Source organism: Onychostruthus taczanowskii, unplaced genomic scaffold (assembly GCF_017590055.1).
Source record: "Onychostruthus taczanowskii isolate IOZ18803 unplaced genomic scaffold, ASM1759005v1 scaffold10, whole genome shotgun sequence".
NCBI classification, from domain to species: domain Eukaryota; kingdom Metazoa; phylum Chordata; class Aves; order Passeriformes; family Passeridae; genus Onychostruthus; species Onychostruthus taczanowskii.
In genome coordinates this window covers 1,417,902-1,541,669 of record NW_024496526.1, presented here as the reverse complement: position 1 = coordinate 1,541,669, position 123,768 = coordinate 1,417,902, and the positions used below count along the sequence as shown (strand labels likewise).

The window sequence follows — 123,768 nt, the reverse complement described above, 5'->3', positions numbered from 1 at the left end:
GGGGCGGCCATGTGGGCGCTGCGGGCGCTGTGCCTGGCCGGGCTGGGGGCGGCCATCGGCGGCGGAGCGGCGGACCAGTGCAGCTGGAGGGGCAGGTAGGCACCGGGAACACCGCACCGGGAGCACCGCACCGGGAACAGCGGCCCCGGGGGCGGCGCGCCGGGCGGGCGGGGGTGGCACACGCTGGTCCCCGGATCAGGCAGGTCCATGGGGGAGGGGGAGTCTGCTTTCCCGCCCCCCCACTTCCATCCTCAGGGCTGAACCCCTCCCGTATCCGTAGGGAGGGTACGGATGGGACGCTGGGAACCTGCGCCTGCCTCAGTTTCCTCACCCCTGGGTGCGGCTCTCCCCCGCTTTCAGGGATGCTGGTCCCCCTGCGGGAATCCGCGCCTCTCCGGGACCCCGAGCCCCCCACCCGTGAAAGCCATCCCCGTGGCCGGCGGGACCTCCGGCCCCCGGCCGGGCCCTAAGCATCGCCCGAAGGCGCCGGACTCCGAACAAAGAGCCGGGGCCCGCCACAGGGACTGCCCCACGCGGGGGGCCTGGGGGGACACGGGGGCCACGCAGCCACCAGAGTCCTGTGAGGGACAAAGCAGCCCCCCGACTGCCCCCACTCCTCCCAGGCTGGCGTCCAGGCGTGTCCCCCCCACCCCATCAGTGCCGCGGGAAAGAAGCGGCTCCAGGCATCGTGTGAGAGAGAGGGATCCCAGCATCCCCTGGGGATCCCCAAAGTGGGAACAGGTGACCTCGAGGTCGTGGCCGTTCTGGGGTTGCTTTGGGAGCCCAGACTGGGTGTGAAGGGGGCTGTGCTGCTGCACCCCTTCCCCTTTGCTGGGGAAACACGAGCACCCCAAAACGTTGTGCTTGAACCCCAAGTCCAAGTCATCGAGGGTTTGGTGCTGTTCCTGCCTGTGGCCATCTCGCACACCTCTGTGGAGGGGCTGCCTGGGAGCGCAGGGTGCTGCTGTGCCGGGGGACAGGAGTTGGGGGGTCCCTGTCACCTGGGGGTCCCGCCTGACGAGGTGCTGTGCCCCACAGCGGGCTGTCACAGGAGGCTAGCAGCGTGGAGCAGCTGTCCCTGCACTGTGCCGAGGGCTCGCTGGAGTGGCTGTACCCCACGGGGGCTCTCCGCCTCCGCCTGGCCCCCCGCCTTCCCCCCACCAGCGCCGCCGTCAAGGGCAGGAGCCCCCCGCACGTCACCGCCTGCATCAAACCCACCGGGACCTTCCGGGGGGCTCAGCTCTACCTGGAGAGGGAGGGGGTGCTGGAGCTGCTGCTGCCAGAGGCCCCCCGGCCCCACGCCCGCTGCTTCAGCTGGCTGCCCCAGGAGAAGGTGGCTCTGTTCCTGCAGGCCACCCCGCAGCCCGACATCAGCCGCCGCATCGCCGCCTTCCGCTACGAGCTGCGGGGGGACTGGCTGGCCCGGCCAGCGCTGCCCACCGCCAGCCTCGGCGCCGAAGGTGAGCGACTCACCCTGCCTCAGTTTCCCTGCCCCTGCCGGGTGCCCGCAGGAGTGAGGAGGGGCTGGATTGAGTGTTGTCCCCCGGGTGGTGACAGGCTGTGCTTGGCCTCGCAGGTGCGTGCAGGCCGTGCAATGACACCGAGATCCTGATGGCCATTTGCACTAGTGACTTTGGTGAGTGCAGCCCCCGGGGCTCGGGGGCCGGGGGTGGCCCCGAAAGTGGCACTGGGACAGCTGGCTGGGCTGGGCTGGTCGGGCTGGGCTGGGCTGGCATGGGCTGGGCTGTGCAGAGCACTGCTAGGGATGGGGATGGGGATGGAAATGGAGCTGGGAACAGGGACTGGAATGAGAATGGGAATGGGAGTGGGGATGGGGTTGGGGGTGGGAAATGGGAATGGGATGGAGATGGAAATTGGGATGGAGATGGAAAGGGGGATGGGGATGGGGATGGAGATGGGAACAGGAGTGGGAGAGGGAATGAGCCAAGAATGGAGATGGGGATAAGAATGGGAATGAGAATGCAGGTGGGGACAGGGACTGGGATGGGGATGAGGATAGGAATGCACACGGGGACAATGATGGAGATTGGGGATGGAGACAGGGATAGAGACAAGACTGGGGATGTGGACGGCAGCGGGGATAGGCACAGGGCCATGCTGACACCCCTCCCTGCCTTTCCCCCACAGTCATCCGCGGCAGCATCCGGAGCGTCTCCAACGACGCAGAGCTGCAGGAATCCATCATCGGGGTGAGCGCCACCCGCATCCACCGCCAGAAATTCCCGCTCTTCCAGGCGGGCGGGCGGGCGGGGCGGCCGGTGGGCAGCATCCGCACCCCGCTGCGCTGCGGGGTCAAGCCGGGCCCCGGCACCTTCCTGTTCACGGGGTGGCTGCACTTCGGGGAGGCCTGGCTGAGCTGCGCTCCCCGCTACCGGGACTTCCAGCGCATCTACGAGGGGGCCCAGCGCACGCGCCAGAACCCCTGCGAGTTCCCCGTGGACTGAGCGGCTCCGGGAGCGCAGCCCGGCCCCGCCGGGGGACCGCGGTCCTGCCGCCACCGAGAGCATCCCCGGGGGACACGGGAACGGTGCCCGGAGGGAGCGTGGCACACGGGCCTCGCCACGTAGCCGGGCTGTGGCAGCACCCGCCGGCGGGCTGGGGGTTCTGGGAAAATCCCGCTGGAAGGGAAGGGATTTTCCCAGGGCGTGCTTGTCCAGGGTGCCCAGGGAGCTGCCTGGGTGAGGGGTGCAGCGGCGTGGGGTCGGGGCTCCCAGGGGACCGGGGTGCTGCATGCTCAGGGGATGCTGTGGGCACAGTGGGTCTGGCACCAGGGGGGCAGCTGGACCCCCAGACCCCAGCAGGGCTCGGGGGTGGGTGGCCGTGGTGGCCGGTCCAGGGACACAGTAGGCACAGAAGGGAGTGGAAGGGCCAGGAGATGGATCTGTAAGGTTGGGGGTGGAAGGGAGAGCAGGCAGCGGTGAGCCTGGCCCTGGCACGGGCAGGAGCTGCGGGGCGGATGCCGAGGAAGAGGAGAGAAGCTGAAGGGAGCGAGGGGAGCGGTGAGGTGGGAGGAAGGCTGGTGCGGGGAGAGGAGGTGTCCTTGGCACGGTCAGGGCAGGACCAAAGCGCCGAGCAGGGAGGTGCCACGGGAGCAGGGAGGGGTGACCGTGCCACCCGTCCCCGCCAGCCCTCGGGTGAGCGGGGCAGGCCGTGCCAGCCGCGGGGAATTTTTGACCGTGGGGGTGGGGGGCATCGCATGTGCACTAAAGTTATAACGATACCAAATTTGTGACTTCTTTTTTATAAACTAAGCTGTATTTGTAGCGTGTGCCTCCTGTTTTTAGTAAGCCGAGCAGGACGGTCACCGACAGGCACTGCGGTGTGTGCCACCTGCTCCCCTCTGTGCCAGCTCCAGCTGTGACCCTGCCTCCCACGGGGCTGGAAACAGCCCTGATACTTGGACATCTCTCTCTGTGGAGAGATTTATTGCTGTTTGCACATTCTGCACCCCAGTGATCCCCAGCATGGGTCACTTTGGGGTCCCTTTCCCTGGGTATCCCTGGGTGTGGGGACCAGGGGCGGGTGGCCCCGTGCTGGGTGGGTGACCCTGCTGGTGGAGCCGCTGTCAGGACTGATTCTCGTCAGAGCCACCGGCCACAAGGCCTCATTGTGCCCGATTGTGCCGCGCCAGCATCCCAGCCCTGCCCGCTCCCGCCCCGCCGCTGCCCCCTCCGGCCCCAGCACCGGCTCTGCTCCCCTGGGAATGCTGAGGGGGACGGGACAGGGACAGGGATGGGACGTGGGAATCCTGCATGGGGACGGGGAACAGAACCCTTGGTCAGGGAAGGGACACGGAGTCCCCAGGCAGGGATGGGACATGGGGCACCCAGTTGGAAATGGGGGACTGGACCCCCTCCAGGCATGGGACATGGGAATGGGGCTCAGCACCCCCAGCCAGGGACCTCTCCTCCCCACCAGTGATGCCACAGGGCTCAGCACAGGAAATCTCAGTGCCTGAGCCCCCCCAAACCCCTCGAGCCCCCCAAACTACTCAAGCAAAGCTCCTGCCACATGTCTGCTTGTACTTAACACCTTTCCAATTTTGTTTCAATGACACTTTTTAAAATATCGCCAGCCAGGATGAACTGCTGCTGAGTATTTGGTGCCTCTGCTGACCACAATGTGCTTTTCCTTGCCAAAAAAATTTTCCAAAGAATGCTGTGGGCTTTGGAGCATAATTAAATATAAATATCTATATGTGTGTGTGTGTATAGAATGATCTGGCTGTGATAAGATCCTGGTGGGTTTGATACACAACACATGTTTTCCCTTGAGGAGAGTTTGCTGCTTACTTTATGCTTTACTGCCAATTTTATACTTGGATATTTTGATTTTATCCTTTTTACTGCCCCATTTTGGGGCCGGCCTGGGCTGTGAGGGCTGGCTCTGGCCCTGGGGAGGCTGAAGCTCCACGCTGGGCACTGGAGGATGCCAGCATCCCCCTGGATTTTGGCAGCAAGCAAGAGCCAAGCGAGGCAGGGGGAAGGGGGAAGGAGTGGGAAACCCAGCGGAGGAGGAAAAATGAAGCTGGAAAAGCAATAAATGAGGTGCAGAGGGAATTGTGCTGCCCACGGCATCCTCTGTATGCGCGGGGGTAAATCACGGCTGCTCCGACCCCGCCGCAATCCAGCACATTCCTCCCGGCTAAATGTCGGCGTTTAACGCGCGGGGCATCCGGCACTTTTCTGCCCAGCAGCAAAACCTCTTGTTTTTCTTCCCATCTGTTTATTTGGCCAAAGCAGCTCGGTGTGCTGCTGCGGAAAGGGCTGTTACTCCGCTCGTTTTCTGGCACAGAGGTTTTTGGGCTGTTTTTGGTGCCCTCTGCCCCCTGTCAGGTTGGGTCGCCCGCCCTCGTTTCCCCCGGCTGTCGCTGCCGCAGCGCTGGGACCCGGCCAGGGCACTAACAATTCCCGTGGGATCATCCCACGGGATAACCACGCAGCCCGTGCCTCAGTTTCCCCTCCGTGAGATGGGGCTAACAGCCCTTCCCTGCGGCCCAAAGGAACCAGATGGAATCCCACAGCTCTGGGATCTCTGTCGTTCCAGGACTGGCCATCCCAGCATTTCCCTGAAAGCAGAGTCCTGCCCCGGCCGAGCCAAATTCCTGCCCGGCCTCTTGGCACACAGCAAGGCCACGGAGGGTGAAAACACAATGAGACAAACTCCATCCCGGGGAATATTTCCTCCACAGGATGGAAAATGTGGTGGGAGGCAGCAGGGTGAGGGGAGCGGGGTGGGGACACCGAGTGGAGCTGGGGGGGTCAGGAGGGGCTCGGAGAGGGGTGACCACGGTGAGGGGCTGTGGCAGCACCCGGGGAGGACAGGGCAGGGTGGCCCTGCCTGTGGGTGCCATGGTGCCCACCACGGGGATCATCCAGCCAGACCTGCTCCAAAAGCCCCCCCAGTCATCAGCCTGCCCCACACGGGGTGGGCTTTGGGGAAGCCCTGGAGAGCAGTGCCCCAAAGCAGTCCCCTCGGTGCAGACGTGCCCAGGGACGTGCCTGGGGCTCCTCATTCCGTGGGATCAGCCCCACTCTGGAGCCAGGCATCCACGCAGCCCAGATCGGGAACCTTCTGGGGACTGTGGAGCCCTTCAGTCACGCTGCGGGTGGGCGTCCGCATCGGGACGGCAGAACACGGAGCGGTGGCACTGCCGGGTGTCCCCGGTCCCTGTCCCCATCCCTGTCACACAAAGGGAGTCGCCGTTTCCCGCCATTTCCCCCCTCCAGCCCTTCTCCCCCCTCTCCTGCTCCCTTCGCCCTCCTCCTTCCCGGCTGTCGGATAAAAGCCCGAACGTGTGAATCGCGGGGCACAAAGGGGAGGCACAAAGGCGGCCGGGCCCGCTCAGCCCTCCCTGTGGCCCCCAGCACCGAGTGGGGACCCCCAGGGACCCCCGGGCAGCCTGCCCACCCTGCCGGCAGCACCCCAGAGCTCAGGGGCTGCCGTGGGGCACAGGGGTGGCCCTGAGATCAGGGGATCCCCAGTGGAGTCAGGGTGATGTCTCTGGGGTTCAGGGAGGCCCTATAGGGCCAGGATAAGGTCCTGGGGTTTGAGGATGCCCCATAGGGTTGGATGATGCCCCTGGGATCAGGGGAAACCCCATAAACTCAGAATAAAAACCCTGGGGCTCAGGGGTACCCCTTAGGCTCAGGATGATGCCTCTGGAGTTTAAACTCAGGATGAAGCCCCTGGGGTCCAGGATGAGCACCTTGGGGCCGGAGGAAGCTCTACCCCACAGCCCTTGGCAAGAGGAGAAGCGAAAACCCGATAACTCTGAGGACACCCCCACAACGCTGCCACCCCCTGGGGAGCTGTACCCCCAATCCTGGCATCAGGTCTGCTTCCAGCCCCATCCTCTGACCCGGACAAAGCCAAGGCACCACTATCCCAGCGCGGGGAGGGATGCTGGGGCTGGAGCCGGACCCCGGCCTGCAGCAGGGCCCCCTCGGCCCCTCACCCCCGTCCCCCGCGTCCGGCTGCCGACAGCTGGTGGGAAGCGCTTTCCCAGCACATAGTGACAAATTCCTGGCGGTCAGGGCTGCTTTGCAGCCGCCGCGGCCCCGGCGGGGGAAGCTGCCCTGGAAAGAGGAGGATTAAAAGCTCTTTGGCTCCAATGACACGTCGCAACCGGTCCCCTCGCACGGCCACCTGCTCGTCCCGGCGCTCCGAGATGCTGCGGGCACCCCGGGGCAGGGGCAGGAGGGGACCGGCCACCCCCCTGCTAAATCCCAGGGGCCCGGCAAGGAGGGCTCAGCCCTGCCTGGGTATTGCCTCCTGAATTAATTCGCTCTGCAGCACCGCAGGGGCGCTCGGGCGGCTCCAGGAGCGCTCATCCCCGCGGACCATCCTCCTCCTCCTCTGCAGCCCCCGGCCCCCGGCTTCTCCCGGCTCCGATTTCCCTGGATTTTCTGCTTTAACCAGCTCCACCTGCCAGCAAGAAAGAGCAGAAAGCGGAAAATCGGGGTGATCCCCGTAGCCCCGCTTGGCCTCGCTGGGCCCTTTGGGGCGGCACGGGAGGGAGCAGCCCCGGGATGTGTTTTGGGGGCGGCTTCAGCTCTCCGCTGGAGCCCCACTGCTGCTCCCGGGAACGTGATTAATGGGATCTGGTGTTGTCAGTGCCCTGAGCTGTGTGTCTGGGGGTAGAACACGTGTGTGGGTGTGTGTGCATCCTCATCCCGTTCGGTTCCCACAAATCAGGGGGAGGCGGGAGCAGGAACACTCCTGCCCTTGGCTCGTCCCCAAAGAGGGGCTCCGGGGGGCTGGGGCTGGGCCTGTGCCGGCCCCAGCACTGAGAAGCGGGAATCCCACTTCCAGTTCTGCTTCCCTGCACCCAAAGCCATTCCCAGCACGGGCTGGGGTCTCTTCTCCACTGGGAACGGCCCCAGAGACACCGAGGCACGGGATGAGGTTGGTGGTCCTGCGGCAAGGACATGGGGGCCACCAGAACCCCAGGCTCTCAGGGGACACCCCGATAAGGTGCTGGAGGAGGACCCCCTGCAAACCCCACGAATGCTGACCCACAGGCTGAGGAGAGAGCAGGGGGAGGTGACAGCAGTGGCATCCCCGGTGACATGTGGCCGTCCTGGCAGGGGGCTGCGGCCCTTTGTGCCTTCTGAACGGGTGTTGTTCCCGCGTTTGGGCTGCTTGGGGGGGTCACTAATTGGGGGTGGGCAGGGGCTGCGGGGCCTGTCTGTCCCCCCCCCCCAACGTCTGGAATTTTCCCACAGTCGCTGCTGCTTCGCAGCAGGAAAGCCGCGGGCTGAGGCAGCAGAGCCCCTACAGCCCCCAACAACCTCTACAGCCCCACACGGGTGTGCACCGCCCCTACAGCCCCACACGGGTGGGCACAGCCTCAAACAGCCCCTACAGCCCCACACGGGTGGGCACAGCCTCAAACAGCCCCTACAGCCCCACACGGGTGGGCACAGCCTCAAACAGCCCCTACAGCCCCACACGGGTGGGCACAGCCTCAAACAGCCCCTACAGCCCCACACGGGTGGGCACAGCCTCAAACAGCCCCTACAGCCCCACACGGGTGGGCACAGCCTCAAACAGCCCCTACAGCCCCACACGGGTGGGCACAGCCTCAAACAGCCCCTACAGCCCCACACGGGTGGGCACAGCCTCAAACAGCCCCTACAGCCCCACACGGGTGGGCACAGCCTCAAACAGCCCCTACAGCCCCACACGGGTGGGCACAGCCTCAAACAGCCCCTACAGCCCCACACGGGTGGGCACAGCCTCAAACAGCCCCTACAGCCCCACACGGGGGTGCACAGCCCCAAACAACCCCCAACAACCTCACATGGGTGTGCACAGCCCCCAACAATCTCACACAGGACTGTGCACAAAAGCAGTAAGCACACACAAATCCATGCACAGCCCAGTAGGAGTGTCAACACCCGTGCAGGACCGTGCACAACTGCACACAGCTGGGCACAGCTGCACGTGGCAATGCACACACAGCCGTGCAGAGGCAGTTGTGCACAGCTGGGCACCACTGCACACAACCCTGCTCACCCTGCTCACCAGGACAGCTGCAACAGCCCTGCAGGGCCGTGTTCAGCTGCTCAAACCTGTGCACAAGCACACACACAACCACTCACAGACCTGCACAACACCCACAGCTTCACACAGCCATGTTCCTCTGTGCACAGCTGTGCACGGCCACGTGCAGCCATCAGAACCCTTCAGACAGGTGTGCACAGCCCTGCACAGCCACACAGAGCTGTGCGGCAGTGCACAAACACACAGACCTGTGTGTCACAGTACAGCCACAGCCGATCACAGCTGTACCTGGCTGTGCACAGCTGGACCACGATTCACTGCTGCACACAACCGTGCTCAGTCACACACAGCCGCACACGGAGTGCAGCCACTCACAGCCCCACACAAACTGTGCACAGACACGGAGTGCAGCCCTGCACAGCCCCACACAAACTGTGCACAGACACAGAGTGCAGCCACTCACAGCCCCACACAAACTGTGGACAGAGTGCAGCCACTCACAGCCCCACACAAACTGTGCACAGACACAGAGTGCAGCCACTCACAGCCCCACACAAACTGTGCACAGACAGAGCTGCAGCCACTCACAGCCCCACACAAACTGTGCACAGACAGAGCTGCAGCCACTCACAGCCCCACACAAACTGTGCACAGACACAGAGTGCAGCCACTCACAGCCACACACAAACTGTGCACACACAGAGTGCAGCCACTCACAGCCCCACACAAACTGTGCACAGAGTGCAGCCACTCACAGCCCCACACAAACTGTGCACAGACACAGAGTGCAGCCACTCACAGCCACACACAAACTGTGCACAGACAGAGTGCAGCCACTCACAGCCCCACACAAACTGTGCACAGACAGAGCTGCAGCCACTCACAGCCCCACACAAACTGTGTACAGAGTGCACCCACTCACAGCCCCACACAAACTGTGTACAGAGTGCACCCACTCACAGCCCCACACAAACTGTGTACAGAGTGCACCCACTCACAGCCCCACACAAACTGTGTACAGAGTGCACCCACTCACAGCCCCACACAAACTGTGTACAGAGTGCACCCACTCACAGCCCCACACAAACTGTGTACAGAGTGCACCCACTCACAGCCCCACACAAACTGTGCACAGACACAGAGTGCAGCCCTGCACAGCCCCACACAAACTGTGCACAACACACACAGCTGCTCCCCAGCACACACAGCCCATCGTGCACAGCACAGAGTAGCAGACCCCTGCACACGACAGCCGTGCACAGCCTGCACAGACACACACAAACACACACACACAGACACACAAACAGCAGTGCACAGCCATTCACCACTCACAGCTCCACACAAACGTGTGCACACCAACTGTGCAGAACTGCCCTGGAGCAAAAACAGCTCTGCACCAACACACAGAGACACACAGAGCTGTTATCGCACACACACACACACACACACACACACACACACACACACACACACACAGCTGTTATCACACACACACACACACACACACACACACAGCTGTTATCACACACACAGAGCTGTTTTCACACACACACACAGCTGTTTTCACACACCGACACACACACACACTCACACACACACCCCTGTCCACACTCGCACACAACCACGCCGAGCTGTGCCACTCCTGCAGCCCCGGGGCGGGGGCAGCGCGGCTCCCGCGGGGCCGTGTCCCCGGTGTCCCGAGGCGGTGTCCCTGCCGCACCCTCCCCGTGTCCCCGGTGTCCCGGAGCCGTGTCCCTGCCGTGCCCTCCCCGTGTCCCCGGTGTCCCGGGGCCGGGTCCCTGGCCGTGTCCCTGCCGTGCCCTCCCCGTGTCCCCGGTGTCCCGGGGCCGCTCCCGGCGGAAGGACCGCGGCCGTGCTCCCCTCCCCTTCCGGCGGCCATGGAGCCGGGCTGGGATCTGGCCCTGGAGCCAGGCTGGGAGCCGGGCGAGCCGGGCGAGCCGAGCTGGGCCCGGCCCGGGGGCGCGCTGGGCGGCCGGGGGCTGCTGGCGCTGGCCGTGGCCAGCGGCGCGGCCGTGTGGGCCACCTGGGCCGTGCTGCTGATGCCCGGCTTCCGGCGCGTCCCGCTGCGCCTGCAGGTACCGCGGCCCCCCGAGCCCTGCCCCCGGCCCCGCTGCGCGGCCCCCTGACCCGCTGTGCCCCCCAGGTGCCCTACCAGCCCTCCAGCCCCCGGCAGGTGGCCAACACCCTGGCACTGCTGCGGGGCCGCGCCGGCAAGACCGTGGATCTGGGATCCGGAGATGGACGGCTCGTAAGGCTCCGGGGGGTTTGGGGTGTCCGGGGGGGCGAGGGTGGAGGGGAGACCCCCACCCGGCTGCTGCCTGGCTTGTGGCTGTGTGTCTGGGAGGTCCTCCTGGCTGCGGTCCAGGACCATCCCCGGCGGACCCAGAGGGTCCTCAGTGGTCTTAGACAGCTGTAGGTGGTTCTAGATTGTCCTGGGTGTCTCTAGGTGTCCCTAGGCTGTCCTAGATGGTCCCAGACTGTCCTTGGTGGTCCTAGGTGACTCAGCATGGTCCTAGGTGGCTCTAAACAGCCCCAGGTAGTTCTAGGCAGCCCTAGGTGGTCCAGGGTGGTTCTAGATGGCCATGGGTGATCTCTGGCAGCTCTAAAAGACACATGCAGGGAGCAGGGTGGGAATGAGGGCGTGGGTGGTGCTGAGCTCCGAGCTCACCCTGCCTGGGAGCCAGCAGGATGGGGTGAGTGGAGCTGGGCAGCAGCCCCTGCCCACCCAAATCCTGCCCCAGGCTCAGCACGGGGGTGCTTTGGCTTTCAGCCCTCCCTGTCTCCCCCTCCAGGTGCTTGAGGCTTACAAGCAGGGGCTGAGGCCAGCCCTGGGCTATGAGCTCAACCCCTGGCTGCTGTGCTTGGCCAACTACCGTGCCTGGAAGGCTGGGTACCACGGGAAGATCTCCTTCCTGAAGAAGGATCTGTGGAAGGTAACAGCATCCCAAGGGTCTGGATGTGCTCAAGACAGGGTCAGAGCTCTGTTTGCCTCTCCAGGGTGGATTTGCTGATGGCTGCTTGCTCCTTCCCCATCCCACACTGCTCCTGGGAGGTGGAAAGCCATCCTGCTTTCCAGGGAATGCCAGCTGGGGCAGCCCGTGGCCAGTTCTGCTGCTTGGAGCAGCTCTGAGGAGCGGTCTGAATGCTGCTGACAGGCTCACTTGCAGAGATGAGCTACTCAGGCTGACATGAGGTATTTGCAGCCTGAGCAGAGAGAATCCATCAGGGAATGTTGGTCTGGGATGGTGCTGGGGGCAGGTGTTTCCCAAGACATGCTGCTTTCACACCCACACTTCCCCATCCCACATCTTTTGTGGCATCTTTGCTCCCTGCAAGGTTCCAAAGATCACCCACAAGGTTTGGACACTCAAACAGTTGTTCCTGCTCTGCCTGCTGCTCGTTATTCCCCTTTTCCTTCTGTTTTCAGGTGAATCTCTCTGACTGCCACAACGTGATCGTGTTCCTGGCCCCCAGCGTGGTGAGTCAGCCCCTCACACCCCGAGTTCTTCTGGGCCAGCTCGAGGGGGCTTGTCTTGGGAAACAGAGGGGATCTGGGATGGGATAAGGCCAAGTGGACATCCCTGTGGCTGAGTGGTTTGGTGCTACACAGCATTTGGATTTATGGAATCATGGAGGTTGGAAAATCCCTCTGGGATGGAGTCCTGCCATTCCCCCAGCACTGAGCCATGTCCCCAAGTGCCACATCCATGTTAAAGCCCTGCAGGGATGTTGACCCCACCACTGCCCTCGGCAGCTGTGCCAGTGCCTGACCACCCTTTCCATGAAGAAATTTTCCCAATATCCAACCCGAGCCTCCCCTGATGCCACTTGAGGCCGTTCCTCTTGTCCTGTTGCTCACCGCTTGCTCCAAGTCCCAGCCTTACCCAGGGCCGGTACCAGCCCTCTGCTTTGAAGGGTCGATGTCCCAGAAGCTGCCCCACGGTCCCTGGTGGCACTGCCACTGTGTGACTGTGTCCTAAGGCTGCCTGTCCCTGGCTGTGTCTCTCCCCAGAAGCCTCCCTTGGCCAGCAAGCTCCTGGCAGAACTGCCCGACGAGGCGCGGGTGGTGGCGGGACGCTACCCCTTCCCCTCCTGGAGCCCCAGCAGCACCCTGGGCCAGGGCCTGGACCAGGTCTGGGCCTATGACATCAAGGATGTGCGGCGGGAAGTGCAGGGCAGCGCCCCGGAAAGCCGGGTCTGACCCCAGCCTCGTTAAGCCTGGTTTAACAGCAGCCTCCTCAAGCCTGGCATTAAGGGTCAGAGCCACTCCAGCCCTTGGCTCAGCTCAGGAAAGAAGTGCTTGGCCAGCATTTGCCCTGGGGACTTGCAGGGTGGCAGATCTTCATTTCTCCAGAGTGCGAGCAAAGCAAGGGAGGAGAAAAATCAGACCTGGAAATCCTGGGGTTAACGCAGGATTGAAGGGATGACGCTCCAGTGCCTCTTTTTGGATGATTGCTGCTTTATTTCAATTTAAGTTTTAAATTAAAAACTTTTAAAATAAAGTTTTGGTTGATTATTCCTCTGAGGTTTTTGCTTTGTCTTTGAGCTGCTGGATGGTCCTGGAGTTGGAGCAGCTGCGGCTCCTGGAGTTGGGCTTTGCCCTGCCATCTTTTCCAGCTCACCTCTGTGCAGGATCAGTTTGGCCCTGCTTGTCAATATAATATTCCATTTTCCACTCAAACACAGAGGAAAATGGAGTTTTCCTGCCACAGAGTCACAGAATCATGGAATGGGTTGGGTTGGAAGGGACCTTGAAGCTCCTCATTCCACCCTCTGCCATGGCAGGGACACCTTCCACTGTCCCAGGCTGCTCCAAGCCCTGTCCAACCTGGCCTTGGGCACTGCCAGGGATCCAGGGGCAGCCACAGCTGCTGTGGGCAGCCTTTCACCACCCTCCCAGTAAAGGAGCAGCTCACTCCTTTGTCCAAGCCCAGACCAAATCCTGGTCTGAGCCAGCCTTGGCTCTGTCTCAGGGGTGAGGGGAGCGAGGCAGGAGCAGCCTTTGGTCCAGGTCCAGGTCTCATCCAGGAAAAAATGTTCCAGCAGGAGCAGGAACCTGTCCCTGCAGCCCAGCAGTGAAGAGCTGCCTAGGATCCCTGCCCCGTGTCCGAGGGGTGCTCAGGGAAGAGCAGAATTCCTGCAGCCTGGCGGGCACAGGCCAGACGCCATTGTCTGGTCTCGTTTTACTCCTGTGAATTTAAGAGCAGACACACCCAGGTGGTTTCTCCCGCTGTTCCCACCTCCCAGCCTGAGAGGGATCCTTGCCTGGCACTCGGTGAAGCACAGACCTCCCTTGCAGTGGGGCGTTCCCAAGGCTGCGGCTGCTCTGGCTCGTGGCTGGCACGGGGCACTGGGGGCACCTCGCTGCCCTCAGCGTTCCTCAGCCGCAGGATCTCCTGCTTGTACCTGCAGTGGCAGTGCCACTGTCACTGCTGACAACGAGCAGTGTGGCAGTGCCACTGTCACTGCTGACAACGAGCAGTGTGGCAGTGCCACTGTCACTGTTGACAATGAGCAGTGTGGCAGTGCCACTGTCACCCCTCACAACGAACAGTGTGGCAGTGCCACTGTCACTGCTGACAATGAGCAGTGGAAGTGCCACTGTCACTGCTGACAATGAGCAGTGGCACTGCCACTGTCACCACTCACGGTCCCCAGGCAGTGAGCCATGCCAGGAGCTGAGCCTGGCACGCAGATCCCATGGCCTTTCCCAAAGGACGGGCGTTCATGGGCTGTGCCAGGTGAGGGCAGAGCCTGAGCCAGCCCACAGCCGGGGAGGCACAGCAGGAGCAGGGGGATCATGCCCTGACACACCTGCCCTGCTTGTCCTCTCCCTTCCCTGCTGTTCTCCCTGCTCCAGAGCAGGAAGAGCCAGGGAGAGGAGAACACAGATCAGGGGCAGCTGGGAGGACTTGAGTTAGAACCTGTGAACAAAAGAACTCTAAAGGTTTTATATTAGGCTTTGGGTTTTAGGTTCCTGTGAAGGTTGCAAGGAAACCTTAGAGCACCTTCCAGTGCTTAAAGGGGCTCCAGCCCAAACCTCCTCAGGGCACGCAGCCTGGCCTGTGGCTATGGAACATGTGTTACACAGGTCAAAGCCAAGGTTTGCTGACCATCCTGAACATCCCTCAGAGCTCTGCTGTCTTGTCATCCACTTCCACATTTTCCAACTTGTCTCTTTCCAGAAGCCTGGAATGTTTTCCTTCTACATATAAGAAAGCCTTACCCAAGATAAAACTTTTTGGTAAAGAGTAATAACTGAATGACATTTCTCTTTCCTCTTTATGTAGTTTAGCTGGAAACCACTGGATGAACATTTGTGTCACTTCCAACCCAATCCGTGACTGTGATTCCTCCCAAGGAGGGATGAGCATGCAGGGAAGGACACCTGTGCTGTGTGAGGTGTGTCTGTCCTGCTGCCCTGTGGCACAAGGGGTGGTGGCAGCTGCCTGCACAGCTGGAGGAGCAGTGGGACACGGGCTGTGCTGGCAGTGGGCACGGGGACAGCGCTGGCACCAAGCCTGGAGAGGGATCCCCTGTCACCTGGCAAGGTGCTGGTCGATGTACCCCTGCAGCTCTGACACCTGCTCCTCTGCCACCACAGCCCGAGCCAGCAGCTGGCTTCTCTGCTGCTCCAGGTGCTCCTGCAGGGGCACAGAACGTGGAGAAAATGTGGAAAAAAAGAGATCCGTGCCATGGGAGTGATGTTGCTCAGCCCCTCTCTGCTGCATGAGTCCGACCTTCTGACCACTTCCCCACCACTCCAGCCTCTCTGCCACAACATCTCCCTTCTTTTGGCCACAGAGGTAGGCCCCATGCAGGTGTGGAGCTTTACATCCCCAGGGAATGAGCTTTACATTCCCAGGGAATGGTGGAGAACTCCCTCAGGTTGCTGTGGACAGGGACAGGCAGGACATGGAAGGGAATATCCCTGCAGCCAGCAGGAACCAGACTGGGAAGCTGATTCAGATTCAGCCTAAACTAGAACCAGGTTGAATAGAACCACAGAATTGTGGAATTGTGTAGGTTGGAAAAGCCCACTAGAATCCAGGTGTTAACCTGGCACTACCAAGGCCACCAGTGACCCATGTCCCCAAGTGCCACATCCATGTGTCCTATAAATCCCTTCAGGGGTGGTGACTCCACCACTGCCCTGGCTGAATGACATTTCTCTTTCCTCTTTATGTAGTTTAGCTGGAAACCCCCAGGGAGAGGCAGAGCTGGGCTCTGGGTGCCTCCCAGCCCAGCCCATTCCCTGGCAAAGGCAGCTGGAGCTGGAGCTGCCGGAGCGCCGCGGCTCCTCTGTGGCTGGAGGAGCCAGGTAAAGCACACGGCTTAACCCAGCAGAACCTGGAGCCTCTGGGCTCTCGTGGCAGTTAAAAAAAACCCAAATGATGAGATGCATTACTGAAATTCAGGTTGTGGGCTTTGCATGCCCTGCTCCTGTGGTGTCTGCCCGAATTGCTGCATTTACTCACGGACCACGGCTATTTTCAGTGTGGAACACGTAGCAGAAGCTGGTTGAGGCTCAGGCTTGAGCCTGAGAGACCCCTCCAGAGCCCAGGGGCTCTGGCACTCACCCTCTCCTCAGTGCTGGCATCCAGCTAATGGAATATCTGGCATGTTTTCTAGGTGACCACGTCTTTTAGAGAGCTGAAAAGCCCCAGCTCAGGTTTCTCCTGTGCTTTGTTCCACCCCTCCACAGCTATAGCTGGTTGAGTTTTAGCAGGATAATGGAGCAGGGGGAAGAGACCCATCAAAATTTAGCAGTTTCAGGGTTTGTTGGTGTTCTGGTTCAGGGAGTCAACCCAGGACAATTGGGAAGCCAAGGAGGTGTCAGCACAGTGCCACCCAAGGATTCCAGACAAACTCCTGCGCTGGGAAGGAGGAAAAATGGGACCATCCCAAATGGGTGGTGTCTCACAGGCCTCTCTCACATTGTGATCCACCAAAGCATTGGGCATGTGCTTAACTTCAGCTTTTAAAGAGGTCAGTGGGGCTAAAAACATGATTAAATCAAATATGTGCTTAAGAGCTTTCTTGGATCAAGGCCCAGTGACCAAGTCTCTTCCTGCAGGAAGAGGGGACAGCTGCCTCTTCTTCCCAGAGCAGGCCCAGCAGCTCCCTTTCCCTGCCTACTGCTGCCTCCAGCCAGGCAAAAAAAGATTCCTCAATCCAGACATCCATGGGAATTTGGAATGGCAGATATCCCAAGAAAGAAAGGGCACTTACTGCTCCGGAGGCGCTGGGAAGGCAGAGGCTCCTTTCAGACTTTTCTGGAGGCAAAGGAAGAACAGAATTCCTGTAAACATGAACCCATTGCAATCCCAGATCCTGCCACTCAGAGAAATCCTGCCATGGAATGGGTTAGGCTGGAAGGGGCTTTAAGGATGATCCCATCCCACCCCCTGCCATGGCAGGGACACCTTCCACCATCCCAGGCTGCTCCAAGCCCCATCCAGCCTGGCCTTGGACACTGCCAGGGATCCAGGGGCAGCCACAGCTGCTCTGGGCACCCTGTGCCAGGGCCTGCCCACCCTCACAGGGAGGAATTCTTTCCTTACATCCAACCTAAATGTCTCCTCTTTTAGCTTAAATCCATTCCCTTTGTCCTGTTACTGTCTGCACATGTAAAAATACATTTTCCCTCTTTTCTGTAAGGCCCCTTGGAAGTGGCACAAGCTATCCCAGCACTCCCACAGCCACCAGTGCCATGGCAAGGAAACCATGGGTTGTACAATCTGAAGGTTTCACATCTCCCATCCTCTGAATTTCTAAATAAAGACCCACATTTGCCTAGTGGGAGGACATTTCCCCATCCCTGGCAGTGTCCAAGGCCAGGTTGGACAGGGCTTGGACCCACCTGGTACAGTGGAAGGTGTCCCTGGCCATGGCAGGGGTGGAACAAGATGAGCTTTAAGGCCCCTTCCAACCCAAACCATTCTGGGATTCCATGATTCAGTCACATGGGGATGACTGTTGTGTCCCCTGCCTGTGCCCCAGGCACAGCAAACCCTCAGGGAAAACATGGATGTGGCACTGGGGGACACGGCTCAGTGGTGGCGTTGGCAGTGCTGGGGGAATGGTTGGACTCAATGAACTGTGAGAGTTTTTCCAACCCAACAAATCCTACAAATGCCTTAAGGAAGGGTCTCATGGAACTCTTCCCAGCGAGGCCCAGCTCCCTCCCCTCCCTACCTGCTGCAGCTCCTGCAGCTGCATCTCCAGCTTTGCCTTTTGCTCCCGCAGCCGGTTCAGCTCCCGGGAGCTGTTTGTCAGCAGCTCAGGCTCTGGGATAGACAAGTGGAGCTCGGCAGGGCCACAGTCCACGGCACTGCTGCCCAGGGACCGGATCTGCTCCCGCTGCAGCCTGAAAGCAGCACAGGGTCAGTCCCTGCCCGCCCTTCTTGGTGACACCACGGAGCAGCAGAGAGCTCTGCTGCTCTGAGGGTGCCACTCGCTGGGACCTGCTGGTTCTGGCCACCTGCAAAGGAAAAGTGGGAAAGTTTCTGAAGGGAGCTTGTCCTAGAGCTATTTGTGGCTTTTCTACCACGAGTATTTCTGCTGCTTCCCACAGCCCAAGCTGCCGAGAGAGCTGAGAGCGCTGCAGGGACGGGCTGGGAGGTGGAGCTATTTGTGGTAGCTCTGCATTTCCACACCATCCACCGTGGGATCAATCTCTCACCCTGCATTTTAAGTGGGAGGAACATATGTGCAAAGCAGCTCCATGGGGTCCAGAGCACCCTGATGTGCAGCTGGAGGCAGCTTGATGCTGGATTGCCAGGAGCAGGGAGATAAATGTGCACTCCAGATCCTCTGCTCCACCTGGGAGCCCTGCTCGCCTCCTCCTAGGGCAGGCCACGGCTGCTGGGGGGTTTTTCCACCTGGCCCTAAGGAGGAGGTAGCTGAGGTTTACCCATAGGCAATCAGCAGGTTCTCGTGCTTCTTGGCCAAGTCCTGCAGGCGTTTCTTGTAGCCCCGGGCTGCCCGAGCCAGCTGCTCTTCCCGGCTCTTGTAGGAAGCCCGGATGTCCCTGAGCATCCTGTCCACAAAGCTCTTCATGGCAGCGTGGCCAGCTGGGGCTTTGCTGTGTCCTGTCACGCTGCTGGGTTTGCTGTCCATGTAGTTCTGTAAATGCACAGAGAGGGAAATCCAGGGGGAATGGCTTCCCACTGGGTTAGAGGGGATATGGGGAAGGGATTGCTCCCTGTGAGGGTGGGCAGGCCCTGGCACAGGGTGCCCAGAGCAGCTGTGGCTGCCCCTGGATCCCTGGCAGTGTCCAAGGCCAGGTTGGACAGTGCCTGGAATCACATGCTCTAGTGGAAGGTATCCCTGCCATGGCAGGGGGTGGCACTGGATGATCTTTAAAGGCCCTTCCAACCCATTCCATGGTTCTATGGCAGCTCCCCATCCAGATTTCCTGTATGGCCATGCAAAATTATCAGTGAGCTGCTGCTGGGATTTTTCTTGGTCAGATTACAGGGATTAAAAAACCCTTTCTTTATGTATTTACTCTAATTTATTGGCAGCAGCCAAGAAGAGGAGGGTGTCAATATGGAGATGCCTGAGGAAACAGCTGGAGCTGTGCCAGGGCAGAGTCAGGCTGGATTCTGGGAAAGGTTTTTCCCCCAGAGGGTGCTGGGCACTGCCCAGGCTCCCCAGGGAATGGGCACAGCCCCGAGGCTGCCAGAGCTCCAGGAGTGCTTGGACAATGAACTCAGGGATGCCCAGGGTGGGATTGTTGGGTGTCTGTGCAGGGACAGGGGCTGGATCCATGATCTTTGTGGATCCCTTCCCACTGAGGATATTCCATGGTTCTGTGGCACCTCCTGGGCCAGGAGGGCCCCGGGCTGGGGGTACCCACTGCCAGGTCCCTGATGTGCTGCGCCAGCCGGGAGCGATATTCCTCGTTCAGCTCCTTCAGCTGCAGCTGCAGCCGGGAGTTCTCCGCCTCCACCTCCTGGAGCTGGCCCTGGGACGTGAGCAGCACCTGCACAGCAAACAGAAATCCTGCTGGCCTGCTCCTCCGGCCAGGGATCGGGAGCTGAGACACTTCCTCAGAGCTGAGGGTCTTCATTTCCAGACCTTTGGCTTCACTAGAGCTGGGAAGGTCCTGGATTTTCAGAGGAACCCACTGGAAATGTTTATAATCCCTATTCCCCTGCTACTTTCTGTCATTTCCCACCCCCCACCCCGGTGATTCCACCAACTCTTTCTGCAAACCAGTGAGAAAAATTCCTCCCACCAGTTTTGCAAGCAGCGCTTCCACCACGTGCAGGAGGAAACTGCACAGGGACAGCCTTGGTGTGACAAGCTCCCTGCAGAGGGAGAGGTGTCGGAGCACCTGGGATGAAGGCACCCCAGCCCTGGCAGCTCAGGAGGGGTGGGTGGCAGCCCCTGCTCACCGCTGGTCGCTCCGCCTGCCCCTGCCGGCCGGCTCCCATCGCTCCCTTCGCCTCCTGCAGCTCCTTCCCCAGCGCCAGCCTGGACACACAGCGGGAAACTGGGTTTATTTGAACTGCCCAAACTCCTTCTCCATCCCTGGAAGTGTCCGAGGCCAGGCTGGACGGGCTTGGAACAACCTGGGATAGTGGAAGGTGTCTCTGTCCATGGCAAGGGGTGGAATGAGATGGGCTTTAGGGTCCCTTCCAGCCCAACCCATTCTGAGACTGTCATTCTCCATAGGTACAACACAGGCAGCTTTGGGAAGAAAATCACTTTGGAACGACAGAAATCTCCCAGCAGCAGCTGCCAGCATCCAAATGTGTGTAAACCTGTGCCACAAAATCTCTCCCCACCAAAGATGAACATCCTCCACAGTTCAGAGGGTTGAGTCCTGTAGCATTCCTGCTGGGGCAGCCTTTCCTGGGACATTAACTCCTTTCCAAGGTGATGGAAAATCCACTCTGTGTGTAAGGGCTGGGCTGGATTAATCTCTGGGATGTCACACGTTCGCTGTGTATCACAGACAGTGGATTTTCAAGGTGTCCCTTGGACAACACCAACTTCGATCTGACAGCTCTGAAGAGCCTTAAAAACATCAGGTTTTCCTTCCAGGCCTCATTCCTTCCCTGTTCCCCCAAAGGCAGACTGCCTCCTCTCCTGCTCCCATGGGTCAAATCCAGTCCCACAAACACCTGGCCACTCACATTCGCTCCTCCAGCTTCTGCTGCTGCTCATCATATGTTTTCTTCAGTTTTTCCAGCTCCACTTTTATGTGATCCTGGTTTCCAAGCAACTGAAGGACAAACGAAGAGGAAGATGAGGCAGAAGGCTGAGTGAAGAGAGGACAAAGTGAGGAGAACCTCGAGCTGAGCACTTGTCCAGCTGAGCAGTGCCGTGCTGGGGGAAGGACTGCTTTGACTGGGAGGGGCTGGTGCCCTGCAGCAGGCAGGAACGGTGTCTGATGCACAGCCAGGGCACGTGGAGGGACACATGTGTCGCTCTCCCGAGGGAAACGCTCACGTTGAGATTCCCAGCAGGAGCTGGTGGCGGAGCCCAAGCTGGTTCTGCAAGGGCTGCAGATGGGGAGGAGGCAGGGACCATCTCTCTGCTCTCAGTTTTGGGTGCTTCATCACCCCCAGATTTCTCAAGTGTGAGAAAGAAGGGAAAAATTTCTCCTTTGCACTTCTTGGCTTCTAAGCTCCTCTCTGTGTTCCCCCTGCCAGGGCATGGACGCAGGGAATCACCTCTGCCCTCCTCAGCTCTGCCTGCACATCTGGAGGTATTCCTGTCTCATTTTGCAACTGCAGGGTTTAAAAAAAGGATTTAAAATGAATCAAGGCATCAGCTGATCCACAAAACTCAAGTTAGCAGCAGGAGGTGCCAGCCGCAGTTGGAATCAATCCCCCTCTGCTTCCCAAGGATCCTGCAGCAGAACCCCTCACACTCACGTTTCTTTCCAGCTCCTGCTGCTCATGTTCAGAGGCAGCTGCATCCTCGGGCTGGTTTGGGGAGAGAGAAGAAGGGGCCTGGTAGATCCCTGCTCTCCAAGGGGCTGGTGGAGGGGCAGACAGTCCCTCACCTTCCCCCTCCGAGCGGAGCGGGGGTGTCCTGCTGCTCTCCCTCTTCCCAGCCCTTGGGAGGATTGATGGGCCAAGCCAGGGGGGAGGCTGCTCTCTTTGGCCAGGCTGAGCAGCTCCTGGGTCAGCTCCTCATTCCTCATCACCTGCAAGGTCAAACAAGAAGGAAAGAACTTCTGAAACCCCCCTCTGGTCAGCACATCCCTGCTGCTCCTGGTGTGTGCTCCAGGCAGGCACCCCCTCCTCAAATCAAGCTTTAATTTTAGTTCTGTCTCCTATATCCAAAGATACTGGTGATTTTCTGCTTCTCATGAAATGCACTGCCATGCAGCAATGTTATTCCCATGGAATGTTATCCCTCTGCAATCTCACACCCAAATCCAGACCTCAGTGCCAGCCCTGGCACAGCTCTGCCACCACCTCTGCAGGTCTCCAGCTCCCTCCTCGCCCCCACCCTGCACCCTCTGTTCAGCTTACCAACACTTCAGGAACATCCTTCCCCACGGAGCAGCTTTGAGCAGTGCTGGGCTCCACAGTGTAAGAAGAGCCAAGTCTTATCCATCCATCCATCCATCCATCCATCCATCCATCCATCCATCCATCCATCCATCCATCCATCCATCCATCCATCCATCCATCCATCCATCCATCCATCCATCCATGTCCATCCATCCATCCATCCATCCCTCCATCCATCCATCCATCCATCTATCCATCCATCCATCCATCATCCATCCCTCCATCATCCATCCCTCCATCCATCCATCATCCATCCCTCCATCATCCATCCCTCCATCATCCATCCATCCATCCATCCATCCATCCCTCTCTCCAGATGACACATTCCCAGCTGGGTCGGGATGCCTCCCCCAGCAGCAGCCAGCCCACAGCCCGGTGTAGGCAGCATTCAGAGTGCTGCTGCTGTGAAGTGACACATTTCCAAAAGATAAAGAGGATCTGAATGAGCAAAGCTCCGTTACAGGTGATCTGGAGGGAACACTGGGGGAATTCATGTCTCCCAGGAGAGTTTCTGTGTAGATAACAAAGCTCTGGTGGGGTTTATGACTGGGGACAAGCTTGAGTAATTGTTACCATGGCAGTGAATCGGGAGGATGGGAGGCAGAGGTCATCTGAGTCATCCGTGGAGAGAATAGCTTATCAAAAGATAGCACGGGGTGGGCTGGGGGAGAGCGAGGAGAAAGGAGGCTGACAAAGAGGTGAGATATACAGCTGTGAAACCTGACAGCTCTGCAGAGACAGCTCCGCTTGTTCCCCGACCCGCAGCGATCCATCTGCAGCTGTCAGCCCTGACAATTTGATCGCAGGGGTCACAAGGACCTGTTTAGCCAAAAAAAAGGGGGCAGTCCCCGGTTTGAGTTGGGCTTCGCTGCCGTTCCCGAGCTCCCGAGCCTGGCGTGGCTCCAGGGAAAACCCCGGCGTGGAACCCAGAGCGCGTTTGGGCCCCCTCGGGGGCTGCCGCCGCAGCCGCCGCGAGCCCGGGGGACAAAGGGAGAAGGAAACGGAGAGCCAGGAAAGGTCAGAGCCTTGAAAAGGAAGAATTTACAGCGAGTCAGAAAACAGGCACCGAGTGCCTGCCTGGCATCTCCTGCGAGGCGCTTCCCAAGGCTGGGCAGGGCCGCTCCTGCGGCCGGGGCAGGCGCGGATCCCGCGGACAAAGGAGCCGCCGCAATCCAGAGGCTCCGGCTGCTCCCGGACAAGGGGCCGTGAATGAGCTCGCCGAGCTGCTCCTGCGCCAAGCAGCCATGACAACATATTGGCAAGGTCACAAGTAGCACTTGTAATTGGGAATGTGTAAAAGGTTCATTGTCTCCCCCAGAAGAGCGCCGGGAAGGGGAGGGGGCAGAACCGCAGGCTGCTTTTCCCATTTCCTTTGGGAAAGTCCGCACTGGGAACATAATGAGCAAGAGGCCCATGTCGCGACAAGTCCCAGGCTGCCAAGCCGGAGCCTCGCTGGCTTCAGGCAGGGATTTTTGGGAGTCGGAGCCAAGGAACTGGGGTAAACTCCTCGGCATATGGAGGACATCCAAGGAATTCACCTCTGGCTTCTGGCCCCGCTTCAGCACTTCTTGGAGCAACCTGGCCTGGGGGAAGGGGTCCCGTGGCAGGGGGTGGAATGGGATGGGTTTTAAAGTCCCTTCCACCCCAAAGCATTCCTTGACTCTGTGGTTCCTCAGGATGCTATCTGGCACAGAACTGAATCCACGTGCTTTCACCCTCTGAACCATCCCAGGATCCATGTGAAAACTGTGTGTTATTACCTCTAGCCTGCTAAACCCATCATTTAGAGATGTCAGCTGCCTGAAAATCCAGCTTTTGACAAACACATTGCACCCCCTTGGGGACAAGAAGCAGCTGAGAGTGCTGACGGCTGAGCTATTCCTCCCTGAGCCTGGCACGACCGGGAGCAGAGCAGCTCTGCCTCGTGCTCCACGGGATCGCAGGGTGGGATCACCCCCTGCAAGAGCTGAGTTCTCCTCCTTGTGAGAAATTCCCGTTTCTCAGCTTCTGGGAGACAAACGATCTGTCCCCAAGGGTCCCTAACTCGCGGATGCTCATTGTCCTGCTCTGCCAGAGCCCATCCGGGCACACTGCACCAGAGCAGCATTCCTGCTGCACATCTTCCCAGCACAGCTCGGCATGGAAAACCAGGTCACTGAGCTGAGGCACCAAATATCTGCTGGGGGAGGGAGGGAGCAGGAGCGTGTCAGTCATTGCATCCGATTCAAAACGGAGGAGAAGCGGGAGGGGGGAGAGGAGGGGACAAAGGAAGGGCTATTGAAGTAGCCAAAGAAATACACAAATCTGGGTCCAAAAGCCTCTGGTTAATCATTGCTGAGCTAGCAGTCAGCGGGAAGGTGTCTGTCTCTTAAGGAACCACCAGAAACTCGCTTGAATTCGGTGTTTTTATGAACTTGTCGACCTGAAAGCCGCCAGGCCCCTTCCCGCCGCCCGAAATGAGAGCGGCTCCAATCCGTTCACGTGCGGGCTGCTCAAGCCAAGCAGAAAAAAGGGAAACAAAGCGCGCTGGCAGCGCCGGGGGACCGGCCCCGGGCAGCCCCGCCGTGACCTCCGGGCAGCGCCGTGGGGCCGCCGGGGCAGCGGGAGGGCTCTGCCCGCGGGGGCCGGGGAGCAGCGGGCCAGCACTGCCCTGTCCCCAGCCCTGTCCCCAGCCCTGTCCTCAACTCTGTCCCCGGCCCTGTCCTTAACTCTGTCCCCAGTCCTGTCCCCAGCCCTGTCCCCAGCTCTGTCTGCAGCCCTGTCCTCATCCCTGTCCTCAACTCTGTCCCCAGCTCTGTCTCCAGTCCTGTCCCCAGCCCTGTCCCCAGCCCTGTCCCGAGCTCTGTCCTTAACTCTGTCTCCAGTCCTGTCCCCAGCCCTGTCCCCAGTCCTGTCCCCAGCCCTGTCCCCAGCCCTGTCCTCATCCCTGTCCTCAACTCTGTCCCCAGTTCTGTCTCCAGTCCAGTCCCCAGCCCTGTCCCCGCTGCCCGGGCAGGTCTGCAGGCCCTGTGGGAGGGAGCTGTGTTACATCAAATCCCCAGAGACAATCCCACAGCCAGGCTGTGCCTGTCACAGCTCAGAGGCTGGACATGTCCTGGCCGTGTGTGCTGGGACCCTGAGCCCCCTGGGCTGGGCTGAGCCCCCAGCATGGACAGCAGGAGGGGGGGATTCTGCCCCTCTGTCCCCTCAGGTGAGACCCCACCTGCAGAGCTGCCCCAGCGCTGGGGTCAACAGGACCTGGAGCTGCTGGAGAGAGTCTAGGGGAGCCCATGGAGACGCCCCCAGGGCTGGAGCCCCTCTGCTCTGGAGCCAGGCTGGCAGAACTGGGGGTGTTCAGCTCAGGGAGACCTCAGAGCCTAAAGGGGCTCCAGGAGAGCTGGAGAGGGACTGGGGGGGTCAACAGGACCTGGAGCTGCTGGAGAGAGTCTAGATGCCCCCAGGGCTGGACCCCCTCTGCTCTGGAGCCAGGCTGGCAGAACTGGGGGTGTTCAGCTCAGGGAGACCTCAGAGCCTAAAGGGGCTCCAGGAGAGCTGGAGAGGGAGTGGGGACAAGGCATGGAGGGACAGGACACAGGGAATGGCTCCCACTGCCAGAGGGCAGGGCTAGATGGGATATTGGGAAGGAATTGTTCCCTGGCAGGGTGGGCAGGCTCTGGCACAGGGTGCCCACAGCAGCTGTGGCTGCCCCTGGATCCCTGGCAGTGTCCAAGGCCAGGCTGGATGGAGCTTGGAGCAGCCTGGGACAGTGGGAGGTGTCCCTGCCCATGGCAGGGGTGGCACTGGATGTTTTTTCTGGACTTGGTGACCTTTAAGGGATCTCTCAACAAGAACATTTGTACAATTGCATGAGAAGCCTCCCTGGAGCTGAGCTGTGGTGGGATGCACAAACGAAAGCCAAGCAAGGCCCCTGCACAGCAGGGATCGTGAGGTGGAGCTGGATCTGTGGAATAACCCCTGGCACGAGCACTGGTATGAGCCCTGCAGCCTCTCTCACCTCCTTGTCCAGCTCCCTGCCGAGGGCCAGGTAATTGCTCTTCAGGATGATGAACTCCTCCCCCAGCTCCTGCCGGCTGCTCTCCAGGGCGTGCAGGCGCTCCCGCAGGGAATCCCGCTCCTCCCTGAGCCCGGCGCTGCCCTGCTCCAGCTCCTGCAGCCGCCTCTCCAGAGCCTGCATCTGCACGGGGCAGAGGGTCAGAGCAGCACAGCCAAACCAGAGGGCATTGCCTGGCAGCTCCTCGGGCCTGGCTGCTGGGGGGAATTCAGCTCCCTCGAAAGCCAGAGGAGATGGCAAGCAGGGTAAGGGTGGGTGTGTTAGGAGCTGCAGAGCTGGGGGAAGCACTGGCAGGGCTGAAATTGGCAGTTCCCAAATTAGGTACCGTCGTTTTCAGCTGGAAGTTCTCGGTCTCATAACGCTCCTTCATTTTGTTTGTCTCGATCTGGAGATCCACGAGGTCTTTGGAAATCTGGGAGAGACAAACTCAGTGAAGGCCGTGGTTGGATTCTGAGGCCAATGTGATGTTTGAGCACAAGACAGCCCCCCCAGAAGGAGGAATTCCCCCCAGATTTCCCACTGGGGATCAACTGGCCATCACAGCTCAGTTTTCTCCAACTCCCAAAGTTTTACCTTCAGTTTTTCCTCTTCACTGAGGACCATCCTGGTTGGGAAGTCCATCCTGGAGCCAGGCAGTTTCCCCATCTCCTCCCGCGGGTCTCCAGGCTGGTGCATCTCCTGGTTCCTGTCCTCCAGCTGCACCAGGAGGCACAAAGCAGCTCCAGGGCCCTCCTCTCCCTCTGCCCCTGGCCCACCCTGCTGCTGGAAGAGCTCAGCACATCCAGCTTTGCAGAGCCTGAACAGATCCCAGCCTTTCCAGCAGCCATTTCTCCCCTGTGCTTAGGATTCCCTTAGCAGAGTGCTGCTTCCACGAGCTGGGGAGGGGCTGCAGACTTTCATACCTGGATTTTCGGGCAGCAAGGTGCTCTGTCAGAATACTCACACTCTCACTTTCTGCAATGATTCCAAGGTCCATGTGCTCAGAGGCAGGGGCTCTGCACAGGGCTGGGCAGGCAGCGACTGAGAAGCCCAGGAAGGATCTCTAAGGAACCTCTCCCGGGAGGTCCAGCACTGTTGCTACCAACTCTGGTTACCAGAGGCTTCCACCTGGATTTTAAGGTGGCTCCAAACCTTACAGCCCTCGGAGCTGTTGGAGGGAGAGCACTGGCACTCCCAGGAGGATTCAGTTCTCCTAGCTCAGCCCACAGCAGAGACTGGAACAAGCAGCTCAGGAACACCCCCAGGGCAGGCAGGGAGGGGGTACCAGCCCCTGGATGGACCATTCCCAAACCTGGCTGCAGGGATGGCCTCCACCTCCAGTGCAGGGATATTCCAGTGCTTTAGGGGCTGACAGGAAAGAGGGAGAGGGACTTTTTACATGGGCTGACAGTGATAGGACAGTGATAGGATGGGGGGGGGAGATTTTAAAGTAATAGAGGAGAAATTTAGAATTAATAAAGAGCAGGGATGGATGGGATATTGGGAAGGAATTGTTCCCTGGCAGGGTGGGCAGGCCCTGGCACAGGGTGCCCAGAGCAGCTGTGGCTGCCTCTGGATCCCTGGCAGTGTCCAAGGCCAGGCTGGATGGGCTTGGAGCAGCCTGGGACAGTGGGAGGTGTCCCTGCCATGGCAGGGGGTGGAACAGGATGGATTTTAAGGTCTCTTCCCACCCCAACCATTCCGTGATTTCAAGGGCTGATTAACCCAATAATTAACCCACTAAACCAACCACCTGCTCCAAGCCCATCCCATAGTATCTGATTTTCTTCCAGGAAACTTCCTCTTGATCCCTGCAGTCCTTGTACCTCCCCTGCCAAAGAGCTGCTCCAGAGGTCCCAGGATCTCTGAGTTCTGGTGCAGCAAAGACCTTTCCCAATTAATTTCTTCACATCAGAGCTGCTGTGTGGAAAAATATGTTTTAAAGCAAAGCACACACTGAAACAAGCCTGGATTAGCACAGACAGTGCCAAACCTGGGCTGTGCTGGTCTGGAGCTGCTGCTGGCTCCAAACTGGGACCTGCCAGGCTGGAATGGGACAAATCCCACAGCCAAAAGTGTTTTGAGAATCTCCAGGGTCAGAGTGAGGGTAACAGGGAGTGCAGGGCAGAGTGGATAACCTGGAAAACCTTGAACAGGGGTGAAATCAGATGGACTGGGAGACCTTTAGAGGGCCCTTCCAACTCAAACTCTTCCATGATTCTAAAATGAATTCCAGCTCTTAATCTCCTTGTTTCAGGCTTATTATTGCTGCTATTTCTGGAGAGTGGGTGAGTTTAGGTAAGAATCTGTCTCCCACAGAAAAAAAGCTTTGACAATATAATGTTCAAAAAAGCCCAAAGCTCTGAATAACTCCTCAGGATCTGTCAGAGCCCAGCAGATGAGAGGGAGAGGGGCCATCCCGACAGAGCTCCATGACAAGCAGAGCTGCTCACCTGTCCCAGAGCCCCCAGTGAGGGGGCACAGAGGCCAGAGCCAGGGGCTGAGCGCTTCGGGGGGCTCAGGGAAAGGAGAAGCCAGCAAACCCTGCAATTACGGCTTGTTTTTCTGCAAAAGAACTTAACAGACCTGAAGTAATTTTATTAAGGCAGTGGAAGTGTTGATGAGAATTCACAGTCTCTTCACACCCAGCGCTCACACCCTGCCCACGGCGGAGCCGAGCGGGGGGAGCCGAGCAGCAGCTCCGCTCTCCGAGGGCACCCGGGGGTCTCAGCCCCACATGGACACCCCAAGGGTGGGCACCCCCATCCCACAGCCCCCGGATGCTGTCCCGGCCCCCCAGACCCTGATTTGAGGGGGGTCAGCCCCACCCCTCACACGGCTGCTCCCTGAGCCGCAGCGAGCCCGCTCTAATTAACGGCAATTAACAGATGCACACGCGGCGTTATTTGTGCAATAAATAACCTGGGTGCCAGGTGCCCTACCGGCGCCAGGAGTGACAGTGACCACTTTTCCCAGGGGCTGGGAATACAACGCAAATTTTGTGTCGGGCAACACCACAAAAAGCAGATTCGGGCTGAGAAATTAAATTTTGGGGTGTCACTGAATCTCCACCTCCGCTCCGGACTAAAGCACACAACCCCACCAGAGCCAAATCCCGGCTCTGCCCTGAGGGGTTTCACTCACTTAAACCCAGCCCCGGGAGCGCGGCTTTAGCAGATGGAACCGCTCCTAAAGCCACGGAGCTCCGGGAGAGGCATCCCCGCACCGAGCCCGCTGCTTGGTGTCACCTCTCCTGCAGCCCTGCCAGGGTCACACACGGCCCTGTGCCCCCCCGGGGACCCCGAGCGGAGCAGGGGAGCGGCCGCCCCCCCCGCAGCTCTGGGCAGAGCCGCACGGCCTCAGCGCAGTGATGGCTCCATCTGGCTTCCAGCGCCAGCACGGGGAGGCCGAGTCTGCTCCCGGACCTGCCGGATTCCTCCCGGGATGCCAGGGGAGCACGCTGCCAGCCGGGGTGCCAGGGGAGCACGCTGCCAGCCGGGGTGCCTTTGGTGCCCGAGCCTTGCTGCCCCAGGGATGGGGAATCCTCCGGGCACTCGGCTCCCACCGATCCCCCCCCCAGCACGTTTTCTCTTTATACCCAACCTAAATCCACCCTCTCTCAGTTTAAACCGCCACCGTTTCTCCTGGCTTGAGGAAAAGCTTTTCTGTGTCACTTTTCCAAGCCCTCAGGCTGCCGCAGGGAATTCTCCAAGCTGTTCAGCCCCAGCTCTCGACGGAGCGGCAGAACACCTCTCAGCCACCCCAGGAAGAACAGGAAAGGTTCTTCCAGCCCCCAGCCACCTCCAGGGTCCCCTTTGGATCTGCTCTGGCCCACCCAGGTCTGCCCTGTCCCGGGGTCCATCCTGGGGTGGCTGTGTGTGTGCTCCGGGGGGCTGAGGGGGGAACCACCTCCCTGCCCTGCTGAGCTCCCTCTGGTGATGCAGCCCAGGGGATGTTTGGTTTGTGGGTTCTGTGGAAAACGGATTTGTAGAGAGTTTTTAGGGTTTGATAGAAGGTTTACACGGTATGTGTTTGTATGTAAAATTTGAGATAAGAAACGCCTCTCAGTAGCCCCATCCCTGGGTCAGAAAAGGGTATTGTCCGACAGGCTGCCAGCACCCACTGCCACCCCACATCCCATTTGTCACCCCCTGGCACCTCCAGGCGCTTCACTGCAGGGCTGGGAGGAGATTTGGGATGGGGCAGGCAGGGAGCCGCTGGAGGATGGGGTGGGGCTGTGATCTCGGGCAGGAAGAAAGCTCTGCTCCCTCTGCCCCCTCCCACCCCATCCCTCAGGAGGAAAGCTCTGCTCCCTCTGCCCCCTCCCACCCCATCCTCGGGAGGAAAGCTCTGCTCCCTCTGCCCCCTCCCACCCCATCCCACCAGGCTGCTCCCTCCTGTCCGGGTCTGGAGAGCTGCCATGGCACATGGAGAGCTGCATTCCCCTGTCCCTGCCCACCCTGGCACTGCCCTCAGGATGGGTTAGGCACGGTGGGAGCCTCCCTTCCCTCTGCTCTCTCCAGTTCCACTCTGACAGCCGCTGCTCTCCTGCCCTTCCCTGCCTTCTTGCACCTCCAAACCCCTGCTCCCAGGGCCCCTCTATCCCACACACCTCAGAGTCTGGGAATTTCCCCATCTTTGCCTCCAGCAATGGCCCTGACCACCCTGAGTCACGTCCTGGGGATGTCCTCACCTCTCCAGTCCAACCAGTCTGGCCAGGCTGGTGCTGGTGACACGGTGGCCACGTGGGCCACCAGGGCAGTCATTGCCATGCCTGGAGCTCCAGAACATCGGGCACCGTTCCCAGCCTCCCACACGAGGCTCTGCAGCCGTGGCAGGGCAGAGGTGGCACTCACAGATGCCCATGGGGACCTTCACCAGCAGCTGCCTCCAGTAGCAGGGACCAGGGTGACCAGAACGTGGTTGAGCATCAGGCACAGTGCCACTCCTGGGGCTGGGTCCCTGCTGGTGTCCCCAGCAGATGGCACAAGCCCTGTGGTGCTGGTGTCACCCCTCCCCTCTCGATGGGTACGTTTTTGGTCCTGAACAAGGAGCAGGAGCGCTAGTTACCCTGGCAACATAAGATGCTCTCCTCCAGACAGGGACAATATTTGGCAAGATCTGCTAAAAATACTCCCTAACTCAGCTGTGACAGTGCCACACATGTCACCTCCCTGCTCCCCAGGGCTCCTTGGGTGGGTTCTGTCCCTCCTGGTGTTCAGAGTGTTCCTGGTCACTCACCCTGCCTGGTGGGGACTTCCCGGGCTCCCACAGCAGATGTGGCCCAGCACTGTCCCCTGCCCAGGTCAGCCAGCCCGGGGACACAGCAGGGACAACAGGGACAGCTGGTGACATGTCCCACCCAAAGGGACTGGGAAGCTCCCTGGGGAGGGACCTGCAGGAGCTGGTGGGGAAGGTAAATGATTTCTTAGAGTTTAAATAGGTTTAAAAACTACTTTTTAATGATTTTGCTGCTTTTCCTAATACCATTACAGCCTTCTCCATGGCGACCAGGGAGGGGCTCAGACTTTGGCCTGGGCTGGGAGTTTATCTGCTGGAGCTGAAGGGGTGGGGGGATCACACAGGGGGTCCACACCAGCCAGGGACACGCTGGGAAGGGGACAGGCGTGGTGGGGACCCAAAGCCAGGTCCCCACGGTGGCACGTGGGGGCCCTGGGGTGCAGGGACCAGCAGCTGCAGGGTCCCAGCATCTCTTGCCACAGGACCCATCTGGAGACGAGGCTGCCAGGGAGGTTTAGGGCACAGACAGGACTGGAGGAGATGCCTCAAGGATCTCTAAATGTGGAGATGGGTCCAGCTCCTCCCTGCACCACAACCACTCTGGGAAGGGATTTCCCTATTTACCCTCCTCAATTTCCCATTGCATCTCATTTGATATATCCCCAGGGAGGGTGCTGGAGGCAGGGATAAACCTGCTCCCAGCTGCAGGCAGGGCTTGTTTAAACTTCCCAGTGAGGTTTTGTGGGTTTTGGCTGACTGGCCTATGCTGGTTCAGCTCTTTTTAGCTTCCAGATTGATTACACCTTGTGTCAATATGTGCTCAGTGCCTATTAGTGGGTGCATGTATCCCTATCTCTCATTTCTCCCTCCTGATCTATAAATTCCCAGAAGACAGGATTAAAATAGAGGGGGAGGAGGATTCCACTTGGGGCCAAAAGGGAAGAGGGAAAGCAGAGCCTGTGGGAAAGTTGGGTGGCAAGGCTGGAGCCTGGATGTCTCTCTCCAACTCCTCTTCTTTCCATGGGCATGGCAATGCCTGGTGAGGAGCTGAGGTGTGGCCTGGGAGCTGGGGAAGTGCCAGGCTCCCAGGGGAAGGGGCAAGGTGGGAGCGTGGTGGGGTGCCCGTGGTGTGGGAATGGTGGGGAGAGAATCCCTGCTCCTTCCAGAGCAGCCTGGGGGAAGCAGGGCTGGGAAGAGCGACTGCAGGGCAGAGATTGCTGCCCTGGAGCTGTGGCTGCCAGTGGTGCCAGCCTGGTGCAGCTCCAGGGAGGAGGGGACAGGGGAAGGTTCAACCATGGCTTTGCTATCTGGCCACAGGGCTCCTCTTGCTGGGGCTTTTTCTTTCTATTTCTTTCCTGGAAACTGGTAAAAGATTCCACAGAGCCTGTGTTGGAGCCTGGTGGGGAAATAACCTGGGACACAGAATGGGGTCAGCGGCCTCCCCAGCGTGGTTTTGATGAGCTGCCAGGAGCAGAGTGTGATCTGCCAGCCCTGGAGCATCACCCGCCCTCATCCCACTGTCTGGGGGCTGGCAGAGGAGCAGGGGACCCCCAGAGCCACCACCCCACCAGGGGGACCCTGGCTGTGCTCTCAGTTTCCTTTGGCACAGAAGCACTGGGCAGAGCAGGGTGTGGAGCTCCCAGCACCATTCCCACTCACAAGGCAAGACAGGAGGGAAAATGGGAAAATGCCCAGGAGGGGCTGAGGGTTCTGCCCTGAGGTTTTTAGTACCACACTAAGAGACTTCTTTCCCTTTTCCCAACTAATTTCCCACTTGCATCACCACAAGCCCTCAGGTGTACTAAGGCTGATCCCCAAACCTTTAATCCTTGTGTCCTGTGGATGCTCCAAGCCCCAGTGTGTGGTTTTTGTGTCCTGATGGAAAGTGAGGACCCAGTGCCAGGGCTTACCCAGGGCAGAGCAGGGCAGGGAAGGGTCAGTGCTGCTGCTCAGCACCCTCCAGGAGCTCAGGGCATGCTGAGCTGGGACACCCTGTGAGGTTGTCCCATTCCTCCCTCCACGCTCAAAGCCCACACAGACCCCATCTCTGGCAGGACCCTCCTCTGCAGGACCCCCATCAGGTTCTGGGACATCTCGTTGCGTGCCCTTGTCCCGAGTTGCCCCAAGGGCAGTCCCGAGGAGCCCGTCCCGGTGCCACTGCCCTGGCCAGGGTTTCCCCGGGGCTCAGCCACGGCCGGGCCAGCAGCAGTGGGGTTAAGCCCGGCCGGGCGGGTGGCTGGACAGGCGTCAAGGTGGTTGCTCCATCCATCCCTGCGCAGTCGGAGGGGCCGGAGAGCGGAGCGGGAGCGGGAGCCCTGCCCTGCCCTGCCCGCCGCCATGAGCGCAGGCAAAGGTGAGGCTGGAACTGCCCTGGGCCAGGCTGGGGGGACACGCAGGGAGCGGGGGGACACGCTCGGGCTCTGCCCGGGCTCCAGTCACCCTTTACTCTGCTCCTCCTCCACTGCTCATAAGACATTTTGGGGGACCCCGAGCTGCCTGGGGGGCTGCAGGCACTGCAGGGCAGAGCCCACACCTGGATGGGAAGTGCAGGGATGGGCAGGGACCGTGGGACTGGGACCCTTCAGTGCCCAGCGACTCACAGGGGGCAGCCGGGGAGGAAGGAGGAGAGGGGTCTGGGGGCCTTTCCCCAGGAGAGGGAGAAGCTGCCGCTGCAATATGGAGATGAATTTCGGGGGGTCCCTGCACCCGAGGGGTCAGAGCTGTGATCTTGGACCATTTCCCAAGGAATTCAGCCTCTGAAAACTCCCGCAGCTGTCCCGTGTGTGCAGCGGGCCGGGACTCACCCCTTCCTGCCCCCCGAGCCCCGGCGGTGCGGGCACCCGCCCAAGGGGTCCCAAGGGTGTCCCCCAGAGCAGCCACAGTCCGGCACTGACGCTGTCCCCTCTCCTCCACCCCCAGCAGGCATCCCCCTCCTGCTCCCCCTGGCCCTGCTGCTGGCTGCCGCCTCCCAGCCCCCCGGGGGGGACCCCCCGAAGGAGCCGGGGGACGGGGAGGGCCCGCGCTGCCCCAGCCCCTGCGCCTGCAGCCTGGACGATTACAGCGAGGAGCTGAACGTCTTCTGCAGCGGCCGCAACCTGAGCCGCCTGCCCGAGGACGTGCCCCCCAACGCCAAAGCCCTGTGGCTGGACGGCAACAACTTCACGCTGCTGCCGGCCGCCGCCTTCAGGAATCTGTCAGCCCTGGACTTCCTGGACCTGCAGAGCAGCCAGCTGGGCTCCGTGGAGCAGCACGCCTTCCACGGGCTGCGCAGCCTCTACCACCTGCACCTGGAGCGCAACCGCCTCAGGCACCTGGCCCCGCACACCTTCCTGCACACGCAGAACCTCGTGTCCCTCAGCCTCAACAACAACCACTTCAGCAAGGTGGAGGAAGGGCTCTTTGCCGGGCTCTCCAACCTCTGGTACCTGAACCTGGGCTGGAACTCGCTGGTGGTGCTGCCCGACAAGGTGTTCCACGACCTGCCCAACCTGAGGGAGCTGATCCTGGCTGGCAACAAGCTGCCCTACCTCCAGCACCAGCTCTTCTGCAGCCTCACAGAGCTGAAGGAGCTGGACCTGAGTGGGAACGCGCTCAAGGGCATCAAGATCAACGTCTTCGTCAAGCTGCAGAAGCTGCAGAAGCTGTACCTGAACCACAACCAGATCAACGCCATCGCCCCCCGCGCCTTCATGGGCATGAAGTCCCTGCGGTGGCTGGACCTGTCCCACAACCGCCTGGTCTCGCTCTACGAGGACACCTTCCTGGGCCTCCTGAGCCTGCACGTCCTGCGCCTGTCCACCAACTCCATCACCAGCCTGAGGCCCAGGACCTTCAAGGACCTCCAGTTCCTGGAGGAGCTGCAGCTGGGGCACAACCGGATCCGGGGCCTGGCGGAAAGGAGCTTCGAGGGGCTGGGCCAGCTGGAGGTGCTGAGCCTCAACAACAACCAGCTGCAGGACATCAGGGCCGGGGCCTTCCTGGGGCTGCACAACGTGGCCGTGATGCACTTGTCTGCCAACTGCATCAAGGTCCTGCCTGACTTTGTCTTCAAGGGGGTCACCAGGCTGCACAGCCTCCACCTGGAGCACAGCTGCGTGGGCAGGATCCGGGCCAACACCTTCTCCGGGCTCTCCAGCCTGCGGCGGCTCTTCCTGCAGCACAACAGCATCTCTGTCATCGAGGACCAGAGCTTCAGCGACCTGCACGAGCTCCTGGAGCTCGACCTCAAGCACAACAGGCTGAGCCACCTCTCGCCCCGGCTCTTCACGGGGCTGAGCAACCTGGAGTACCTCTTCCTCTCCTCCAACCAGCTCCTGGAGATCGCCCAGGACACCTTCAGCCCGCTCCAGAGACTCTTCTGGCTCGACCTCTCCCACAACCAGCTGGAGACACTGGACAACAGCGTCATCTCCCCGCTGGCCAACCTGCGGTACCTGAGCCTGAGCAACAACTCCCTGGAGACCTTCTCGGTGGCATTCCTGCGCCCCCCCTTCGCCCTGGAGCAGCTGTGGCTGGGGGGCAACAACTGGCACTGCAACTGCTCCCTGAAGGGCCTGCGGGACTTCTCCCTGCAGCACCCGGCCGTGGTGCCGCGCTTCGTGCAGTCGGTGGCCGAGGGGGACGACAGCCACGTCCCCATCTACACCTACAACAACCTCACCTGCCTGCACCCCCCGGGCCTGGCGGGGCTGGACCTGCGTGACACTGCCGAGGAGAGCTTTGCTCACTGCTGAGCTGGGCTGGCCCTCCCAGGGACCCTCATGCCGGCCCTGCGGCCACCCCAGCCAGAGCACGGATTTGCCACCGCCTCCAGCCCAGCAGCCACCTTGCTCAGAAGATGCTGGATGGGCACCAGCCCCCTGGGCTTCAAACTGAGTATTTCGGTCCTTTAATATTTAAATAGCAGCCCCCAGGGCAGAGCATGGTTGCTCCCAGCTCCCAGCAAGAGAATCTCTGGATGGGGGAATGCTGCACACCCAGCCCTGCAGCCACAGCAAAGGGCAGCCCTGCCCAGGCCAGGACTTTTATGAGACAAAACAGTGTTTTCCTGCCATGGAGCAGTGGAGAAATCCTAAAAGCCCCCCCGAGCTTAGGGAAGGGGCAGAGGACTTGCTGCAATGATTCCTTGCAGCAGCAGGTGTAGGCAGGGCACAGAAAGGCACTGGTTGCTCACCTGATAAATGGCAGCAGACAAATAAACCTTTGGAGCTATTGCAACCCACCTTGTAAGTTATGTTTTTTCCAAAGCTCATGCTGCCCATGGTTGGGATTTCTCCCCAGAACCCCTCAGGGTGAGAGATTCAGGATCCCAGGGAGCTCCCAGCATTTCCTGCAAGCCTTTTGTGGGGGGTGGCTTGTTCCCAGGGAGGGAGCAAGAAATGCCCAGCTATCCCACAGAAGCCAACAGCCCTGACAGATTCCAGCTGCTGCCCAGCTCTCCAAATCCCAGATAACCCAGATAAGTGTCCAAAGGTCAGACAAAATTTTCCTGGAAAATTGCATGAGGGGAAACCTGCTTGGGTGTTGGTCCTTGTGCAGTGGGAGCAGGGCTGGGTGCTGCCCCTGCCTGCTGGAATCCAGTCTCATTTGTGGAAATCCAGGATTTCCCTGCCTTCCCAAAACCTCACAGTGAGGGGGAATCCCAAAGGCAGAGAGGGACGCAGGCAGGAGCAGCTCAGAGTCCGGGAGGGAGGGAGAGGAGATGCAAGGCCACCACCTTCACTGCTTCCCCAGCTTAACTCAAGCCTGCAAGAGGAGGGCAGCTCCCATGGGAGCAGCAGTCCATGGGAAGAGGTGCAGGGAACAGGACACTGGGAAGTGGAAGAGGCAGGAACCACGTGGAGACACAGAGGAGCCCCAGGCTGGGGCTGGAGAACAGCTCCATGAAGGGCTGCCAGGGCTGGCTCACAGGGACAGGCTGGATCCTGATGCTGTTATAGGAGAGATTTAGCTGAATTCCAGCAAGGAAACCAGGGAACAGCAGGAAGCACCTTGATGTATGTGAAAGGCCAAGACTCAGAGGCCTGAAGCCATGGAAAAACAGAAGTTTTGCAGACCTGCATTTTAAGAAAAGGGTTTACTTCCTGGAACCTTGAAAAATATTCCTGAGTCACAGAAGCCCAGCAGGCCTGAGGGCTCCTCCCCAGCACGATGGGATGCAGCTCCCAGACAGCTCCCAAAGGTGTCTCCTCAGCCCAGCCCACGCTGTGCTGTGCCCTCATGGCCCATCAGGAACCAGCCAGCCGAGAATTCCCAGCTCAGGGGCCTGGCCTGGCTCCACATGGGAGCACCCAGCATGAGCCAGCCACTGAAGCAAGCCCTGTGTGATCCATCAGGCAGGGGCAGCAGGAGAAGGCAGCAGCACATGGAGCCATGATCCAGGTGATCAGAGCCATGTGGAAATGCTCAGGGAAGAACAGCACTGGACACTGCAGCTCCAGAGTCTCTTTGAGTATGAGGGGATGTGGCTTCTTCCCTCTGGGACTGCCAGCAGCAGCAGGAATCTGTGCTCCCCCCCTCACACCCCAGTTACAGTTGAACAGTTCCTGCATCCCCTTCCCGCTGCTGGGGCTGCCAGTCTGGCACCAGTCCAGCTCCACACCTCCCTCAGGAGCTCCTCTGCGATGTATCCAAGATCTGCTGGGCAATGTGAGTCAAGGCAGGGAAGGCAGAGCTCTTGGGAAATTCTTGGATGAAGTCTCTGCCTTCTTCCAAGCTCTGGCTGAGCTGGGGGTCCAGGGGGACGCAGCCTGTGGGACAGGGGAGGGAGAGTGAGAGCTCGCTCCCTTTAGGGCCCAGGTCTGCAGCCAGGGATAAAACACACTCAACTCCAGGGCAAGTGGCAGGGAAGAGCCCCCACTGCCCTCCCTGGGCTCTGCAGGAGATAATTCTCACCTCCAGCCACTTTCTCTGGTTCCAAGACCCCACCCCACCCTGCTGCTTCATGAGAGAGGCTCTCCCACCTGATTCCAGCCCTGTCCAGGGACAGGGTTCAGCCCTCAGCCCCCTTTCTCAGGAAGGCTCCAGACATTCCAACATGGTTCTCATGGATCTCCAGGCCTGTTTACACTGTCACCATGATGTCAGCAGTCAGAGAAGGCTGCTGGCATCACTACCTCTGCCCCAGCAGGGCCAGGGGCCCACTGTGAGGAGTCTGGATGGCAGAGAAAGCACAAACCTCAGCTCTGCCCAGGTGCATGGGGTTCACAGCCCAGCCCACCTGCCCCTGTGATGCTCCTTCTCTGTGCTCAGCCCTCCCAGAGCACCACGAGGGCAGCCCTGAGCAGAGCTCTGCTGCAGAGGCCACTCACCCAGGAAGGGCACCCCGGCGTGCTTGGCCAGCTCCTCGCCTCCCCCTTTGGAGAAGATGTTTGTGCATTCCTGAGGGAGGAAGAGCAGTGAGTCAGGAAGGCCAGAGCCCTGTGTGACAGGGCAGGAGCTGCCAGGCCCTGAGCAGGGCCAGCTCACCTCCACCCTGCCGCCCCAGGCATGCCCTGTGCCCTGCCCTCTCCCTCTCCTCACGACAGCAGAGCCCAAGGCTGGCAGTGTTCCCCTCCCTGGCTCATAGCATCACCCTCATGGCATTTCCCAATTCTCCACCCCACCACCACAAGGAAGGGCCCAGAGCAGCCCCAAGGCTGCACAAGAAGGTCAGGAGGGCTCACGGAGCAGTGGGGGCACACGAAGCCGCTCATGTTCTCCACGATGCCGAGGATTCGCAGTCCTGCCTTCCTACAGAACGTCAGCTCCCGCCTCACATCCCCCACGGACACAGCCTGAGGGGAACAGCAGCAATTGGGGATCCCTCTGGCCACGCCGACTCTGCCTCCAGAGCACACGTGCAGAACAAGCATCCACAGTCAGCCCTGGGCAAACCTGGGGTGCATTTTCCCCCCTCTAAACATGCTGCCTGCAGGAATCGCAGCCCCGTGTCCCACCTGAGGTGTTGTGACCAGGACTGCCCCGAGCAGCTGGTAGGGCCTCAAGGCCTCCACGGTGGAGATGTGCTCATCAGACGTGCCCGGCGGCGTGTCCACGATGAGGAAGTCCAGCTCCCCCCAGGCCACGTCGGTGACAAACTGTTTGATCAAAGCTATGGAAATAAAAGGGGCAGATAAAAAAACCCCAAACCACAACGGGTTTCAGCAGGCGGCTTGGGAGCCGTGGGACGGGGAGAGGGGACAAGGCTGTCAGCACATCGTGTGCTGCACTGTCCCCATCTGAGTGACTTCAACCCATCCTTGCGGAACAGGAGCTTCGTTCCCCCAAGGAATAACCTCTCCAGGAGGCAGCAGCACCTCCAGGAGGGCTCACAGGAGGCTCCCAGCAGCAAGCCCCGGCGTTACCGTTTTTCTTGGGTCCCCTCCACACCACGGCGTCGTCCGGCCGCTCCAGCAGGAAGCCGATGGACATGAGGGCGATGGCCTTGTCCTGGCCCACGAAGACGGGGACCCAGCCGCTGTCACACTGGTGCACGGCGCTGTCCTGCACCCTCAGCATGCGCGGGATGCTGGGCCCACACAGGTCCACGTCCAGGATCCCCACCTGGGGACAGGCACAGCCCCTCAGGGTGGGCTCGGGAGCCCCCGGCCACCCGGATTTGGGCTGCTCGCAGCGCTTCCACAACTGTCACCTCATTTCTCTTGACAGAGAAAAGGCACCATCCTTCCCAAGAATATTTCTGGGTTTCACATTCTCTGAACATCAGAGAAAGAAAACATAATTCTTATCTTATTTGCTGTGCCTGTGTTGTGCCAAAGCAGAACGCAATATGGAGATTGTTTACCCACAGTGATGGTGTTTTGTTTCCTATCAGGGCTGACAGTCACGAGAGTCTGTGCAGTTGTGTGCAGAGTTGAATGCTTGGCAGATTCAGTTTAGATGTAATGTTATTAGTATAATACGATATAGAATAATATAGTATAATAAAGTAATTAATTAGCCTTCTGGTAAGATGGAGTCAGATGCATCATTCCTCCCCTTGTGGGGGGCGCCCTGGATCCGATACACAAGAGCCACATTTGGAACACAAATGCCTTAAATTTCATATCCCTCCTGACCTCCTGCTCCCCAAGGAGCATCCCCTGGGTGTTTCCAAGTGCTTTATGCCAGAACCCAAGTGGCACAGGCTGCACAGAGCCTTTAAAAAGGCCCTCAGGGAATTCAGTCTGTCTCCTGCCCACACATTTCCTTTTCATCCCCATTTTAAGAGTCCTTGAGCTCACCCACTTCACCCCACAGAGGGAGTGACACCACAAAGCAGCAAACTCACGTCCCAGTGCCAATTTCAACAATAAATATTGCGTGATTTAATAAAATAGACAAAGGAGAAATGAACTGCAGTACCTGAACTGGATCAAATTGCATTTTCACAGAGAATCCACACACTGCCCACCAAGGACATCCACATGGAAAGGGTGGCCAAAATCCAGCCCAGCTGAGGGCAGGAGGGGAAAGGGCAGAGCCCAGCAGCCCAAAGGCTCACTCACCCTCTTCCCAGCGTGCCGCAGCGCCAGGGCCAGCTCGGTGGAGAGGGTGCTCTTCCCAACGCCGCCCTTCCCCGACAGCACCAGCAGGATGTGCCGCACCCCGGCCAGGTTGGCTCTCTCTGCAAGTGTACCACAGAGTCATGGAATATCCTCAGTGGGGAGGGACCCAGGGATCATCCAGGGCAGCCCCTGGCTCTGCACAGACCCCCAACAATCCCAGCCTGGGCATCCTGAGTTCATTGTCCAAGCACCCCTGGAGCTCTGGCAGCCTCGAGGCTGTGCCCATTCCCTGGGGAGCCTGGGCAGTGCCCAGCACCTCTGGGGGAAGAACTTTTCTTGATATCCAACCTGACCCTCCCCCGACACAGCTCCAGCCGTTCCCTGTCCCAGGATCCTCCTCGGGAGGAGCTGCGCTCTGCCCTCAGTGTAAGGCAGTGGCAAAGAAGAGCTGGAGGTGCCACAGGTTTTTGTCATCACAGCCGGGACAGTGAGAACAATGGCAATAAACACCGTGTGTGGGGAGCAAAGGCTGGTCCCGATGACCTAAGTGGAAACCGGGCAGCAGAGCAATAAACACGGGGCTCGTGAGGCTCAGCCGGGCCATGGCCCGAGGCTGACGGTGAGCTCAGGCCCTTGGCGTTTCCTTCCTCCGTGCCACACCAGTCGCTTCCTGCCGGCCCCGCGCTCCTCTCCAGCCCTCCCTGCGTTCCCTGCTGTGCTGTCAGCGCTCCCGGCTCTGCTTGGGGCTCAGCTCCCGCAGCAGGCAGCGCTCGGTACCGGAGTTCCCGGCCTGGGACAGCACAGGGGGCGGCCGGGCCGCTCCAGCCACAGCCGGCGAACGCCACCGGCCCACCGGGGCCGCGTTCCGGGCGCCCCGACCCGACCGGGCACGGACTCGACGCGCCGGGGCTGGCCCGGCAGCGCAGCGGCATGGAGCCCGCACGCACCATGGCAGAGCTCATCCGCACCTCCGCCGACGGTAAAGGCCACGGGCCCCACAGCGGGGAGAGGGGAGAACGGGCCCGGGGACGGGCAGACGGGGCCCCGCAGCGAGCTGCTCCCGGCATACCGCCCGGTGACAGCGGCGGCCCGGGGGAGCCGGGCCCGGGCTTCTGGCAAGGCTCTGCGTCACTCCCGATCAGCGGTGCCCGCCGCCTACGGGAGCCCGGCCCGGCCCGGAGCGCCCCTCACCAGGAGTCGGGCCGAACACCGCGACACCGGCTCGGCCCGAGCACCTCGGAACTCCGCGGAACCGGGTCCTGACCCCCCGCTAGGCCCGATCATTCGGCTGGGACCTCCCTCGAGAGATGGGCAGGGCCCCCCCAGACCAACACTCCAGATCCCGGTTCCCCCAGGCCGCGGCCTCTCCGCCGCTCACCCCCGGCCGTCTCCTCCATGTTTCCTCCCCGCATCACCCGCTTCCGTCTTCCGCCGGCCCACGGCCCCGCCCCCTTAGACTGACAGGTGCTGTGTCCCATCGCAAGCCACACTTTCACCGGAGAACCCGCCCTCCAATGCTTTGCAGCCAATCCACTTCTCGTGCTCCCTTCGCACCAGCCAATGGGCTTAGTGCTTTCCCTTCGCGAGCCGCCGCCCAATGGCGCCGCTCTCTGGCGATTGGCACACTGGGCAGCCAATAGTACCGGGCTCTCTCAGACCCCGCCCCCTTCGTCCCCCTCCGCCCGTGAGTGACAGAGAGCTCAGCCAACGGCGATAGGGCGCTGCGCGGCCGCAGCCAATGAGCGCCCGGAGGCGGTGCCGGGAGCGGATTGTTTATGTCCCGGGAGTGGAAAGTAGGTCAGAGCGCCGCGGGCCGGGCCGGGCCGGGCAGGTGGGCCGGGGGCTCGGGGGAGCGGCCGGAGGTGGCAGCTGGGGCTGGGGTTTGGCTGAGGGCGGGCCGGGGTTGTGCGACCCAAGCGACGTGGCCTGGCCTGGCCCGGCCCGGCCCTGTCCTGTCCGGCGGGCCTCAGCTGCCGGGACAGCCGGGCTCCGGTGCCCGTCCTCGGTGGAGCCGCTGCCTCCGCGGCCAGGGAGCCGAGCCGGACCGGGCCGGACCGGGCCGGACCGGGTCCCTCCGCGCCGCTCGGTGCCCGGGGCTGTGCGGGTCACGCCGCAGCATCGCGGGCCCCCGGAAAGGCCTCAGCGGGCCCAGGGCCCCGGGGGCGCGCGGCTCTTTGTGGCAGCGCTGCAGTGACAGCAGGAGCGGGACAGGGGCCGTGCCCTCTGCTGGCACTGCTGGGGCAGCTCCAGCCCTAGGGGCAGTTCTGGGCAAGCAGGACACTGAGGGGCTGGGGCGTGCCCAGGGAAGGGAACGGAGCTGGGGAAGGGGCTGGAGCACCAGGAGGGGCTGAGGGAGCTGGAAAGGGGCTCAGCCTGGAGAAAAGGAGGCTCAGGGGGACCTTGTGGCTCTGCACAACTCCTGACAGGAGGGGACAGCCGGGGGGGTCGGGCTGTGCTCCAGGGAACAGGGACAGGAGGAGAGGGAACGGCCTCAGGCTGGGCCAGGGCAGGCTCAGGCGGGACAGGGGCCGTGCCCTCTGCTGGCACTGCTGGGGCAGCTCCAGCCCTAGGGGCAGTTCTGGTCGAGCAGGACACGGATGGGCTGGGGCGTGCCCAGGGAAGGGAATTGAGCTGGGGAAGGGGCTCAGCCTGGAGAAAAGGAGGCTCAGGGGGACCTTGTGGCTCTGCACAGCTCCTGACAGGAGGGGACAGCCGGGGGGTTGGGCTGTGCTCCCAGGGAACAGGGACAGGACAAGGGGAAATGGCCTCAAGCTGTGCCAGGAGAGGTTTAGGTTGGATATTGGGAGAATTTCTCCGTGGAAAGGGTGGTCAGACACTGGCACAGCTGCCCAGGGCAGAGTCACCATCCTTGCAAGGATTTAGAAGCTGTGTGGATTTGGTGCTTAAGGACATGGTTCAGTGGTAGCCTTGGCAGTGCTGGGGGAGTGGTTGGACTCATTGATCCAGGAGATCTTTTCCAGCCATAACAATTCCATGTCTGACTCTGCCATCAGTGCTGGGATCTCTGTGCTGGCTCTTAGCCCCAGCCTTAGCGAGGGCGTGGGGGAGCAGGGCAGCTCTGTTGGGCTGCCATGGGTGCTCAGCAGAGCTGGAGAAGGGTTCCTGCTGTGGTTTTAGGCGCTTTCCCAGCATGGCTGTGCGAGCCCTGTGGTTTCAGTAGGTGGGATTTCTAGAGCCCTTCAAAGCATCCATGGGCAGCTGCACAGCTGGCTGTGGCTTGGCCTGTCCTGCTTTTCCAGGGGCTGCTGTCCCACTGGGACTGAGGCACAGGAGGAACTGGGCCAGGTGCTTTATGGCAGGCTCTGGGTCGGGGCTGAGCTGAGGGAGATGGTTCAAGGGTTACAGCCCTGAGGGTGCCTCTTGGTGGGGAGTTGAATCCTGCAAAGATAAACTTCAGACAGATGAGATTGGAAGCTGAGGTTCCCTGTCACATGCAGCGCAGTGGTCCTGTGTGGGAGCTGGTGTGCCTGTCAGGCTGTGCCCAGGGAAGGAGCCTCAGGAAATCTGTCTCTGATCAACATCCCAGTTGGGCTGGGAGACAGGCAGCTGCTTCTGATGCCCTGTGCAGGCTGACCTAGAACAGAGACTGGACAGAGCTAAAGAATAAAGCAGGGATTTATTAAAAGGCCTCAATGGATCCACCTTGGGCAGCACAAGAGCCCAGCCAGGGCTACACCCCAGGTGAACCCAAAATGGTCACAAAAGACCAGTCATGGGGTCTCTCACTTTGAGAAGTTCTGCTCCAAGTGCAGATTGCAGTTAATTGTCCAATTACAGCTTTAGCCCATGAATTTCCATCCTGCTTGTTTTTCTCTCTTCAGCCCACGTTGTTTGTGCTCCTGGGCTGAGATTTGGGTCATTTGTCCTTGGTCCCCAGCTAGAGAAGGAATTGTTTTGTCTCCATACTCTGTGAAGAGAGCTCACCATCCCCTAATGTGAGGCTCAGAAGTGCACACTGAAGCAGCACAGAATCTGAACAACAGAAAAGCTAAAACCTGAGGCATCACTTCCCTTCTGCCTGTTGTCCTTGAGGCAACTGGGGACAGGTCTATCACAACCCTGGTTTCCTTCCAGTGGGCAGGAAAGTGGTTTCTCTTCCTCTCCAAGCATTGAGAGCCAAGTCTTCCATCAGAGGGCAGTTGCAGATGGAGACAGCTGGGCTGCAGGGGGCTGGGGTAGTGCAGGTGGCCAGAGCCAGGACAGCTGCTGGAGGGTCACCGGGCACCAGGGAGGCTGTGTCTTGGAGCAGCCTGCTCTAGTGGAAGCTGTTCCTGCCCATGGCGGGGTGTGGAACGAGATGAGCTTGAAGGTCCTTCCAACCCAAAGGACTCTGGGATTCTGACAGCCCTGAAGCTCCCCAGGCCAGGTGAGAGGTGGCTGCCGGAGGCAGTTCCTGCAGAGGGGCAGCTGCTGCCACCACAGCTGGATACTGGGAGCGTTCCTCGGGCCAGATCCACGCCTGGCTCGGGGAGAAGTTGACCCTGGGTGGAGAAAGCGGTTGAAGTTTGCAGAGGCTCTTGACGCGCGTGGAACTCCTTGTGCCGGTCCCCCGGGGTGCGCGGTGACCCGAGGAGGCGGCAGACGCGTCAGCCGGTGTTCCTTCCGCAGCCTACCTGCGCGGGGGCGGCATGGCGCGGCGCCCGCGCAGCAGCCGGGCCTGGCACTTCGTCCTGAGCGGGGTGCGGCGCGAGGCCGACGGCCGGAACGGCGCGCGGGGCCGGGGCTGCGACTCCGACGGCCAGGTAGGCTGGGCTGGGGGTCTGGTGCCACAGGGGATGGCTGTGCTCGAGGGTCCCAGGACTGGGGAAGAGATGAGAATCTTGACTCCGTGTTTCAGAAGGCTGATTATTGTATTATGATATTATATTATATTAAAATGCTGTATTAAAACTGTACTAAAAAGAATAAAGGATCCATCGGAAGGCTGGAAAGCAATAGAAAGGAATGAATAACAAAATCTTGTGGTTGCTCACAACCTCAACACAGGTGGCTGTCATTGGTCATCAAGTAAAAACAATTTCACACGCTGGGTAAACAGTTCTCCAAATCGTATTCCAAAGCAGCAAAACATGGAGAAGCTGAAGCTCCCCAGCTTCTCAGGAGAAAAGATCCTGGCAAAAGGATTTTTCATAAAATACGTCTGTGACAACAGGGGATGTTTCCTGTCCCTGATATCAGGTGTGAACTGGCCCAAAGTAGGAAGAGTTTAGTAATGGTCAATATTGATGCTAAACGAAATGCTTTTTCAAGCATCTAATGGGTGTGTCATACATAAAGTGCATACAATATTTTTATAAATTTGTTTTTGGAAGCGGAGCTCTAGATAAGTGTTTGAAGTGGATCAGTTCCCTAATCTGACTGGCTGTGCTCCCTCCTGGGCTATGAGGGGCTTGGAGATGGTGGTGGAGATTGCAGGGCAGTGTCTTCAGACTGAAATTTCCTCACATTTCCTGCTCTGCAGCATGACCCTCACTTCTGAACCTGGTCCAGGTGTGCTGGGGATGGGAACACAGCAGGGAGAGCAAGAGTAAAACAGTGCAAGGAGTGACTGATTTGCTTCTGCCATCCTTCCCCATTTTCCTAATTCTTGAGTGTGTGAGTTGAGTTCCCTGTGCAGTGGTGGGGACTCAAGGAGCTGCTCCAGGAGCTCCAGAGCATACACTGAAGCCAGGAGGCTCTGCTAGAGCACAGTGTCCAAACCCAGGCACTGTGCTCCCAGAAGATGAGCAGTTTTCTGTCTCTGTAGCCAGGGGAATGACAGGATTTCTAGGCAGCAGTAGTTGGGAAAGTTAGAAGTTAGGAAAGACAGAACCCAAGCTCTTGGGTCTGCAGGTCGGAGAAGGAGGCCTGGGCAGTACCTGTGTAAGCCTAAGTAGTTTCAATTCCTGTCTTACAGCTGCAAGAACATGAATTTAAAGGATTTTTGTCATTAAATACCCCAGACCATAGGGGTGAATAACAAGCAGGTACACCTGAGCAGCACGTAAACCTGGAGTAACTCTGCAACCAGTGATAAGAGAATCCCTTGGGCAACACCATAACACAGGAGTGAAACTGGGCTGTGACTCTCACCATGTCCAGTCCGGGATCACTTTGGTCTCTTGGCACTGGGGAACAGTAAATCAGGTTTTTGTGTTCATGAAAGTAAACAAAAGCCCTTTAATCCTGCCCTGGGTTCCCCGTGGGCTGTCTGCAGCGCTGCCCTGAGGGGCTGCATCCGGGCAGCTCAACTGGCTCCCTTTGTTCTGCCCCCTCTCCCTTCTCCTCCTGTGCTTCCCAGCCTCTTCACAGCCTCTCCAGAGCAGTGCTTGGCTCTGCTGTGGCTGGAACCTGCCTGGTGAAAGCCAAAGCTTTAGCACAGAATTTCCTTCAGAATGTGTGTGTTCCACACTTGGGCTGTCACCCTGCTGTGACAGCTCCATGTCCCTGGCAGGCACACCGAACATACCTGCACTGCAGAGTGCTGAGAGGTCCCTGCAGCTCAGCAGGCACTATCCATGTCCCAGGGCAGGGCAATTCCATGGGCACAGCCTCCCTGTGTGACACGAGCCTGGGGATGTCCCAGCAGAGCCCTCAGGGAGCTCTGCCAGCCCAGCTCCCGTGCCCAGAGGTGCCCAGCAGTGAGCATTCCTGTTTTCCCCAGCAGCACAGCGACTCTGATTCGGAGCCAGAGTTCTCCTCCCTGTCTCCCTCCATCCCAAGTGCCATCCCTGTGACTGGAGAGTCCTACTGCAACTGTGAGAACCAGAGTGAAGCTCCCTACTGCTCCAGCCTGCACGCCCTGCACCGCGTCCGCGACTGCCGCTGCGGCGAGGAGGATGAGTGTAAGGGGCTCGGGATGGGGCCCCCTGCAGTGTCCTGTGCCCGTCCCAGCATTCCTTTGTTTACATCCTGAGGCACAGGAGGATTACCAGCCCCTGCCTGCTGTCGTGTTTCCAGGGTCAGGGCCGATGCTGTTACGGCATCGGCGCTCACCCCTGGGACCTGCTTTCTGATCCGGCTTAGGCCCCAGTGAAACAGAGCCGGTGCTTAGGGCCCTCCTGATCCTTGCAGGGGCTGGCAGGGTGCCTGGCTCTGAGCACAGGGTGGGCTTGGGCTGGGGGGAGAGCCTGTGGCAGGGCAGAGTCACCCCTTGATCCCATGAGGAGTGTGGGGAGAAGGGAGGCTCTGCCTGGTGCCAGCCAAAATTTGGCCCAGTGAATGCTGACAGCTTTGGAGCACTGATCCATCCCTGCTGGGACACTGCAGAGTAGTTCAGGCCTCAAGCAGTTCTCTGATGTGCACAGCTTAAGATTTATCCTCTTAAACAATAAGAGAAATAGAAACAAACCCACTGACAGGCCTTCAAAACAAACATCTGTCTGTGCTTTGGCTTGGGACTTGTTCCCTGAGGGTCTTTGCCCATCCTTGTCCCCTCTGTGCTTCCTCAACAGATTTTGACTGGGTGTGGGATGACCTGAACAAGTCAACGGCCACGCTGCTGACGTGTGACAACCGCAAGGTGAACTTCCACATGGAGTACAGCTGTGGCACGGCCGCCATCCGTGGCAACAAGGAGCTGGCAGAGGGCCAGCACTTCTGGGAGATCAAGATGACCTCCCCGGTGTATGGCACTGACATGGTACGTGTGGGGCACACAGAAATGCCCAGGATTTTGGACAGGGGCTGGCAGGATGAGGTTCCACCGTGGCAGATGAGGTTTGAGGCTGTCTGGAAGTGCACAAGTCCATGGGGAGCTGATGAGATGAGTCCCTGAGATTTGAGGGAACTGTTGGATGAAGTGGCTTAGCCACTATCTGCTGTGTTAGAGAAGCTGTGGGAGTCTGGTGAAGTTCCCAGTTTATAGGAAAAGAGGAAACATAACCCCCATTTTTAGAAAGGGAAATAAGAACCATCTGGGGAAGTACAGGCTGACCAGTCTCACTTCTGGGCCTGGCAAACATGGAGCAGATCCTTTTGGAAGCAATGAAAAGGCACATGGAAAAAGTGGATGTGATTGATGACATCCACCATGGCTTCACTAAGGGATTCAGTGCCCTTCTGTGATGGGGTTGCAGTGTTGGTGGAGGAGGGAATAGGAACTGATCTCATCTACCTGAACTTGTGCAAAGCATTGCTGCCTGGCTTTGCATCCTTGTCTCTAACCTGGAGAGACATGGATTTGACAGAGGGACCACTTGGTGGATATGGAATTGTCTGGATGATCACATGCAAAGAGTTGGGAGTCGACAGAGACCAGTGACAAGTGACATTGCTCAGGGGCTGGCACTGGGACCGGTGTTGTTTTACATCTCTGCTGGGGACATGGACAGTGGGATCAGGGCATCCCCAGCCAGCCTGGAGCTGACACCCAGCTGTGTGGGGAGGTGACAGCCTGGAGTGGAAGGATGTGGCATCCAGAGGGACCTGGACAGGCTGGAGAGGTGGGGCCATGGGAAAAAAGTTGAACAAGACCCAAGTGGCAGTGCTGCACCTGGGTCAGGGCAATCCCAAGCACCAATCCAGGCTGGGCAGAGATGAGCAAGAGCAGCCCTGGGAGAAGGACTTGGAGTGTTGGAGGATAAGAACTGGACATGGCCTGGCCATGAGCACCCAGAAACCCCTGGGCTGGGCTGAGCCCCAGCGTGGGCAGCAGGAGGGGGGGATTCTGCCCCTCTGCCCCCTCAGGTGAGACCCCACCTGCAGAGCTGCCTCCAGATCTGTGGCCTGGCACAGGAAGGACCTGGAGCTGCTGGAGAGAGTCCAGGGGAGCCCATGGAGATGCTCCAAGGGCTGGAGCCCCTCTGCTCTGGAGCCAGGCTGGCAGAGCTGGGGGTGCTCACCTGCAGAAGAGAAGGCTCCAGGGACACCTCAGAGCCCCTTGCAGGGCCTAAAGGGGCTCCAGGAGAGCTGCAGAGGGACTGGGGACAAGGCATGGAGGGACAGGACCCAGGGAATGGCTTCCCACTGCCAGAGGGCAGGGCTGGATGGGATATTGGGAAGGAATTGTTCCCTGGCAGGGTGGGCAGGCCCTGGATCCCTGGCAGTGTCCAAGGCTGGGCTGGATGGGGCTTGGAGCAGCCTGGGACAGTGGAAGGTGTCCCTGCCATGGCAGGGGGTGGGATGGGATGAGCTTTAAGGTCTCTTCCAATTCATACCATTCTGTGACTCTGTGAACACGACAGTGACCTCTTCCAGCATTTTAGCTGCACCTCCTCACTTAGGAAAGGAAATCAGAGCTGGGAGTCTTTAGTTCCATCCTGAAACCTCTGTCTTGGCTTCAGCAACCCCTCTGGGTGCTTTGGGCTGAGACAAAAATAGGAGGGAAGAACTGGAGGTGAAATCTTGGTTGTGTATTGTTGCTTGAAAAGGCACTGAGTTAGTGTTCGGCCTCCCAGATGGTCGGGATTGGGACATCAGATGTGAACCTGGACAAGTACCGCCACACCTTCTGCAGCCTGCTGGGCAAGGATGAGGACAGCTGGGGACTCTCCTACACAGGTAACATGGCTGGGGTGGCTGGGTGGACAGCAGTGGCACAAGAGGTGCCACCAGGCCTGTGAATCCCTTTGTTAAGGACACCAGAGCAGCTGCTGGCAGCTCACAGCCCTTGGAGCGTCTCTCCTGACCCACTTGTTGCAGAGCCATTAGACCTGGTGTGGGACTCTGCCAGGGCACCAGGGTACTTCTGTCACATCAGCACTTTGGGGTTTCAGTGCTGCTGCCTGTGCTTTGGAGTTGTAAAACCTCACTTTTGCCTTTCCACCAGCCACTCTGGGATGGGAGGGCAGGGGTCAGAAATGCAGGGATGTTTTTGGCACTGAGCGAGGCCGTACCAGCAGCATGGGAGTTGGGGTGAATTTCTGGAGTGCAGGTTTTCCACAGAATGCCATTTTTTGGGTGTGTTTTCAGGACTGCTGCATCACAAGGGGGACAAAACAAACTTCTCCTCAAGGTTTGGCCAAGGCTCCATTATTGGGGTGCATTTGGACACGTGGCACGGGACGCTGACGTTCTTCAAGAACCGCAAGTGCATAGGTGAGAGCCAGGGATGGGGTGGGAGCAACTCGAGTCTGGCTGCAGCAGGAAACACTGGCAAAGCAGAAGACCAAGGTGTGAAGTGAGTGGGAGGAAGGTCACATTTCTTGTTTAATAGATTGGGATTTTGGAAAGCTTTTCCCAATAGCTTTGCAGTTAATGGGTTGGGGGGAGGGGGGAGATCCCTCTGTATAAACTAACGTGCCCTCCCTGGTGCTGTGCCCTGGCAGGGGTGGCAGCCACAAAGCTGCAGAACAAGAAGTTTTACCCCATGGTGTGCTCGACGGCGGCCAAGAGCAGCATGAAGGTGATCCGGTCCTGCGCCAGCCGCACGTCCCTGCAGTACCTGTGCTGCTTCCGCCTGCGCCAGCTCCTGCCCGACTATGTGGACACGCTGGAGGTGCTGCCCCTGCCCCCGGGACTCAAGCAGGTGCTGCACAACAAACTGGGCTGGGTCTTGAGCATGAACTATAGCACATCGAAGCCTTCCTCCTCCTCGTCCTCGGGGAGCGACTCGGACAGCTCGTGCGGCTCGGATGCGGAGGCCTGCCAAAGGAAGAGGTGCAGGAGGACATAATGGCTCTGCGCACCACCTGGGTGGGGGTTTGTTGTGTTGTCTGCAGGGGCCAGTCAAGCCTGATGCACCTCTTCCTTCTGGGGACATCCATTTCTGTGTGTTGACAAAGATTTCTTCAGTGCTGTGGAAATCTTTGGCCTCGACATCCATCACAGGCATTTAGAAGAGCTGCTGCTCCAAGAGATGCCAGTTCTGACACGAGAAATTTGTGGTGAAACAGCTGAGCTTCATCTCCTGACTTGCTATGGAAGCCAGCACCTCTTCCTGAAGGATCTCTCGTCTCCCTGTTGGCACAGACAATGTTTAAGAAATTTGGCTTGATGACAGGAGTTGGACTTGATAATCTTCATGGCTCCCTTCCAACTCAGGATGTTCAGGCAGTCTCCTGGTTGGAGTGTGCTGGATTCCAGTCAGATACAGGACCTGACTCACTGCGCCACAGTCCCAGGCCATTCCTCTCCCCTGTGTGTGTGTAGGTTTGGTGTCTGCCATGACCTCGTGCCACTCTGGGGCACAATGGAGCAGCAGCTGCAGGGAAAGGGCCCCCAGAGACACTGCTGGGAGCAGGTACAGGAGCTGAGCTGTGGCTGGTGGTCCTCGAGCCCCTGGGGACTTTTAATTGCTTTGCATGTTGGTTTCTGCTGCTTCTCCTCTGTCCAAGACTGTGTTAAACTGTAACAATAAACGTAGAAGCTGTCTGTTGTTCCTCGTGGGGCCCCTGAAGGCAGGAGGCTGCAGGTGCTTGTCAAAACTAGCCTGGGCAGCAGCATGGAGGGGAGGTTTTGGGTGCAGCAGTTGTGTGTGAGAGCTGGAGGAGGTGAAGGCAGCAGAGATGCCCTTGTCTCTGCCCTGTGCAGGGCTCTTGTGCTTCCCACTGAAGCAGAAGTCTGGCTGGGGGGATGTTCAGTGGAGTCAGGCTGATGCCCGTGGCTGTGCACTGGAAGGGAGGCTGCAGGGGTTATAGTACCTGTCCTCTGGCAGGACATGCTGGGAAAAACACCCCAAACCCCCACCCCAGAGCCTGGCAATCAGAGCAGTCCCTCCAAAACTCTGTGGTCCTGCTGAGGGGAAATGCTGGATTAGCATCTGGACAAGTGACTTACTGTGCTGTGGCCTGATGCCACTGCCAGGGAATGGGCTCTGTGCTCCCACAGGGCTGGTGCCAACCCAGGCCAGTCCCTGCAGGGCCTGGAATCAGCCCATGGGCTTTTCCCCAGCCTTTGAGATCTCTGGTTGATTGAGGAGTCAGGGCTGAGCTGGTGCTGTTGGTCTTGCAAAGGGCATTGGAAAGTGGACCAGGGCTGAGGTGTGGGTGGGAAATGGCTTTTAACCAGTTCTCTCTGTGGGTTTCCTTCCAACACGTTCCAGCTGCTGCCTTCTCTTCTGCTCCCATCACAGACCCCCCCACAGGCTCAGGTAAAACTTCTTGCACCATGTGCACTTCTTCCCTGCTGAGCTCATTCCCAAATCCTGAAGCAAAGATGGCCCTTGCTACTCTGGGGCCAGGCTTTGAGAACTTTTCTGCAGTAGGTCAGGCTCTGTCCATGCCCTGTACTGGTCCTGCAGCCAGAACAAGCTGCCTTGCTGGTTTGCTCTTCCCCAGGAACTGACTCAAGCAGCAGCAGCTGCAGGCAGAGCAGGGAGGGGCTTTCCTGCTCCTGCAGCACTGCTTGCTCCAGGGCTGTGGGAACAAGTCCAGGGGTTCTGTGTCACTGGAGAAAGCCCCAGTGAACAATCCCAAACCTCAGCAGGCACTGGGGGAGCCCTGACCTGCCCCCATCCTGGCTGTGGCTATTTCTGAGTAATGATGGAGCATTTGCTTTGGGAAAAGAGAATCCCATCCTAACCTACCATTTCCCGTGGATTTTCTGGAGCTTATTCAGCATTTTCTCATGTTGGGAGTTCAGTGAACAAACTGCCCTGCCCTGAGCTGTGTTACTCCAAGGAAGTGGTTCCTCTCCTCTCAGCTGGTTTTGACAGTTGGCAGATGTTTTCCAAAGTGAAAACAGGACCCACATGTCCTTGGAAGCCATAGCAGGATCTACAGAAACATCCCACAAAGAGCCAGAGTAGGATATGGAAGGTCAGGACACACTGAAGAAAATACATGGCTTGTCCAGCACCTCACCTGCAAGGACAGAGCTACAGCAGCCCCTGTTCCAACACTCCTCAGCTCCCACAGGAGACAGGCAGCTTTCCAGCCAGCAGGAGAGAAAGCTGGGGAAGCTGAAAGAGGAAATGAGAACCAAGAGGCTGAAGAAAGCATTTGTAACGAGACATTTATTGATGTGCAAGTCTCTGTTCTGAAGGAGAATCAGCTGCTTCCCCTGGCTGGGCTCCCAGCTGCAGCTCAGCCACAGCCAAGCACTGGCAGATAAAAGGAGTGACCAACACTAGCCACAGTCCCTCTGTGGGGAGCAGGACAGGGCTGGGCTTAGAGATGTGTCCCAGCACAGTGGTCTTTGCCACTGATGTCCCATGTCACTGGGATGCTCAAGAGGGTGTCACTTGTCACCTTTTGTGCTGCATTCTCCATAGGCACAGAAGAGGAGGGAACAGTTAGGACAGATGCTCTAGAAGACCCCAATCTTCCCTGCAGGACTCAGTCCCATTGTTACAGTGAGGATCCATGACAGCCTTCATCCAAACGTATCAGGATGGGGGAGATAAAGCTCAGAACAAACAAATATCTATCTCTTGGGAGCAGACCTTGCACACACTCAGTTGTGTGCTGTCTTTCCAGAGAGAGCTGTAAGGCCACTTCATAAAATCCTGGGATGGTTTGGGTTGGAAAGGACCTTAAAGTGCATCTTATCCCCCTCCCTGCCATGTCCAGGGACACCTTCCATTGTCCCAGGCTGCTCCAAGCCCCAATGTCCAACCTGGCCTTGGGCACTGCCAGGGATCCAGGGCAGCCACAGCTGCTCTGGGCACCCTGTGCCAGGGCCTGCCCACCCTGCCAGGGAGGAATTCCTTCCCAATATCCCATCCAGCCCTGCTCTCTGCCAGTGGGAAAAAACTCATCTTCCAGAGAGGCTGTGCTGAGGGCAGAGACCAAGGCTCTAGGGCAAGGAAAAGGACAGGAGAGTATTTGACTACATGAGATTATATAAAAAAAGTTTCTGTCAGAGTTCTTCATCCAGTAGGGTTTTCTATGATTAATGTTCACAAAAACAAGCACGTGCTGATAAAAATTTGCCTTCATCCATTGGCTGAGCTGCTGTCAGAAGGGTCAGAGCATCCCAGTCTAATCCTGCTCCTGCCATTCTCAGTCAGGAACAGCAGAAAGCTCAGGAGCATGGGGGGGGAGGGAGAACTTGGTGAGCTAAACAAGCTCCCTGAAGGATCAGAGAGCAGAAGAACAAGGAAAGTGTAGGGCTTGGTGTCCTGTGGAAAGGCCCCACAGCTCTGGAGTGACACATTTTTCTGCTTGAGGGGCTGTAGCTGTCAGACTGCAGCAGCAGCCACTGGGACATCAAACCCAGAGCTGAGGGACAGATCAGGGGGGACAGTGGCTGCCCCAACAACCACTGAGCTGCCCTGGCTGGGTGGGCAGCCAAAGGTATCCCCTGGGGAGCATCCAAGGTGATGTGAGCAGGTCCTGGGAAGTGGGACCACAGCAGGGAGAGGCCTGGGAGGGTCAACAGGAGGGTGAGCAAATACTACTGGAACAAGGCTCTAGTTTAATCACACTCCCAGAGACAAGGCTTGCTTCCCTGGGGAACTGGTGGCACATTCAGAGCTTGTTTGCTTCATCAACACAGAGCTTTTAATGAAGATTCCCATGACAGCCCTCCCTGCCCCTGTCCTCCAAGCTTTAACAGGCCACAGAAGGCTTTGAGGGCTCACCTGCAGCAGGGGAGGGGCTGCTTCTACTGTAGCTGCTGCTGCTGCTGCAGGGCTGACTCTGTTCTGCTGCTGGAATTGTCACTTCCACACCTGCCAGAGTCCAGGGTTGTTCTTCTCCTCTTGCAACCCCTGACCCGGGAAGGGCAGGAAGGAAACTCCTGCAGCTCCAGCTGCAGAAAGAGCTGGGATCAAGGCCTGAGGCTGCTGTGTGCCCAGACCCCAGACTTTACAGCCCTCTCCTTGATGCCCTGTGAAGGCTGCCCTAGAACAGAGGCTGGACAGAGCTAAAGAATAAAGCAGGGATTTATTAAAAGGCCTCAATGGATCCACCTTGGGCAGCACAAGAGCCCAGCCAGGGCTACACCCAAGATGAACCAAAATGGTCACAAAATACACAACCGCTCACGGGGTCTCTCACTTTGATAAGTTCTGCTCCATGTGCATATTGCAGTTAATTGTCCAATTACAGCCCCAGCCCATGCAGTCCCATCCTCCTTGTTTTTCTCTCTTCAGCCCACATTGTTTATGCTCTTTGGCCTGAGATATGGATCATTTGTCCTTGGTCCCCAGCTAGAGAAGGAATTGTTTTGTCTCCCTCCTCTGTGAAGAGAGCTTACCATCCCCTAATGTGAAGCTCAGAAGTGCACACTGAAGCAGCACAGAATCTGAAAAACAGAAAAGCTAAAACCTGAGGCATCCCCCTGGCATTAAGCTTTGGGCTCCTTCTAAAGCCTCTTTCTGCCAAGGGCTAATATTTCTTCCCCACTCAATCTTCTTTCCTTTCCTGGACATCTCCAGAGCACGGGGGTGAAAAGCTTTTCCTAAGGTCATCTTCCCTCCCTCCCTAGTGCTGAGTCACCACTGCATTCACCACGAGGACAGACTGTCATCTGCAGAGCCTCAGAAGGATCTTGAAACACACAAATAATCTGGGCCCTTCCACTAACAGTATCAAGGACAGGCTGGCAGGCACAAACAATCCTGTAACTTTCACTGAGGTTTCCCAAAGCTCTAGGCTTGGGATGTGAGGGAATGACTCACTTGTCCAGGTGTTCTATTGTTGCCCTTGTCAGAGAGGTGCTGGCCAAATTCCTGCTACACACAGCACTGTGGTGTTACCCCATGGCTGCAGCACCCAGAGAAGTGGGAGGTGAAACAGGTAACACATGGACCAGGGTCAGGTGAGCCAGGATAGCCCGAGGCTCTCACCCTCATCACCCCTGCTAGCACTGGTGTCACCAGGCACCTGGTGCAGTGCTGGAGTCACCATCCCTGGGAGAGGCCAAAAAACACTGCATGTGGTACTTGCTGGTATGGCTTAGTGGGCACAGTGGTGTTTGGTCAAAGGTTGGACTTGATCTTGGAGATTTTTTTCCAACCTTAATGATTCCCTGAAAGCACATGGGTTGGACAATTCCCTGGGTGAGATGAGCCCGGGCTGGCCCGGCAGGGCAGGGAGCCGGGATGGTGGGGGAGGGAACAGGGCAGGGCATGGACGGCAGGGAGCAGGGATGGCAGGGGAGGGAGCAGGGGTGGCAGGGCAGGGCAGGGAGGGCAGGGAGCAGGGATGGCAGGGGAGGGAGCAGGGGTGGCAGGGCAGAGCAGGGAGCAGGGATGGCAGGGGAGGGAGCCCGGGCTGCCCAGAGCTGTTTACTCAGCTACTGCAAAGCTGCTCATCTTTCTTAGCTCCCCATAAGCCATGAGTGCTAACCCCATTTAGGGGAACGTTCAGGCAGGGCAGGAATTTAGTTCAAGGGATATCAAGCCAGGGTTTAGAGGGTGTTTGATCTACTTTGTGACTGCTGTGGCATCACAAGGAGCACTGCTGGGGGGACACAGGCTCTGCAGAGCAGGGAACTGAGGGAGAACCAACAGCCCCTTTCACAGCTGAGCAGCTGGTGGTGGATTTGGAGAGGGGAGGCTGCATTCAGGCCCCTCTGAACAAGGGACTCCAAATAGTTTCTCAAAGTTGGCAGTTCCTCCTCCATCCCACTGCCAGCCAGAGTGAAGGTGTAAGCAAGTGGATACAACCTGATCCAAGGCAGCCACCACCTCTCTAGAAAAGCATTCCTTCACAGAACTCACACACGTGGGACTTTGCCATCAGCTCAGCCCAAATGACAGAAAGCTTCCAGGACTCTAGGTTTTACCTCCAGAATCTCCTCATGAGGCCAAGGAAGCTTCCTGGGAGCTGGGGCTCTGCATTGCCAGGCTCAGGGGGTACTGCCTGCCCTGCCCTGGGCACAGGGCTCATGCAGGGGCCCCACACACTCACACCCCAGGGCTGCTGTCTGTACAGAGGGAAAGGTCAGGCTTAGTCCCACATCTGCCACCTCAGATCTGAGCTGGAGCTGGAGATGAAGGCGTGGCAGCAGCTCCCCTGTGAGTGAGAGGAGACCCCAAACCATGGTGAGACCCACTGGCTGCCTCTGCTGGCAGAACTCCACAGGCCACAGTGGGGTTTTTATACAAAAACATTTATCCTCACAGGCTTATGTGAGGAGCTGTCCCTGAGAAATCATCCCTGATGCTCCAAGGGCTGGAGCCCCTCTGCTCTGGAGCCAGGCTGGCAGAGCTGGGGCTGCTCCCCTGGAGAGGAGAAGGCTCCAGGGACACCTCAGAGCCCCTTGCAGGGCCTAAAGGGGCTCCAGGAGAGCTGGAGAGGGACTGGGGCCAAGGGATGGAGGGACAGGACACAGGGAATGGCTTCCCACTGCCAGAGGGCAGGGCTGGATGGGATATTGGGAAGGAATTGTTCCCTGTGAGGGTGGGCAGGCCCTGGCACAGGGTGCCTAGAGCAGCTGTGGCTGCCCCTGGATCCCTGGCAGTGCCCAAGGCCAGGCTGGACAGGGCTTGGAGCAGCCTGGGACAGTGGAAGGTGTCCCTGCCCATGGCAGGGGGTGGCACTGGATGGGCTTTGAGGTCTCTTCCAACTCAAACCACTCTGGGATTTTATGAAACACTCCAGACAGAACAGGACAGACCAAGCTGCTGCAGCTGCATCTGTGCAGAAGTTTTGGATGTGATCCCAGCATCAGCACAGGGGAGACTCCTCTTCTCTGCTCCTACAGGACAGGAGGAGCCAGGACTGGGAGCAGCACACAAGTGACACACTCAGAGCTCAGGACAAGGGCTCCAGGCCGTGGACATCTCTCAGGGCACTGAACAGCAGGCAGTGTCCTGCTGCCCTCCTGGTTCATCTCCAGAGCATCAGTACCCAGCTCCTCACTGCACTGCCTATTCCAGCCTGTCCTTTCTCTGGCCTTGGATGGGACTGGATGGACTGGAAATTTCTCAGGGAAGAAGCACAGGCTGTCCAGACAGGTATAAATAAAATGCTGTAGCACTGCACAGAAGTGAGAACTAACACAAACCTCTGCTTCAAAGTGCAAGTGTTTCCCTGGGCTGTGTATCCTGAGTGCTTCTTTCCAGGAAATCTTTCATGGACTCCATGAGAATGGAAAAGCCAAATGCAAGGAAAGCAAGTCTGGTTCCCCCTGAGGAAGCAGCACCTCTCCTGGGGTTAGAGGTATCCCTGGAGACCTCCTGCTGTACTCAAACAGCTACACCCAGTTTTCAGAGCACCCCCACTCTGTATCAGAGCTTTGTTCCAGGGTGGAGCAATGGCTCTTTGGAAAGGATCCTCTTGTCTGTTCCATGTCCTTTGCTGTGGAGCACTTTGTGTAGCTCTGGCTCTGACATCTGTATCCCCTGCATCCAGCAAAAGGTGCTTCAGGAAATCTTCTGGCTCTACCAACCCCTCTTTATCTTAAAAGGTGAAACATTCCCAGCAGGATCAGTGGTCTAGGATGAAAGCAGACAGGTCTGCACCTGTGCAGAGCCCACGCTGTGAGAGGCTGTGCCAGTGCTATGCTGGTGAAAGACCATGGCTGAACTGAAAGGTGAAAATCCTCCCCAAACAAGCAAGAAGGTGCAGAAAGAGACTGAGAAGGAAGGCAGTGCCAGCTGCAGGAGTTGCTAAGTGTGAAGAAAGGAGACAAAAAGCCTTTGTCTGCACTGCACAGTGTTGGATGGCCACCTTATCTGCACCTACATGCTCTCGAGTCCCTTACATAACAACAGCATCTGCAGTGTTCTATCCAGCAGGAGCAAAAATAGAGTTCTGCCTCCGCCTGACATTGCTGCAGTGGGGGTGAGCAGGGGAACAGCCCCTCCCAGCTCCCCTGCCACACTGGGATCCTCCACACTGAACCTTCCCACTGAAATGAGAAGGTGTTTGGTGCCACAAGGTACCTGGCCTTTCAGCTTCCCAGTCAGGGGTTCAAAAAGTGATCACTGAGCTTTCCAAACGACGCAGCAAATTTGTTCAGCCCTTCCAGATGTGCAGCTGCTGCCTGTGGCATCATTCCATGCACACATCTGGGCTGGGAATGCTGAGCACCCAAATGAAAGCTCTGTAGGAAGGATTTGTAGTCTCATTCTTGCTTACTGCAGCTTCCTGTGCTCACCCTAGATACACACCTGCCTAAAAGACAGTGGCTCAGGAAGAATCTGCCTGGGAATCAGGCCCAGCTCCATTTCCCAAGCCACCTGGAAACCAATAATCCACATTTCTGGGCTTCTGGAGAGGGAAGTCAAAGCTTTCTCCCCACAGCACAGCATTGCCAGAGAAGATGAGAAGGACTCACCCAAGTGGACAGTGTTTGACATGTTTCTCCTCCAAGTTCTGCTGCAGGGAACCGCCTGAGGCTCAAGAGAACATTTACAGTCCAAGGAGATGAAATCCTGCACCCAAATTCCTGCACCAGGATCTTTGAGTAGACCTGTGCAGAATGACAGAACAACCCTGGTATTAGAAGATGAGCTGTTTCATCAGCATTGACAAACAGCAGAAATGACACGAGTGTGAAAGGAGGGCTGCTGGCTGTGTGGAAGTGTGGCTGCCTGCAGCACACATGGTGCTGGCTGGGCTGGGCACTGAGCTGCTGACTTCATCACTGACACCTCTGCAGGCACCTTGAAAAGTGTCCTGGAATAAATCTTATTAAAATGACAGCAACATCATTATTTTTGAAGCAGCCTTCTGTGAAGGAAGACTGAGATCAGCCATCAGGCTGGAGGTAGGAAGCTGGGTTTCACCACCTGCCACATTCCTTCAACCCCACTGCCACTCCTGTGTGGAAGAGGTTTTACAGTGACTTCTGTCAGCCAGAGAGAAGTTTGAGAAGAGGATCCATGTTTGCCCCTGGAAGAATTTCCTATCAAGGTCATTGACATAAAAACCAAGAAAAAAAAGAAGGATAAATAAGAGAAACCTGCAACTGTCTATTCCAATAAGCACTTTGTTTGTCTTTTCTGACCAATGAGTAAAGTGCAAACTTAGGAGTTTTGAAGAATGTATAAGAAGCATGCATGCTAAAATAAAAACAGCTTTGAAGCCTTCTGAAAATGGAGTGTTGCTTTGCATTGTCTCTGTCTCAACTACAACACTCCTGCACACCAGGCTGGACACACACACATGTCACGGGCAGCACATGGAGAATGTGCTCTTAATTAGTGGCTCTGTGAGCAGCTAAATGAGAGCTGACACCATCCATTGGGCACCTTCCTCAGAGCGCTCTGCAACCTTTCCAAACTGTGTGAGGGCTCTTTCCCTGCACAGACACCTCCTCCAGACGGGCCTTGTTTGAGATGTTCCAACAAAACAGCCCGGCTGTCCCTGAGAACACGAGGGGAGGGCTGACACCTGAAAATCCCAGCGATGTTTTAGGGATGCACCTGAACGTGTTAGGGATGCATCCCGACGTTTCCGGGGTGCATCCCGATGTTTCAGGGGTGCATCCCGACGTTTCAGGGATGCATCCCGATGTTTCAGGGGTGCATCCCGACGTTTCAGGGATGCATCCCGACGTTTCAGGGGTGGATTCCGACGTTTCAGGGGTGCATCCCGACGTTTCAGAGATGCATCCCGATGTTTCAGGGATGCCCGGGCGGGACGGGCGCTGCGCTGCCGAGGCCCGGGACCGCTCCGCGCTGCCTGCGCTCCCTCTGCCGGCACCAGAGCCCCGGGAACGGCCTCTGGAACGGCCTCTGGCTCCGCCCTCGCCTCCCGAGCAGTGCCCACGGCTCTACAAGGGACAGAGTTTATCCTACAAAGGCTTTTCCACGGGCAGGGTAAGAACCAGCGCAGCACTGTGCTGGAGCAAAGGGGTCAGCTTCCCTCGGGCAAAGCCGCGCCCTGGAGCTCCAGGATGCAACCACTAATTATTGATTGGTACGAACACGGGAATCATTTACTCAAAACGATGTTGGATAAAGCAGCTGGATCCCTGCTGTTTGGAGACAGATTCCTGCTTGTCCCAGCCAAGAGCTGAACAGAGGAGAGGGAGCAGAACACTGTCTCTGCACACAGGATGGAAGCAGACCCAGCGCTCCTCGAGGCACCCGAGCAGCTCTGGGAGCAAAGCCAGCCCTCCACAGGGCACCTGCTGCAGGTAATTCATGTGCTGGTGTTTCCAGAGGCTGATTTTGGAGGGGGCTGCACCAAGAGGTGAGTTCCTGAGAGCAGGAAATGGAGCCCTGGAGTGCAGTGCTAACGACCCCCGGGGCTGAGAGCCGGGGTCTGACACCCCAAAATGGAATCAGTGCATGTGCTCCGTACAGAGGAGCTCCCCAGCCGGGCTGCAGCTCTGCCGGACTGCTCTAACCACCACTAGTGTGCAGTCACGACCGCAGCGACAGACAGCGGAGGCAAAACAGTCTCATGAACACCCGGGACGCTGTCGCCGGGCCAGCGGCACAGGGCAGCTCAGAGGCGGCAGCAAGGAGGCCGCGGCCGGGACAGCTCGCCCCGGTGCGTCCCCCCGTTGCCATGGGAACGGGCCGTACCCGGTGTCCCCGTGTCTCGGCCCCGCCGCTCCGCGGCCCCGGCACGATGGTTCCGCGGGGGGCGGTGACAGCGCGGGGGGAGCACGGCCCCTTTAAGAGCGGCGCCGCCATGATCTGCCTGGTGCTGGGGATCTTCGCCGGCCTCTTCCACAGCGGTACGGAACGGGACGCGACCCCCGGCCGGGGTCTGAGGACCAGGGATCCCCACTCCCCTTGTGCCTCAGGGCCAAGGACCTCCCTTCCCCGGGAGAGACCCCGCGGCTGAAGGCCTGGGCCAGGCCCCCGTGTCCCTGTGCCCTCTGCGGCCAGGACCGCCCTACCCTCCCCTGCGGGAACCTTGGACCCTCTGTGTCCCCACGGCTGAGGGCCTGCGACCCCCCCGTGCCCGCTTGGCTGAAGGCCCAGAGGGGTCCCCTTCCCGCCTCAGACCTGTGCCCTGTCCCTGCAGCCTTCGGCGGGGTCAATGAACGAACCTTCGTGGCCATCAAACCGGACGGGGTCCAGCGGCGCCTGGTCGGGGAGATCATCCGGCGCTTCGAGAGGAAGGGGCTGCAGCTGGTGGGGATGAAGCTGCTGCAGGTGAGCGGCCGGGCCCACCCAGGCTGGGGGTCCCTGGAGTCCAGGAGCCCCTGCAGCCCCCAAGCCTCAGCTGTGCTGGGAACTGCTGGGGGTTCTGCCTGTCATGGGGCCTGTACAGGCTGCAGGTGTCATTCCAGCACCAAATCCTCGCAGCTCAGAGGGGATTTGGCACTGGGAGGGTGATTCCAGCTGTGGGGAGCATGTCTGCCCTTGGCTGTGCCCATACTCCAGGGCTGGCACTGTAAGCTAGCAGCTGGAAACGCCTGTGTCAGGCTCCTGCTGTTTCACTCCTGGAAGTGGGCATCTGTGCAAGAGCTTCATTCTCTTAATTTCCTGCATCGCTGAGGCCCAGCCCTTGCCCCGGTGCCCCGTGTGGCAGCAGACTGAGCTCTGTGCTCTGTGCAGGCCTCGGAGGAGCTGCTGAAGGAACACTACATCGCCCTGCGGGACCGTCCCTTCTACGGCCGCCTGGTGAAGTACATGAGCTCCGGGCCCATCGTGGCCATGGTGAGTGCTGGCCAGGGCCCCTGGAGGAACAGGGACAGTGTGAGCAGCAGTGGCTGCTGGCACAGTGGAAGTAAGGTGATATCTCTCCTCAGAGGGTCCCTTGAAGCTGTACTGAACTGCAGGGATATTTTCTGTTGTAAATTAAATCACAGAACAGTTTGGGTTGGAAGGGACCTTAAAGGTCTTGTTCTACCCCCTGCCATGTCAGGGGCACCTTCCACTAGACCAAGGTTGCTCCAAGCCCCATCCACCCTGGCCTTGAGCACTTCCAGGGGTGGGGAGAAATCCACAGACAATTTGGATTATTTTCCAAAATCAACTTTGGAACAATAATTTGGAGAGACCCTTTGCTGTCTGTCCCCCGTGTGGATCCGGTGGGGGATTCAGAGGGCAGATGTGACCTGCTGGGGCAGCTGTGGAAGCTGATCCTGGTTTTGCTCTCCTGTAGGTCTGGCAGGGCCTGGATGTGGTGAAGACAGTTCGCACCATGATTGGGGAGACCAATCCTGCTGAATCCAGGCCTGGCACCATCCGAGGAGACTTCTGTGTTGAAGTCAGCAAGTGAGAGCTTTGACTTCCTCCCTCAGTGTTTCAGGGCATCCTGTCCAGGCATTCCTGTGCCAGGCCTGCCCGAGCCACATCAGTCTGCATTCTTGGAGCAGAAGTTCTCCCTTTTGTGCTCAGACAGAGCTGAGCTCTGCTTCCCAGGGTTGGCTTTAACAGGAGGAAGAGCCTGGGTTGTGTCTTTCCTTCCTCCTGAGTCCTCTGTTGAAAGCAGGTGGGCTTTGCCTGTTTTCCTCTGCTAATCAGGACTGTCAGGCTGTGAAGAGGAAGGGAGGCTCCCACTCAGTCCTTTTGTGGGAGCAGGTGAATATCTATGGGTGGTGATCTTGGGTGGCCCCAGCCTGGCTCGTGGTGGACACAGCTCTTACTGAACCATCCTGCCTTAGATCTGTTTATTGGTGTCTGATACCAAGCCTGCTTTGGAAGGGGAAAAATCTGGAGGCACAGCTGGAATCACTGACATAAAAAATGCACATCCCAGAGCTACAGCCACTTGCAGCTCCTCCTGTAGTGAACAAAAGGTTCCTCAGCAGAGGAGGGGGGAGTGCTGGGAACTAGCACTGCTGGAAGGATGAGTGGTGTCTGATAGGAGAGGACATTGTGGGGTAGGACTGTCTGCATTGCTTTAATGCAATTGGTCAAAACTGGGAATTTTGCAGGCTGCAGCACCCCTTTCCCACCTTTCCCAGCTTGGTGAGAGCTGCTCCCTTTCTCCTTGCCCACAGGAACGTGATCCACGGCAGTGACTCGGTGGAGAGCGCCCAGCAGGAGATCTCGCTCTGGTTCCGCCCCGAGGAGCTGCCGTGCTGGGAGGACACGGCTGCACACTGGATCTACGAGTGAGCAGCAAGCCCAGGGGAAGCTCATCTTCCTGCTGGGACACAGCACACTTCCATCCATTTCATGGCAGCTGCTGGGGCTGCCTGCAGATCCTCTGTGGGATTCCTCTTCTGCCTGTGGGATCCTGGGAGCTGGGCTGTGTGTGGAACTCTGGTTCAGCTCCTGCCAAGGGGAGCTCTTTGTTTTTTTCTCTCTCTGCTCTAGTAAGTAGTTGGTATTGTTGCTCTGTTTGCTGCAGCATCTTAAATCTCAAGTAGCTCAAGCTGATTAATTGAAGCAAAACTTGGGCTCTTGGCCCATTCCTGGGTGTTCTCATCCCTGCCTGGAGCAGGAGAATGCGTTGTTCTTGCTGCTGGGAGAGGTGCTGGTCACAAGGTGATGGGCTTGACAATTTACCTGCATTTCTAGAAGGCTTTTCACCAAAGGCTCTTAAAGATTTGGGCTGCTGTAGGATAAGGGAGCAAATTCTAATTTTGGAGTTCATTCCAAGACAAGGAATGAAGGATGGGACAATTCTGTCTCCCTTAGTGGGAGCCCTGGGTGCTGGGGCTGGCAAAAGCTCACCCAGTTTCAGACTGGGTGATGAGTGAGTTTGTGGAAGGAAGAGTCTCCAAATGCTGCTAGATGCACAATTCCTCAGGCTCTGCCTCCTGGGCTGTGGCTGCTGGGGGTGGCAGGCAGCTCCTTCAGGCCTGCTCTGCTTCTCTGGATGCTAGACGCACAATTCCTCAGGAATTCCAGGATGCTCTGCCTCCTGGGCTGTGGCTGCTGGGGGTGGCAGGCAGCTCCTTCAGGCCTGCTCTGCTTCTCTGGGGCTGCATGGCCCTGACCCAGCCTGACACAGACTGTCCCTCCGTGGTCACTGATGTGAGGCAGCAGCACTGGGGCAGCCACGGGAGTAGAAGGGGGAGAGGGGGTCAGGGAAGGATTTGTGGATCTGTTGCTCAGGAAGGATTATTTAGGGGAGTATTTAGCTCTCTCTTGTGCAGAGGCTGTGAAGTCTTGGCACTGAGCTCTGGCAAGTGCCAGGATCTTCCTTGTCCCCCTGAGAGTTTGCAGTGGAGCTTTCATGCTGGGAGGGTATCTGGAAACCAGTTTGTAACGGGCTGGACACCACCTGTGAGCTGTCCCTGGGCCACCCAGCACCTCAGAGCTGTGCTGTGTGAGCTCCCTGTGCAGCCTCACCAGAGCAGAAGGACAGGGACAGTGACATGGAGTCCTGCCATGGAACAGGGACACATTTAAACTGAGGGAACAAGATCCCCAGGGCTTTCCTGTGTGCAGGATGAGTTTGACCTGTGCCCTAAGAGCCTATCCCTCTGGGTGCTCAGCTGTGTAGGTGCTGGGGAATGAGGGCAGCTCTGGGGGAGCAGAGTGAAGTCACCCCCACTCCTGCTCCCTGCTGGCCCCAGAGTGGTGGGGCTGAGCAGGACAGGGGTGGGAGGTGCCCCTCCAGTGAGTGGGGCTGTCCAGCTGCCTCAGCCAGGGCTCCTCCTGCCTTGGGGCCTTCTCCAAGCACCTATGTCCAGCTCTAAATACCTGACAGATGCCATTTGTTTCTGAAACTTGTCCACTTGGCTGAACTTGGGAGTCTGGCTGCAGCAGGGCTGCAAGAGAAGGCAATGGTGAAGACCAAGGTGTGAAGCCAGTGGGAGGAAGGCCACGTTGGTTGTTTAACAGATGCACTGAGAGAAGCTGTTGGCACCAAGAGCTGCCAGCTCTGACACAGGAAAACTCTGCCCAAATAGCTGAGCTTCATCTCCTGCCATTGCCTCTTCCTGAACAATCTCTCTTTTCCCTGTCTACATGGATGAGATTGAAGATGCCTCCCAATTTCAAAGTGCACTGAACTCCAGTCAGATACAGGACCTGACTCACTGAGCCACAGTCCCAGGCCATTCCTCTCCCCTGTGTGTGTGTAGGTTTGGTGTCTGCCATGACCTCGTGCCACTCTGGGGCACAATGGAGCAGCAGCTGCAGGGAAAGGGCCCCCAGAGACACTGCTGGGAGCAGGTACAGGAGCTGAGCTGTGGCTGGTGGTCCTCGAGCCCCTGGGGACTTTTAATTGCTTTGCATGTTGGTTTCTGCTGCTTCTCCTCTGTCCAAGACTGTGTTAAACTGTAACAATAAACGTAGAAGCTGTCTGTTGTTCCTCGTGGGGCCCCTGAAGGCAGGAGGCTGCAGGTGCTTGTCAAAACTAGCCTGGGCAGCAGCATGGAGGGGAGGTTTTGGGTGCAGCAGTTGTGTGTGAGAGCTGGAGGAGGTGAAGGCAGCAGAGATGCCCTTGTCTCTGCCCTGTGCAGGGCTCTTGTGCTTCCCACTGAAGCAGAAGTCTGGCTGGGGGGATGTTCAGTGGAGCCAGGCTGCTGCTGCAGCACCACACACTGACGGCAGTAGAAACAGCAGGGTCTGTGCTCCTGCAGGACTCACAAAATCCCAGAATAGCAGGGGTTGGAAAGGACCTCTGGAGATCATTCAGTTCCCTGTCAGAGCAGGGTCACGTGGAGCAGCCACCAGAGGAATGTGTCCAGGTGGGTTTGGAACGTTTCCAGAGCAGGACATTCCACGCCCTCCCTGGGCACCTGCTCCTGTGCTTTGCCACCTCAGTGTAAAGAAATTCTTCCTTATGTTGAGGGGGGACTTCCTGTGTTTTACTTTCTGGCCATTGCTCGTCCTGCTGTTGCTGGGTCCCACTGGAAGAGCCCTGCCCCATCCTCTTGGCTGGGTGCCAGCCCCATGTCAGAGCCTGGTTTCTGCTCCTGGGGCTTTTCCCTGGATTGCCAGCAGTGCATTTGCTAAGGACTTAGGTCTGAGCTGGTGCTGTGAGCCAAACACAAACACAGAGCATTTGAAAATGAAAGAGGATTAAAAATTTAATGGGATGGGAAATGGCTTTCGACCCGTTCTCTCCACAGTTTTGCTCCATGTTCTCTCTTTTGACCTGTTCCTCCATAGTTCAGCTCCCAGCCCCATGAGTGGGAACACAGCTCCAGCCCCAGTGCAGAGCAGGACAATCCCCTCCCTCATCCAGGCTGTACCAGGGTAGAGTCAGCTCTTGGCTGCCCCCAGCTGAGATGGGCCTCAGCCCTGGGTGTCCCTGGGTGTCCCTGTCTGTCCCTGGGTGCAGGGAGGGACAGAGCAGGCCCAGGCTCTGCTCCAGGCCCAGCAATGGCACCAGAGCCACGGGCAGGGACTGAGCCCAGGAAGTCCCAAATGAACACCAAAAACTTCCTTGTAGACTGGAACAGGCTGCCCGGAGAGGGAGTGGAGTGTCTGTTACTGGAGTTGTTTCAGAACTGTCTGGACACAGCCCTGAGCAGGCAGCTGGGCCCAGGTGAGCCACTGTGGGCCCTCGCAGCCTGAAGCATTCTGTGACTGGGAATCGGTGCCTGAGCCTCTCCCAAATGGGAATTAAGCAGATGAAGCAGGACCTTCCCCCTGTGAGCCCACACGGCTGTGCCTGCTGCCTGCGTTGTCTCTCAAGGGGTTTTCAGCAACTCCCTAAAGAACCTCCAGGATTTTAACACTGAAGTAGGACTGACAGGCTTGTAGGATGCAGGGTCTTCTTCCTTAAGTCTGCTTGAGAACTCGGACATTTAGCACCTTCCACTCAGAGACTGTCCAGACTCCCTAAACCCTGAAAAACAATGGAGAGGTCCCAGATGGCATCAGTCAGCGCCCCGGGATGGATCCGCCGTGTCCCGTCCAGCTGGAGCATCCTAACAGCTTCAGGGCTGCTGGGAGTCTGTCATCTCCAGTCGCGGTCTTCCAGCACAGGCCTGCAGCCATGCCCACGCGAGCCACTACAGCTACAGATGTATGAGATTACTCTGCTGTCCCTTATCGTTACACACATTCCCTACGTTGCATTTCATTCTATGGAAGGAACCTGAGCTTGCTTAAGGGACACGAGGGGCAGGACGAACGCAGCTTCCTGGAGGCTTCACACCACTGATTCCTATGAGGCTCCACCGAACGCTGCTGGGTGAGTGAAGCGGGCTCGGGCAGCCCCCGCGGGCGCTCCCTCAGGGACCGCCGCCATCTTCCCGCCCCTCCCGCCGCCGCGCGCGGGCCGCCGGGACGGGGCGGTGCCGGCACCGGGGATTGGCCCGCCGCGATCACGTGGTCGGGGGCAGCCGTCCGCGAGCCTTTCCCGCGAGGTGTGGCCGCGGCGGCGGCCGCTGATTGGTCGTAGTGCGAGGCGTGGCCGCTGGAATCATCGCTGATTGGTCGTGGCGCGCGCGGCCCGGCGTGAGGGCAGCACCGCCCACGTGACGCGGGCGCGGGGCCGGAGCGGGCCCGGAGCGGCGGCTGCGTCCCGCCGGCGGTGAGTGAGGGAGGGAGAGAGGGAGAGAGGGCGGGCGGACCCGGCACCGGCACCACGGCCTCGGGCTTCCCCTCCGCCCCGCGCTCCCTCCGGCGAAGCTGCCTCCCCGGGCCCCGCTCAGCCCCGGCCCCGGCTCGGCCCCCGCCGGGGCCGCTGTCCCAGAAACGGCGGTGAGCGGTGAGCGGGCCCCCGTGCAGCGGGAGATCGGGCGGCCGGAGCGCAGCCCCGGCCCGGGAGGTGCAGCCCCGGCTCCTTGTTCGTGCCCAGGGCTCCTGCGCCGCGTCAAATCCGATCTGGCGGGCTCGTTTTGTTTCCCCGGCAGCTGGATTTCCTTCAGCCCTTACAAACGGAGCGGTGTGGTGTGAGGAGAGAGAGCTGCAACGGAGCTGGAGGGATAGTGAGGAACTTCCACTGTTGGAGGGAAGACTGGTACAAGGATTGACTTCTTTCTTTCTCTCCTTTTTCTCTCTAATGATTGCAGCAAGCACCCGCAGCACGGCCCTTTGTCACTTGCCGGGAAAACTCCAAAAGCAAAGCACTTGTTCTGCTGCCGACATCCCCGGTTAGCCGTGGTGAAATCCAGCAGTGCAGCCCCACAGAGCTTTCCTAATGCGATAGGAACGATGCCGTGAGGCCTGGTGAGGCTTGGCCATAGCCATGACAGAGCCGCACAGGGTCTCGTTCACCACTCTGCACGGGCCCCTGAGCAGCAGCTTCCTGAAGAGGTCTCGGAAGGACGAGGGAGAGCAGCCCCCGGAGGCGGAGCCGGCGGCCACGGCTGTGCGCATCACTCTGACCCTCTTCGAGCCCGACCACAAACGCTGCCCCGAGTTCTTCTACCCTGATCTCCTCAAGAGCTGTCGGGGGAAAGTAAAAGGAGGTTCTTCAGGTGACAAGGTGAGTGTCTCTGGGGGTCTGTGGGGATCTGTGCTGGAGCTGAAGGTCTCAAGGGCTGTCTCAGCATCACTGTTGTGAGAGCTGGGTCTGTCTTTGCTGTGAGGTGCTGCGAGGTGGGAGGAAGGTGGGTGAACATCCTGCAGGCAGGAAAACTGACCCGCAGCTGGGCTGCTTGTTTTCAGGCCATGCTGTGGCACTCTTTTGCCCTGGCTGGGATTTGGTGTTGGGAGGTGTTGTGCTGGTGGCAGGTGTGGGATGTGATGCTCGTTCAGTTTGGAATGGCTGGATCTAAAGCGAGTTTTGGTACCTGGGCAGCTGGCAGTGACAAGGAGCTGATTTCCAAAGAGCACGAAAAGAGACAGGAATGAAAACTCCTGTAGCATCTAAAGTTTGAGTTAGGAGTGTTTGTCTATGAAAAGAAACTTACTGGACTCTGTTCCTTTTACTGTTTGCTTCAGGACTGTGAGCAGTCCGTTGATGTTTTATGACCCTTATTTTTTTAGGCGTTTTTTTGAAGGTTGTGAGAAGCAGAGGCAGGTACAAAACTAGCTGGGAGAGCACCCAAACCACAGAGATGCTGTCAGAATCCCAGCATAGTTTGGCTTGGAAAAGACCTTAAAGCCCAGCCCAGCCCAGGAGGGTTTCTGGGTGCTCACAGCCAGGGCAGGTCCAGCTGTCACCCACCAACAGCCCAAATCCTTCTCCCAGGGCTGCTCTAAATCCCTTCATCTCCCAGCCTGGACTGATCCTGCAGTTCCAGGTGCAGCTCCAGCATTTGGCTTGTTTGAACCTTATGAGGTTCCCATGGTCCCAGCTCTCCAGCCTTCCCAGGTCCCTCTGGATAGCCTCCCATCCCTCAGGTGTGTCAACCACACCACACAGCTGGGTGGCATCCCCAGACATTCTGAGAGTGCCCTGATCCCAATGTCTGTGTCACTGATGAAGATGTTGATCCACACTGTCCTAAAGGTGGATTTATCTGAGCTTCTGCCCAGGTGCTCCAGTCAGGATGGGTTTAATTCCTGCAGTTTTGGTGGCGGTGTGGCAGGATTGACTGTCATGGCTTTATCCCTTTTGTTTCTGCAGAAGAAAGACCCAGCTGATCCCTTCAATGATGAGGAAAGAGAAAGGCATAAAGTGGAGGCTCTTGCTAGGAAGTTCGAAGAAAAATATGTAAGTGTTTCTTCTTTACATTGTGTTATTCTTTGGGCTGGGCAGTGCTGTTCAGGTCTCAGGCAGTGCTTTTAATGCTCACTGGCTCTCAAGTTCCTCTTCTCCCCCAGTCCTTTATCCTGGCTGCCATGTGCTGGTTTTTATGTTCTTTTTCTGTCTCAGGGCTGCAAAAATAGTTCAGATTCATTCTTAAATCAGATGAATCTGATTAAAGGAAATTACAGGAACTAAAGTGAGCAGCAAATCACTTACTGTGATTGATAAAATTGAGTTTTCCTTAAGCAAAAATGAATTCCTAGACCTTGTTGCTGTGGCAGGATGGAATGTTCCAAGTCTCTGAGCATGGGGCTGTGATGAGTCCACTGCCCTCAGGACACTGCTGCATGGATCTCTCTTACCTGTTCCTTTCTGTTCTTCCTTTTGTGTTATTTCTGTGGTTGGCAGTAAAACCACACCGTGGTTTTGATACCCTTTGGCACATTGGGTAGCAAGTTGTGTGTTTTTTTGTGACACAGATTTTGCCCATGGGTCACCTTGACACACTGTGTGTGTTTGATGTCTGTAGCACTGAGTCTGTACCTGCTGGAGCACTTAGGGAAGAGAGCCCTGGCAGGAATGTTGAAGGGATGCAGAGCCAGTTCAGCGTGGAGCCTGGCTGGCAGATTTTCATTTGGCTGCACTGTTTTGTTTCTGTATCACAAGGCTTAAAACTGGATTTACCACACCCTGGGAGTGCAGTGTGACGGGAGCCAGCCCTGGTTTGGTTCTGCTGTAGCTTTTCTGTCCTGGAGCCAGTGTTGCTGTCCTGTGGCAGGGTGTCTCTGTGGTGCTGGGAAAGAAAAGTGATCACAGTGTCCGTGTTTCCTTGTTCAGGGTGGCAAGAGGCGCAGGAAGGACCGGATTCAGGACTTGATTGATATGGGGTATGGCTATGATGAGTCCGACTCCTTCATCGACAACTCGGAAGCTGTGAGTGCTGGGGCTGTGGGTGGCTAAAGGTGGCTGCCTGGGAGTGAACCTGCTCTGGGAGTGAGCCACGAGGCTGCCAGGGCCAGGGACTGAGAGCTTCTGGGGCAGCTGTGTGGCAGGAGATGCTGGTAGGCATTCCAGTGTGTTCCTGGGGGAGCACAACCTCCTCAGACTCCTGACCAGGGACAGGACTTGGGGAAATGGCTGGAGCTGAGGCAGGGGGCTTTAGGTGGGATATCAGGAAAAGGTTCTTCCCCCAGGGAATGGTTAGGTACTGGAACAGCTTTCTCAGGGAAGCAGCCACAGCACCAAGCCTGTGTGAGCTCCAGAGCTCTCAGGGATGCACAGTTGGGATTGTTGGGGTGTCTGTGCAGGGCCAGGAGCTGGACTCGATCTGATGGGTCCCTTCCAACTCAGCATGTTTTGTGATTCCATGAATCCCACTGCATCTTCCAAGCAGCTGAGCTATGGAATGAAGTAACCGAGGTCCCAGTGCCAATGAATGTTCTCTGTTGTTTCCAGTATGATGAGCTGGTTCCTGCCTCTCTCACTACCAAGTATGGAGGGTTTTACATCAACTCAGGAACGCTGCAGTTCCGGCAGGCCTCTGAGTCTGAGGATGACTATGTCAAAGAGAAGAAGAAGAAGTGTCCCAAGGTCAGGAAGGCACCTTTCTCAATTATTCCCTCTGTTACAGCTCAGAGCTTGCTGCATGAAAGTGTGTTAACATTCAGAGTGGGAGGGATTTGTGACTTGGTATGGACAGAATAGGGATAGGCACTTGAAATCCCATTGTATCCTAAAATTTCTTAGTAAAATAAAGCATGTCTGGCATGGATAAGACTCTGCTGGGGTTACCTGGTTCCCAGAGCAGAGGTGGCAGCAGCTCCCTGTCACCCTGGAAGTCACAGCATTATGGGGATGCTGTCAAATGCTGAAGGCAACACGTGCCAGAACCATGGTGAGGGATGTAGGGGGTTGGGTCAATGAGTCCTGTGTTTTCACATGCCTGGGAGAGGTTCCAAAGTGGCTCTGGGAGTGCTGGTAATGTGGGAAACTCTTTGATTGTGACTCGTTTTTAACCCTCTGCAGAAGCGGAAGTTGAAAGATGGGGGTGAAAAAATAAAGAAGAAGAAGAAAGATGATTCTTATGACAAGGAAAAGAAATCAAAGAAGTCCAAGTTTCCAAAAGCTGGGTAAGCAGTGGGGGAGGGACACCTTGTGTCAGGTTCCAGGTGGCTGCAGTAGGAGGCTGCTGCAGTGTGGGGTGCTCGAATGCACGTTGCAAACACCAGCACGTTTTCCAAACCCCTGTTGTTTCCCAAGTGGGAAAGAAAGGCAAGGGATGATCAGGAAAGGAGCACAGCTCCACAGCAGCACTGTGTGAGCAGAGAGGGGCACAGCTGGCTGCAGGAGTGGTGGTTTTGGAGCTCTGTTTAGGCACTGATAGTGGGAAAAGATCTGGAGAGGAGAAAGACAACAACTGTTGGGACGAAGGTGTGGGAGGAAAGGCAGGTGGGAAGGGCTTGGGGCTGTAGAGTGTGGGGCTGGCAGGGAGGGACAGGTTACAAGGCAGGCTGTTACTGCTCTCTCGGGGCAGTCCTTTGTACTCCTGCCCAAAGTATTTCTTGGATGAGTGCTCAGCTCTTTTATAGCTTTTGGGCTGTAAAATGGACTGCTTCTTCTTTTTGTCCTGAGTCATCTTGTGCTGTAGCTCTGTACTTGCTTTGGTCTGCCTGGCCTGTCACTTTCAGTATCTATATCTGTTGCTTTTCATTAATTTCCTATATTTTCCTCCTCAGTTTTTCCTTCTTCCTTTAACTATTCTTTGTAATTTATTTTTTCCTGCATGGATCTGCTTTTGGGCAGCAGCAGCCCATGTGTCTGACTTGGTATCATCAGTGTGTGATTCCTTCAAAGTGAGCAAGGAAAGGAATTTGCTCTCCTGGTTTTAACAGGGCAGAAAGCTTCACACTAACCTGTCCTGCCTCAGTTCCTCTGTACTAATTGTGCATTTCCCAACCTTCCTTGCTGGAATAACAATAATTTCATGTAGCTAAATGAAAGCAGAGCTCTGTGGAGGTGGTTTAAGCCTTAGCACCACTCTGCAGTGAGTCAGGACAGCCTTTTCTGAGCTGAGATGAACAGCCAGAACCCTAAGACTTTTAGAAGCTGTAAAATACCTTTTCTACTGTAATTGGTTAAGGAGCTAAGACTTTCCAGGGAATTGTGCCTGGAGTGAACTGGGGGAGAAGGGCCCCTCTCTGCTCCTTGATCTTGTATTCAGTTCCCTTTCCCCCTCTACGCTTTGTTTGCAGCTTCACAGCATTAAATGCAAGTAAGGAGAAGAAGAAGAAGAAATACTCTGGAGCTCTCAGTGTCAAGGAGATGCTGAAGAAGTTCCAGAAGGAGAAGGATGCTCAGAAGAAAAAAGATGAAGAGCAGAAAGTGGTGACTCCTTCCCCAGCAGACCCTGCAGCCCCACGGGAGGCAGAGGCCATGGCTGACCCTCTGCTGTCCCTCTTTGGCCACGCCAGTGACAGTGACCTGCTCCAGGCAGCCTCAGCCATGGACTCCTTGAGCGAGCTGGACCTGGAGCGGCTCCTCAGCGAGTCCCCTGAGGGCAGCCCCTTCCCTGAGGTGGAGGATGGCAGTGACCCTGGCTTAGAGCAGGAGTTCAAGCAGCCACCATCCCTCCCAGAAGGGCTGCCAGCCCCCCTGGAGAAGAGGATCAAGGAACTGGCTCAGGTACAGCAGATCCTGGGGGCAGTGGGGCTGGTAGGGGGTCCAGCTCTGCTGGGAGGGTGTGTGTGACAGGAGGGGCACAGCTCTGCTAGCTGTGTGTGACAGGAGGGGCACAGCTCTGCTGGCTGTGTGTGGCAGCACCCAGGGACAGAGCACATTCCAGTGGGGGAGTTCCTCAGATCCCCTGGGATCACATCTTTGTGTCACTCAGTTCCTGTAAGTGATTTTCTTGAAGGTCCAGATGTCAAGTGATGTCCAAGTGCTGGACCTTGTCAGGTACTGAATGTAAACTTGAGATCACACCTGATCAGGGTTCCTTCTTTACCCCTCTTGGAAAAGTATGGTCCTGATGCCAACAGTAATTTCCAAAGTCAGTTTGACATGAATGAACTGAAATGTGGATTACTGAGGCTGGGGGGCTGGTTTGTGCTGGGATAGAGGTAATTCCCTCCACAGTGGCTGTTTTGGGGCAGATTTGAATTGTGCTGTAAAGAGAGCTGATAACCCAGGGATGTTTTGTTACTGTTGAGCAGGGAGTGCTCACCCAGTGCCAAGGCCTTTGCTGCTCCCACCCCACAGTGCCAGCGAGGGGCCTGGGGGCAGGAGGAGCTGGGAGGGGACAGCCAGGACAGCTGATCCCAACAGGGATATCCCAGCCCATGGGGGTTTGCTCAGCATATAAAGCTGGGAGAAGAAGGAAGAGGGGGATGCTTGGAGTGATGGCATTTGTTTTCCCACATGGTATATGTGATGGAGCCCTGCTGTCCTGGGGATGGCTCAACACCTGCCTGTCCATGGGAAATGGGGAATGAATTCCTTGTTTGGCTTTGCTTGTATGGCTTTTGCTTTCTGTTACACTGCCTTGCCTCGGCCCAAGGGTTTTCTCACTTTTACCCTTGTGATTTCCTGCCCCATCCCACCTGGCTGAGGCAGCAGCAGCTGTGTGGGGCTGAGTTGCAGCCTGGGGCTAAACCATGACAAGGACAAATGCCACCATAATGTTTTTAAAGTGCTGTGCTGGTCAGGACACTGAAGGGGTGCGCAGTGTTGTGTGTGTAAAATAAGAGGGTGCAGCTGGAAAGTTCTACAGTTCTACACTGGGAGAAGGCCTGGAAAGCCCTGTAGATGGGGCTTGAGGATTTGCTAGAACCATTTCCATGTCACAGGCAGATCCCTTGCTGAAGCTTGGGTACCACTGGAGCTGCACCATTTTGGCAATTTGAGTCCTTCAGCCATTTTTGACATCTGGTTTTTTGGTTCCCATTTAGGGAGTAATGCAGTACTTTGCTCTAACAAGGTAGAAAATGGCTATGTATCTCTCTCTACAAGGCCTTTTAAGGATAAACTGTCCAATTAAGAAATGACACCTCAATTATTTTTACTTTTAACGCAATAACCAACCACCCATGGCCTGCAATGTGGACTTTTTATCCAATTACACAAAACCACCCAAACCCATGGAGAAGAAGGTGAAGAAGAAGGACCAGCCTCTGCCCTAAAACCTCCATCTTGCCTTATATATTTTACTATAGTCTAAAACCTTAAACTCTGAGTTTCCCAGCCTGTGATATCACACAGTTCTGTCAAACTCCACACCCACAATCCCAGTTCTGTCATTCCATTTTGGAAGCCTTCTCCACGGCCTCAGGTCAAATGCAGTGTTCTCTTGGGGGTCAGTGCCTGGCAGCACAGAAAGTCTGAAATTCTCAGCAGCCAGGGTTCCAACAAGGGAGTGAAATATATTAATGTCTAGAAGGTTGATCTTATGTCTTTTCACCAGTAGCTCCTCCTGCAGCTGGGCCCCTGGGGGACTCACCCATCTTCTCCATAATGTGGTGTGCTTTGGGAAGCTCCAGTCTGTTTTGGAGAAGGCAAATATTGGGTGCTGATCAGGGATCCCTTCCTGGCATGTCAAAGTGTGCTTTCAGCCTTGTGGTGTGAGGGCTGTCACCATCAGCCTGTCAGCAAGTGCTGGGAGGTTTTGTTCCTGCTGCTGGTGTCGTTTTAAACATCGATTTTAAGTCATAAACATGCCCTTGGAGCTCTGTGGTGGTTCTGCCTCCTGGGGCACTTCAGTTTAGAGCACCTCTTACTGAAGTGAGAGATGCTGAGTAACTCCTGTTACTGAAGATAAGCTGCTCTTAGAGAACTGTTCTGCTGAGTTGTGCAGTGGGGGTGAGCAGATGGGAGGGGAGGAGGAACTGAAGCAAGTATTGCCACAGCTGATAAAAATAATGGTGGATGTTTCTGTTTCAGAAAGCACCAAAACAGCTGTTTGTGACTCTATCTGAGTTAAAGGAGAATATTTTGGAAGTTCCATGATACCAGGTTCATTGTTATGGTGTTGTGAAACAGTTTAATAGCAGAGTCTCCAGTGATTTTCCTGCTTAGATTTTCCTGCTGCTGTGTCTCTCGTTGCTGGATTGTGGATGTTAAGAAAAGAAAGAAACTGAAACCTGTGGGTCAGTTAGGGCTGTGGGACATGAGCTCAGGTGGCAATGAAGAGGTGCTGTACCTCTGCCTGAGAGCCAAGTCTCTTCATCCCAGAGGTGGGAGCATCTTCTGAGTTCAATGGAGCCTCCAGGCATTTCCTCTTCTACTTCAACTGCTTTGACTTTAGCCCTCTCCTTCCTAAGTAATTTTCCTGTTGAGGATTCTCCTTAGCACTGAGCCTTCTCCTTTGGCATCACCTGCTGCTGGCAGGGAGGAATGTTCACCCTCTGGGCATAAATTAATTGCTTGCCTGCCTCAAGTTTGGAGTGGTAAATCATGGGATTTCAAAATCCTCTCCTGGTCTGCTTCCCCATGCAAAGAATCATTTACTCATAGTGGTGCCTTGTGCCAAATCCCAGTTTTGTTTATATCCCCACTCAGAAAAAAACTGAAAGCTCTTGGCAATTTGCTACTATCTCATTCATCTCTTGGAATTATTTTCCTGCTGGACATATTTTTCATGGGTGTGATGTTTTTGGGCAGCACTTTGTGAGCTGCACTCATAGCTCTGGAAGCTTCCTGAACTGGACTTTTTTCTCTTTCCATGGTGTTGACTGGGAGTAACACATCCCCTGTGGCTGTGACTCTTCTCTGTGGGTGTCTTGGTTTAGTTTCCAGATGGATCTAGAAAATCTGGTGATAAGTCTCCTCAGCCTTCCTTAGATGTGATTAGGATGAGCTTTCCTGGTCCAGGGACAAGCTCTGTGCTCATATTCCTCAATATACTGAGTAGTTAAAACCATGCCCTGCAGCTGTTCTTGTCCTCATGGCAAATTTGCCAAAGAAGTCACCAAGCCACCTCCTTTGTCCCAGGAAACAGAGGACTCTTCACTCCAGAGTGGTAACTCCAGTGCATCTGGAGAGGAGAATCCAGGCTGGGAAGGTCACCAGGTGTTGCTAGGTCAGGCAAGGTTGGACTTGAGCTGGGGAGGTTCACACTCCTGCTGTGACAGAGTTTGTGTAATAAAACCGTGCCTTGTTTTGCAGTAGTTCTGTGGTGGTTTTGGAGATACCTGGTTGCTTGTGCCAGCTGTGAAATGCTGATGATTTGTGTTATTTCCTGACTTCCAGGCTGCCAGAGCTACTGAGGGAGAAGGCAAGCAGAGATTCTTCACTCAGGACATCAACAACATCATACTGGAGTAAGTGCTGCCAGCAGAGAGGTGTGGGAAAGGAGAGCGTTAGGCAGAGCATTTTGGTAAATTCAGGAGCAGGTTCAGCAGGAATTGTGGGGTTGTCCTTGTACAGGTCTTCCAGGCAGAACATGCCCAGAATAACATGAAAGTCTCCTATAAATGGCTTTCAGTTGAAATATGATGGGTTAGGAGAGTGTTGGAGGGAATGTATCTAGGCCTCCTGTTCTCAAGATGCTGCCTGATATTTGTGTGCCTAAATTTGGTCACTTGACCTGTGAGTTTAGCTTGATACAAGACCAGTAAATCTCTCCCTGTGAGAGATGTCAGGTATGTTTTTGCTACTTAACTTACATGCTATGTAGAATTGTTTATAACTGGGATAAGGCTGCTGTGTTCCACTGGTTCTCTGGGAAAACTGGAGGAATTCCATTGCTGCTCTGTGTTTTGAGGCCCCAAATTACAGAGTGCCAGTGTTGCTCAGGCAGCTGCAGATAATGGCTTCATTCTTCTGCCAGAGCCTGGAGAGGGCTGATGAATGCACAGGGTTTTGTGATCACTGCAATAATACTGACACCCAGGCTTTAATTTCATTAAGGTTTATCCAGGCACTTGCAGGGAGCTGCCAAGAGGAGTTTGGGACTCTTTCCCTCTTATTTCAAGGGCTGATTACCACCTTCCAGCATTCCAGTGCTGGCTGCACAAACAGTCCTTGTCTGGTGTCAAACTGATCACTTCAGCCTCACTCAGAGGAGATTTAGATAAATTTATATAATTTTGCTGTTCAGTTTGGATCAGGGCAACCTCAGACAAGAATATAGACTGGGAGAAGAACTCGCTGTGAGCAGCCCTGGGAGAATGACTTGGGCTGTTGCTGGGTGAGAGGCTGGACATGCTCCCCCCTCTGTGCACCCAGAACCCCCCTGGGCTGGGCTGAAACTCCCCCAGCATGGCCAGCAGGGAAGGGGGAGATTCTGCCCCTCTGTCCCCTCAGGTGAGACCCCACCTGCAGAGCTGCCCCAGCCCTGGGGCCCAAGAGCAGCAGGACCTGGAGCTGCTGGAGAGAGTCCAGAGGAGCCCCTGGATATGCCCCAAGGACAGAGCTGGGGGTGCTCACGTGGAGAGGAGAAGGCTCCAGGGAGAGCTCAAAGCCCCTTGCAGGGCCTAAAGGGGCTCCAGGAGAGCTGGAGAGGGACTGGGGACAAGGCATGGAGGGACAAGACACAGGGAATGGCTTCCACTGCCAGAGGGCAGGGACGGATGGGATATTGGGAAGGAATTGTTCCCTGGCAGGGGGGGCAGGCCCTGGCACAGGGTGCCCAGAGCAGCTGTGGCTGTCCCTGGATCCCTGGCAGTGTCCAAGGCCGGGCTGGATGGGGCTTGGAGAAGCCTGGGACAGTGGAAGGTGTCCCTGCCATGGCAGGGGGTGGCACTGAATGGGCTTTAAGATCCCTTCCAATTCAAAGCATTCTGTGACTTTGATGATGGTGATGATGAAGCATTTGGCATTTTTTACACTTTCTGACACCAAAAAATGGCTTAAAAAAACAGGCTCCTAATTCCTGTTTAGTTGTGTAGATGGGTTTGGCACATGCTGATCTCTCTCATCTACTCACTTGGAAGTTGAAACCCAAGGGATAAAATTTGATTTTGTGTTGTCCTGAATTCCACTGCTGCAGCACCTGACATAACCAGTGTGCACTTCTCATTTCATTGCCTGACCCTCCTGCATGCAGCTGCCAGGGAGGGCAGATGAGACTGCTGACTTCCATCTGCTCCTTCTCCAGCTACTCCCAGAGCAGATTCAAAGCACAGCTTGGGATAAAATCTGTTGGTTCTAGAATCCAAAGAAGCTTCACGCAGTTTACCTTTCCCTCTGTCCCTGCCTGCCAGTCCCCTCAGGGGTGCCTGCAGTCCTGCTGACGCTGTGTTTGTCCCCAGCATCGAGCTGCAGACGCGGGAGCTCAGCAGCCAGGTGCGCTCGGGGGTCTACGCACACCTGGCTGCCTTCTTCCCCTGCAGCAAGGACACCCTGCTGAAGAGAGCCCGCAGGCTCTACCTCTACGAGCAGGTGAGGGAGGTGGCCAGCACAGGCCTGGGGGGTGCTAGCCCTGCTGGGCACAGCGTGGCTGTTGCTGTTGTCCCCAAACCGCTGTGTCCTCCATGGGGCACTGTCCCGGCACGGTGGCTGGGGTGGGGATTGGAGCTGGCTGGATTTTGGTGTCCCAGCCATGGGAACATTTCGGGGTGTTCCGTGTGGTAGCAGCTCTCTGGCTACAGAGAGAAACAGACAACTTTTTGCATTGTTTTGGGAAAAGGCTGTGAGAAGATCAGAGAAAAGAATGAGAAACAATTCTTATCTTAACTTGCTGCACCTGGTATTGTGAACCTGTGGAATGTGTATGGGGATTTGTTTACCAAAGGGTGGCTTCTTAATTAACTAATGGTGACAGTGTTTTAATTAAAGAACTAATCAATTCCACCTGTAGTGAACTAAGGTATCAAAGTATAGGTTTCTTAAGGATTATTGATTAGCCTTCTGTAAACACATGGAGTCTGTGTAAGTGATCAGCCAGCCCTGGCCGCTGTGCTGACAGTTCTGTGCTCGCTGCAGGGCGGCCGCCTGAAGGAGCCTCTGCAGAAGCTGAAGGAAGCCATTGGGAGGGCCATGCCAGAGCAGGTGGCCAAGTACCAGGAGGAATGCCAGGCCCATACTCAGGCCAAGTTTGCCAAGTAAGCTCCTTGTTTGCTCATTCCCCATCTGTAGCTTTACCCAGCAGGCTCCCTGTGGCCTGGAGGCCGCTCTCCTGAAGTTTGCCACCTCTTTTTGTTCCGTGTGTTACATTTGCTGATGGCCATTGATTGGCCTGATTAAGCTGTGTGTGTTCTTCGTGCTGCCTGTGGCCATGCCAGCTTCAGCAACACTGATGGGACCAGAGCTTGGCTGAAGGATTTTGGCTGTGCAGGCATGTCCTTAGGAACATGGCAGCCTGGGAACAGTCAGGCTGGATTAGTCCCATCATCTCTATTACAAAATAGATTTCTTAACCTTCAGCCCATAGCTCAGCTTGCACCCTAAGCCAGAGATTGCTGATACTGAGACCTCTGTCCAGTGCTGTTCAGAGATACTTAATTCTCGCCTGGAACCTGCAGGACAATCACTTCCACATTTTTTGTCTCCATTTTAGGATGCTGGAAGAGGAAAAAGACAAAGAACAGCGAGTTTGCTCTGATGATGACGAGGATGAAGAAAAGGGAGGGAAGCGCGTCGCAGGCCCGCGGAAGAAATTCCAGTGGAATGATGAAATCAGGTTTGAATAACTCAGATATTAAGCAAACTCATGACCTGTCTTACTCTTTGCAGTTGGCAGTGAAGCATTTTGGTGTCTGTGCTTTGTTTGCAAAGCAGTGCTGATTACCTGTAGGAACAGTCAGCTCGGAGGTTCGTGGCACATGGTGTTGTTTGTGGAAGCCATTACTGCATTTATTGCATCTCACCCTGAAGCTGATTTCAGGCCCAGGCTAACCCTGAGAGAAGTGCTGAGAAGCTTCTGTGCAGAGTCCAAAAGAGAGAGTCAGATCTTTGGGAACAGAAGGGATTCAGCTGAATTGCTGACATCCTGCAGCCCAGACTCTTGACATGCCCAGGTTCTGGTTGTGGAAGCAGTTGAAGCTGTTTGGTTTTGCTGCCCCTGGCACTCGGGGGACTGACAGAGAAGGGAGTGCTGAGAACAGGGGAGAGTGACAAAGGGTAAAAGGAAAATCAATCCTGCTGTCTTTTTCTTCTTATTCTGGAACAAATCAATTTGTGCTGCTGATCCACGTAGGACATAGCCAGCTATGCTTCCTGCCTTCTCCTTGCTGAGAGGTTCAGTTCTGTGTTGTTACTGGTGCCTGTGGCTCTGGCACTGGTGTGCTGCCTCAGCTGTTTCAGGAGATTACACTGGGAAGGGGTAACAAGACTTTTCTCCCTGGTGCATCCATGTGTGTGCACACACAGAGCAAGGACTGTGCCTTTCCCTTCTCCTTTCCTGAGGAGGCAGTGCAGGGTTGTATTAGCAAGAGCCAGGAGTGTCTTGGTGTATTTATCCAGCCTGGATAAAGAGAATGATCTCCAAGTGGGAAAGGTCAATCTGCATAACTGTATGTGAAATCTTCCTGTTCCTCAGGGAGCTGCTTTGCCACTTGGTGAAGATTAAATTGGATGGTTATGACCTTGACAAGAATAAGGCTCAGTCTCTAGAGGATTATGTGAAGACCTTCCTAGAAGGAGAGGTGAAGCCCCTTTGGCCAAAAGGCTGGATGCAGGCCAGGTGAGCAAGAATCAAGGGATTCCTTGTCCCAAGGGACCTGGGAAGGTCATTAGTCCTACCCTTGCTCAGGGAATGGCTGGCTTCAGAGTTAGATCAGAGTGCTCAGGGCTTTGGCATATGGAATTTTGGAAATTCCCAAGGATGGAGATTACCACAGCATCTCTGGGCTCCTGTTCTGGTACTTGATCACTCTTCATGAAATCTTTTCTCCTTATTTCCTATAAGAATTCCCCTTGCTGCACTGAACTGAATATTCCCTGCTTTTGTTTTTTACTGTGCACCTTTGAGAAAGGTCTGGCTCCATCTTGTTCCTGTCCCCACCACTCTTTAGGTAGTGGAAAACTGCCACTGGGCTTCTCTTTTTCCAGGCTGAGCAAATCCAGTTCCCTCCACCTCTCCTTGGCTGTCATGTGTCCCTGTTCCTTGGGATGTCTCAGTTTGCTGGCATCTCTCTTGGATTGTGGGGACCCTGAAACTGGATCTGTGTCCAGATGTGTCGTCCCAGGTGCTGAGCAGGGGATGGTTTGCTCTCAGCAGGACCCCTCTGCAGCAGTGGTTTCCCTTCCCTTGCCCCCAGGGACTCCAGGTCCTTTCCTGCAGGGCTGCTGCCCAGGGTTGTTCCAGCCCAGCTGCAGGACTTGGTGCTGGATTTCACTGAGCTTCACAAGGTTTTTGTTGGTCCCTTTCTCCAGCCTGGGAAGGGGCCTGTGAATGGCAGCCCTGCCCTCCACCTGTCCCTTTTCACCTCACAATGCCTGAGTGCAGCCAGGACTGTGAATGGCAGTGCTGAGTGGCCTTGGTGCCATGCTGATGTCAGACAGGTGCCACTGGCAGGTAGAACTGGCACTGAGGTCAGGCCCACGGGCCAGTCTCTGCCTTCTTGGCTCTGTATTACAAAAGATCCCTTTATAATCACAAAGGATACATTTTTCAGACACTTTGGGAAGTCTTCTCTGGAGTATTCCCAAAAGAAGGCAAAGTAGAAACGTTTTAGGGGCTTCTTGGAGTCAGTAGAATCTGGTGTGGTTTCTGTACCCTTACTGCTGTTTCCTGCTCTTTCCCACTCTCCATCATCCCTGCCCTCGAGCTGGCAGTGGCAGAGAGCCACACAAATGGCAGAGTCCCTCTGCTGGGACTGTCATCACCTTCTGGCCTGCTTTATTTTGCTCAGTACTTTCAAAGAAAGGACAACTCTGCAGTCTTACTTCTGGAATCTTTAAGGTTCCTTCCAACCCAAGCTGTTCCATGATCTGCTGTCTCTTTGCATTTCACCAGCTGGGCAGTGCTGTCTTCTCTGCCGAGTTTGCTTTCTGGGTGTTGGGGGTTAAAGGCAGATGTGGCTAGCAGTTCCTAAGAGCAGTAAGTATGAGTGGCACATCAGAGATGCACTTGGAGAAGTCCATGGCTGTTTGTTGCAGTTGCATGTGCACAGGAAGCTCAGTGCTCAGCATGGTTGTGGTGTGGTGGTGCAGGAGCTGAAAGATGGCATTAGGAGGTGGGGGAACATTCCTGCTTAGATAATGAAGATGTACCCAGCCTGAGGGGCTCAGCTTGCCAAGTTTGAAAAACTTTTCTTGGAATAAATGGAAATTAAAATCTTCAAGTTTGATGGTGAAACCGTTGTTGGGCATTCAGGTATTCACCCAGAACTCAGTGTAGGAGGCACTTCCAGTGGATTTAAGTACAGTAAGTAATACCTCAGTAAAAGTGGATTTCTTGGTTGCTTTCCAGTGGCTCAAGGACAGTGGTTTCTCCTGCTGGGACTTGGAGTTGGACTTGATCTTTCTGGGTCCCATCCAACTCAAGATGTTCTCTGACTTGGTGGTTTAAAGACAGAGGGTAGAGTGACAGCCATGGGGAGGGATTGGTGGCTCTAGGAAAACTGTAACAATTTTATGGATAAGGCAGCTTGATTCACTGTCATCATGGTCTCAGAAGTTCATCTGTAAGAGGAACTTGAAGGTGGACAGAGCAGCAATTTCGTGGATGAGTTAGAGAGGCCCTGCCATGAGTGTGTTTCCTCCATAAGCACTAAGAGATGGCTACCAGACTCTTAGGTTAACATAAGCTTGCTTTTTAAGAGAAAAATGATAACAGAAGTCTGTTAATACCAGCCAGGAATCACATTCTGTGTGCCAGTACTGAAGGAATGTTTGTAGCTCCCCCTGACATGTAGGAAGGCAGCTGAATGGCAGCTGGTTTGGGTCAGAGAGTGTTTAGGGGAGACTCTGCTTTACCCTCAGTAGTGCAGGCTTTGGATGAAGCTCAGTCTATTGGCTGTGCTCAGCCAGTCCTTCCAGAAAGGGCTGTGATGTACAGAGTCACCTCAGCTCCAGGCTGGGGACACAAAGGCAGCACAGACCCTTCTCTCCTTCAGTGCTGGGTGAGAGGCACGGGAAGGGAACTTTCTCCCTGGAGGCTGAAGAGCTCTTGGATGATCTCTGGCAGCAGGAAGGCCCTGAGTGATGATCCTGCCTCTCCAGTTGGCTTTTTAAGCTGGAAGAGCCTTTTTCCTTAGGCATTGTCCAACCACTGCCTTAATGACCTTTCCAATGCCTACAAGCACAGAGAGGACTGTGTGGGGCAGCTCAGGATGATCTTCCTGGCAAAGGGCTGAATATTTGTTTGCTCTCTGTGGTTTCAGTTTCACCAAGTCCCTGCTGTACTGTGCAGCTCTGTCTCCAGTGATCCCAGCTGCTCTACTGGGTCTTGCTGGATATCACTTCTCATTGCTCTCTTCCCTTCTTAGGACACTGTTTAAGGAGAGCAGGCGTGTACACGGACACCTCACATCAGTCCTGTGAGTATCACAGCATTCCTCTGGAGTGAAAACTGGTGATCTCCATTCCCTGGGGCCTGGGGGGATCCCACAGGAGCACCTGAGCTTGCTTGGCTCCCCCCTCATAGATCAGTGCTGCTTCCTTTGGGGAGGTCTAGGGAGAGCAGCTGCTTGTGTGTGACATCTCCCAACACTTTCCTCAGGTGCTTCAGCCTTCAGCAAGCTCAAAAAAAATAACTTTAAAGCCAGGTTGCCTCTGGTTTGACAGCCTGGAGTCAGGCCTCTGTGCTGGGCCTGGGAGGCTCAGGGAGGTCAAGTGGAGTGTGATTACTGCAGCTTGTTCAGTTGGTCCTTGCTGGATTCTGGATTCCCTCTTTCTTGTTGCCTGGTTCAAGGAGGGTCACCATGAGCTCAGACTGGTGAAGGTGGGTGCAGCAGGCTGGTGGGTGGCAAACCAAGAGCCATCAGAGTCCAGCTGGGCAGGGGCTTTAATCCAAGGGGTCTCATGGATCTTGCTGGTGGTTGATAACAGATGAGGACATGGATTTAGGCTGGTGTCAGCTTGGCAGACAGTCCTGTTCTTGGCACTGGGTGAGTGAGGGGAAGTGGGATAGGGTGTAGAGTCATCCTTCCCTCAGCCACACCACCCAGCAGCTCAGGGGTGTCTTGTACCAGGGATTGCATCTGACCAGATGTATTCTCTGGGAGTTTGGCAGATGCTTTTGCATCTTTTGCTTCTTCTGGGAAACACAAAAGAAGGGTGTAACTTCTGCAGAACAGTCTCTGTGCCAGTTTCTCTCTGGGCGTTGCTGTAGGAGGGCAGCAGTGGGGTCCTGCAGCTGGTGCAGGATGTGTGTGTGGGTGTTTCACTGCTCTGTGCCATTCCAAGACTCTGCTCCATTCCCTGATCTGCTCCCTGGGTGGGAGTTGGGGCTTCCAAGAGCAGCAACCAAATGTCATGTGGTTTTGAATCCTAGCAACCTGAGATGCTGCCTCTGTTCCCTGCAAAGACTCAGTGGATCATCACCAGCAGGGCCCAGGTGTGCTCCCCAGCTGGCTCCTTCCCTGGGGGCAGTCACTGAGCCATGTTTCTCTTGTCTTCCTCCAAACAGGGCGAAGAAGAAAGTTATAGCTCCTACCAAGGTGAAAGTGAAGGTGAGTTCTGTTTTCTGGTTCTCATGGTTGGTATGTGCCAAAAGTCAAGTGACTGCCACCCTGAACCCTGTGTTTGAGCTTTGTATCTGACATCAGCTACTGTGAAATGGCTCTGCTTAGTATTTGGCTTGGAAAAAGCAACTGGAACAGCAGCTAAAGTTAAAGCTAAAGCAGTGGCAGGTGGGAGGGAAGTGGGGGCTCACGGGCATAGAATATGTGTATCCTGCCTTTTATTCCCAGATTATGAACCTTCCCTCCCCTTTTCAGCAGTAAACCCTGTCTCTCTTCTGACTGTGCCTTCTCCTGTGGTGTTGTTCCAGGACTCTTCCTGCAAGCCAGACAAGAAGCTGTCGGTGTCCGTCCCTTCCCTGCACTCGAGCAGCACCTTGGCCTTGTCCTCAGAGGCCCAGGGAGGAGCCCTGGGCATCAGTGCCCAAACCAGGGAGCTATTGTCTCTTGGGACAGCCCAAGCTGCCAGCAGCACTGCCACTCCTGCCACCTTCAAGGATGACTCCTTGGATGAGGATTTGATTCACAACCCCACCTCCTCCCTGGAAGCAGTGTCCAAGGAACTGGCTGTGCTGAACAGCAGGGCAGCAGCAAGCCCTGACTTTACTCTTCCTGCAGCTCCAAAAGCTCCACCAGAGAAGATCCCAGCTCTTGCATCCTCAGAGGAGAAGAGGACATTTCCAAAGCCCAACCCTTCCCCTACATCATCCTCTGGTTCCCTCCAGTCTCCTCTAAACTTCCTAGCTGAGCAGGCCCTGGCGTTGGGCCAGTCTTCTCAAGACAAGAAGACAGAGAACTCTAATTACAAAGAGCATTCCTGCCAAGCCTCCCCCAGCAAAATCCTTCCTGATGCCCACCAGGCTAAACAGAAGCACCACAGCCTGGTGAGGCCAGGCCACGGGCCCCCAGCCTCGGCGCCAGTGCCGGGCTCTCAGGTGAAGGTGTTCCACCCTGGTGCTCAGCTCCAGAAAACCTTCACCTCCCCAGCTCCCTTTGTCAAACTGCAGAATCCCAAATCCTCCGCCCCTCTGCCCCAGCGCTCCCTCCTCCAGCAGGTCAAGTCATCAACCAAAGCTCAGAGCTTCCATTCCTCCACAGCCCCAAGCAGCACCCAAAACTCCAGCAGCTCCCACAAGAGCCAAGGCTTGTCCTCATCCTCTCTCAGCTACGCCGGGAAGCACTCGAGTGGCTCCGGCTCTTCAGGACAATCCTACAAATCGCCTTTCGTCGCTGGCTCCCTCTCCAAGCACGGGGCTTCTTCCAGCAGCTCCTCTGGAGCTCCTGCCAGCCAGGGCAGCTCCTCTGGGACTTTGCTCCCCAACGTTGCAGCCCCATCCCCGGGCTCGGCCTCCAGCCGCCCGGCCTCGGGCTCCTCCGTGAAGAAACCTCCCGTTGCCCAGAAGCTGACCCTGGTGGCACCTCCTGGAGGCTCCAACGGAGATTCCAGCGGGGGCACCCAGGGGGTGGCCAAGTTGCTGACCTCGTCCCTAAAGCCAGCTGTGGTCAGCAGCACCGCAGCCTCTACCTCTGTGCCGGTAAGGGGGCTGTGCTGGGAGCTCCTGCCTCGTTCACAGCTGCCCTAAAAGGGGGCACTTCAAAAGCAGTTGCTGAAGTTCTTGAATGACTGTCTGGATTTTATTTTAGCTGCTTTAGACTAGAAAGTTGTGGCCTTTGCCCTGGGCTTGCCGTCCAGAATTCCATCTTTCATCTTCAGTTTAAACAGCCACTAAGCTGAATACTGTGCTGCCTTCCAAAGGGCAATTTTTGCCCAGGCTATGTCATGGTCCTGCCCTGGCTCTGTTAGTTATGGGGACAGTAGGGCTCCCGTTTGGATTAAGAGAAAGTGCAGTAAGGTAATTTATCACAAGAGATAAAATTTATTGCATAAACTAAAAGTATAATGATGAATTTATTATTAATTAGATCTACAAACTTAGCCTTCTTTAAATTATTCCAAGTCATTTTAGTATTATTGGCACTTTTGTCATGACTGGCCCATAGAGTAAATAACCTGTGGTTATAGAACCATGGAATCATTCAGGTTGGAAAAGCCCTCTAAGGTCATTGAGTCCAACCATTCCCCCAGAACTGCCAAGGCCACCTTTAGCCCATGTCCCCAGTGCCACGTCCCCATGGCTTTTAAATCCTCCCAGATATGGTGACTCCACCCCTTCCCTGGGCAGCTTTGCCAGTCCTGATAACCCTTTCCATGGAGAAATTTTCCCAGTATTTTTTGGGATAGAACATTTCAGGAGGGACTTCTGGGTTGTCAGTACAAACTTGTGTTATTACAATATTGTATTACTTAATGGTATAAGTGGCTTCATTTTTATCTATAGCAAAAAAGTAATAGCTCCTAATGTATTCATTTGTTGTTGGCTGCTCCTGCCTGCCTTCCTTTGTGCCCCATGGAAAGAGCTGGGAAATACAAGGAGTGTGTTTAAATGGAAAGCATGTACTGCTCAGCTCATGTAGCTTGGCTGTTCCTGAGCTAGAGAGCTGGGAAGCACTCCCCAGTGGTGCCTGTCTCCATGAGAGACATCCTGAATAACATCCTGGGGTGCCTTGGGTGTCAGACCTCGGTGCCTGGAGTTGTCAGCAGCGTGTGCTGCCAAAAGTGAGTCAGAAGCATACCCCTGCAGCTCACAGGCAGTATGGAAACTTTTCCTCTGCCTAATGGAGGCACAATTCCAGAGCAAGGGAGTCTTGGAGGCAAATCCAGCACGGCCACATTCAGAAGAGCTGGCTTGCCAATGTCCATGTGCAGATGGCCTCAAGTGCTGGCATCTCTTGGGCCCTGGCTGGGAGGGTGCTTTTCCAAGGGGGAATTCTCTAGCATTCTATGTTTTGCAGATTTGTAAGTCTGAATGATGCTGTACCTTGATTCTCCCTCTCCTGACTGACCTTTTCCATTGCTTTGCAGAAAGGAACTAGTGGAGCTGTGCTGCTAACAAGCTCTTCCTCCTTAAGTGTACTGGCTCCATCCTACAAGGCCAACAACCCAAAGCTGCCAGCTGCCCTGAGCTCCACCCCGTTAGGTATTATCTCTCCTATTCATTCTTTCCCTCTCCATGTCATCTCCTTCAGTTCCGACTCCTCCCCAAAAGCAGGAGTTTCCAAGGATGCAATAGTTACGGGACCTGCTCCGGGAACTTTCCACCATGGCCTCGGGCACAGTGAGTATCCTGCTGGTCACCTGTGTGTCACCTGTGCCTGTGCTGTCACACAGCCCATCGCTGCTCTGCTGGGCTGCCCCATTGCACACCAGCCCATCTCTCTGGCTGTTGCTTTGCGCTGTGGTCCCCGCTTTTGTATCTCCAGCAGTTGCATTTGGAGAACATCCCTAGAGCTCACCCAGAAGTGCCAATAACTGGAACCCGACCTCTGCTAACTGCTGCAGCTCCTCTGCTCATTTCTGTCTTGGATGTGTATTTGTTCCTTTTTCCCTCTCCTCTCTTTGTTTTTCTCTCTAGGTCTTCTGGCTGGTTTGCACTCCAGCCCCCACCACGCAGCGCCACTCCCACACTCTGCCCTGTCCACTCATTTACCACAGAGTTTGCCAGGTAACTTGTTAGATGCTCGTGTTTGTCTTCTGCCTCGTGAGTCTCCCTCTATCTCAGCAGATCCTTCCTTCAGGGCTGGAGCCAAAGGGGTTGTCCATGTTTTCCAGCTGTGTGGTTGTCACTAAAGCCTCTCCAAGGTACAGAGTGAGGGGCTGGGAGCTACCTGGTCTGGTGGAAGGTGTCCTTGCCCATGGCAGGGGGTGGAACAGGATGGGCTTTAAGGTCCCTTCCAACCCAAACCATTCCGTGGTTAGGAAGAAATTCTTGGCTGTGACAGTGGTGAGGCCCTGTCACAGGGTGTTCAGAGAAGCTGTGGCTGTTCCTGGATCCCTGGAAGTGTCCAAGATCAAGCTGAACAGGACTTGGAGCAACCTGGGCTAGTGGAAGGTGTCCCTGCCCCTGGCATGGGGTGGGATGAGATGGGCTTTAAGGTCCCTTCCAATCAAACCATTCTGGGATTCTGTGGTTTCTGGAATGATGAATCCTCAGTGCTTACAGCAAGTGTTGATTCCTGGAGATACTCGGAATTATCCTGCCAGGATGAAAGATGTGCCTGTTTGTGCACAGCCTGCCAGGACTGCCCTGGAATGAATATTGCAGCTCTGGGGAGTTTTGTTCCTGGTGGCCTACATAAAATGTGTCAGACCAGACTGTCTTGTGTCGGTGCACTGAGTTAATTGCCAGCATCTTCTTCACAACAAGTTTGTAGTGTAAATGCAGATTGCTCCACTTGCTGCTCACAACGTGAGGATTTGGCAGTTAAGCCTGTTCCTGCCCCAGTTTGATGCCTGCAGAAGTGATGCATAAGACAAGAGTTTTCCAAAGGGGAGAAGTAAGGAAAATTGAAATTCAGTGCCAGCAGATCATTCTTACCTGCTCCAGGGAGCTGTGTATTCCCCTGATAACTCCTACTTCTGCTTTCTTAGGCGTGTTCTTTAGCACTTTGGTGCAGTTCAGTGCCATTATCTTAGTACCTGCTCCTGTTGGGATGGTCTTCCTGGGCTAAGTGAGCCTGATTTAGGAGTGCTAGCCTGGTCCTGTGGCTGTGTGCATGGGTAACCATGTGGCCTGGAGGAGTCATGGAATAAAAGGCCCTTGACTGCTGAGCACAGTGCTTGTTTGCTGAAGAAGGAAGAGTGCATTGTGCACCCATGAAAATGGAAGGAATTGGTTTGGTTTGTTTCCTTTGCTGAAGTTTGATGTGAGTTGTGCCACGCTGGTGTGGTAGAGCTGAAGAAAGTCCTGGCAGTGATCACTGGTGGGACAGACCCTTCCTGTGTGTAAATCACACTTCCTGGAATGACATCAGAGATTGCACCTGGCTTGTGGAATATATTCCATGTCACTGAGGACCAGCTCTTAGTCTCTTTAGTTGAGGGAATTCAGAGTGATCACTTTGTTCACAGGACTTAAAGAATTTTTTGATGGACTCTTCAGCAGGATGCAGGGCCAGAAGACAAAAGACCACTGGGAATAAGTGAAGGAAAACTGACCATGGATCCAGCTTCAGCAAGGACCTGCTTTCTCACTTGGTGTTTTCACTTAAAGATTGAGGATGGAGCCTGGTGCTGCCATCTCTTGGAACATTCCCAGTTCTGGTGTTTTGGAGGAGAACACAGTAGATATTTAAGTGACTCCCATAACCTCAAAATGAATTCCTGTGTTTTGTGGCACAAGCTGTGTTTGGCTGTGCCAACACCTGCACACAGCTGCATTGCTGTGTCTGAGCACTGCCAGGTGTGTGGGAGGTTGCTGCAAATGCAAGGGAATGTTGATGCCTTTTATTTAAAAGTGCTTTTATATCCACGTTCATCCAAGAGCCCCTGAGCAAAGACCATCCAGTGCTTGCCTGTGTGTGGTTGGTGCTTCTGTTGCTGGTGGAGGTTCCTTGTGCTGGGGAATGTGGAAATGGGATGTGCTGAGCTGAGCTCTTGCATGCAAAGGAGCTGTTCTTGGCCTGGAGGAGAAGCTGCTGCTGCATTGCTGGGTGCCACTGCTGCTTAGCTGCACGTCTCAGTACTCCCATTTGTTCATCACAGTCTGAAGTGGTTTTGATTGCTCCTGGAAAACTTTTGCTTCTTTAAACTTCCTTCCTTTTTCTCTCTTCAGTGCATTTTTTCTTGTCCTCCACATCCATTCCGTTCTATTCCATCAGTGGTGAGATTCCTATGGATCCTGTTGCTATCAGTGGGTGCCTAAAGCCTTCATTTAAAAAGCACCTAATTAAATAATTTTTAAAAATAATCAATAAAGCACCTAAAGCCCTACCTGAAAGGAGTTTCCTCCCACAAAACCAGTGACAGGACAAGAGGAGACAGGGAGAAGTTTAGTTTGGATATCAGGAGGAGCTTCTTTATGAAGGCGTTGGCAGGGGCTGTCCAGGGAGGTTTGGAGTCCCCATCCCTGGAGGTGTCCAAGGAAGGCCTGGATGTAGCATACAGTGCTCTGGGCTGGGGACAAGCTGGGCATGGGTCAGGTTGGACTCCCTGGTCTTGGAGGATTTTTCCAACCTCAGTGATTCTGTGATTACAACAGCAAAAATGTACAACAGGTTACTTCCAACCACCTATAGGTGCAAGGCAACCACAGCATGTATTTTGGGATTCCTGGAGGGGGAGATGTGGCAGGGTGGATTTAGAGAAGGGCACAGGCTAAGGAGTTTCCTAGCTGCTGGAATTGTGCCATGGGGCTTCTGCTGGGAGCCCACAGGGGACCCTAAGTGCTTCCCTTGTCCCTTCCTCAGAGGCTGGGCTGCTCCCAGCAGAGAGATGTCTCCAAGCACATCCTCTTCTTCTTGATCCCTTGGTGCTGGGAAGGAAGAGTAGTTCTTTCCCTCTGTGCAGAGGCCTGGCTGTCCCAGCTGCCCTTCAGGGGGTGCTGAGCCCCCTTCCCAGCTGTTTTGTTTTCTTTCAGATGCTTCTCAGCTTCACGGCAAAGGGTCCAATGCACAGCAGCGCAAGTTGTGACGCCTGCAAGGAGGGGAGCTCCAGCACCCATAGGATAAAACCCAGAGGAACAGGTCATGGACTTTGGATACCAGCTGTGTCTTTTGATTTCTTTTTTTTTTTTCCTTTTTTTTTTTTTATGACAACTGGAGAGACTGAACTGCAACAAGGAACTCATTGGGGCGTCTGCTCAGAGGCTTTCAGAGCTGAGCCCCCACATGGGCCAGCTGGAGCCATGCCCTGATGAGAGGAGCCTTTTGTAGCACTGTTTATTGCTGCTGCCCTTCCTGCATTCCCTGGCACTGGCAGGAGCTGGAACTCGCAGGGAGGCTCGGGTGGTCCTGCAGTGGATTCCCACCCACCTGTGTCTGTAGCTGCCAAGTACCTCCAAGTCCAGTTACCTCCTTGGTCTCCCTGTGGAGGGTATGAAAGGTGCTTCTTTCTTCTGCTTTGGATTTACTTGGATAATTCTAGCACTGCCAGTGCTTTCTTTAAGACATTTGAGTAACTTTCCAATTGTACTATAAAACTGTGCTACACTTAATTGGAGGATTTAACATTTCCTGTGTGGTGAATCTGAGGAACCACCTGATGTTCCCCTCTGGAGGAGAAGGAAGACTCTTTAGAGACTAAAGACCTTTTTAGATGCAGTCATTGACTTTTAGAATTGTACTTCTTTTGAGTTTTTGGATTTTTTTTCCCCTCCAAAGGGATGCTTTTTTCCTGCTCAGTTTTATCCTCATTGCCATCGATTGCATTGGATTGAATGGGACACTTCTTAGCATGTCACATGGATCAGAAGACATAATTCCAGTGCCTTTTATGGTGGAGCAAGAATGGACTAGTGACACACATTTCAGCCCTATTTTGTGTGCTCCTCAACCCTTTTTTAATCATTCTGTATTTAAAATGTATTCTGGTTTATTTAATAGAGCTTTTTATGGTTGCACATCAGAAAAAAAAAAAAAAAAAGCTGCACTGTCTGGACTTCAGTGGTGACCTGGTGACTGAGCACAGTCCCAAATCCAGCAGGAGCACCAGTTCTCATCCCAGTATGTGCAGGCGGGTTCCAGGCCCTCCCCTAAAGCCATTCTTTCCTAGGGTTGTGAGTTAGGATCAGTTTGGTGAGCAGAGGGATTGAGTGAGATGAACCAAGGTCACGACCTTTCGAATGAATTCCAGAGAAAAACACTGCTCTCCTCAATGGTACCTGCACCAGGATCATGTGCTCAGCACAACTGCAGGAACAGGGACCATCTACAGTTGGGGGGTGTCTTTTCTTGTTCATTTTTTTAACTTCAGAGCTAAATACTCCCCCTGTGCAACCCCCTTCAGGCTAAGGGCAGGCTGAGGCTCCACCTGAACTTTCTGAGGTTTGGTTTCCTGCTCTGCCCAGTCTGTCTTCTCTCAACCCCTCCCAGCCACGTCCCAGTTGTGCAGGGGTAGTGCTGATCCATGTAGAATTTACTGGTGTTCCAAGGAAAAGCTTGTAGCTTCCTCCTTGAGCTTTGGGGAAGGATGCTGACCCCAGGATACCAGCACATGTCTGCTGTAGTTTCCTCTGGTTTTTGTTCAGATCTGAGAAAGACTGTTTTCAATTTGAGATGATGCATAACTGCCCAAGATCAGTGAGTTGATTGTATTCCAAATGAATGCATACAGCTCAGATTTCAAGTCTGTTTACAGAAAATACTAGGTTGTAGCAGAAGAGCCAAAGACAGAACTCGTGTGGGTAAAACGAAGCACAGCATTTCTTGGTGGACTCTGAGCAGTGGATGTCGTGTGGTTCCTGCTGAAGGCCTCATCCTGAGGGGTGCTTGGCACCTTCACCTTTCCCTGGAAGCTGAAAGCTTGGGACACCTGGCAGGATAGGGGCTCTCAGTGAGTGACTCGAGGTACTGGTTCTCCTCCCTCTCTGCTTTCACTTGAATGCTTCTGCTGGGCAGCCCCCGTGTGCGCGGCCGGAGCAGAATGCCCTCCTCTAGGAATTTAGCGAAGCCTCTTGCCTCAGGGAAACGTTTATGTGGTGGAAATTCTGTGGGATATTTTTTCTTTACGTGCTATAATGAATGAGTGAGTGGTGTGGAGCAGCAAGGCAGGCCCACACAGAGCAGCTGATGGGGAGCCAGGTTGGCACCTCTGCCTTGGTGAGGCAACTGGCAGCGCTTCCAGGATGGAATGGGGAGGGATAGGCTCCCATGGCACTTACCTGGGGATGGCAGTTCCTTTTGGGTGTAAGAGCTGCAGTTTACTATTCTATTTTTTTTTATGTGTGTTGGCACTGTCTTGCTGAAGATGGTGGGGGTGGTATGAAAAATGTTAATCTTGTACAGAACAACTCAATAAATTGTTTCAAACTTTCCAAAACACTTTTTTCCCCCCAATCTCCTTACCTCTAGTTCCCTGACTTTGTTTCCAAGAATTTCTGTTGCAGCTTGGATGCTCATCTGTTTCGAGTGAGTAATGAATTATTGACTGTTTTAAAGTCTCCTATGTGGTGAGTGAATGGCAGCTGTGTTGCAGCTGTTGCAGGGGTAGGAATGTTTCTTTTCATTCTCTGTGCTCCTAATGGTTGAATTTGGCCTCTGCTGGAAAGGACATGTGGGGCTCAGACCCTGCAGGACCAGTGAGATCCTCCCTGATCCCTTCATTCACAAAGGTAAAATAGTGGTGTAAATCCCCAGAGCCAGGAGGGATAAGCAGGGAATGATTATGACTGCTTTTGTGGACATCAGAGCTCGCCAGGGTTTGGCTATTAGCTGAAATTTGGCAAAAGGAAGTGAATGGGCTCTGAAAGGTACCATCCCAGTGTAATCCACTGTTCTGCAGTCAGTCCCATTCTTTAGTGCACTTCACTCCCATCTAATGCTGCTCATTAGTCCCAGCTTCAGTGCTGCTCCAGCAATTTCCCCTTGGAAAAGTGCCAACAGCTAAAATGAATAATCTTGGTGTTTTAATTCCTAAATGGCAAGTTCTTGTACAGCCAAAGATCAGGAGGCTGCCATAATTAATGAAAACCAAACGCCTTCTAATTGGAACCACTGCATTTTTATTTTGTACTATAAATAGAATTCCCCTCTATTCCCCATTCCCTTACACAAGTAAATGAAACATGTAGCTGCATGTAACTCCATCCAGGAAAACACCAGCACTAACAGCTTTTAACCACGAGTGAAGGAGCTGCCTGTGGGAGGCTCTCTGCCTTGGGTTCCCTTGCATGCTGTGCACAGCCCTTGTGTCTGGTGGTTCTGCCATCTCTTCATGTCCTTTTCCTTGACCTCTGGGGTGTGTGAATGCTCCTTCTGGATCAATGGCTGGTGCCATCAAAGTACATCTTCATTCTTCCCCAGCAGCACAGGCACAGAGGTGAACAAATGGTGGTGGTGAGTCTTGACGTGGTGATTCTGGGCTGAAACCTTGGTTTCCACAGAGCTGGTTTTCTCAGAGGACGAGCCCATCATTGAGTCAGTTGTCCGCAGTGGGACTGTCTGGCTTATCAACATGCAGCTGATGTAACCAGCTCCTGCTGGTCACCTCAGAGTCACCTGGACCTTCAGGGTCCTTCTCTCTCCTGACACGACTGCGTACATGACTATGTGAGTAGGAGCTGAGGAAACTGCAGGTTCTACTGAGTCTTTTGGACTTGAAGCACTTCACTGTCCTAAGGCTTTCTCTTGTTTTCTGGTAGGCAAGGAGGAAGAGGGGTTTCAGGAGGTTGGCAGATGTTTTCCACTACTGGTGGTGTTTTCTGCAGTGTGTGACAACAAGCGGAGTGGCTGCGTAGCATGGCCGGGGCAGAGGCTGTAGCAGTTTGGAAGACGCGAAGGAGGGTGAGGCTTTGCAGTGATCTGGATGTCTGCAAGGTGCTGCAGCTCTGACTGGCTGCTCTTGAAGTGAAGTTTCTAAAGTGGAGCGAGCGCTGTGTAATTGCTTCCGGACACCAAGACTGCCAGCTCCTGGATGGACATCTCCTTGTTGAGGTAACTGTCATACTGGGCCGTGGTGAGCCTCCCGCTCTTCAGGGCATCCTCAATGGAGAACTCCCTGCCAGACTTCCTGTCGAGGATCACAGACGATTCCCCGTTGGGACCCTTTATTGAGATCTCCTCCCAGTCACATTCCTGGCTCTTCAGTTTGACAAACAGGCTCCATTCAATGAGGCCAAACACGTGAGCTTCCTCTGGAGACATCTCTTTTCCTGTGTCGGGGTCAATGACCACGATGGAGCGCCTCAGGTGGTTCTCTCGTTGCTCCCTCTTGATAGCCACTGTCTTCAGGCGATTCTGGAGTTGCTCAATCTCTGCATCTTTTTCTCTGGATAACTGCTTCAGATCCTCTAACTCTCTTTCCAAAGCTTGGAACCTGGAGTCCAGGTTTATTCCACTGTCCACGTGGGTCATGTTTCTCAAATCCTGAGCTTCTGTTGCGGTGAGTTCAATCTCTGACTGCAGTCTTCTTGTTTCCATCAGTAGGTTCTGTTTCTCGAGGTGGAGCTTGTGGTTTTCCTCCCTTAACAAGTCTAGTTCCTTTGATGACTTGGAGTTGTTGAATTCCACCTCGGACAGCCTGGTTTCCAGGCGGTTGAGATCTGCATCCAGCTCCCTCTTGCGCCTACTTTCTTCCTCCAGGTTGCTCTTCAGCTTTTGAATCTCGTACTCCGTGTCTCCTTTGTCCACTTGGACACTCTCTGAAAAGACCACTTTCTCCTTGACCTCCATCTTCTCCAAAGAAAGGAGCTTCTTTCTCAGGGCTTCTAGCTCGGTTTGCAGGACTTGTCTGCGGTGCTTCTCTTCTTCTAACTCCAGCTTGAGGAGGGAGTGCTCCTTCTCCTGCTGGGGATCTTGCTGAAGGATTACTTTCTGTTTCACAGTCACTCGTTCTGTCGTTTCTCTTTCCTGTTCTTCCAGCTCGTTCAGCCGGATCCTGAGCCTTTGCACCTCCAGCTCGGCCTCTCTGCGGGCCTGTCTCTCCTTCTCCAGCTCCTCGAGCTGCCGCTCCAGCTCGGAGCGTCTCCTCTGCAGCTTGCGCAGCTCCTCACGGAGCCCGTCGATCTGCTTCAGTTCGCTCTCGATGCTCTGGGAGAAGGAGTTCACCTCAGCTTTCAAGGCAGGATCCTGCTCATACTTCACTACTTCCTGTTGGACCACCTTCTCCTTCACCTGGGAAAGTTCTTCCTCCTTCAGTCTTACTTTTTCTTCTTGGAGAAGTCGTTCCCTCTCCAGGTCAATGTGCTTCATTTGTTCGTCTGCCAGCTGCACTCGCAGCGACTCTACCTCCTCTCTGGTCTTGGGGTCTTCCCGAAACTGGAGGATTTCTTGAACAACTTCCTTCATTTGCACTTGAGGTTTGGTGTCTTTCAACGCTTGTATCTCTTGTTTCAGCTGGTAGATCTCCAGGTCAGCTCTTTCTATAGCTCCGGTCCTCTCTATTATTTCCTCCCGGAGTCGCTGTAGCTCCTTTTCGGTTTCTGGATCATTCTTGTACTTAATGACCTCCTTAATGACTTCTTTGACTTCTACCAGGGGCCCTCTGTTCTTGAGAGCAGCCAGTTCGTTCTGGCAGCTCTTCAGCTGTTCGTCCCCACCGCGGTACCTCCTCTCCTGCTCTACCAGCTCCAAGCGAAGGTTGGCAACTTCATTCTCAGCCTTGGGGTCTGGGCGCACAATCTCACGCACTTTCTCCTGAACAACCACCTTGGAGTTCTCCTCCTCCAGCAGCTGGATCTTCCTCAGCAGCTCAGCCTTTTCCCGCTCATTGGAACGGCCCTTGGACTTCTCATCTTCATACTGGCGCCGGAGCTCGTTCACCTCCCTCTCAATGGCCAGATCTTTCTCCACCTTCAGCACCTCCTTGACGGTGATTTTGCCTTCGGCGATGGCCCGTTCCTTCTCCAGACGCTTGAGCTTTTCCTGGAGGAAGCTGAGCTCTTCCTCATGCTTCTGCCGAAGGGCGCTCTCCCTCTCCTTGGTCTCCTGCAACATCCGGAATTCCATCTCCAGCTGGGGATCATTCTGCAGCTTCAGCACCTCCTTCTCCGTCACCTTCTCCTGCTCTTTGTTCTTCTCGCTGGACAGCACAGCAATTTGTTGGCGTAAGAGGATGACTTCACTCTCCCTGGTCCCTTCCTGCCTCCTGAGCTCTTCCAGTTCCTCTTTGAGCTTCAGGATTTCAGCAGCTTGAGCTTTATCTTGTTCAATCCTCAGCACCTCTTTCACTATGTACTCCTGCCCTCCTTCCCTCTTCTCGTGCTCCAGGACTCGCAGCCGGATCTTAAGAGCCTCCAGCTCATCCTGGAGCGCCTGGTTCTTGCGCTGCTCCTCTGCCAGGTTTTGCTGCAGTCTGTGGAAACTCTCTTCCAGCTGGGGGTCAGGCACCTTCTTCACCAGCTCTTTCTTCACCACAGTTTCTTGGGGTTTCTGATTTTGCAGGTGGACAATGTTGTTCTGAATGGCTTCAATCTCTGCCTCGAGCTGTTGCCGACGCTGAGTCTCATCCTCAAGCTCCTTCTTCAACTTCCAGACTTCTTCCACAGGCCTTACAGACTTTTTGGTCTGGGCAAAGTCTTGTGTCACCTGAATCTCTGGCTGCTGTTGTTGGCAAAAGGATCAAAAAAAATTAGTAAAAAAAATCCAGTTAATCACATTTTTGGTGCTTATCCTCACAGAATCACAGAATCATTTAGGTTGGAAAAAACCTTCAAGATCATTGAGTCCAACCTGTGACTGATTCCTACCTTGCCACCCAGCCCAGAGCACAGAGTGTTACATCCAGTTGTTCCTTGGAGACCTCCAGGAATAGTGGAACACATCCACCACGTCCCTGGGCAGCCCCTTCCATGGCCTGACCACCCTTTCAGTGAAGAAATTTCTCCTGATGTTTAACCTGACCCTCCCCTGGCACTTGAAGGTCTCCCTCTCCTCCTGTGCCTGTTCCCTGGGAGCAGAGCCTGACCCCTCCGGCTGTCCCCTCCTGTCAGGAGCTGTGCAGAGCCACAAGGTCCCCCTGAGCCTCCTTTTCTCCAGGCTGAGCCCCTTTCCCAGCTCCCTCAGCCCCTTCTGGTGCCCCAGCCCCTTCCCAGATCTGTTCCCTTCCCTGGACCCCCTCCAGCCCCTCAGTGTCCTTCTTGTTGTGATGAGCCCAGAACTGGACACAGAACTCAATGTGTCTCAGCAGGGCCAGCCCAGAGGGACAATCACTGTCCTGGTCCTGCTGGCCCCTCTTCCTGACCCAGGCCAGGAGATCGGTGCCTCCAGCAAAGCAACAGGAGGGAGTTGAGCTGTGGCAAATTCTGAGCAGGGAGCATTTGCAAATGGACCTCTGCGGGTTCCCAGCCTGAGAAATCCTTTCTGCAATGCCTGCTGCTGTCAGAACAAAGCTCTGAGCCACAAGGGACACTAATTCTGCCACAGTATGGCAAAAAGAGAGTTAAAAACTGTATGGAGCTTCCTAGGATGAGCGGGCAATGGGACTGGGGGTGGTCTGTGTGATTTAAGTGTCTGCTGATTAATGATTTAGGGAGATAAGACACCAACTAGACTTGTTCCCCCACATGTGCCATTCCCATGTGTCCTTGGGTCCTACATGTGTGTCCCTTCAGCATCACCTTGCTCCTCTGATCACTCACCTGCCTCAGGAGGCTCTGGGCAAACTCCAGGTTCTGCAGCCTCTGCTTGTTCACAGCATTCACTTCTGTGTATTTGGCTGCCAGAACAGCTTCCTGCAGAGCAAAAACGTGTTGGGAAGAGCTTGAGAAGGCCAGAAACAACAGGTCCTAAGCTGGTAGCTTCGGGTGCTCCTCAAAACCTGCAGCAGTGAACTGCCAAGTTTTGGGAGAGGGAGAGGGATTCTCATACACAGACACACTCATGGTCATACTGTGATTTTTTTCTACTCAAGATAAGCAAAAACAGGTGCAGTAAGAACCAGGTGAGGAAGAACCAGGTGAACTTTTGCCTGCCTCTATAGGCAGGGTGAGTTTGAGGCAGGTAGCAAACAGATCCTGTGTAAGTAAGTAGCTTGTGGCCTCATCTCACTCTTTCTATCTTTGGTGGTGAAATCTCTCTGAAAGTCTAGAGAAGGGAAAAACTTCCAGGTTTTTGGCTTTTCTCCTCCTTTTTCCCTTCCAAAGGTGTTAAATCCAGCATTTTGCCTCCCTCATTCTGGCCAGCCTAGTTCAAAAAATTTATGAAAAATCCCTTCCTCCTGATTCCCTACCCTTCCCTGTGGTCCCCTGTGGGACCGAGGTCCCGACAGTAAGTGTAGATGTTTGCAGACCCCCAATGGTCCTGTGAGCTGCCCTCTGCTTTGGCTCCCCTCTGGCCAGCCTTTGCTTACCTCCTCCTTCACTTTGGCAGCTGGGGACTGCAGCCTGGGCTTCTTGCTGGTGTAGCCATTCCGGCCGTTCTCCAGGTCCAGGATGGACCGCAGCTTCTCAGCCTCCAACTCGTAGTCCTGTGCAAAGACATTCCCAGGAGAAATGTGAAATTGCTGCATCCCCTTTACACACAGGCTCCTCCTCAGCTGCCCTAGCTTTAACAACTTCACCCCTTGACTTGTTTTTTGGGAAGACCACAAAACCCGACCCTCTGCTCTGGAGCCAGGCTGGCAGAGCTGGGGGTGCTCACCTGGAGAGGAGAAGGCTCCAGGGACACCTCAGAGCCCCTTGCAGGGCCTAAAGGGGCTCCAGAAGAGCTGGAGAGGGACTGGGGACAAGGCATGGAGGGACAGGACCCAGGGAATGGCTTCCACTGCCAGAGGGCAGGGTTGGATGGGATATTGGGAAGGAATTGTTCCCTGGCAGGGTGGGCAGGCCCTGGCACAGGGTGCCCAGAGCAGCTGTGGCTGCCCCTGGATCTCTGGCAGTGTCCAAGGCCAGGCTGGATGGGGCTTGGGATAACAGGAGGTGTCCCTGTCCATGGCAGGGGTGGAAGGAGATAGGCTTTAGGGTCTCTTCTAACCCAAATACTGTCTTTCTCTGTTCTCTCACAGGCAGAATTTCAGCCCTTACCTTCACTGCCTGCTGGTACTGCTGAGCTGTGGCAGAGACCTTCTGCACCTCCTGTTCCTTGCTTGCAATGTCACTGAGCAGTGCCTGGGTGCACAGAGATACAGGTCAGAGGCAACACAACATCCAAATGCATCCTTCAGCCTTTTTGGGAGTTACCATTAAAATCACAACCCTGAGAATTCCTCCTTGAGCCGCCCTGCTTTGTGTGAACAAGGCACAGGAGGACCATGGGACCTTAGAGCACAAGAATAAACCTAATAAACATTTATATTTTTTCGATTTGATGTTTAGGAGCTATCTAAGCTCTGTTTCTTTTAGTCTTGTTCCCTCTTCTCTCCCTGTGGAGCCCGGGGTGCTCTGGGAATTACCGCTTGGCTCTTGAGCTTCATCTCCACTTGCTGGATGTTGTCAGTCTCCTGGGGCTCGTAGTTGGGGATGTTGCACAGGAACTGGTTCACCTTGTCGTAGTTGGCACGGTAGTTGGAGTAGGCACTTTTTGCTTTCTGCAGGGTTTGCGTTCTGTGGGGGAAACCAGCTCAGCTTCAGTTCTGTCCCATCTCCTGTGCCTGCTGCAGACACCTCTTAACCCACCCCGCTTCCCCTGCTCCCCAAAGACATGGATTTGAGCCAGGTTGTTCTCTTGGCACCCCTGTTGCAAGAGAACCAATCCTTGCTTTCCCAGCTCTACCCAGCCAGCACATGCCAGCAACCTCTCCCTCTTCCTTCTCAGACCTCCCTGGAAGACCTTCTGCAACTCCTCCTTCCCAGGACCGTGGTGTGCCTCCTCCAGTTCCAGCATGCTTCCAACTCCACAGCAGCCATCCCTGCTCTGCTGCCCTGTGCTCTAACCTGTGGTCAATCTGCTTGCTGAGGTTGTTGAAGCGCTGGTTGAGCTTGTAGAGCTCTGCCTCCTGGCGCTCGATGTCGGGACAGTGCTCCTGGAACTTGCTGGCCAGGGTGTTGGAGCATGTCTTGGTCCTCTGCAGGTTCTGCTCGGCTTCACTGAGCAGGAACTTCTTGGACTGGAGCTCGCTGCCCATGGCCTGTGGGGAAAAAAGCAGGAGAGGGTGATTCTCTGAGGTTTCAAACTGTTGTCACCCACACTGACTCCAGTAACTGCACTGGAGCTGCAGCAGTGCCACCAGTTGTGGAAAAAAACAAGCTCAAGGCTTACACGGTTAGCAGAACCACCTGGTAAACCTGACAGGGAGAAAAGCTACCTCTTACTCCCTCCTTGACCTGCTGACCTTTAAAAGCCTCTTCATGCAAGGCTTAGGTCCTGTTCTTGCCAGTACAGCAACTGTGGAAGGAGCAGTGAAAGCTCTTCCATGTTAGTCTGAACTTGGGGTTTCATGGAAAAGCTGAAGGAGCACAGAAAATTCTGGCCTAGCCAGTTCTTGGTCTTTCTATAGCAGAAGAATTGCCAGTTTGGGTAATTTTTCCAAGCAATAACTGTTCTCAAAGCCTTGCCAGGCCCATCTTTCCAGTATCGGGCCACTGAGTTGCTTTTCCAGACCATTTTATCCTTCACTTTTCTAAGAATCACAGAAGGTTTTAGTTTGGAAAAAACTTAAAGCTCATCTCATCCCATCCCCTGCCATGGGCAAGGACACATTCCACTGTCCCAGGCGGCTCCAAGCCCCATCCAGCCTGGCCTTGGACACTTCCAGGGATCCAGGGGCAGCCACAGCTGCTCTGGGCACCCTGTGCCAGGGCCTCCCCACCCTCACAGAGCAGAATTTCTTCCTAATATGTAATTTAAATCTCTTAGTTTAAAGTCATTCCTCTTGTCCTGTCAGTATCTGCCCATGTAAAAAGTCTCTCTCCCTCTTACAAGCTCTAAGGACTCCTGGAGCTTTCTCTTCTCCAGGTGAACACCCCCAGCTCTCCCAGCCTGGCTCCAGAGCAGAGTTGCTCCAGCCCTGAGAGTGTTTTCCCTGGACAAGCTCCAACAGGTCCGTGTCTTTCTTGTGCTGAGGACTCCAGTCCTGGACACAGCCCTGCTGTGGGAGGGTCTCACAAGAGCAGTGTAGATAGGGAATCCATCTGCATTAGTGCTTTCATCAAATCACAAGACTTCAAGTGCGATTTGATTTGATTTGATTTGATTTGATTTGATTTGAGGATGGGAGGTGTTTGTGTCTGAAGCAGGTGGGGATCACTGCAGTCAAGGTGAGTTCTCACCCCCAGCTGGGGGAGGCCATCCTGTCACCAACAGATCCAAGCTTAGGAGTTGAGCAGGAATCACCACAGCTTTTGGAAAGTGTTTTTGCACGTGCAGCACACAAACAGGGCAGGAAACTCACCAGCAGCTCTTCCTTCTTCCTGTCCACCACCCTCAAGTCCTCTGGTACCGTGTCATCTATGACCAGCTTGTTCTCATAGGCTGACAGCAGGTCTCGGCCTTGCTGGAGGCTCCTCTCCAGGTTTGTGGCCACCTCAACTCTGCAAGGACACAAGGAAGGTGTTCAAGCACTCCTGCACCCTCCTCCTGCAGGATCCTGTCACTGTCATATTTTCTGAAAAATCCTTTTGCCAGGATTTTTCTCCTGAGAAGCCGAGAAGCCTCAGAAAAGAAATGTAAACAATAACTCTCTGATGGCTGTGGAATGTGGTCTGGAGATGGTTTACCAACAGGTGCATCTTTGATTGGTCTCATGTGAGTTGTTTTTACTTAATGACCAATCACAGCCAGCTGTGTCGGCCTCTCTGTCATGAGTTTTTATTATTCATTCCTCTCCTAGCCTTCTGATGAAATCCTTTCTTCTATTGTTTTAGTATAGCTTTAGTATAGCCCTTTTAAATATAATATAATATCATAATATAATAAATCAGCCTTCTAAGAAATAAGGAGTCAGATTCATCTCTTCCCTCATCCTGGGACCCGCAAACATGACAGATCCTGCCTTAGGTCAGGCTCAAGCTGGGATTAAAACCATGACTTACTTCTCCTGGGCAGCGCTGAGCAGCTGCACCACGCGCTCGTACTTCTTGTTGGTGTTCTCCACCTTGCTCCTCACCAGGGTCGCGCTGCCTGTGTTGGGCACGGACTCGATGAAGGCCTCGCACTCCTGGATCTTCCTCGTCTTCTCAGGCTCGATGCGCCGGACCTCGTTGGTGATGTTCTGCAGGAGGAACAAAGCCTTTAGAGCAGCTGAGCCAGGACCTGGCGGCTACAGAGGAGCCACACTTGGCTGTCCAGGGTGAGGAAGGAAGTCAGGGCTGAGATTTGTGTTTGGTAGAAGGTGCCTTCCAGCCCTGCAGGGCACAAAATGATATTTTTGGCTGACTTTCTTTTGACCTGTCTCTCCTTAGCAAGGAGACTCCAGCTGGGGAGGGGTTCCCAGCACTCCAGCTCTGTCAGGGACATGCTGGGTTCATCTGGGCCATTGGGCTCTGACAGATGAATCCTTGCCTGGCCATCAAAGTGCTGCAGGCAGTTGGGGCAATTTGCTTTCTCTTGTGGTGGCACCTGGATTTTGACACAGCCCTGGGCAAGTGATGTAACCAGGACCTGAACTTCCTCCTAAACCAAGGGAGGTTTGTGGCGTGGAGCTCGGTTTAATTAGGGGTCTGAAAAAGAGGAAAGAAGCTGGATGCTACTGGCACTGGAGCCTAGAGGAGCAGGTCCACAAGGAGAAATTGCCTCGGACCACAAGGGTTTTCCTGTTCCTCTCTGAGCTGGTGATAGTGGTGGCAAAGTTAACTGTGCTCAGATGATGGGCAGGACCAAAACCTGAGGGCTCTCTCCTCATCCTCACAGCCACCACCTACAGCCATCGCCTTTTTCCCATTTGACTGAGCTGGGCCAGAAGCAAGGCAAAGGTTTTGGGCTTCTGAGGCTGCTCAGAAGGCTGCTCCCCATCTCTACTGGAAGAAGCTGTGGAGCATCCCTCCACATCCCATTTCCAGGGCTCAGGGAGCACCCTAAGGACCCTCGGCTATGGAGAGCCCCACTGGGGACCCTTTGGGAGCACGGTCTCTGCCGGCACCATCCCTCAGCCCCACAGCCCCACCTTGAGATCCTTGGAGCGCTCGGTGCTGTCCTGCACTGCCCGGCTCTGCTCCAGCGGCGGCCGCAGGTTTGCTGTTATCGCTTTCTCCTGCTTGTCCAGGTCACTGTTGACTTTCTCCAGCCCTGCCAGGAGCTGGCGTCCCCGAACTGATGCAGCATCTGGACAACAAGAGGAGACCAGATTAAAGCTGGTTGGAGCTGGGTGTGGGCTCAGTCCCACCGGTGAGTGCCAAATCCTCATCCTGCTGCACTCCCTGAGCCTGGCCTGCTGTGACCACAGCCTGGCTGCTCTACCCCCCACCCAACCAGCACTGTTGTCCCCAGGACCCTTAGGAGATGGGAACATCCCCAAAAGATGCTCAACCACCTAAGTTCAAGCCTTTTTGTGCGCCAGGCTGCCCTCCAGCCCCACACCTCCAATGCTGTCTGCCTTCAGCCCCTCATAGCGCTGCTGGAGAACGTTCTTGCAGTTGTTGGTCTTCTCCTTCACGGCCACATAGTGCTTGGCAATTCTGCAGAACAGGACAGCAGGAGGTCAGTCAGACTCTGAGCCTCTCCATCACCCCGTTACCATCCCGGCGCTGCTCCAGCTCTGGAGGGATTGTGGGGGCTCCTCCTTCGAGGCAGCCATAAAGCTGGAGGGGGAAAAAGCACCCTCGCCCCATGCCGGGGTAGGGCAGCGTCTTCATTAGAACAGGGGAGAGGCAGCCAGGCAGGAACGTGCCTGAGGGAGGGGTGGGCAGCTCCCCGTGCCATAATGGCCCCCAGAGCAGGGGGAACCTGGGTGGCTCGGAGCCGGCCCCCCTTTGCCAGCTGGGATCTTGTGAGCAAGCAGGAAGGGGCAGGAATCCTTCGGGAGGAAGCCTGAGGCTTCGAGAAGGCACAGCTTCACTGTGGGAATCCCTGGGGCGCCAGAGCGGGGTGCAGCGCCGGTGGCAGGGCCCGGGGCTGGGGCAGGAGGGGCAGCGGCCGCTCCCGGCCAGGCTGGGGGCACGTACTGCTCTGCCAGGGCTATCGCTTCTGGGTCGGGCGGGGGGATCATGAAGCAGACCCCGGGGGCACTGATGGTGTCTCCTGCGCCGTCGGCCACTTCCCAAAGGTCGCCGCTGTTCCTGTGCAGGGTGTAGTGGGCTCCGCGGCTGATCTGGCCCTGGGGGACAGAACCGGTCACAGCAGCACGGCCGGAACCTGCCGGGGCAGCACCGGCACAGCCCCAAGCCCTGCTCCCGGCTCCTCCAGGAGCCTGCCCCTCGCCAGAAACTCATGTGCCTGCTCCTCCCTGCCCGCAGCCTGCAGGCACCGACCCGTGCCTCTTGCGACAGCCACGGCAAGCGAATTCCCACTCGGGCAGAGATGAGGAGGCGTTTCCAGGGCAGTGCCCTGCCTTTCCTTTTCGGGGAAGCAGGCAGCTGAGTTAGCTGGAGCTGCTGGCCCCTGTCCCACCCCTGCCGCTCCCGTGGTGGCTGCCGGCTCCGCTGTCCCATCCCTTTGGCCAGCCCTCAGCCCTCAGCCTGAGCCGGTGGGATGAGGGGATGCGGGCTGGGACCGCCCGGTGGCGGTGGGGCGTTCCTTTGGTCAGGAACACGCCGGGACACCAGCTCAGGGAGCGTGGGAATGTGACAGAGCTGTGCTGTCGCAACATCCCCAGGGTGTGTGAGCGGCAGCGAGGCTGCGTTTCCCCCAGACCCCTCCTGTTCCTCCGCTGAAAAACCTGCTCTTCCCACTGGGGCGAGGGCGACCTTTGCCTCGTTCCCTCTGCAGGAGCCACCACCACGGCTTGGGAAAACCTGCTCCTTCCCCCAGTGCCGCTTCCAGGGCCGTGCCCCCCGAGCAGACGGTGCCCCAGCAGCGCTGCCCGGGCTGGCCGTACCTGCTCGCCCTCGTACTCGCAGAGCGCCTCCACGGGGATGGGCTGCGGCGGCGGCTGCCGGCGGTACCGCAGGGGCAGCACCTGCTGGCTGCGCTCCTGCAGCGACTTCACCACGGCCTCGTACTTGTCCAGGGCCTTCTCCTGGTCCTGGCACGGGGCAACAACAAGGAACAGTAGGAAAACGGGAAGAACGAACTCCTAGGCTCTCACAGCCAGAGGGGAGCTCATTCCCACAGAAGCAGCCGGAGCAGAGACTGTGGCTGCTTCTGTGTGGAAGGCACCTCCTGCAGCCCCGTGTTCCTGTTCCAGGTGCTCCTGCACACTCCTGCCTCCTTCTGCAGCTGGCTGAGGGCTGGGGCCGTGCCCAGGGGGTGCCATGCCAGCGGACAGTGACAGGGCTCCCTGGTGCCCGGCCCACAGTGGCGTGGCTGTGTGCTGGTGGACAGCCCCACTCCCCGCTCTGATTGTGACCCTGTCACAAGGGTCTCCAGTAACTGCTCTATTTCTAGCCCTGAAGGTGAAGATCCCGAGATGCTGAGTGGAATGGAGCATACAGGAGGAGAGGGGACAGCTCTTGGGAAGAGCTATCAGCTGTCCCAGGACACCTGCATCAGCTGAGCCTGCTGCAGCATGCTCAGATTTGGGCTTGAATTTGGGCTTGGAATTAGGCTTAGGCTCGGGCTCAGGCCCAGCACAGCCCTTCTCAAGTGGGCAATCTCCAGCCCAGCTCACTGCAGCACAGCGAGTTCCACAACCTCCTCTGGCAGCAGGTCTAATTATGCTCCCACCCCTAACGAGTGCTAACTCAATGAGAGAACAAATAAAAACCAGCCCAGTGAGCAATTACGTTGCTAGGGGAGAGGCAATCTCTAGCCAGGGGGGAAGGAAGAGCTGGGGGAAGGCCGGGCCCGGAGAGGCAGCAGCAGGGCCCTGCTGCTCCCCACAGAGAAAGCTGGGCCAGGTGCCCACACGGGCGGGGACATCCCTGTGCCAGTGCCAGGGGGACAGTGGCTCCTGCTGCTGCCTCCCCTGCAGGGCTGCCTGCAGACACTCACATCCAGCTCCCGGAGGAGGGACTCCAGCTGGTATCTGTCCTTGAACTCCGGGCTGAATTTTTGGTCCAGGTCTGTATCCACCTTCTTCAAAAGCTCCTGAGCATCCTTGCTGTCCTTCTGAAACTACAGAGAGGGAAAGTTTCTTGTGAGAGAGGATCCTGCTGAAACATGGAGCAGACCCTGCATGGTCTTCACACAGCCACCAGGAGCTACTCTGGGCATCTGAACTCCTAGAATATGTGGAGAAAGGCCAGGGATCACTATTTCCCTTACTCAGGACATCAGATTGAGGGAAACAACAACCAGGAAGGAGCAGCTTATTCCATGCAGAGCTGTTAAGTCCCACCTTTCCCTGCCCTCACTTTTGTTTCACTGGGACAGCATCACCACGGTGTGTGGTGCCACCACTGCCAGCGCCAGCAGAAGGGAGAGCCAAGCCCTTCCACACACAAACCATCCCCTGGGGCAGCTGTTCTGGCAGATCCCCACAAAAGGCACTGCCTGGGCTGGGCACCACAGCTGAGCTTTGGCAGGAGACTCATCGAGTGGTGAACACGCCCAGGCTGTGGGAGAGGAATGCAGCCCGACCTGCTCCCCTGCAGAGCCTCCCTGGCTGTCAGATGCCATTTATCCAGCAGACATCTGTGGGCCCAGCTCAGCTGGGACACTCAGCCCCTGTGCCCGGCTCCCCGGGGGGCAGCTCAGCTTGTGGCAGCTGGGACTTCCTACATGGACCTGTTCTGCTTCCCAAAGGAGCGTGCAAGCTCTCCCCATGCCCTCTTTGGGGGTCAGGGATCCCTGCTGTCCTGGGGACAAGGAAGCTGACACCGACTGTGGCTCGTGACACTTCTGCTGGAGCAGAAGCTTTCTGCAAGTCATGCTTCGGCCAAGCAATCACTTGCCTTTGGTGCCTGAGCAATTATGACTTGTGTTCTCTCAGCTCAAGGTGCTCTCCTAGCCTTAAAACTCCTGCGTTTAGAGCACTCCATCTCTTCTACCCAGTTTCCAGAGTAGCAGGAATTTTTATATTCTAGGATCTCCTGCAACCCAGCACCCGCTCTCTGGGCTCCAACATGTCACTGCCCCCGGGGATGGGGTACCTTGTGGAAGTCCTCCATGAACTTCAGGTGGCTCTCCTCGCAGATCAGCAGGTTCAGGTACTCCTTCCAGTCAGCGTGCACAGCCTCAATGTGAGCCTGCAACACAAGGGTGGCAGGGGACATCAGCAGGACCCCCGTGGCAGGGGAAGCCTGAACTGCCCCAGCTGCATCCTGGGTGAGCAGCTCTTTGGCTGCCCCTGGAGCCACCCAGATGCTCTCAGGGGGAGCCCAGGCAAGGCTGTGTGCAGGTGGCACATCCTTGTGTCCATCCTCCCACCAAACAGGGAAGGGTTCCACCACAGTTTATCCTCTTTAGGTGGGCACAGGGTGATTGCCACAGGAATGAGGAAGATGGGAAGAGCTCCTTAGGTTTATCTTTCCTCCTCCTGTGGTGTTTACACATCTGCAAGTGAAGGAGGCTTTTTCCCCCTTGGCATCTCAGGAACTAAGGTCACGAGTGGTGTTGGCACTGGGTCCCACTCTGGAGAAGGGCTGGGTGAGTCGCCCATGCTCCAGGGTGGCTGGGACCCATCCCTGGTGCTCACCTCAATGGCATTCTTCCCAGGGTGGTTCTGGGCCAGCAGCTGATCCCCATCAGCGTGCAGCTTGTTGATGGCCTCCTCCTTCTCCTCCAGCTTCCGGTGGATGAAGTTCTGGATGGAGAGAGGTGAGATATTGATTCCCATGAAAGGGAGGTGACCCTGGCTGCAGTCTGGGGTTGAGCAGCTCCACAAGATAGTGTGCTGTTCCCCACTGCAGCTTTCACTTTTCCTTCCCTTGCAGATGTTGCTAAAGATGTGACTGCTGCCAAGCCAGCACTGGGATAAAGGACAGGAGGGTGAGGGAGCCATCCCTATGGTGGGGACGCTTCCCCATCACGTTATCTTTGGCAGAGGTAAGGATTAACCTCACTATCCCTGTACTATCAGCTGCACATCTCAAAGCCCTGCACAATGGGTTGGCAGAGACTGAGGCAGGGGAGAGGGACCATTTCCTGTCCCCATGCAGCTGCCCTGACCCCCTGCCCAGCTCCCCTTTGCCCAGCAGCAGCCGGAGCGCACAGACCTCGTACTGGCGGCGCCGGCTGGGGTAGTCCAAGTTGTGGTCGCTCCAGTCGTAATGGGTCCTGTCCTTGGCCTGCTGATCCAGCCAGTAGAGCTTGTTGGTGCAGCGCTGCATGTAATCCTGCAGCGAGTTCAGGTCCTGCTGCCGCTGCTGGGAGCCGGCCTGCGGAGGGGCACAGGGACAGCTCAGCCCAAAGCTCCTCCCTGTGCGTCCCCCAGGGCCACCCAACAAAGGACCCCTCCAGGAGGGCTGTTCCCCCAGGATCCCAGGGGCTCTTACCAGCAGCTTCTGGTATTTGGTTTGGAAGTCGCTCATATTTTCCTGGAGGAGGAGCAAAGGCAAGGGTTAGGAGCGGTGGCTGGAGAGCAGTGCCCTGACAGGGGCTCGAGGGTGCAGAGGGATGTGGGTTTAGGCTGGAGGGGGATGTGGTTTAGGGGATTTGCCTCATTGTAAAGCCAGAGCTGGCGTGCGACGCTGGGCTCTCTGGCTGGGAACGGATCTGGGCATCCACCCAAACCTGCTCTGGGCTGTAGCACCTTGGATGGTGGGACAGGGACACCCTTCCCTTCATCCATGGCTCAGGGCAGGGCTGACCCTCCAGGGCAGCAGGGAGAGGGGCAGGAGAGCTGACCTTGCTTCCTTCCTTGACGATGTGTGGCCCGATGGCCATGACCTCGTTGTGGAAGATGTTGTGCTCTTCTACTTGGCTGTTGACCAGCGGCAGGTCAGTCCCAAAGCCTTTGCTGCTCAGCGCATCCTGGGGTGCACAGAAGATGGGGTTAGCAATGGGGGGATGGGGGGAGGCTGCCAAGAGCTAGGAAGCTCCTCTTGGAGGTGGCCATGGAGCTGGCTTGGATGGGCTCCAGTGGCTGCAGAGTATGGATGCCCCAGGAGCGTGTGGGTGAAATCAGCTGTGCTGGAGGGCAGCCATGGGAAAACCAGTTTGGGGAGTTAAACCCTTCTCTGGCTGGAAGAGTGCAGGGAGTGGGATAAAATGAAAAATAAAGGCTGTGGAGTAGAGCCTAAAGCAGGTGGTGACTGAGGATGCTGAGGCCAGGAGCAGTGCCACAGCAGCCAGCCTTGTCCCACCACCTCTGCCCCTCCCCTGCCACCCAGCTGTTTGCAGCTCCCACTATGGAGCAGCTCCCACTATGGAGCTGCCCAGAAGTTTTCCAAGAGCCAGGTTCTCCATGGGGAGCTGCAGGAGTCCCTGCCCAGCTGGTGCTACTGGCCAGGCAATGACACTGGTGGCCCCTTGGTACCTGTTTCTCCTCGATCACTGTTGACCAGTTGACCTGGGGCTCGATGTGCTGCAGGGGGAAGTTGTAGATCTGCTCATGTTTCACACGCAGGTTTGCCACGCGTTCCTTCAGCTGCCGGATGCTGTGGGAAGGGAAAGGTGAGGGTGGGATGCAGGATGTGGGCATGGCTGGCATTCATATTGGTGGGAGTAGCTGATCCTCTCCAGGCCCCGTGGATGGTGGGCTTTGCTTAGGGGAGAGCCCAGGCAGGCTGGCAGCGGCTGTGCTGTGCAGTGCTGGGCAGGGAGAGGGCAGAGGTTCCTGTGCTCTGCCCTCTGCCAGGGGCTGCTCCTATGGCTGTGAGCTCAGGGCAGGCTGGACCTGGGGCCCAGTGTGGGGCACAGTGGGCAGATGCCACTTTGCCATGCTGCCATCATCTCACACTCCCCATTCCCAGGATGGTGCCCACACCCTAATGGGAGCTGGGATGCAGAGGAGCCCGTGGTGACCCCCCCACTGCAGGCAGCAGCTGAGCAGAGCCCTGGAGAGGCCTCCCCCTCATCCAAGGGCTCTGGGGACAGTGTCCCCGTGGCACTTACTCTTCTGTGATCATGTCCCCCTGGGGGTGCTTCATGTGCCGGGCCACGGCCGCGTCCCCGTCCAGCACGTAGAGCAGCTTGTCGGACTCGGAGAGTTTCTGTGCTGTCAGCTCCTTGTACTGTGCCAGCTGGCACGCCTTGATCTTGTGCAGGTCCTGAGCAGTGGGGACAGGAGGAAGGGTCAGCTCTGGGTGGCCAAGAGGTCATCCCAGCCCAGCCTTTCCTGGCACTGGAGAGGAGCAGGAGCTCTGCTGTCTCCCATCCTCCTGGGATGGATTTTACTTTCCCCTCTCCTGTCACAGGATCATGGAATGGTTTGGGTTGGAAGGGACCTTAAAGACCACCCAGCTTCAACTCCTTGCCACGGGCAGGGACACCTTCCACTTGATAAGGTTGCCCCAGTCTCAGCTGCTGGGGAAGGGCTGGGGAGCTGCATCACCTCGGGATGCATCCTTTGGGACCAGGATGGTTCAGGCCTCTCCTCCTCCACACCAGCTCCCTGCTGGAATGCACACCCCCACTCTGCACAGTCCTGCCCCCTGGGTAGGGGGGAATTTGGGGGGGCCTTGTTGCCTGGAACACCCTCCCACCCTCTTCCCACAAGCAGGAGGGACCCCAATAACCCTTAAATGACCCTTGCAAATCATCACAATCCAGGTACCAATGCAGGGCTGGGCAGCCACCCCCACCTGCCTAGGAGAGGAGGGGAGAGCCCAGGAAGTGCCAAGGGCTGGGGCAGGAGGCAGAGGGGAGAGCCAGTGAGTGTGGGACCGTGCCTTGCTTACATTTTGCATTCGGGAGTCGGTCTCCACGATGTTTTTCTCCACCTGGTCAGCATTTTTCTGCAGGCGCTCGATGAGCTCGGTCAGCTCTTTGCTGGAGATGCTGGGGAGAGAAGTGGGGGGGGTCTCATCACCCCACAGAGGCAGCCACAGCTCCCAGGGTGCCCGGGGGTGCCGTGACCCCGGGGGTGGCCGGGGGCCAGCCCAGCCTGCCAGGCACTGCAGCTGTGTGTGACTCACTGCTGCCTTCCAGCTCTTTCCAAAATACTCGGCCAGTGGGCCAGGAGGGGGTGGGGGGTGGCTGGAAACGGGAGCGATGCCTGAGCCTCCCTCGGCTTCGGAGCAGGAAAGAAAACAGCTCTTTGCAGGGACAGGGAGAGAATCACAGAGTATCTTCAGCTGGAAGAGACTCACGAGGATCATCAGCTCCTGGCCCTGCACAGACACCCCAACAATCCCACCCTGCCTGAGTAAGGGGGGTCCGGTGTGAAATAGTGGAGCTGGAGCAGCAGGGAGGCCCTGGCCCCATGCCCAGAGGGCAAGTGGCCCCTTGGAGGCTGTTGCCCGTGGGCAGCCCCTGCCTGCAGCCCTGCTCTGCCCCTCTGTGCTCTGCAAGGGGTTATTCACACTTTAAACCTGGGAAGAGATGGGGTCACGCACGTTGCATCTCTTGCGGTGCTGGGCACTGGTTTTGCTCCCAGGGTGACACTGGCCAGGCTGGCAGGGTGCAGGGCCTGCCCAAATATTCCCATCCAAGTGCAGGGACGGCAGAGCTGGAGCAGAGGCAGAACAACCCGTGACGCAGCCTCTGCATCGCTGGGGTTATTTTAAACATTTCGTCTCGTGTCTGTCACTTTGGCTGCAAGGAGAGGCTGCAGCGTGCCAGGGCCAGCTCCAGGGGCGTGCCAGGCACTGCCCACAGCTCTCCCACCCCTGACCAGCGGCAGGAGCAGGGTGTGCCCCCCAATTCCCTGCAGCCACAGGGAGCTGAGGCTGCTGGCAAGGCTGGGGTGCCCCAGGTGTGCTGCTTTGCCATCTGGGCTGGCTCAATCCAGTCCCAACCACCTTCACATGAGTCTTAATGACCTTGTTATCTGGTGGCAGAGCTAATCTTTTTGTGGCACTTGGAAGTGTCAACTGCTGCTGGGGCAGCTGGAGAGGACGAGTGGGGCTGGCTGGGGGAGCAGCAGCATCCCAGCAGGGCTGGCTCATGGCACAGAGAGTTCCTGCATCCCCAGGCAGAATCATGGAATTGTAAAGGCTGGAAAACTCTCTAAGTACATCGAGTCCACCCATTCCCCCAGCACTGCCAATGCCACCCACCACTGAACCATGTCCCCAAGTGCCACATCCACACAGCTTTTAAATCCCTTCAGGAACAGTGACCCTGTCACTGCCCTGGGCAGCTGTGCCAGTGCCTGACCACCTTTTCTATGAAGGAATTTTCCCAATATCCAACCTAAACCTCCCCTGGCACAACCTGAGGCTGTTTCCCCTTGTCCTGTCCCTGTTCCCTGGGAGCACAGCCCGACCCACCCCCCCCCCCGAGCTGTCCCCTCCTGTCAGGGGTTGTGCAGAGCCACAAGGTCCCCCTGAGCCTCCTTTTCTCCAGGCTGAGCCCCTTTCCAGCTCCCTCAGCCTCTCCTGGTGCTCCAGCCCCTTCCCAGCTCTGTTTCCCTCTCTGGACACTCTCCAGCCCCTCAGTGTGGGGAGGGCCCAGACCTGACCCCAGGATTGGTGCTGCAGCTCCCCCAGGACTCCAGTGCTGAATTTCAGGACCTGTTCCTGCCTGCCCCGTGTGCTGTCGCTTCAGTGCAGCAGAACAAACCCAAACCCTAGCTCTGGGCTTGTTCCTCCCTACCTCAAAGCTGCCCCAGGCTGCAGGAGCCTTGTGGCATCCAACAGCTCTAGAAAAGTTCACACTTCCCTGGGAAGTTCTGCTATGGGCATGGTTTACACTGATTTTTTTCTTTTTATAGAAGCTGCATCATCAGGCTGGTACTCAGAGGTTTGTGCCTGTCACTGTGCCTGCTGCCTGCCTGGCACCTCCTGCACCAGCAGCAATGAACCCAGTGGGCATTCCTGGGCAGAGGAGACAAGGAAGGGGTCTTTGGGAGTCGTGGTTGCAGTAATTCCAGGGGTGATTCTCATTCTGTGTTCAATAATCACAGCTGGAGGGTGCAGGGTGCACGGGGAGATGGGATGTGGCTGGCTGGCTCCTGCTCCAGTGGTAGAAGCAGCTCCTCAAAATCCACTTTGGGGTTTCTTCCAACCTTCACCATCCCACAGAAAGCAGGGCAGAAGTCAGGTGCAGTCAGTGGTTTGGAGCGGGTGACTGAAATGTGCCGCGCGTGTTTGGGTCTCTTCGGGTGATGGTTGCTCAGAGCTGGCACCTCCTGCATCCTGGCAGAGCTTGTGGCCACCAAGGAGCCTTCCTCGCCTCCCACCCATGCATTGGAGGCCACCTGAGCTTGGAGGGTGAGAGAGGTTCATCATCCAGGTGGGAGCTTGGGATGCTCGCTGTGGGGGCTGGACTGGCACTGAGCTGGGGACCAGCTGGAAGCTCTTGCTGGCTCCTGTCCCTGTGCCCTGCCTTGGTCTCAGTGACTCCAGCAAGTCCAAGGATGGATCTTCAGGGTTTCAGCATGGATAGGAAAACCATTCTAAACCCCAGGAGAAGTCTGAGCTTTTTCTAGTTCTAGTTTTGACTGAAACCTCTAAATTGCAGGGAGGAAATAAACCTAAGGCAGGGATTTTTTGGATGCATGGCTGTGGCTGAGGCTGCTGACCTGGAGAGCTGAGCTGGAGCCTCAGCACAGCCTTTTGCTCACTTTGCATCAGCAAAACTGATCTCAGGTGCTGGAAGCAGCGAGTGCAGCACCCAGCCCTGACCCTCCCCCTCGCTGCCCAGCCACTCTGGGGTGAGGATGAGCCCCTGGTCCCCTTCCCTCTGCTCCTCTCTCAGGCTGGAGCCACAAGCTCTCCTCATCCCTGTCATCACCTGTGCCCTGCCAGCCCCTTCCCAAGCTGGGGGTGCTGCCCCTGGATCCCCCTCCCACCTCCTGCCCTCAATGACTCTGAGAACCCAGGGCTGGGGCAGAGTCACCCTCCAGCCCCGTGGCACCTGGGGACAGTGACATCCCTTCTCCATCACTGGAGCAGGTGAGGGGCTGGGGAGGGCAGAGAAGGGCCATTCACTGTGTTGGAGGATGGTTTGCCTGGTGATCCAGAAACTGCAGTGTCTGGGTGAGCAGGGCACAGAAATTCAGCCTTGCTCAGAGCAGGCAAGGACGTGCTGGGAGGTGCTGTGGGCATGGCTGGGCTCTCCTGACACACCAGAGGAGCTGTTTGCTCTCTCCACCTCTGTGGTTTATGTGAGAGTCACCAGCTGAGGCTGTGGGACAGGGAACTCTCATAAAAGCTCCCATGGGAGCTGCACCTCAAACTGCAGTGTTGGGGAGCTGCTCCTGTGCTGCCCTGAGCTCAGCTGTGCTCCACCCAGCCCAGTGCTGCTGGAAATGCAGGGATAACAAGAGTGCAGGAATAAACAGAAATAAGAGAGAATGGGAAACTCTCGTGTGAGATCTCTCTTATTTGTGTATTTATTTCTCCACACTTGTCACTTTGGTGCCACTTCATCAACCAGCTTGGACATCACTGATGTGAGAACATCAGGCCTGTTAATTATGATCAGGCCTGTTAATTACCCACCTGTCCCTGCCACGGCTGGGGCTGTGTGGATAAATCAGAGCAGGAGCACAGTCCCTGCATCTAGCTGGATGTCAAACAGGGAAAGCTGAAGTCTGGCTGGGGTCTCCATGCCAGGAGATGGAGGAGTTTGGCTTTGTCTGCTGTGAGGGGGAAGATGCTGGAGTGTCAGGAAAAGGAGGAATGGCTCCCACTGCCAGAGGGCAGGGATGGATGGGATACTGGGAAAAGATTCTTCCCTGGCAGAGTGGGCAGGCCCTGGCACAGGGTGCCCAGAGCAGCTGTGGCTGCCCCTGGATCCCTGGCAGTGCCCAAGGCCAGGCTGGATGGGGCTTGGAGCAGCCTGGGATGGTGGAAAGTGTCCCTGCCATGGCAGGGGTGGGATGAGATGAGCTTTAAGCTCCCTTACAACCCAACCTATTCCATGATTCTGTGCAGGAGAAGCACAAATGGATGGGCAAAGCAGTGAGGAAGCCTTAACTATCCCAGGAAAAGTGTGTGGATGGGATTGAGAGGACATGATTCCTTTGGGAAGCTGCCAGGAAGAGCCATGGATGTACCCAGGCTTTGGAGCAGAGCTGCTGGCAGGAGATGCCAGGGCCAAAAAGCAGGCTGGGGGATGGCTGGAGCATGGAGCAGAGCTGGGGAGGGAGGGAGGGAGAAGGGCAGGATTTGGCCAGAGCCCAGCTGGGATGGGCAGCACACACGAGACTGAGCAGAGCCAGGAGCGAAGGTGCCCAGGGCACAGCCCCTGTGAGGCTGCAGCACGGGGGGAATGCAGAGCTGTTCTGCTGGAATAGATAAGGCTTTGTTTGAGAGATGAAAAAAAAAATAAATAAAAGCCTGGAAAAACTGGCTTTGCCATTTCTGGAGAACTTTAACATTCTCTGGTCAGGAAGGAAAAAATGATCTCTCTCATGGAAAGCTGTGCTCAGCAGAAGAATTGATTTTTGTCAGTGCCATGGCCTGGCTGGGGTGAAGGACCCCGGGTCATTCCCATGGGGAATGGGAGCTGGTGTTGGGGTTTCTCCCAGCTGGGGGACCAGGAGGAAGCAGCTGCACCCTGGCAGACAGCACTTCATCCATGTACCACAATTCTGCCCTCAAGACCTTGCTTTCAGTGGGGTTCAGGTGTTCCTCAAGGCTATGGGGGGATTTTTAGGGTTCAGGTTTTTCTTTCTTCTGTTTTCTTAGGGTTTTGGGGATTTTTCTTAGTATTTTAGTTGGGGTATTTTTATTAAGAGAGGTTCTCAACAGACAAATATGTTGATAATTATTGTAATGTGAAAACTTTGCTGCTAAAAACTGGATTTTCCTCTATTCCTTTTTCTCTTCTCATTAGGTTTCATCCTCACTGGTAAGAGCAGGTTTTGGAGCAAACCTCCCTGAGATCAGTTTCTCCAGGATGTGCAAAGGCCTTGTGCTTGCTGGCAGGTGGTAGAAAATCCCTTTGATTTCTCAAGTTTCCTTTTTTCCAAACAAGGAGACTGTTTCCTTACTCCCTCCAAGGGAGGATGTTCAGACTCTCCTGAGTTTTGACCACTCCAGCTGACCGAGTTCCCTGGCCAGGCTCCTGCTGGGAATTTGTCCCATGAGCCTGATCCTTGCTGGGAGGGTTAAGGGAAGGGACAGGGAATTATCCCTGTCCTGCTCAGGGATGCTGCTCTCCTGTCAGGAAACCTTCCCATCCCAGAGGCTTCTCCTGGTGGGATGGCTTGGCCAGGGCCAGGGGAGCTGGGTGAGGATGGGGTCTGACCCCACCACTGGGACAATCAGCAGAGCAGGCAGTGCCCACCCACTGCTGCTCTCGGTTCCATCCCCGTTCAGTGTCCATTTACAGAGGTTCCATAGAAAGCTCTCCCATGCCAGCCCTGCTGCTGGAGGAATTAAACTGAATGAATCCTCCAGAAGGCCACAGCACAGAGCTATAAATGTCCTTAAAGCTCCCCCAGCCATAGCTCCCACTGCATGAAATTCTCTCTTGCTGCTTTTAATGACGCTGGAGTGAAACTGTGGCAGGGTAGAGAGTGCAAGGGCTGGGCTCTGGCTAAGGCAGTTCAGGTTTGGGAGAGATTAGGATCTGGCTGAAAACTCAGAGCAGACTTCTGTCAAGCTGCCCACGTCAGGGTGTAGCTGGACAGCAGGGTTGCTGTGCTCAGCCCAGCCTGTTCCAGTTGTATTTATCTTCCCTCGTAGCAATGGTGATATTTCATTGTAATCTGCATGGAAATGAGGGCAGAAACGGGGCGGGCGAAGGGAGGCTCGCCCTCAGCCCTGAGCAGCTCCTGACTCACCTGCTGACTCCAGCCCTTCCAAACAGCCCCTGGAAACGGGTGCCAGCCCTGCAGACAGAGCTGTCCCAGTGCCTGCACCCCCTCCTACCTGGGGAGTGACACTGCTGAGCTGGGGATTCTCCTGGGTGGGTGCTCTCACCCTGAGGACCCCGAGGATGAACAACTTTCCTGATGGCAGGAGGGAGAGTTTCAGCAGCAGCTGTGAAGGCTGAACTGGTTTTTATAATAAAATTATCAAATGGTTTGAATTAGATGGGCAGGGGACAGCTTTCACTATCCCAGGTTGCTCCAAGCTCTGTCCAGCCTGGCCCTGGGCACTTCAGTGAGGGCATCTCCCTCACTGCCTTCTACCTGCCAAGCCTGGACTATCAAAAGAAGAAGAGGCCAACCTCCTGAGTTCTAAGCACAGCAAGTGTTTGAGGAACGTGGTGTGGAAGGAGGCTGATGATTTTCGCCACGCTGTGGCTCTGCTCAAGGCCTGTGCCTTCCCTTCCAGGGACACACATCCATGTGACAAGGCAGTGGTCACGGCTGAATTCCCAGGGCCTTCCCGCTCACAGGGATGAGAGCAGAATAAAGCAATCAAGTCCATGAGACTAAAGAGACGTCACCATCCTCCTCCAGGATCCCCAGCCAGGGCAGGGAGATGCCCAGGGCAGGATGGGGATGGCTACTGAGCCTGGAGGCCTCGAGCCCAGGCAGATCACAGAGCTGCAGCAGGTATTCCTAAGGAGAGACCTGGACCCTGTGCTGCTGGATCTTGAGGGCCACTTTGGGGTTGGGACAGGGTGGCTGTCACATCCAGGGGACAAAGAGTTGTTCATGGGGAGGCTGCAGCCCCTGGCTTGGGTGCCAGTGCTGTTCATGGAGGTGTTCCCATCCCGGGCAGGCTTTGTCCCGAGGCTGAGGAAGCCACCAAGGCTCCCACGGCTCCTCTCCAGGCTCTGTCCTGCCGCTGGACGATGCTCCCCGGGCAGCCCCTGCCTCCCTCAGCTGAGCCCGTGGCGCTGGCTCCCGGGGCTGGCAGGACACGCTCCGGTGCCCCTCTCTCTTGCCAAACCGGTGCTGGGTTCTCGCCCTGTCCCTCGGTGCTTTGAAGGCTCGGTCACGGGCAGCGCCCTGTCCCCGCGCCCTGCCCGGGGCGCAGCCCCCCGCGGGACGGGGCCGCGCTCCGCGGTGTCGAAATCCCGGTCCCTGCTGACGGCGGGGGCGGGCGGTTGATTTTAGGAGTGTTGCTCTGTTTTCCTGGCAGCAGAGCGGGGCGGGAGCCGCCTGGGAGCCTGGCAGTGCCTGGAGCAGGGGACGGGGCAGCAGCTCCTCGCTTCTTCGCAATCCTCCTCCAGCAAGTTGTTCAACCGGTCGGGCACCGGCTTCCCCATCTTGATGGTGGGGCTGTTTCCACACGGTGGGAGTGTTCCCTGGATTCACAGATGTTTGTAAACTCCAAGGCAGGAATTAACAAATTGGGGCTAATAAGCACAGCTCTCCCCGAGGTGTGCACGGACAGCCGGGGCGCAAGGAGGGAGGGAGGGAGGGAGGCAGGGTGGCCCCGGGCACAGCCCTGCGCTGCTTCCTCAGCCACCACCAGCCAGAAAAACAGAGGTTTCAGCCCGGCCCGCAGCCTCCGGAGGTGCTCTGGCACCTGCCCAGGGCCGCTGGGCTGCAGGCAGGGCGGCGGAGGAAGCTTCTTCCTTCCTGCGCCGATCCGCGGCGGATGGAGAGAGCACGGGGCACCCAGGGCTGGAGCAGCGTGGAGAGCCCGGCCACAGCCCCGCGGTGGCACCCCGCACAGCCCAGCTCTGTCTCCTCCTGCTTCACAGCATCCTGACGCTGCCGGGGTCCCGAGCTGCCGGCCCCGCTGCGGGGTTCTCGCTTTCCAGCCGCCCAGTGACTCCCCCGAAGCTCAAAATGCCTGGCTATTGGCACCGTCCCTCGCCCGGGGAGCGCCGCGGCCACCGGGGAGGTGCGGAGCCTCCGAGGGCTCCGTGCCACCCCCGTCTCCTCCTGCCTGCCCTCCCCGGGGCAGGATCTGGCAGCAGAGCCGTGCCCCGGGCTTCGGGAGCCTGGGCGGCCCTGCCGAGCCAGCCGGGCTGCCGGGGGAGCCTTGCCCGGGGCTGGAGCTGGAGCCTCGGCTCCAGGAGAGGGAGCTCAGCGATCCCCGGTGCCAGGGCAGCAGCGGGCAGAGCTCCCCCTCCCACCGCCACAGCCCCGCTCCCGTGGGCAGGGAGCCGCCGGGGCTCCCCTGCTTGGGACATGTGGCGCCTTGTGGGCTGACTGGTCCCTCTCGCGTCCTCGAAGCCCCTCAGCCCCTGCAGCAGCTCCCCAGCTTCCTTCCCGAAGGAGGATTTTTGGGAGAGGGCGGCTGCTCGGACTCCACCAGGCAGGACTGGTGCCGGTGGAGAGGAATGGAAGGGGATGAACAGCCACGGGCTGGGATCATGAATCCTTGAATCACTCAAAATCCTGGAGCACTCCACATGCTCCAGAGCCCCTGCAGCTCCTCTGGGAAACACAGGACACTTTTCTGAGTTAACCCTAACATCCACCTCTGTGGAAAAATATCCCGGCGCCGGCAGGGGCTGGGGACTGTCCACCGTCCAGCCCAGGGAGGCTGAGCCTTCCTGCGGAGGGATTTTTACACCTTTTCTCTTTTATCAGTGACCTTTCACAGGGTGCATTCAACACCCTGCTTTTTTTTTTTTTTTTTTTTTTTTTACCCAACCACTACAACAGAAACGCGTCCCCACCCCGTCGGAGGGAGCCGAGGAAACGACGATGGACCAAAACCTTGGTCCGGAGGGAACAGGGGCGAAGATGGAGAACAAGCAGACTATTTTCCCCTAAGATGTGACCCAGTAGACAGCTGGGAAGAGAAGGAACCTGCTCGCTGGAGCCGCTGCGATGGGAGGGGAGCTGGGAGACGCAACCTCTGTGCCCACAGCCGGCGCAGGAGACGGACCCAGCTCGGGGAGGAGCTGACACTTCCCGGGGGGGCCAAACACCCGAGTTCCCACACGGTTCTCAGGGGCTCTACCAGCACTCAGAGGGTGCCCGCTCCTCGAGCATGTCACACTTGAGGGTTCCTCACCTCGGGAATGCCCACTCCTCGGGGGGTGCCCACACTTAAGGGTGCCCACATCTCGGTGGCGCCCACACCTGCAGGGGTACCCGCTCCTTGGGAGGTGCCGACACTTCGCAGTTCCACACCTCGGGGGTTCTCACACTCGAGAGTGTCCACACCTGGGGGATTCCCATTCCTCGGGGATTCCCACTTCTCGCGGGGGGGTTCCCACTCCTCGGGGGAGATCAGCTCCGCGGAGCCCCGGCGCGGAGGGGGGGGGATGCTGCGGGACGGGATCCCCGGGATGGCGGCTCTGCTCGTCCCGGGAGGAGCGGGACTGCCCGAGGCCGGGTCACTCACCTTTTCTTCTGCACGGAGGGGCTGTATTTCCCTTTGTTGCGTTTCCTGAAGAGCGAGTGCATCGCGTCCCCGCACGGCGCCCGCCGCGCTCCTGCCCGTCCCCGCCGCCCGCAGCCTCTGCGCCGCCACCGGGCCGGGCCCCGCCGGGAGGCGGGACGGGGCTGCGCCGCCTCTGCCTCCTCCTGCCTCCTCCCGCTCCTGCCGCCGCCGCCCGGCCCGCCCCTCCCACCCCGCAGCATCCTCCCCTGGCTTTGGGGCGCCCCTGGAAGGGTCCCGGCAGGGTTGGAGCCCCCCGATGTGCAGGCCCAGCCTGACACCCCCAGGAGCCGGGCACGGGTGATCCCCGGCGCAGCGGGGCCGGGATGGGCACAGAGGGGCAGTCACGGGGGGCTGCGGCTCCTCCCGCACGGTCTCTGCGTTTGGGGATGAACGGCGCTCGGAGCGCCCCTGCTCCTTC

The 123,768-nt window shown here is 56.5% G+C and overlaps 9 protein-coding genes across 23 annotated transcripts; 6 read left to right on the top strand and 3 right to left on the bottom strand.

The window, feature by feature from the left end:
- The first annotated feature begins 6 nt into the window (after nt 1-6).
- METRN (meteorin, glial cell differentiation regulator) lies at nt 7-2,579 on the top strand. The gene is made up of 4 exons (XM_041406854.1): nt 7-95; nt 1,039-1,460; nt 1,577-1,636; nt 2,149-2,579. Exons 1-4 carry the CDS (start codon nt 10-12, stop codon nt 2,463-2,465), a joined length of 885 nt encoding a protein of 294 aa, XP_041262788.1. The 5' UTR covers nt 7-9; the 3' UTR covers nt 2,466-2,579.
- A 7,832-nt stretch (nt 2,580-10,411) lies between these two features.
- ANTKMT (adenine nucleotide translocase lysine methyltransferase) lies at nt 10,412-13,075 on the top strand. Its single transcript, XM_041406953.1, has 5 exons — nt 10,412-10,625; nt 10,694-10,798; nt 11,343-11,483; nt 11,978-12,028; nt 12,563-13,075. Exons 1-5 carry the CDS (start codon nt 10,428-10,430, stop codon nt 12,749-12,751), a joined length of 684 nt encoding a protein of 227 aa, XP_041262887.1. The 5' UTR covers nt 10,412-10,427; the 3' UTR covers nt 12,752-13,075.
- Nucleotides 13,043-27,118, bottom strand: CCDC78 (coiled-coil domain containing 78). Its single transcript, XM_041405071.1, is given in 16 exon segments — nt 13,043-13,195; nt 13,839-13,956; nt 15,094-15,222; nt 16,744-16,826; nt 17,749-17,920; nt 18,467-18,678; nt 19,415-19,540; nt 19,956-20,034; nt 20,700-20,788; nt 21,444-21,494; nt 21,575-21,718; nt 26,086-26,265; nt 26,468-26,554; nt 26,716-26,957; nt 26,960-27,017; nt 27,086-27,118. Coding segments are annotated over 16 exon segments (1,956 nt in total).
- Nucleotides 27,119-34,091: 6,973 nt separating this feature from the next.
- On the top strand, nt 34,092-36,199 carry IGFALS (insulin like growth factor binding protein acid labile subunit; the record flags this gene model as incomplete). The annotated part of the gene is made up of 1 exon (XM_041405056.1): nt 34,092-36,199. A coding segment is annotated over one exon (2,004 nt), but the record flags the coding sequence as incomplete, so codon positions are not given.
- A 1,066-nt stretch (nt 36,200-37,265) lies between these two features.
- NUBP2 (nucleotide binding protein 2) lies at nt 37,266-42,306 on the bottom strand. Of its 2 annotated transcripts, XM_041406880.1 has the most exons (7): nt 42,229-42,306; nt 40,851-40,969; nt 39,708-39,906; nt 39,300-39,454; nt 39,027-39,137; nt 38,673-38,742; nt 37,278-38,111 (listed from the first exon to the last, which is right to left on the bottom strand). In XM_041406880.1, exons 1-7 carry the CDS (start codon nt 42,260-42,262, stop codon nt 37,969-37,971), a joined length of 831 nt encoding a protein of 276 aa, XP_041262814.1. In that variant the 5' UTR covers nt 42,263-42,306; the 3' UTR covers nt 37,278-37,968. The 2 variants fall into 2 exon arrangements, with proteins under 2 accessions (XP_041262821.1, XP_041262814.1); XM_041406887.1 differs by lacking the exon at nt 39,027-39,137 and having other exon boundaries at nt 37,266-38,111.
- A 301-nt stretch (nt 42,307-42,607) lies between these two features.
- Nucleotides 42,608-52,163, top strand: SPSB3 (splA/ryanodine receptor domain and SOCS box containing 3). 5 transcript variants are annotated; one of them, XM_041406778.1, is made up of 7 exons: nt 42,608-42,643; nt 45,480-45,613; nt 47,515-47,695; nt 48,305-48,492; nt 50,249-50,351; nt 50,763-50,888; nt 51,119-52,163. In XM_041406778.1, the coding sequence occupies exons 2-7, from the start codon at nt 45,500-45,502 to the stop codon at nt 51,463-51,465; spliced, it is 1,059 nt and encodes a 352-aa protein (XP_041262712.1). In that variant the 5' UTR covers nt 42,608-42,643; nt 45,480-45,499; the 3' UTR covers nt 51,466-52,163. The 5 variants fall into 5 exon arrangements, with proteins under 5 accessions (XP_041262712.1, XP_041262722.1, XP_041262748.1 ...); XM_041406788.1 differs by having other exon boundaries at nt 42,637-42,681; XM_041406797.1 differs by lacking the exon at nt 42,608-42,643 and adding an exon at nt 44,773-45,237.
- Nucleotides 52,164-62,210: 10,047 nt separating this feature from the next.
- On the top strand, nt 62,211-65,345 carry NME3 (NME/NM23 nucleoside diphosphate kinase 3). Its single transcript, XM_041406963.1, has 5 exons — nt 62,211-62,318; nt 62,612-62,742; nt 63,148-63,249; nt 63,698-63,810; nt 64,539-65,345. The coding sequence occupies exons 1-5, from the start codon at nt 62,273-62,275 to the stop codon at nt 64,654-64,656; spliced, it is 510 nt and encodes a 169-aa protein (XP_041262897.1). The 5' UTR covers nt 62,211-62,272; the 3' UTR covers nt 64,657-65,345.
- Nucleotides 65,346-68,909: 3,564 nt separating this feature from the next.
- Nucleotides 68,910-102,275, top strand: UBN1 (ubinuclein 1). Of its 10 annotated transcripts, none has more exons than XM_041403362.1 (18): nt 68,910-68,980; nt 69,462-69,877; nt 70,964-71,050; nt 71,924-72,019; nt 72,542-72,676; nt 73,112-73,215; nt 74,338-74,767; nt 78,329-78,399; nt 80,284-80,461; nt 81,005-81,123; nt 81,579-81,701; nt 82,560-82,703; nt 85,453-85,503; nt 86,595-86,637; nt 86,958-88,181; nt 89,570-89,822; nt 90,120-90,209; nt 102,143-102,275. In XM_041403362.1, the coding sequence occupies exons 2-18, from the start codon at nt 69,638-69,640 to the stop codon at nt 102,184-102,186; spliced, it is 3,432 nt and encodes a 1,143-aa protein (XP_041259296.1). In that variant the 5' UTR covers nt 68,910-68,980; nt 69,462-69,637; the 3' UTR covers nt 102,187-102,275. The 10 variants fall into 10 exon arrangements, 5 of the variants coding, with proteins under 5 accessions (XP_041259296.1, XP_041259305.1, XP_041259283.1 ...); XM_041403371.1 differs by lacking the exon at nt 102,143-102,275 and adding an exon at nt 93,123-96,088 and having other exon boundaries at nt 80,332-80,461; XM_041403349.1 differs by lacking the exon at nt 102,143-102,275 and adding an exon at nt 93,123-96,088.
- On the bottom strand, nt 96,184-123,444 carry PPL (periplakin). Its single transcript, XM_041403327.1, has 22 exons — nt 123,312-123,444; nt 113,892-113,991; nt 113,107-113,261; nt 112,529-112,649; nt 111,898-112,023; nt 111,546-111,587; nt 111,267-111,428; nt 110,747-110,854; nt 110,202-110,297; nt 109,102-109,224; nt 108,047-108,193; nt 107,175-107,326; nt 106,591-106,688; nt 106,178-106,335; nt 105,108-105,286; nt 104,468-104,606; nt 103,011-103,204; nt 102,530-102,680; nt 102,162-102,245; nt 101,489-101,605; nt 100,779-100,871; nt 96,184-99,741 (listed from the first exon to the last, which is right to left on the bottom strand). The coding sequence occupies exons 1-22, from the start codon at nt 123,371-123,373 to the stop codon at nt 97,057-97,059; spliced, it is 5,292 nt and encodes a 1,763-aa protein (XP_041259261.1). The 5' UTR covers nt 123,374-123,444; the 3' UTR covers nt 96,184-97,056.
- Nucleotides 123,445-123,768: the final 324 nt, after the last annotated feature.

What these genes read in the sequence shown, in the direction of transcription:
- PPL (XM_041403327.1), bottom strand. Translation starts at nt 123,373, where the DNA reads ATGCACTCGCTCTTCAGGAAACGCAACAAAGGGAAATACAGCCCCTCC. An exon ending in CCGACTCCCGAATGCAAAAT is followed by an intron (nt 113,262 to 113,891) that starts GTAAGCAAGGCA and finishes CCCACTGCTCAG; the next exon opens with GACCTGCACAAGATCAAGGC. An exon ending in CTGGGAAGAATGCCATTGAG is followed by an intron (nt 110,298 to 110,746) that starts GTGAGCACCAGG and finishes CTTGTGTTGCAG; the next exon opens with GCTCACATTGAGGCTGTGCA.
- NUBP2 (XM_041406880.1), bottom strand. Translation starts at nt 42,262, where the DNA reads ATGCGGGGAGGAAACATGGAGGAGACGGCCGGGG. An exon ending in TGCGGCACGCTGGGAAGAGG is followed by an intron (nt 39,907 to 40,850) that starts GTGAGTGAGCCT and finishes GCCTGTCCCCAG; the next exon opens with GTGGGGATCCTGGACGTGGA. An exon ending in CGCCGGGGTGCCCTTCCTGG is followed by an intron (nt 38,112 to 38,672) that starts GTGAGTGGCCTC and finishes CCTGTCCCACAG; the next exon opens with GCTGCGTCCCCCTGGACCCC.
- METRN (XM_041406854.1), top strand. Translation starts at nt 10, where the DNA reads ATGTGGGCGCTGCGGGCGCTGTGCCTGGCCGGGCTGGGGGCGGCCATC. An exon ending in CAGTGCAGCTGGAGGGGCAG is followed by an intron (nt 96 to 1,038) that starts GTAGGCACCGGG and finishes TGTGCCCCACAG; the next exon opens with CGGGCTGTCACAGGAGGCTA. An exon ending in CGCCAGCCTCGGCGCCGAAG is followed by an intron (nt 1,461 to 1,576) that starts GTGAGCGACTCA and finishes TTGGCCTCGCAG; the next exon opens with GTGCGTGCAGGCCGTGCAAT.
- NME3 (XM_041406963.1), top strand. Translation starts at nt 62,273, where the DNA reads ATGATCTGCCTGGTGCTGGGGATCTTCGCCGGCCTCTTCCACAGCG. An exon ending in CGCCGGCCTCTTCCACAGCG is followed by an intron (nt 62,319 to 62,611) that starts GTACGGAACGGG and finishes CTGTCCCTGCAG; the next exon opens with CCTTCGGCGGGGTCAATGAA. An exon ending in TTCTGTGTTGAAGTCAGCAA is followed by an intron (nt 63,811 to 64,538) that starts GTGAGAGCTTTG and finishes CCTTGCCCACAG; the next exon opens with GAACGTGATCCACGGCAGTG.
- SPSB3 (XM_041406778.1), top strand. Translation starts at nt 45,500, where the DNA reads ATGGCGCGGCGCCCGCGCAGCAGCCGGGCCTGGCACTTCGTCCTGAGC. An exon ending in CTGGGGACTCTCCTACACAG is followed by an intron (nt 50,352 to 50,762) that starts GTAACATGGCTG and finishes GTGTGTTTTCAG; the next exon opens with GACTGCTGCATCACAAGGGG. An exon ending in CAAGAACCGCAAGTGCATAG is followed by an intron (nt 50,889 to 51,118) that starts GTGAGAGCCAGG and finishes GTGCCCTGGCAG; the next exon opens with GGGTGGCAGCCACAAAGCTG.
- UBN1 (XM_041403349.1), top strand. Translation starts at nt 69,638, where the DNA reads ATGACAGAGCCGCACAGGGTCTCGTTCACCACTCTGCACGGGCCCCTG. An exon ending in GGATCAAGGAACTGGCTCAG is followed by an intron (nt 74,768 to 78,328) that starts GTACAGCAGATC and finishes CCTGACTTCCAG; the next exon opens with GCTGCCAGAGCTACTGAGGG. An exon ending in CTACCAAGGTGAAAGTGAAG is followed by an intron (nt 86,638 to 86,957) that starts GTGAGTTCTGTT and finishes GTGTTGTTCCAG; the next exon opens with GACTCTTCCTGCAAGCCAGA.
- ANTKMT (XM_041406953.1), top strand. Translation starts at nt 10,428, where the DNA reads ATGGAGCCGGGCTGGGATCTGGCCCTGGAGCCAGGCTGGGAGCCGGGC. An exon ending in GATCCGGAGATGGACGGCTC is followed by an intron (nt 10,799 to 11,342) that starts GTAAGGCTCCGG and finishes CTCCCCCTCCAG; the next exon opens with GTGCTTGAGGCTTACAAGCA. An exon ending in TGAAGAAGGATCTGTGGAAG is followed by an intron (nt 11,484 to 11,977) that starts GTAACAGCATCC and finishes TTCTGTTTTCAG; the next exon opens with GTGAATCTCTCTGACTGCCA.